Source organism: Erigeron canadensis, chromosome 5 (assembly GCF_010389155.1).
Source record: "Erigeron canadensis isolate Cc75 chromosome 5, C_canadensis_v1, whole genome shotgun sequence".
NCBI lineage: Eukaryota > Viridiplantae > Streptophyta > Magnoliopsida > Asterales > Asteraceae > Erigeron > Erigeron canadensis.
This window is the reverse complement of record NC_057765.1, coordinates 26,517,945-26,662,123: the sequence shown is the minus strand read 5'-3', so window position 1 is coordinate 26,662,123 and position 144,179 is coordinate 26,517,945. Positions and strand designations below refer to the sequence as shown.

Here is a 144,179-nt window from a genome sequence, read left to right as displayed (position 1 = left end):
CACCGTCGCACATCGGCACCACCAATGCCACCGTCACCTCCCCTCTCACCGTTGTCATTACCACCATTCACCGCTGCATCGCGCAGGTATCCGTCTAGTCTATATTCCTTCATAAAACAAACTCTCTTTCCCCCTCCTTAATTTTAAGAACCTGAAATGACACATTTACCCTCCATTTTATTACATCCTTATTTTTATTTTATAGACTTTGACTAAAATGCCCTTAAAAAAATTCAACATCTATCTCTCTCTCACGCAGAAACACATAACAGAAACCCTAACTCAAAATTCATCCCCGTCCTCCCCCTTTCATATCCCACGAAACAATTCATCATATCTCTGACCACAATGAAATTATTTTTACGTTAATCACCACACCATCACCGTCGTTGCATTGCACGCACACTAATTTAGTCTAGTATCTATAATCCCTTATAAAGAGAATAAGGTTTAAGACTTTAAACACTTTTTACAATATCCCTTAATTACCCCTAACCCTAAAATAAGTAACAAAAGTTCACTTCACACCACTTCTTTGTCTCTCTTTCTTCCAAACTATCACTTTCCAGTGTGACAGTGTCCCCATCACCGACACCCCAACCATCGCTTTCAGTATCCATCATCACCACACTTAACTATCGTTTTTTAAATAATACCGCTGCAATGCGCGGGCACCCATCTAGTATCTTATAAAGAATTTTGGCTTCTTATAAATGGTATGTCTTAAATTTAAGGCTTTTTTAATTTATGCTATGTCTTAAAATTAAGACTTTTGTATTTATGGTATATCTTAAAACTAAGACTTTGTCTTAAATTTAAGGTATTTTTATTTATGGTATGTCTTAAAATTAAGAGTTTTTTTTATTTACGGTATATCTTAAATTTAAGACTTTTTTTTTAAAAACTAGCCTGGTGCTCGCGCGTTGCGACGGCTAGAAGGCGACTGTCAATATTAGAAAAACCCTTGTTGATGGTGGGGAATCCGGCGGTGGTTGCGGCAATGAATACGGAGAGAGAAAGGGGTTGTGATTTAGTTGTTGATGGTGATGAATTGATGCCAAGGGTTGCGATAGGGAGATCGACTGGAAAAAGTGATGTGTTTTTTTTTTTTTTTTGATATGCTTTTTTTTGTGGGTTTAAATTTTGATAGGGGTAATTTTGGCATTTAGAGGAGGGGATGTAAAATATAATGTAATTAAGGAGGGTAGTATGAGAATAAAAAAAGTGCTTAAAACTTAATCCCAATACCCTTTATAAGGGTTTATAGATATTTATTTTTAACTCCTAAAATAATTACATTACCACCTTTATATCAATACCTTACACCTCTCGCCGTTGCCGCCACCCGTCTCCACCATCATACCGCCACCGTGACCACCCACCGCCGCATCGCGCGGGCATCGGTCTAGTGTAAAATTAAATAAACCCACGCAAGAATGTAGGTATTAAAGTTGCCACGAGTTGGAGAGAATTGCAAGTAAGTTATGTGGAAGAGATACACAGGTCGATCGAGTAGGTGACATTCCTATTTGACTTTGCTTTCGAAAGTTAAAGTTAAAAGTAAATAACTGTTCATTGTTTGGCACATATCCTTGTCAAATTCGTATCCTAACTAATTAAGCCTATAAGTTCAATTGAATTAGAGTAATTATCATTATACATTTATTTTGCATGCTTACAAAAGGACTATAACCGATGGAGGTCAATTCAGATGTCGATACAAAGCAATGAAGCATTCCTTTTAACACATTGGTTTGGTTAAATTACATTTGATCAGAAAATCAAAAGTTTGGTTGTGATCTCTAGTAACTTGCTAGACGGACACTTTTATTAATACGAGAGACATAGAGTGTGATAAGTCATAGAGTGTGATAGCCAAATGTTTTAGCCGTACGGGCACTGCCATCAAATTTAAAAATTCGTCAAAAGTATATCGAATGACATCTCTAATGAAAAAGCATGATATTTTAAGAACACTCATACAATTTTTATAATTTATCGATGTACAGTTTTTGAGATAAAATAGTTTATGGAGGAGAGAAAAAAAAATGAATGGTTGAGATTCAAAATTATTATAGGTATATTAGGTAAAAATGTTTAAATTAATGAATACTGAATAAAAGTATTTTGGGTAGTTCAAATCATATTTTCTTTAGAAAAAAAAAAGCAAAATACTTTATAAGATAGTATTAGATAGCTCTGCCGTTCTAATAAGAAAATGAAAAGTTTAGCTGAAAGTATGTATGACGATTTTGTTTTTAGTCCACCTTTTACTTAAAGGGAGGGGATTTTTTCCAAGTTTTCTAATCATGTTGAGGAGATTTCAAGCATATAGCTTGGATTATATTCAAGGATCAAAATTCAAAAATAAAATCTTGACCTTTAGATTTAATCTAAAGGTTGGGATATTCTTAGCTTACCCTTAACTTAAAAACAACTTGGGGGATCCTTCCCTTACTTAAATCGGTTCGTAACCACATATTTTCTCACTAATGAGGCTGTTAACGCAACTCAATAATGACTGTATTCTTAGTCATTATTCTTTCTTTAATGGGTAATTAAGTGTTTTAATAATGAAAATTCATTAAAAAAAATATCTTTTTCAAAAACTCTACTTCATGCTCAAGGATGGCAAAGAAACCCGTACCCGATGAAGAAATCCGAAACCCAACATTTTTGGTTCGGGTTCGGGTTCGGGTCCGGGTATGCGGGTCTAGAGCCGGGTATGGGGATCATTATAATATTTTTACTGTGTTCGGGTCTGGGGACGGTTTTTAATGAAAACCCGCATACCCAACCCGTATACCCGACTCGTATATATTAGTTACATAATAATAGTATGTTTACATCTTAAGCGTATTCTTATTGGTTTTCCAAATACACAACTTAATCAACAAAATATTAAGTTTGTTGATGACTTGATGAAGATGTTACTGTAATTCAAGAATTATAATGCACATATAATATTTGCTCTAAAGTCACTCGGTAGCTTTTTAAATTATTCCAAATGTTAAGAACAATCTTGATTTTGAAAACAATAATACTAATAACGGATACCCTATTACCCGTGGGTTTCCCTGTTACCTGCCGGTTAATAATTTAACAGGGACTCGGTGGGTCCGGGTCTCAGCCGGTTATTTTTAATCGGGTCCGGGTCTCGGATCATCTAAACTCGGCCCATACCCGACCCATTGTCATCCCTATTCATGCTCATATATTGATTTCGACTAAGACCAAATATATATATTAGTCTTCATATCGTATATATTGCAAGATTGGTCACTATGGTTTATACCTTTTAACATGGGAGTCCTTTTTTGAAAATCGTTGCCATGGGGGTCCCTACTAGGGGTGTTGATGAATCGGGTTATTTGGGTTTCGGGTTTGAGTCATAATGTGACCCATAAACCAAACCGAATAAAGATTTGGGTTTTGGGTTAAATGGTTCGGGTTAGTTCGGGTTGGGTTGTGGGTTAAACCCAAATTAAGCAATTGAAAATTTTTAAAACAACTACAGAAACTTCCAATATAAAAAATACGTTTGCCCATTTACATGTACATTACAGTATTTTAGCTACATAGCAATTCACACATATGAGTTCTGAAGTACATCATCAGAAATTCAAAATACAAAAAAACAGATTAATATTAGAATACATAAAAAAGAGAGTACATGCATTATACCAGTCTAGTCTAAAAGAATGTTTTCTGTTTTTTGAAGTCAAATTCTTATATATCTTTTTACTTTAGCGATTAGTCTATCTAATATTGAAGTACAAACATTTTTTGTTTTTAATTCTACAATAATAAATAACATAATATTAGAAAAATTTATATATATTCATAGATGTAATGGAGAATCAAAATTAGAATCGTTGATTCCCGCTAGCTAGTATTCTAGTAACTATGTCATAATTATCATTATAATAATTCTATCAAAGAATAAGAAGAATTTATTGGTTATTCGGGTTGACCCAGAATGATATTTTATCACCCACAACCCGAACGATTAAGTTTATATGGGTATGGCTAACCAAATAACTAACCCAAAACCCGAATAACCCAACCCGTATAACTCAAACCCATTTGGGTCAGGTCGGGTTATTTGGGTTTGGTTTATTTCAACACCCCTAATCCTTACTTTGAGAATTTTTTGCAAAATTAGTCCAATTTTGACGGATCCGTTAAAGCTAACCATCAAGTGTGCACGTGTGGGGGTATTTATGTACTTTCCACCCCATAAGGACCCCCATTGCTAAAATGAAAAAACCACAGGGGCCAATCTTGCAACTAACTCTTCCTTATATATAATAAAAACTATTGACGTAACCACTTCTTAACAATTTAAAAATCTTAGTTAACCTAAAAACTAAATTTACATGTATCGTAATTAAAATTATAAATCAAAAAATGTGGAACTAAAAAACTTTTAATTATTAATTATATTAATAGTTGTAGAAAAAGTTTAACTTACTTACAATTTTTAAAATTCCATCACTAATTAACATTTTTTAACTTTTTCATAAAATAATAAATCTTATTAAATAATTAACTTAACTATAATATTTAACACTTTTTAACTTTTCATGAGTATTTATAGTTAAATAACTGAAAGCATATTCTCACTAAAAATTATAAAACTTATAAATACTTCAATTGATGATTAAACTCCAATTCACATAATAACTTATATCTACATTCTAAGAATATATCAAAGATTATATTTTTTAAGGCAAATATCAAATTACTAGTTTGCTTTTTCTTATATTTGTAAATTAAATTTATAAGTTTCTTTATTTGCATTATTTAATAATTTATATTATTTAAAAAAATGTTAATAACTTTCTGTGTATTTGACACGATAATAGATAAATAAAATACTATATATGACATTTATATTATTCAAACAGATTTGCTTTTTTGTTTTTAATAAATATCAAATTCTTAACTTACAATTTTTTATTTATTTAAGCTTATATAATAACAAAAATTTTATATATACGGTATATCTCCATTATTAAAATTTTAAAGTGTACATAAATTTATTATTAGAGACATAACAAGCAGATAATTGTACGTTACAATTTTTTGAATTAAATAAAAAAAAATATTAAGGTGTTAGTTGCAAGATAGGTCCCTGTGGTTTTTCCATTTTAGCAATGGGGGTCTGTGTGGGGTAAACTACGTAAATACCTCCACATGTGCACACTTGACGGCTACCTTTAACGGATCCGTTAAAATTGGACCAATTTTGTAAAAAAATCTCAAAATAGAGACCCCCATTACAATGATTCTCGAAAAGAGACCTCCATTGTTAAAGTGTACAAACCACATGGACCAATGCAATTAACTCTTATTGTTTTACTTACATGCCTTATTTAATTTTATGCTTCACAAATCACAGTTATACATGTGTTAATTTTTTTGAAAAGTGTAGATCATTTGCTCGTATAGGGGATCTAGCTTACGTTGACTTAACTGGGTCCACGCTAGAGAGCTACCCCACCTTCAATACTTAGTAGTAGAAGAAACTCTCAACTAAACCGTCCGATGGCACGACATTTAATTGGAATAAAACCCTGCCTCCTCTGCATGACTCAAACCTGCTTCACTAGATGACTTTATTGTGAAATTCCTTCAAATATTCTTTCTATATCTCAAACTCGAGGCCTTTAGTATATAAAGCTAATACTCAAACACTATAATGAGAAGTACATACATGTTAATTAATGGGGTCTTTTGATAGTTATGTACGTATTATGTGACAAGTGTCATTCACCTTAATTTAGTCATTTTGAATTTGCTCAATCAGGTCACCATCAATACATTTATATGTTCGTACGTAGGGTGGTAATTTAAGTTTAGTTCATGCGAGTTTGGATTTTGGAAAATCGTTTTCAGTTAGGCAAGATATGTAATTTTGACAATTAGTAACGGATCTCATTGCACCTACCTTCTAAGTTGGAAATTCCACAATCTATTGTTCGATACATATAGATTGTCTTATTCAGAACTGCATCTTGTCAAAGTTAATCAACTAGCCATTCCAACTAATGTGGTTTTCTTTTCCATATTTCAAAGTTAAGCTATGTTAGTAAATAGGAGGTTACTTTTCCAAAATACTGCAATACTTTACCTATCATATTTATCTTTTAGCCGTGGGATCCAATTTTTATTTTCTTTTGCCATTGTTATGTTTAAAGTATTATATTATGGCCATGCAATACATTAAACCGGGTCGGGTCGAACAAAAATAACACTAATAAACTAAGTTTCCATTCAAATTACCAATACATAGTTTTCAACCAAAAAAAAACTACAAAGACTTATGAAAATACCAAGTGAAAAGGCGTGGATTGTGGATTGTAAGAGGAAGGCCTTGTTATGTTCATTGTGGATTGTGGGCTAAAACATAAAATTATAAATGGATTAAGTGAATTGTGGGTTATAAAACTAAAAAGGTAAATTTTATTTTTTGCTGAGCCTAAAACTCAAAAAATGGAGAAAGACCATGTTACGTGGATTGTGAATTGTGAGCTAAAACATAGAATTACGAATGGATTAAGTGAATTGTGGGTTATAAAAACTAAAATGATAAGTTTATCAGACTATTAAATTTATTAAATATATCAAAAGTTTTTAAAAAATAGATATAAAATTTTTTGGACGAAATACTAAGAGAACCGCCCTTGACATGTAATCTAAAGTCGGAAATAAACGCAAAATGTTGTTCACATATATATGAGGCGATTTCGGTGTAAGAGATCTCTGATTGGATCCTCCATGGGTTATCACATTGGTGTTTGAACTCTATCACTGCACATTGCTTTTCATCGGTGCGAAAATATGGAGGGTGGAACTTGGTGTGATAGGAGCAAAGTGAAAAATATTGTTAGACAGATTAGTTGGAGCTTTTAATAAAATGTGTAAAATGATTAAAATGAAAAGGTTATTTAAGAACCCTTAAAAAATACGAAAATATGGAGGGTGGAACTTGGTGTGATAGGAGCAAAGTGAAAAATATTGTTAGACAGATTAGTTGGAGCTTTTAATAAAATGTGTAAAATGATTAAAATGAAAAGGTTATTTAAGAACCCTTAAAAAATAAATAACGTGAGAATAATTTTGGGTCACTCATTTTGTACCAATTTCCCTCTATTCTAAAAAATAAGATAATTCATCAAAATCATTCAAAATGTTTTATCTTACAAACCGCAAATCATTAGATGAAAAAAAAATATGGGTAGTCTTAAAATTTCGTCCTCTTTCATTAGAAATGCAATTCAATATACTTTTTGAAGACTTTTTAATTTTCATTATTTTTCATTATACTTGTGTACCTACACATGTGTAGGATTTTTGTTTTCACATGTAAATTTATAAATGATCATCTGTACACAAGAATCAAGGTTAAGGGCGTAGCCCATCAATTCATGAAGGAGCCATGGTGGCCAAGGGCGGAGCCCGTCAGTTCATGACAGAACCATAGCGGCTAAGAGCGGAGCCCGCTAGGTAGATCACTGATGTGCAATTTCGAGTTTTAAATTTATATCACGAATTACCTAGTTACTGTCTACTACACACTTGCGGACAATGTACCTGATCGTATGCAATATAGTTGACTTGGCAAATCCGAGGTCGAACACAATCACTTATTTAGACAATTGTAAAATAAAGTAATTTAAATGAAGGAGGGTTGTGACCGAATTGTCACTTTACAGTTAGTTAGAGAAATGGTTAGTAATCTCGAAAGATTAATCGAAAAGAAATCCGAAGGGATCGTCCTCAAACGATAGTGAAAATGTTTTAATGACAATAATTATTTAAAGGACACCTACTTGGATCAGCTTACATGCGAATCATCGGGTCTAAACATTACTTACATTTGTTGAACGACTTAAAATATAGACAAGACGAACTTCCGTTATACTTGAAACTTTAATTGCTCAAAATATAGTTATCGCTTCCGCGTTTAATTTATATTCAAAACAATTAAGCATTAAGAACATAAGCTGATTTTTACGATCTAACCTTTACAAGCTTTTTTCCGAACTGCTTATTCACCTAATCAGATTCTTCTATCATATATGTTTAACACTCAAAATGAATTTAATTGTTTAAAATCTTTGTCGCTAGTTTCTTCCGAACTCCAATGACTTTAGGTTAATTATAGACCGATTAACTGTTTCATAAACCAATTGACAATGACATAGATTTTTTTCGAACTTCTAATTACAATTATCAATTAATAAATATAAAAGATAAAAAGAATATTTAAACTCAAATAAATGTGGATCTTTAATTAAACATAAAAATCTTGTTCAACATATACAAATAACATTAAATCAACCCTATGATATGTTCACTACCCAAGTAAGTGCAAAGAGATTTAGCCTCTCATATTTAAAAGACAAGAACATACAAATATAGAAGAAATCATATTACACTATAATGCACTTGATATAAATGTATTTGGCATCAATATATATAATTGAGTCATTTTTTTTGGTGCAAATTGAATTATGTATAAAAAAACACTACGTTCATCGTATAAAAGACTTCATATGCATGTAGGTGTCTTATAGGAGTATTATTGTTTATATCACATATCTTGACAATTTAATAAATATTAAAGTCTAGCAAATGATTGTGTTAATCATTGTCACCAATTAAAGCCTCGACTATCATGTTCAACCACATCTAACTTGACTTTGAAGGGGGTATTAATTTGACTCTGATTAGGGACCGGTTGTCATTCCAATATTGTCACCCTATTTCATTTGGAGGTTTAAGGAGTATAATAACAATAACTTGGTTTAACTATTTTAGGATTTTACAATTTCAAATAAAAGTTAAATGGTAAAAACAACAAGTCATCAATTAAACTTAAATATTTTATCACATAAAATAAGTACACATCATATGGTTAAAAACTTAAAATGATTGCCATTTCAAAGTTTAAGAGTATATCATATAAAAAATAAAAAATTCAGTGATTAGTACGATCATTGTGTTAATGTTGAGTGATTATAACGTTATTAGCCTTTCCACCAATGTTGCATCAATGCCTCAGTTTTGTTCCATTAATTGGCCGGTAATCTATGGATGGTACTTCATCAAAATATATATATATATATATATATATATATATATATCCAAACACAATATATTAATCATATATATACATTTTTTTTTTGGAAAGTTAGTTTCGATTCAGATGTGCTGGAGACAATTTTAACCAACAAATCGTTGGACCTCCAACCCCCTCCTCATGAAAAATAACTTGAGATGAGAAACCCGAGATCTTGGGGAAAACCCACCTCTGGGGCCCATATAATGGATTTACGCTACAAATCATATTGCATTTATTCACACTTTTAGGTGAGTGTGAACAAATTATTTTCACACTAAAAAAGTTCACACTAAAAAGTTAGCGTGAACAAATGAGGTGTGACAAAATATTTATGAAAGTTCACACTAAAAAGTGTGAACTTTTATTTCTACACACTTTTTTAGTGTGTAGAAATTTCCATACACTTTTAATTCAATATATTTCTACACACTAAAAAGCGTGACAAAAATTTTAATTTGTTCACACTCACCTAAAAGTGTAAACAAATGCAATATTGTTTGTAGTCTTAGTAGATTCCCCTGGCCAACCCACCTAAGTGGAGTTGGTTAATCATATAACAATCTAAACAACATTGTACGTACTATTATTAAATTTAAGTATACATTTTCATTTATAAATACATGCAACCATCTTATATATATATATATATTGTAATTCAACATTTTTATACTTATACCATGCGATATAAAATATAGCATGCATCTATGATCCGAACAATAATGTATAATTATAAGACAACATTATTAACCGGTGGTTCCAGGTTTCTCATTGTGTTCGACATACTTATGTCCTTCACCAGGACTTGGACCCGAGCGTTCAACCACCACTAGCCTTTTAACATGGTGTTTGGCTCTTGGAGGTGGGCTCAAAGGCTCCAAACCTTCAGCATTGAGAGAGTCTGTCTCTTTTGTTCTTATGTCAATGAGTCGACGGGCTATTATCGTTGAGAAGTTTGTTGTCATGAAGAGTATGAGAAGGATGATAACGAGAAGATAGTGTTGTGTTTTTGACATGTTATGATATATGGAAAGAAGTAAATTAAATGAAGAATTATTATTAATTGAAGTAATTAATTTATGAATGGTTTTGGGCATGAGTTGAGTGAGTATATATATAGTACGTTGAAAGGTGTTGAGTACAGTGAACTTAATTTGTGTTTACGATATGCGGTTTGACCCTCGATCTTTGCCGCCACCTCTTTGGTCAAGGTGTTTGGTAAAATCCAACGTTGTACGTACCTTGGCTCTTAGGTAGATATATTAGTTGTCTAAATTGAAAGAATTAACAATGTCTTAATTAAAGCAATTGTTTCTTCTAAAATTGTTTACTTGTACGTAACATCATATTTAATCACATCATTCCAAAACACTTAAAACGGGTGGTCAATGATCTCTTAATACATATAGTATACTAGTGCTCACGTCCGTCTAATGGGCGGGTAGTTTCAAAATATATTAATCAAAGCTAAAAAATTTAGAATTCAAGTATATTAAATTCTTATGATCAATATCACAATTTAATCAATACGAAAACTAAAAAAAGAAACATATGAAAATTAATTCCATATAAATATTGATTCCAGTTTACCTTTTTTTTCAACTTTAGTTAAATAAAAAATTTGCAGTTTCTTATATCTAAATTAACAAACACAAACTGTAATTTTAGACAAACCAATTTAGAGTTAGCTCAATAAACATAGAAACAAAAAGTGTACAGTATGATGATTTGAAAAATACATATCAATTCATCAACAAAGATCATATCAAACGTTTTGATTTTCTTCGCGTTGTTCTACTCCAAAACAGTTCATATATGCATAACACGAAGTCGTACATGATGGTTAACATGTGTTGGCTAAACATTTTCAAGAAGTGGTCTTATTTTTTTGTTGTTAAAACAATAATTATGGACAACAAACTAAACTAAAAGAGATATAATAATAATAATAATAATAATAATAATAATAATAATAATAATAATAATCAAGCAAGATCGAATACAAATTTGCGTACATAACGTATATATCAATATCTATCTTAAAAAGTATTATTTGATATTTTATCAAAATATATATGCCCTTTAAAGGTGGGCCTTTAGATTTAATAAAAAAAGTATTTAAAAAATAGAGGATTAATGAGAAGGGAGTTTTAGGCTAAATGAGGAGGATTAAGAATGCCAAATATATCTCCAACCTCCTCTTTTAATTATATTATACATAGTGGTCTAATGGTAAGGTGGAATGTTGCCTCTTTGAAGGTTATGGAATAACCGAATAAGAGCTAAAATCATGCATCAAAGTGTAATATACTTTTATAAAATAATCATTTTATATAACTTAGTTTCTTTTGGGTTCATTTAAGTCATTGTACACTTTAAGTTTAACACAGAGTATTACATATTTTCAAAAAAAATATTACTTCATAGGTCATTGTATTATTAAAGATTGTCACTAACGTATAATATACTTTCATCAAATGATTTTGATATTTAGATTAACTAAACAAAATACTCCAAAAAAATCATCAAAAATATAATATAATACCTTATTTCCTTTGAGTTTTCACAAATACACATCAAAATCGTAAACTATAGCTTGCGGTTCTGAATATTACACACAATAACTTACATTTTTTTGCAAAATCACAAGCCAATTAGTTCCAAGCTATTGTGTTATATATATATATATAGTTTAGAAAAGAAAATGAAACATACTATATCTTAAATATTAAATAACAATAAGCAATTAGTTCCAAGCTATTGAGTTATATATTTATATTTTATTGTATTATTTTTGGACTTAGTACAACTTTGTATTGATTATTACATTATAATACTATATACGCATACTGGTATTGTTGAGTCTCAATGCTATTTGTAAATTTGGTGATGACAAATCTGATGTATAAACACTTAGTAATCTTTTGGTTCTTGTAATCTGATCTGGGTCAGACTAAGCTGACACTACTTGCGATCTGTAACTGACCCAGATCATGTTTCATATATTGTAATTGTTTATCTTATGAAAGCAAGTGTTGTTCAAGATGCATCAATTGGTCATAACATTCAATCCAAGTCGAAGAGGAGGATTGAAGATAGAAGACCAAGCTGATAGTGGAAGTCAGCTTGGGATTAGCAGTCTGCTTGAAAACACTTGGACAGATTTGCTCCTGACAAACGAGCAATCTGTGTCTGACAATCAAGTGAAGAATGACAACCTAGATTTTGTTGATAAGAACAAATGACGTGACTAGGAAGGTTTTTAGAATCTAGGTTGGTGACAGATATACATATGCGTGTCCATACTCTTATTGGAAGATCAAAATATCGTGCTGTAGGTTTTTGGGACCACAAGTACGATGAAGGCACGATCAAAGTATCCTTTGATCGTCCAACAGAATAAGAATACGTGGCTTAATTGGATACCAAGAGAAGAATGATTTTTGCCTATAAAAGCCACATTCCTTGTATGCATATGTGTGACATTTTCTTAGAATCATTCTTTGTACAAGTTCTCTCTGCTCTTACACACAGCTTAGCCTATAAGAAGTCAGCTTGGGCTGCTTCTCGATCTTGAGCAAGAACTTCTTGATTGTTGTTTGTCATTTCAGGGGTTGTTTAGATATTGTAGGTTATCTTGTTTCCGCAACAACCTTGTAATTCTTTGTATAGATTATATCTTAATAAGGGATTACATTTGAAAACCACAATTTGCGTTCAAGAATGATTGTTTACTGTTTTATTGATTTTAGTTACTTAAATTTATATTTTGCAATCTAAATCTTTAAAGCTTTATTTCAAAAGATAGTTAAGAATTAAGGAAAAGTTTTCACTCCCCCCTACAACTATTTGTGTTCATTATACCTTGGTATATTGATACACTTCTGGGACATAATAGGTATTATGACATCATAACACATCATAATAATATTATGATGTCATGATACTATTATGCATAATATTATGATGTAATAATCAATAAAGAGTTACTATGCATAATATTATAACGTCGTAATATTATCATGTATAGTACCATGATTGTATTAATCTATTATGATGTCATAATACTATATAATTATGAATAATTATTAAAGATCTATTATGTATAATATTATGATGTCATAATACAATTATGATATAATGATATAATACTAACCATTGGGTTGATAGCCCAGTGGCTAGCCACCCCTGCAAATCCGGGCCCCACTATGTTTATCCCTTACCAATATGGAGGGTGCAGGTTCGAAGCTCGCACCCTGCAAGCATGAGGATTTTTCTGTTGTGGTGGTATTTGGTGGAGGGGCCGAACCGGGATACGAGTTGTGCGACCCTCGCGTAACGGAACCAATGCGGTTCCAGGGATCAGGGTGTTCCTTTCAATCTACACCTTTTACCAAAGAGTTGATACTAGGTCCAAATATAATACAACATGATATGGCAAAACACGTTTTCCCCAATGTCGTATACCAACTGAATGTTCAAAAAATAAATATGACAAAACGGGTAGTTAATATTAATTGATAATATACAAAATATAATATAATGTAAATATAATTCAGGGATCAATCACGAGAAGACCAACATACTTTCCCATTTGTATATGGTTGTCCATTGTACTTTTTTATTGATGAGGTTTACCCACAAACTTTTTTTATACACAGTTCACCCATATTACGGTAATCACCATTTTTAATGGCGTGGCAACCACGTGGACGTTTAATGAAGCTGACATGGATTCACAACGACATGTTTAATCACTGGATGACTAATATATTTTTCCTTTTGTGCATGATTGTCTATTGAACTTTTTTTTATTGATGTGTATTACCAACAAACTCTTTAAATTTGTGCATGGTTGACCCAAATATTCAAAGTTGGTTCTCTCTCACACTTTAATCTTCAAAATTTCTTATTTCCCTAAAAAGAAAACCCATAAATTTTAATTAGAGAAAACAAAAGATTTTTCTAAAAAAAATTCCAATCGCTAACCCATCAGTCACCAAAAAATTGTAATTCGTAATTCTGTTGGTTAGGGTTTGTCTAGATTTTAATTTCGAGTGTTTTGGTATAAATTTCGAGTTTCAATTCGAAGAAATGAGAGAGAAAATGTCGATTTTGAGTTTTCCGGTGAGATGTTAGAATTGTTGTAGGCTAACAAAGGTGAGTGTATAAGATATTTTTTATCTGACTTAGGAATGTGAGCTTGAAATTGATAATGTAAATGCCGAATTAGTCAACTATTCATTTGACAAATTTCTGATTATCTACCAGATTGTCAACCAAATGGGACAAATTTCTGAATCAAATGTTTTCTATTACAGCATGTATATAATTGTTGGAATTTTTTGTAGAAAAATCTTTTGTTTTTTTATTAAAATTTATGGGTTTTCATTTTAGAGAGAGAAGCAGTTTTGAAGATTTGAGTATGAGAAAGAACCAATTTTAAAGATTTGGGTCAACCATGTATAAATTTTAAGAGTTTGTTGGTAATACACATCAATTAAAAAAGTTCAATGGCCAACAATGTACAAAAGAAAAAGTACATTAGTCATCCAGAGATTAAATTACCTGTCGTTGTGAATTCATGTCACCTTCATTAACCGATTATAACCGGTAAACCGGTCAATTATAACCGTGTACAAAAAAAAAAGTTTGTGGATAAACCTTATCAATAAAAAGATATAATAGGCAACCGTGTAAAAATAGAAAAGTACGTTGGTATTCCCGTGATTAATCTCTATAATATAATGTTACAATATGATATAAAAGAAAATTTCATAGTTTCATTTTAAATTTTTAGATTTAATTATTTGAATTTTTTCATTCAACATTGATTGTAATTTTTTTTTTTGTGTGTTATATAACACTTACACAAAATTAATTAATTAAAAACACCTTTAAAACCTATTTAAGACTTTCAAATAAGAGCGAAAAAGTAAAATACAACACAATACCTTGTTAACGTTATAATTAATTAATAACAACCTTATATGAATAATATGATGGAATGAAATCAATAAATACTTTTACTTTTTTATAAAACAAATTATCTCTTTAAAAACCTAAAATATCATTAACTTTTAACACTTTTTCAACTATCACACACTACATCTATTCAAAATATACCCAAACTATTTTTCAACCCTATCTACTCAAACTACACAATCCTCTATTTATCAATTTAAATAGTTTCACCTATATATTTATATTAGCCTTAATGAATTATTTACAACACATGTTTCAACCCTTAAATAATAATTGCACTGTCTCATTTTACATCTATTACTTTTATATTAATAACCACAATGCTATTGCCACTGCCTCCATCCGTCAAGACACCACCTCCGCCACCCGTCACTACCACCACCATTGCCGCGACTGCCGCTGTATTGCACGGGTACCCCTCTCGTATAATACAATATATTTTACTTTTTTATAAAACAAAACAAATCAAACCCCCCCCCCCATCTAATCCAACTTTTTAGCTTAATTACCCCTTAAATTTTAGCTCTTTATCAATCTACATATAAGATCTATCCAATGTATCCCTAAAGTATTTTCATTTGACCAAAGTTACCCATCTTTTTTATTTACTAAGTTAAATACATCCACCTAATATACCTATAATACCTTTATTATTATTTATTATAATCTCAACTCTTACAATAAGTACACTACTTTTTTACATCAATAATTTTTACATAATAATCTTACCGCTATTGCCATTGAAATTGTCATTGCATTGTGCGGGTACGCATCTAATATTATCTATACTATATTATAAGAATGAGGATCCTCTAAAGTTAGTTATTTGATTTCAATCCAAAGGTCAAGACACTTTCAACTTTACTAGTAAAGTTAAAAGCAACTTTAGAGAATTCTCATCCTTATAAAGCAAATCTACTTTTCAACTTTCAACATTCAATTTTAACAATATACACATGATAATGCATGATGTACCATACATCAATGCATAAAACTTTTTCTCTTCTCCATAAATCATTTTATTCCTCTAATTTTTTCAAAATCTTTTATCTCAAAAACCGTATATTGATAAATTATAAAATTCATATGGATGTTCTTAAAATTTCATGCTCTTTCATTAGAGATGTCATTCGATATACTTTCGACGAATTTTTAAATCCGAGGACGGAGCCTGTACGGCTAAGGCATTTGACTATGAGACTATATGACATATCATCTCATATGACTATTACACTCTATGACTTATCACCCTCATCATTTTACCGCCGCAACGCGCGGGTACTTGCTCTCGTTATATAAGAAACATAATCACGTGAAAACATCAAATATATAAACTAATCTTTATCTTTCCCCCCTTATAAAAGAAATAGCGTCTTTTTATTTTAGGTAATTCTACCTTTGAATTACCAGAATTACCCTTGACTTTTTATGTTCTGCTCTTATTAATTAATTATAATTTACACTCTAAACCTTTATTTTAATAATTAACACTTTAAGCCTTTATCTTCTAAAAAATTTTCACTATCATAGTTACATCAACCTACACCACTTAACACCGTCACCACCACCACCACCACCACCACCACCACCACCACCAATAATACCATTACCGACACCACTAGATCGCCTTCCCCACCACCGCTGTCGCATTGTGCGGATACCGTGCTCGTATATATATATGTGTGTGTATATATATATTCTATAGTGAAATTCAAAATGTAAACATTTATATAGTGAAATTTCAAAAATAATAATTATTACTGTACTAAACGTAATACCCGCACAATGATTGATGGTGATTAAAATATTTAAGTTAATACAGTAATAAATCAATTTATGAACTTCGAGTATGTACTAGGTTTATGTCCTTATCAAATATGAAGGTTACTTATGACATTTTAAAGATATGATAATAAATTGTTAAGTATGTAAATTTAAATGTCAAAATTTATGGTCATCTTTTGTAATATTTGTTTATATTTTTTGGTCTGACATTTATTGTTTATAATCATCTTAAGATACTTGTCAACTGTTTATAATCATCTTAAGATACTTGTCAACTTAACTCAAGATATCCCAACATACAATTACCTGTACTTAAAAAATGGACATTGTAATTACAATCCAACTTTTGATACAATAATTAATAAAAATTTACATGGGCATTGTATCCTCTATTTTTATTCAAAACAACATACTTATCATTTTGTTAGAAAAAAACGACTTTTTATACTCAAAATTTAAAAGATATATACATTCATTGAAAAACAATGTTTGAGATTCATGATCGAACTAAATAGTAAAGTTTGAGATTTGAATAAATGAAAATCGATATTAACTAGTGAATTATCAATAAAACTAAAACACAAGAATTATTAATAAATTCATCTAAAAATTGTTCGGAGTTTTGTTTATCATATTAAATACGAGATAATAATTATTTAGTAACATCAAGAACTTTGATTGGTGAATAGGTCGTTAAAGTAGATGCTTTAGATATATACACGAGTAGACACAAAACATTATAAAAATTAATATTTTGTTATCAAATTTATATGAATTAGTTGATTCCTAGTACATGCTAATTGACTACTTTTAAAAGTATTATATATTTAATGGATTGTAAATAATCTTAATTTATTTACCTTATTAAAATTTATTATTGTATATACATAAAAAAGCTATATTAATTTATTTTGAAAGTTTTATACATATTAGTAAATATTTGTGATTTATATACTCATTTAAATGTAAGTTAACATATAGTTTGAATTATTTGTGAATAAAAGAATTATAAATAATATATAGAAAATCTTTTAATTAATTAAATGATGAAAAATTTTGAAATTTTTCTCAAGTTGATGGTTACAAAATGTAATATTTACAAGTTATGTATTTAGCGGGATTAAAAAGTGTAAATTATTGATGAAAAATAAAAAAGGGTAAATATTATGAAATTTTCTACAAATACTATTATCTATCTATCTATCTATATATATAATAAGCCTATCCGAAAGCGCTCGCGTGGCGATCTCTGAGCCCGCCACATTAACTTTTTATGATGTGGCGTTACCAGAGCGATTCGAACACCATGTCATCAGCCACATCAGCATTTATGGTCCACATAAGAATGCAAGGCATATATATACCTTATGTTCAACAGCTCAGCATGTTTACCACTTCAACCATGGAAGTTTTTATTTAGCATGCTCAAACTCACTACTAAAAAGCATTGATTCACACGGTTTTTTCTATTTTAAAATATGAGTTCGATAAACATCCACATCCCTAATTTCAGTTTTTCCAATTCTTTCATAGTCCCTGAAAATCCTTTCCTATTTTATCTCCAAATCAATTCCTAATTTTCATCGTTACAGATCACCTCAAATCCCTAAACTTTAGGGATTTATGGTTTTAAAATAATGGTTAAATCCCCAAATATCTCAAATTTATATATTATGACGAAACCTTTAGGGATTCAGCACATCACGAAACCAATTTCAAGGTAACAATTTTCGATCCTTGGTTCTGTATTTTTCTATAATTAGTTTTTATTTTAATGTATGTGAATAGAAATCTCTCTCTCTCTCTATATATATATATATATATACTAGGTAGTTTACCCGCACGATGTGCGGTTATTTAAATTGATGATGAATATTGTTTGTAGATACTTGTAAAACATGTTATAAGGAAATGGCATCAAAGTTAATTAATATGTAAATTAGTAGTAAACACATTCATGTTTAATGTCATGTACAAAGGAACTACGGAAATATGTCATACAATGTAAAAATAAAGGTAATTTGATGGGAATTCTCTGATTCAATGTACAACATTGTTATGCTGAGGTTTTTTTTTTTTTTTTCTTTTTATCAATAGTTAGTTTCCATTCTCAAACTTTTTGGCAAGAGTGAATTTGGGTCTTTCAAAACACAAATCTTCAATTACGTCGTGATGTGAGTTGGTTAACAATATTAAAATGAGAACAAATAAGAACACTTAAAAACTACATTTTGATGCATTAAAAGTCTATAAAACTGACATAGTGCATAACTAATTATCATTATTTAAGTGTTTAACAACACATTAATCCGTCAAAATAAAAAAATCACGTTTTTTGTTTGATGCATCATTTTGATGAATATGCATGCAAGATAGATGCACAAAAAAAACCGTGATTTTTTTTATTTTGACGGATCAATGTGTTGTTAAACACTTAAATAATGATAATTAGTTAATATAACATGTATCTTTGAAAAATCTTTAAACCATCCGTTGTTTTTTTGTTTGAATGAAATTATTAGTTTTTATTTTAATACATAAATTAAATAATATTTAAATATAAATATAAATTGTGAGAAAAAATATGGGTATTACCTTGATCAATAAAAAGCCCTTGAGTAAGACAAATCAGTAAAAAATAGTCAATAAAAAGTAAATAAATTCTGTATTAAAAGTAATTTTTTGTTTGAGTTGGGGTAGAAAGTGAATGCTCCTATACACTATTTTTTCTCTTTTAAGAATTAAATCATCAAAACATTAATTATCAGATTTTTACATGGCCAATAAATCCCAATTACAATAATACAATCACGACGAAGCCAGGGTCTTATTTTTCTGATGAGCCAAACTTTCTTTTTTAAAAAATATATATGAATCGATGACTAAAAAAATTAAGTCACAATAATATATTCATGTAAAAACTTATAAATTGCAATTGATTTCCATAATAGATCATTTTAAAAAATATAAATTCTGGGAAAAAAATATGGAGATGCCACATAGGATAAATCCTACGTGGCATATTTTAAAAATAGGTTTGATTTTTTAGAGGCTTTAGAATCGTTCAGTTTCCTACTATTTTAATAATTATATAGATATATATATATATCAATATCTATACATATATATATATATATATATATATATTGATGATGTTTTGTGTGATTTATATCTATATATTTTTGAACTGCATATCTCTATATATCTGTTTTTGTTAGAATTCTTATTTTTGTATAAACTGAATACATATATATATATATATATAGATATCGATATATATATAAATAAATGTATGGACTTAATGAATCCAGATAAAACTTGAAAAAAAAAACAAATAATATTATTGTACAAGCATGCATTTGTTTAGTCTAATATCATTTATATGTTTGTTTTGAAAGTTAAAAGGCAAATTGGTTTGAAGATTAGAAAAAAATCCAAACTTATACCCATAACAAACAAATCTGTGATTCATTTATGTGTTATCAAAATTGTATCATTGTACTACTATTTAGCTTTCTTTTAACAACTCCTGTTGCATTCAGCCATTCACATTTTAGCTTCTTTATGAGATGCCTTAGTTTCTTTCTTATTTTATACACTCATCTTTTCTTAATTTCTATTATCATTTGATTATTATCTAATTAAAAGCTTCTATAAATTTTATAGGGAAGGATTAGCAAAAAACTCAAGTTGTTGCAGACCATCGTTATATTTCACCATATATGTTTTTAGGTTAGTTATATTTTTTGTTATCCATGTTCGACTCTCATAGAGGAGCTACTGTCTTAAAAATTTGTTGCTGATATAAAATGAATTTGGTATGCATTGTGACCAAGGAAAAACATTGAGTGAGTGTATTGACAATGCTTTCTGACGACCTGACAATGAATCTGATATGCAATATTTATCTGGGAAATATGTTTACAAGCCATACTATAAATGAACGAGAGTTAATTTATGTAACTCTACGCAGGATTACTTCCATATTCTTTCTCACAACTAGGAATGGCATCAGTGATTGTATCTTAGATTTATAGTGCTTTCTTGACAGCTGGACTGCTTATCTTATAAATGTACTTCATGCTGAGTATATAAGTAGAAAAGGAAAGGAAAAAGTAAATTTCAAGAACCATGTTATACAGGTCGATCTGTTGCTTCTCTGGCTTGCTATTATGATTTTGTTTTATAAATAAATTAATCACATTACAAAAGAAAGTTATATTTTGGTATAGTTTGTAGCGTGTGAAGATCTTGTCGGATTGTTGTCCATATTCGAAAGCAATAGGACTGGCTTTCAATTGCATTTTTCTTAACTTATATCTTGTGCAAGGTATGTCTTTGTGGTATAACTAATATTTATCAGATATTTTTGCTTTTTTCTGGTTATATTCTTTTCTTTTTAGGAATAACAGGCAAACAGGGTATTTTGGTATCATTTTTAATATTATTTTGTCATCTTTTTTTTTCTTCCTAAATGGGATCAGATATGAACATATATATGATTTATTTGTTTCTTTCAAAGATTATTTTAGTTTTTATTGTGTGTTTCTCAAAATAAGAAAGTCTGGATTTGTATATATGTGATCTAAAAGTTAAATGGGATTAATCATGAACATGTTGTATATATGGGGTTTCAGGTAGTCTCGATAAGGATTTAATTATCTTGGTTACCTATTATTTGTATGTCATATATACATTTGAAAAAAGGGTTATGTTAGATTTTTATTAAAGGGTTATGTTGGCTAATGAGTCCATATGGGTAACTCTTTAGTTTGGGTTAAACTTTGATGGGTCTTCGCCCATAGTTGCATTAATAGCTGTATTTTCTCTGCATGAATACCAAGAGACGAGAGTTTTTTGTTTCAGGTTGTTACTCATGGAGCATGTATATGATCCCAGTGGCAGTAAAAATAAAGGATCCCAATTTCCCTTTTTGTGAAAAAGAATTGGCATCCCTAAATTATTAACAATGATATAATATATATTTTTGATTTTATTGTCACTCTTTGATTTCTTTCACATGATACAGAGTTTATTCTTATTTCCATATATCATTGGTAAAAACTATGAAATGCTTTACATTCAGTAGGCTTCTTTTGTACCTATGTATTCTATGTTAGAATAAATTTTAAAGTAATTAATATTGACTAATAGCCTTCATTATTTTTTGACCGAAGTGCTATACTAATTTTTTTGCAAGTTCTATCGGTCATGAGCTACTAAATTTCTTTGTATCCTGAATTATTTTTGAGCATGTCGGATTGAAGTGGGAATTCAAGGTGTGGTTGTTAATTAGTTTGGTCTACTTTAACATCTTTTTCTTATAGGAATCGCACAATCTATATTTTGCATAAACCTTTGGTTGTTTTGTGAAAATATAAGATAGGAAAACTTGATAGCAATTATGTGTAAGTAATCGACGAGATATAAGATAGTCCGCAGTAACACGCGGATTTCACCTAGTAAATACTAATATATTTAGATTATGATTATTAGGATTTATAATTTATAATTAAATTAATAATGAAATCATTATTGTTCAATTTAAGAATTAGGGAACTTTTATTGGTCAATACTTACCCGAGAATGTAAAAAAAAAATGGGCTATAGCTCAAGAATAGAAAATGGACCTTTAAAAAAATTTTGTTTCCACATTGAGCGTAACACTCATATTTAAAATTACCATTTTTTAAAATTAAAGTATGGCGAAACCACACATGTCGGACAATGTTTTATTAAACGAAAATGTATTCAGTTATAATGCAACTACTTCTTAGGAAATAATTAGCTTGTATATGTATCTTTCTTACATAACTATTATTATGATAAATATATATAATAATTTGAAAGAAAAATAGATTTTTCCACAAACAGTTACACTATTAATGTAATACACATTTACATACTCATACATAGAAAACTTTATCATTAGCCTTTCTTTATCCTTTTTATTTAAAATCAAAACAATTCAAGTTTTTTATTCTCCGAATAGAGAGATTTATCTTAAAATTAATGCTCTAATGACCAATGATTTCCAAAGAATAAGCCTATAATAATGAAGGTAACATTTGTATTTATTTTCTGCTTATTTTTTCTTACGTTTAGAAAGAAAAAAAATTACAAATATACCTTTTAAATTTAGAAAAATTACATTATACTAAAATTGGAATGGGGGCAGCGGATTCCATTGCCCCCTCAGTGGCTCCGTCCTTAGCAAATGAATATCATGCATATACATACCTGATATTGTACAGACTATAGAGAATTAATTACTGAGAATTGAATCCAATTTAAGTAAGTGGATATGTGTTTAGTTAAAGAGGGAGTACCGATGACTTTGTGGCCGGATTTTTCATGATATGAATTAGCCTTTAGCCAGAATGCCAGGTACTATCAATTATCAGATGTTCTCATATGTACCTGGAGAGTAAGAGAGATAATGAGTTACAATACTTTTTTGTGAGTAAAATCTTATTATTATGTTATTTTAATTTATGGTTCTTCCACGTACAAACACTAAACAGAGAATATTTGCAAATATCACTCTCAAATGAATACATGGCCAAAACACACAGGTAGTTGCTAATTGATGATAACATGACGAAACTTGAACTCATTATTTATTTAAGATATACTAGCATGTTACTTTTGCAATGCGGCGGTACTTGTGTCAACGACGATGTGATAGTGAGGGTGACTACTGGTGGTAAATGAGGCGTCGAGTGGTGTAGATGATTGATGTAAATGGTTAATGGATATATTTAAAAGATAAATGATTGATAGTGCAATTTGATCATTAATAGTTAAGGGGGTAGTTTAAGTGAAAATATTTTAAAGGGCGTTAAGTAAAAATATTACATGTTTTTTAACACTTTTATAAATATAGTATTATTCTTTTTATAATATAGTATATATATAGAATAATAGAAGTATAGATAAATTAATTAGTAAATGATATGGTATTTTGGGTAGTTCATTGGGCACTTTTAAGAAAAAGTAAGAGGTTGATTTTTGCATCGATTAAATTAAACAGCGAAATGAAGTATTTAAAAATCCAAATTCTAGAATAATTCTCAAATGATTTGATCATATAAAGTAGTAGATAGCTTTATATTTTATGATAAATAAATATTGAAATTAGCATTAGCATTTTATAAAAGTTGCTTACTTACTTTTAAATCCTTTATCAAAGATTATTCTCTATTCATTTAATTAATTAGTGATGTCATTATTTTCAATAACTTTTTAGAAACTAGCCCTACAATATAAATTAGTCCCAAACACCAAGTCCGAAACATGTTTGATGTTTCTCCTCAAAAGAATTAACTAATCAAAATATCAAATAATAACACATATCTATCAACTAATACCAATATGGGACATAGAGTTTCGATCAATTACTATCATTAAGAACCCTTTGTTTTTAATAACCTTATAATAAATAGAATTGATTTTGATCTTAATCTTAAAGTTAAATTGTATGGTTGATGTTAACATCAAACATGTTGTTTGGTTATTAATGAGATATGACCTTTTCTAAAAAAGTTATCAAAGTCAATTATAATTTAAGAGATTCGAAAGGGTCAAATATGTCACTATAAGTGAGAGATGACGGGTCAATAGGGAATTCCCCTTCCTTAAATATATTTGTTTTTGCATAAAATTTAGAATTTTTGATTTATAGCTTAGAATGCTAGGACCAAGGTGTTTTTCGCCTCAGGAACGTCACAAAACGTCACGGAGACGCCACCCACATCTCCACGGGTGGCGTTTTCGATGAAAAAGGGGCGCATCCCGGCTAAAATCTGATGGAATGGTTGATTGTGAGTTTCAATAAAATATATCATTTAGGTTGGTTTGTATGTGTGTGGGGTATATGTTTTGTAAGGCCGGTGCCAACCTAGGCATCGACCACTCATCCACCACCTCTTTGATGAAGAATAGGTTGGCACCCTCCTTTTCGATCAGCTCTTCAATCCTCACCATGGATGGATCAACGACCGAAGATGAAGAGAGAGAAAGCGAGGTGGGGTCGGTGTGTGTATATTATATATACGTGCAAGTGTTTTATTTTTATATAAAAGTTGTGGAAGAGATAAAGAAGAGGTGGGAAAGAAGTAGGATTGGTAGTGAGTGAGAAAGAGATGATTTAGGAGAGAGAAAATCTGATGTGACAATGTGAAAAAGGGAGGATGGTTTCTTGGGTTAGGAGAGGCCTAAATATTTTTATTTGTGTGTATGTAAATTGTGTTTCGAAGGCCTACATAAAAAAAAAATAATAATAAAAAAAAAGAGACGATGGAGGATGATGATAATGACAAAGGAAGGAGATGGGTGTGGTGGGGAAGGGTTATAGTATTTTCATTTTAAACCTTATAATTTCATGTATACTCAAAAATACCTTGTAATAAATATATATTTAATACATTTTACTCCATTATCTCCCGATGACACTAAACTAGCCACCTAAATTCCATCTAAAAAAGATATCAATCCTTGGATGAAAAGTTTAAATGAATGTTGACTTTTAGATTGGTTTCCCCTTTAACTTTCTTTATCAGACTTATTATCTGCATATTAAAATAAAATTCATATTTAAATTATATGTACATTAAATGGCTGTACAACTATAAACATTTTAGATATTATACTTTCTTGCTTGTCTTATACCACCGTTCTATAAATATTATTGTTTAATTGTATAATGTTCTTAACTATTTCTGATATGCAGCAATTTTCTTTGTGTAACTAAATCAAAAGAAATTGACTGACATATAAATTTCTTTACAACTAAATCTATTTTTTACCATTAGATCTATACAAATTATACAAGATATTCATATCTAATAGTCACATGCATACAATAGTTTATTATTGAAATATACATATGGCTAATTATGTCTCAATTCCTATATTTTTATGAAGGCTACGATACATTAGATTACAATTGGAGAAGGATTCCCTTAAGTTCCCCCAACTTGACTAGTCAAATAGTGCAATGGTTATTGAGGATGATGCTTTTATAAAAAAAAATCATAGTAATTTTTTAAAAATATTTTCTTCCTATTTTAGGTTTTTTATTTTTCTATTTTTTAATATGTTTTCTCCTTGATTGTGTAACTGTGGCTACTTTTTTACTTTCAAAATATATCTCTGTTACCTTGTGCCCTATAACCTTGTTATTTTTTTTGGCGTTATTTTAAAAATATTTTCAACCTGTTTTAGGTTTTTTATTTTTCTATTTTTTAATAAGTTAGCGAAATGATGTGTTGTTAGCAAGGAAGTGTGATATATCATCACAAAAAAGCCTGATCAACTTTTCGCGTGTGGTATATTTTCTATGGACTTGATAGCAACATGGATCGTGCCTAAGATGGTTAGAGTGTGGTAGCAATCCTGGGATGTTTAATGGGTGTTGGTTGGGTGGAAGGATAGCCGCTAGTACACCCTGTATACATACCTTCGCCAATACCTAGAGAGCATACCAGTACTGTGATCCGACCCTGCATTAGATGTACTAGGGGTGTGGAGGGTTAGCCGCTAGTACACCCTGTACACATACACCGCTAGTGCAACGGATGTAGGTGTTAGATTCAGACCGCACTTTAGCTGTCGAAAGTTAATTGGATTTAAAATGAGATTTAAGTTGAAAATGATTATGTTATCTATCTTGCAAACTATCTTTCATGAATTGAATATTTTTATTGTGACGTTACTTTGTACCGCATGATTGACATTGATGATAATGCTTACCTTCGGATATAATACTTGAATTCTTGAGTTACATGAGATAATGAAAGTATAAACGTATAGGATTCTAGAAAACTAACACGAGTGTGCTTGAGAGTGCGTAAATGACGTCATGAATGACTATTTCCTCATTCTAACGCCGATCACGTCTTTTCCTAATATAGGGTGCGAACAAGAGCGAACCCAAATGTCGAGGCTCAAGCTGATGGAGTTGGTCGTGGTAATCCTGGAGGTGGTCGTGGCAATCCAAGAGGTAGTCGTGGAGGCCAACAAGGAAGGGGTCGTGGTAGAGGCCGTGGTGGCCGTGGTGATGGCATGGGTCATGTTGAAAACCCTAATTTGGCCACTATCATTGCTGAACAGCTAGCGGCTTCAATGCCGACTATTATCGAACAAGTGGCTGCCGCAATGGGTACTGCCCTGAATCAGAACCGTAGAGCACCTGAAGTTGAAGCTGAACCAATAAGAGTTGAACCGCAACAAGTGAATCAAGAACCAGAGAATTTTGATCCCGAAGTGGAGTTTGTTGGAGATGGTATGTATGTGGGCCCTGGACCCAGGAGGTTTCCCAGAAATGATGAGTATGCAGTAGAAAGGAGAGGTTGCAGTTACACTGAATTCAAGAAGTGTGGTCCACCAGATTACAATGGAAAGGGAGGGGCAGGTGTATTCATGAAGTGGTTGGAGAAATTGGAAGCAGTCATGGACATAAGCGAATGTCCATCCCATCAGAGAGTAAGATTCACTGGAGGTTCATTCACCGATGATGCCCTGTCATGGTGGAACACTTTGTTAGGAGCCCGTGGAAGAATTGCTACTTTGGAAACACCATGGGATCAGTTTAAGGAGAGGATGAAGAATCGCTTTTGTCCACTGAATGAGATGCAGAAGATTGAGCAAGAGTTTTGGCACCACACCATGGTGGGATCGGGACATGCAGAGTATACCAGCAAGTTCCAAGAGCTAGCTAGATTGGTGCCTCATTTGGTGACATCTGAGTCTGAGTTGATTGAGAGATACATCTATGGTCTCATTCCTCAAATTCGCAACACTATGACTGGCATTCCTCCTTACTCCATTAAAGAAGCTATTCGAAGGACCAGTGCTATGACTGATGACTTGGTTAGGGCTGGAGCATTGGCTAAGTCTGGAGAGAAGAAGAGGGACGTTGGTGAAACCAGTAAGAGGAGGGATTATAGAGCTGATAAGAGAACCAGAGTTGGCAAGGTGTTCGCTGCAGTTGATCCAGGACAGAGGGCGTATGTTGGCCAATCTCCTCTGTGTGCTACTTGTACTTATCATCATCCAGCAGCAGTGCCATGTCGATTTTGGCAGAATTGTCGAAAGTTTGGGCACATAGCTAAAGATTGCAGAGCAGTCAGAATCCCATCAGCACCATTGAATGTCGTACCAAGAAACATCAGAAATCCTCCAGCTAATCCAGGATCATGTTATGAGTGTGGCAGTACTAAACACTATCGCAATGTTTATCCCAGAGTTGTTAGACGACCCGCACCAGCCGTATCAGAATCCTCTGCAGATCGCAGCTCCTAATACAGTAAGAGTTAACCAAGCCCAGCAGGCCAGGGGCCGAGTCTTTGCTTTGAATGCTGTGGAAGCTACTAACGATCCAAACGTCGTCACGGGTACATTTCTCTTAAACAATCATCTAGCTACTGTGTTATTCGATTCGGGTGCCGACTACAGCTTTATCTCCACTAACTTTGTGTGCACTATTAACGTGAAACCCATTCGTACACATGCATGTTATGAAATAGAAGTAGCTAGTGGTGAAATCTCCAAACTTGACCAAATTGTGCCTAAATGCATGTTAACACTCGATACTCATTCATACTATATAGACCTAGTCCCATTTGAAATGGGTAGCTTTGATGTAATAGTGGGGATGGATTGGTTATCCCTGGTAGATGCAACCATTGTATGTCGCGCAAAAATCCTTATGATCTCTTTAAGTGGGGGGGGGGGGGGTTTACTAGAAATCCAAGGTCAACAATCTGAGCCAAGCAAACGAAATATTATGAGTACGGCAACCGAAGTAATCAAACTAACAGATATTCCGATAGTCCGTGAATTTCCTGATGTATTTTCCTGATGATATTCAGGGATTGCCTCCGTCACGACAAGTTGAATTCCGAATCGATCTCCTACCTAATGCAACTCCAGTGGCAAAGGCACCATACCGTTTAGCTCCTTCTGAAATGCAAGAACTCGCGACACAGTTACAAGAGTTACAAGACAAGGGTTTCATTCGACCAAGTACTTCACCATGGGGTGCACCGGTATTATTCGTCAAGAAGAAAGACGGGTCCTTTCGCATGTGCATCGATTATCGTGACTTAAACAAGTTAACCGTTAAGAATCGATATCCTTTACCGCGCATTGATGATTTATTTGATCAGTTGCAAGGGGCAAAATACTTCTCTAAGATCGATCTTCAATCAGGCTACCACCAGTTAAGAGTCCGGGAAGAAGACGTACCAAAAACAACGTTTAGCACGAGATATGGACACTTCGAGTTTTTGGTGATGCCATTTGGGCTAACAAATGCGCCTGCCGTTTTCATAGACCTAATGAACCGCGTATGTAAGCCCTACTTAAATCAGTCCATCATTGTTTTCATTGACGATATTCTCATCTACTCGAAGACTAAGAAAGAACATGAACTCCATCTGAGAGAAGCTTTAGAACTTCTAAGGGCTGAAAAGTTGTATGGAAAATTCTCGAAATGTGAATTTTGGTTAGAAAAGGTGAAGCTTTTGGGTCATGTAGTTGACATGGACGGAATAAGGGTTGATCCCAGCAAGATAGAAGCAGTGGAGAATTGGAGAAGGCCAGAAACACCGACCGAGATCCGACAGTTTCTCAGATTAGCAGGCTACTACTGACGATTTATCGAGAACTTCTCAAGGATCGCACAACCATTTACATTGTTGACACACAAAGATAGAGGTTTCGATTGGGGAGAGAAACAAGAAGAAGCTTTTAGTATCTTGAAGGAGAAGATATGTAATGCACCGGTTTTAAGTCTTCCAGAAGGAACCGAAGATTTTATCGTATATTGCGACGTGTCGAGTCAAGGCTTAGGATGTGTGCTGATGCAGCGAGGCAAGGTCATTACATATGCCTCTTGCCAACTGAAGATTCATGAGAAGAATTAAACGACTCACGATTTGGAGTTAGGAGCTATCATTTTTGCACTCAAATGTTGGAGGCACTACCTATACGGAACAAAGAGTGTGATATACACAGATCATAAGAGCCTTCAGCATATCTTCACTCAGAAAGATCTTAATATGCGCCAGAGACGATGGATAGAGTTGTTTAGCGACTACGATTGTGAGATTCGATATCATCCCGAAAAGGCAAACGTAGTAGCGGACGCCTTGAGTGGGAAGGAGAGAGTTAGGCCAAGACGAATTAGAGCCATAAGCATTACCGTGCACAACAGTCTGAAAGATAGAGTGATTGGGCACAAGTAGAAGCAAACAAGAAAGAGAATATTGATAGAGAAGGATTGGGAGGTATGATAGAACAGTTCGCTCAAAGAGATGATGGAGGGTTGTATTTTTGCGATCGATTGTGGATACCAATTTATGGAGGACTAAGGAAGTTGATAATGGACAAAGCTAACAAAGCAAGATATTCTATCCATCCAGGGATAGATAAGATGTATCAAGATTTGCGAGATCTATTTTGGTGGCCAGGAATGAAGAACGATATGGCGGTCTATGTGAGCAAGTGCCTAACGTGCTTGAAGGTTAAGGCAAAACATAAGAAGCCAGGGGGGCTACTAACACAACCATGGCTTCCCAGTTGGAAGTGGGAAAAGATTACTATGGATTTTGTCACAAAGTTACCAAGAACAAGTAGTGGTAAGGATGCAATTTGGGTGGTGGTAGATCAACTGACCAAGTCAGCGCATTTCATACCCATACGTGAAGATTACTCAATGGAGCAGCATGCGCGTCTATATCTTAAGGAGATTGTAGCTAAACACGGTGTTCCAGTATCAATCATTAGTGATAGGGATAGTCAATTTACCTCAGGGTTTTGGAAGTCGATGCAACGAGCCTTAGGAACTGATGTGTGAAAATCTAGTTAAATTAAAATCCTATAAATACTCCGAATCGTTTACCACACACAATCGGGCAGTGGACCCGTTCGTATGTAATATAGATTGAAGTAAGTAAAGGTTCGTTCCACGGAGACTAAGAAGAGTTAGTGACTTTTAAGTAATTTAAAAGAAAGTTTGGTTTTTAAAGACACCACGTCATATTGATTTTAAAATTGAAAGTTAGTTGATTGGAAGAGTTAGAAATTCCGTAGAATTTATCGAAAAGAAATTTGTTGTAAATCAATTAGGATGAGAAGATCATCCACTTAGACTCCATGATACACATTATTTAGGTTGCATATATTTGAAGAAACAATTCAATTATGTTGATTTTATAACCGAGAACTAACAAAGACTCACCTCGTACCCGTCAAGTTCGTTACTTTATTAAATTCCCTTAATTAACTAGTTCCATTACTAAGACCGGTACCCCAAGACGCCTTTCATAACTTTCCTAGCCAATTAATTGTTTTGGTTATTTAGATAACAATTATGTTTATTGATTGTACCCAACCATTAACCCGTTAATCCTTATTAACTATCAATTACTTCCTACCGTACCCGTCATAGAAACAATTGCTCCTAACCAAGCAATCAAAATAAATTCTACACAACCTAGTTACCACTGAAGTTATGCAAAAACTATCCGCAATTGAGAGTTAAATAACAAAGAATTAATAAGCTAAGATTACGACACAACGTTAAATCAAATCAACTTGAATTCAAAAGATTTATGCAACCATTATTCAATGTATCACTTCATCTCAGTGGATGACGAATTATTTAGCTACTCATAATCAAAAACAAAGCATAAAGAGTAAAAATATAGAAGAACATATTGTACCAATGTGTAGAAAAGTGTGATAATTACATTGTTTATAAAAGTTGAATCAAATGGATGTTATGACTATGATTAAAAGTGTGATAATTACTTGTTTGAATCTCAGAATTATTGCGTATGAAGTTGGTTTGGGAATTTGAAAGTTATAAGTTTGATCAAGTGCTAAATGAAATTGTGGTGTTGCTGATCTGGTGCCCACTGCGGCGCAGTGGAGATGATTTTATCCACTGCGGCGTAGTGGAATTCTTCTGGTCCAGGAAGCATTTGCTCCCACTGCGGCGCAGTGGTTGATGCATTCACCCACTTCGGCGCAGTGGGTATACTCTAAAAAAAAAAAAAAACTTTCTCGTTTCTTTTATTTATCGAGTCCAGTCGTTTCAAATGTAGTGACCTACTCGAGTGACTATGTGATGTAAGATCATTTTTTTTCCAGGTTATGTGATGTATCGTGTTACCTATTGTAAAGGTGACCCGTCACCACACTCGTTGACCCGCTTTGACTTGTACATGTGGCCGGAAAACTTCGCCGGTAAACTAAAAATCACGATTTCTTACACATTACTTCGAATTAGAACTTGGAACCGATACCAATCGACTCAGAGATGATTTCCGCACAATCCCTAATAAAAAATTAACTGTCAAACATATTGTCGCTAGAAAAATGGTGTCGCCGGAAAAAATGGTGTTGCCGGAGATTGAATCACCGAGAAAATGGTATTATCGTGGTTGCGAGTGGTGGTTGCTGAGTTTCTTCCTTTCATGTTCATCTTCTATAATTTATATTGATATATATATATATAACTTTTAACGGTTTATGGCTGAATATTTTTTGATTGGAGAATGTTTTACTTCATCGGAAATGACGATGGCGGTGGTTGGGGTTTCATAGTTAGTGTCTGTGTGTAATATTCTTTTTTACAAATTCAGATCTGGTGGCTAAGACTTCCATTTGTTCAATATCAGATTTGGTGGTCACGCAACTCCTCACCCAATTTTGCATGTTCTAGACACTGTGAGGGAAAAAAAAAAGCCATTTAAGATCTTCAAAGTTCATATAAGAGTTTCTCAAATAATAACAGATTCAACTTTAATATAGTTAGTTAAACCACAATATCAGAAAATGAATTTCAGAATGGGAATAGTGTTAGTTTGTTGATATGTTTGGTTGAATTACAATTAGATTTTGATTTTGGTTGAATTGCAATTGGATTTTGTTGTCGGAAAATTCATCGGAGAAGATGACCCGAGTGTAAATTTACCGGATGCATATAAATGCATTAAAGTATTACCAAGTTACATGTTACAACTTGCAGTACCCGGTAACATACATCATATAGCCAAAAAACATAAGTACATACATCACGTAGTCATCCCAGTAGATCACTACATTACATAACAATTTTGTCATATATGGTTATTATCCCTATATTTAATACGGAGTATATAGTAAATTCAAGCATATGTAACAAATAAAGTAAAGTCTCGGATACTGTTAAACAAAAACATAGTTTAATTATGTTTATTTAATTTTTTTTATAAAATTGATAATAAATCTTAGAAAATATGAATTTGTCCTTGATAAATTAATTTACACCTTAAAATCATATCTCCCAAATCATTTATCTTTTAAAATAAATTAAGTTCCTTCTTTACATCAACTACATTTACATACGCATAAACCACTCGATAACACCACCGCGCGCCACTACCACAACCACAAACAGCCGCCGCTATTACCACCAGTCGTCGTCACCACCGCCGCCGCATTATGCGGGTGCCGTGTTCATATGATGTCAAATTATTTAGCGTACATACTTTTGATAGAAATTTTCTAAAAATTATTTAAAAATCAAAATACAGGTTAATAAAAAGCTCAATATGCTTTGTATATAGTTTTAAACTAAAATGTACCACGGTATAAGATTTTGCAATTTTCTTGATTCGGATTAAAAGTAAAAGCCTAAGCTACAGTCATAACATATTTTAATGGACCCTTATTCACTACTAAACCACTAAGAGAAGCCATTTTTCATCCGAATGAAAATGGATGGCAGGAACACAAGGTATACACTATAACTTATTTTATTCTAGTTCAAATTTATTTTTCATTGAATATTTGTCATACAATATTTATTGGTGAAATACAATACTTAGAGCTATTCATATTCTGTAGGAACCGAATACAAGAAAATATATGACATTTCCCGTAGCTAAACAGTGGAGTATTTAGTTTTGTATTCGGCCCATAGTTGATCAACAGTTTTTCCTAGCAAGTCCACAAAATAGCTATTGTTATAACCATTCCTCATCTTATTATTGAGTTCGGCCACAAACCCATTTCTGAGACCATTACAGTAGTCTAAGAACCGAGCTGTCACATCGTATCCTTGATCCCATCTATCACCAGCCCCTGGCTGAACCCAGTGACTAGGTGCATAGCCAGCCTTCAACCTCACATAATCCGCAATCCCTTCAATTAGTCCACCTGGAGCTTGACGATTACCATCCCACTGCCACACATGTGTCATTTCATGATAAAGTACTCCAGTTATCTCAGCCCTGAGATTACCAGAGTACCCTTGAATGTACCTTGCACTAACATGGATCTCATCATTGGACGTATAAGCAACGCCATCCATGTCATCAATGAACACACTTACTCGTGCCACACTCTTTCTATCACTATCCGTGTTTTGTTGGAATGTCCTCCATATAAAGCTTGTGGCAGAAGTTAGAGTTTGGGTTGTGTATGCAACCCCGATTTCATTGTTGAATCGGACACCGCCAGGGGTGGTTGCAGCCGTGTTGGTAACTGTGTAGTCCACGGCTGCGGCTATTTGTAGGATTGCTAGGATTGCAAGAAAGGGGACAAATGAGGAGATATTGTTAGCCATTTTGTAGTAATGTTGTTTATGTTGTATGTGGGGTTGGGCTTTTATAGAAGGTCGAAAGTGGTCCACATGAGGATCATAGCGGGGATTTGAAGGACCAAGTCATAAAGCACATTAAACATTTGAAAATTTCTTATGGACCGACTTGCACCTATGTTTGATTAGTCTTCAAAATTTCTTATTGTATATTTGTATGTTTGATTAGTCTTCAAAATGCGGCAAACATAATAAATATTCTAAGTCGTAGAAAATCATTCATATTGATTGACAAAAATGTAATGATACATGATATTATGGTTGTGAACATGTTTGAATTTTATAATTGATATTTAAATTGTTATATAATTTTGTTTTATTTTTCTTTAATAACGGGAAAAGAAAAAAAAAAGTATCCTGACAAATTTTAATCTTACGATAATCCTTGCAAGTTCTGAAGTAGTGAAGTTTCAAAAAAATCACCTAAAAAATCAGCTAACGAAAACATTTGGATTCATAAATAAAATTAAATGATTTTGTGGAAGGTTCATATGGATAGGACGACATAGACTCGTTCGGGCCTGCTTTTCAACCCCTGTACGTGACGTTCAACCAAAATCTACATTTACATAAAGTCTGAGTATTACATTACTCATGTATATAATAAAGAAAAAAATATATTATTTGATGTCAGCGAAAAATTTTATTCGTGATTTGCGATGATATAAAATATAATGATATATCCTATCGTTTTGACAGAACAATGTAAATAACTAAATTTGTATTGGATGAAGATTTAAAATGAAATGAACAATTTCTTATGAAGAAGTTATACATGTAATTTGTGTATGCTTATTTCGTATTCTGCATTTCGACGTCTTCATACAAGTTATTCTTTCTATAAATCCGATACTAATTAAGATAACTTATATAATTACGAGAGGGGTAGCGGCGTAATACGGCGGCGGCCGGCGAGTGGCGCCAACGGGTGATGGTGGTAGCGGCGGTGGTGGCGGTAATTATGTAGTTATTAATGGAAAAAGAGGTAATGTTGTTATTATAAGGTAAAAAAAAATATATTATAAGGTAAAAAAAAATATGTCATAAATAATTCATTAAGGGGGTGGTTGATTCGCATAATTCGTTGGAATTCGATAGAATTGAATCTGAATTCCATTTCATATCCTGTTTGGTTCACAGAATGAAATTCAGATTCCATTCCATGACTTGTTTGGTTTGTAAGCAATTGGAATCTTTTGAATTCCATCATTTGACGGAATTCAAGATTCCTTAGCAAATTGGATGAAAAGTTTTGAATTCCAATAGAATTCACAATTTTACTCTTCTAAAATTATTATTATGTTTTATTTCATATATATTGTATTTTTCTCTTAATATTTTTTATAATAATAATAATTATTATAATAATAATTACTAATACTATAAATTAAATAATTAATATAATAATAATTAGTTTATTATTATTATTATTATTATTAATAAAAATAATAAGTATTATAATAATAATAATTATTATTATTATAACTAATAGTAATTATTATTATAATTAAATAAAAATAATTACTATTACCAGTTATTATTACTATTATTATTATTATATTAATTTAAATAATAGTTATTATTAATATTTATAATAATTAAAATCATAACAATTAAAAATAATTATTATTAATACAAATAACAATTATTATTATAACTAATATAATAATTTAATAATCATAATAATTATTTTTTTTAGTTTTAATTAATATTATTATAATAATTAATATATATTAGTATTATTATAAAATTAATATTTATTATTCTTCAACGATAAGTCAGAATTTTATATAAATTTACTTCTATTTTATAAAAGTTTATTTTTAATTTATGTAAAATAATTATTTAATAAATAGTTATTTACTTTATAAAATAATAATGTTAGATGATAAAAAGTTTATTATTTTATAAAATTATTTATTATATTATAATACTTTTTATTCTTTTATAAAAATTAGTATTATTTTATACACATTTATAAGTTTTTTTTAATAGAAGATACTACTATTTAAATTTTATAAAAATATATTTATTAATTATTTTTATTGATATTATTTATATTATGGATTCCATTCCATTGAATTCTGGTCAACCAAACAAATACAAATTATAATTCATTCAAATTCCAATTTCATGAGATTCTAATCCATTCAGTTTTCAATTATTTCAAATTCCAATCCCTTTGACAGATTCTCATTTCTTCAAAAACATTCTGCGAACCAAACGCCTATTATAAATATAACATGTGGAAATATTTAAATTAGTGAATAAAGGAGAACTAGTTTGAATAGATAAGGTTGAAAAATATTTTAGCCATATTTTGGTTAGATGTAGTGTGTGGATTGAGAATGTGTTAAAAACTAAGGGTATTTTAGATATTTTAAAGATAGAAAAGTTAAAAAGGGAATGAGTAGATTGTTTTATTAAGGAGTATAGATATAAATAATTAAAATAATAATATCAAAAAATTAAAGATAAGAAAGAAATTCACACAAACCATCTATCAATAGACTAAAAACTGGATTAAGGTTTTTTTTATCGACACGTAATGTTTTATTTAAGCGATATGTGTCCTTTTAAATATATGTTTATTCTATCTTTATATATAACATAAATAATTATGGAGGCCAATGAAGTGAGAACACCTAAACACTTCATTTTGTTGTTAAACAAATAATTATAATTAGTTATTTATGTCAGTTATGAACTTTTAATGCATCAAAATGATGTTTTTAAGTGTTCTTATCATATTATTATTTTATAGGTATTCTCACTAAAGTGTTGATATATAACTACAGATACCTAATCATATTTTTTGTCGTAAATATAGAATTTCATTGCTATTATAAATATAGAATTTCATCACCAATTATATTTTTTGTCGTAATTTATCTTATAGAATATATAATCTCAAGTTAAAATATTTTATCTTATAGAATATATAATCTCAAGTTAAAATATATAATCTCAAGTTAAAATTCTTCTTTGTCATAATATGTAAATTACGACATAGGGAAAAAAATTAGTTATTTTTTATCGACATGTGACACTTTATTTAAGCGACATGTGTCATTTTAAATATATGTTTATCCTTGTTTTATATATATGCCATAAATAGTTATAACTTGATATATAAATATAAATACATGATATAGATAAAACTATTATACTAAAAATTTGATATAAATTTAATAATTTAACTAACACAATAATTATATAGTTAATAAATCAACTAAATAAAAAAAACATTTTAATTGTAATATTATATAAGAGATAATTTTTATTCTTTAAATAAATAATTAATAGTTTCATTAAACATGTGAAGGGTTATTTCCTATTTCATTTATATATGACATCATAGTTAGATAAAAAGTTTTTTAAGGTGAAATATGCATTTGCCACATCAAAAACTTTCTAAAAATACTTATAAATAAACAATATTGTTTTATTATATATAGATATTTTTTATTCATTATTGTCATAATTATAGATTTTCATCACCAATCATATTTTTTGTTGTAATTTGTAATTCATGACATATGTAACAAAAATTAACTCTAAATATTTTATAGAATACCATTGTTCAGACACGTCCAATGGATGAGTAATCTCAAAATATATTAATCAAAGCTAAAAAATTAGAATTCAAGTATAGGGAAGAATATGATGTGTTTAAAATCCGGGTTTTAGACTCAGGTCCGCGTGTTTCGTAACAATTTTTCTTAATCTTTATTTAATCAATAACATCTAATTTAATGTGGTTGGTATGAGAATGTAAATGGGGTTTGGAGAAACCTGACTTCTTTGAAAGTTTATTGTTTTAGTTTTTGATATTTTTTTTCAAATACTATGTATCATTGTTTGCATATGTACAATTGTTCTTGACAACAAATGCTCTTCAATATATATATAAAATTTGTAATAATATAATAAATCGGTGGTTTTGGTTTTTTTTTTTATTTTCTTGCTTTTCATTCGAACATACTGAAAGCCAAGGTTTAATGTTTATATTAAACATTATAATCGTCGTGAAGGTGACAAAATCCCTAGAACTAATATGACAAATTAATCAATACGAAAACTAAATAAGGAAACATATAAAAATTAACTTTATAAAAATATTGAACTTAGTTAACCCATTTTTTTTTCCAACTTTAGTTAAATAAAGAATTTGTAGTTTGTTATATCTAAACTAAAGACAAACACAAACAACAATTTTAGACTATAATTACGAAAACGAAAGAAGGAAACATATGAAAATTAACTCCATATAAATATTGAATCTAGTTAACCTCTTTTTTTCAACTTTAGTTAAATAAAAAATTTGTATTTTGTTATATTTAAACTTAAGACAAACAGAAACACCAATTTTAGTATATAATTACGAAAACTAAAGAAAAATAAATAATTTTTGAAAAGTACATACCAATTCATCAACAAAGACCATCTCGAACATTTTGATTTTCTTTGGGTTGTTCCACTCCGAAACAGTACATGCACAACACGAAGTCGTAGATGATGAGTAACATGTGTTGGCTTAAGATTGTCAAGATGAACTAACGTGATCTTATTGTTGGTTGTTATAGAAGAAGACATGATGAACCTATAATGGACAACAATCACATAAGAATTTAATGTTAAATAATAATAATGATTAAATATAAACAAAGTATATTAAAAAAAAACCTCTTGGTAGTCAATTTTTTGGTAGGCGACTATTTTTTTGTTTTGGTAGTAGGATTTTGTTTCTGGTTGAAAATATGTGAGGGTTTATTCCAATGTTGTATATGCATAGATATAATATAATTTTTTGGAGACTTTTAAGGATAAAAAGATTTTATATTAACAATAAGGGATAATGGTACCAGAGTGTAACCAACTATTACCAAAAGGTTATAATTTGTAACCAACTACTCGACTAGCTATGTAGTGTAACCACCTTTGCTTGTTGAGTTATGTAATGTATGCTAACATGTAACTTCCAAATTATAACCTGTAAGTGCCATGTCACCCGCCACATCAACCGCCAAGTCAACCCTTAATGCTTACATGGTGAAAGGACCAGACTCGATAAACTGAAAACATAAATTTTTTTTTTTTACACCCCACTGCGCCGCAGTGGGTCGAGGACTCCCCACTGCGCCGCAGTGGATATCCTCGGCCAGAACTGAAACATGCCCCACTGCGCCGCAGTGGGTTCGCTACATCTCCCACGGCGCCGCAGTGGGAAGAACCAAAATTGTTTCCGTGGGATTCCACTACGCCGTAGTGGTAAAAGTCACCCCCATTGCGCCGCAGTGGACCACCTGATAGCAACCCTAAAACTCATTTCGACCATGAACAACTTGTAACCATCAAATTTCGATCTAACAACTGCAAGACACTTTCTAGAGATTTATAACAACTTCATAGACACACTTTAAACACAATTAAAACATAGTTTGATTCATAAATCCAAAATCAACCCTAACGGGTCATTTACCCGTTTTGGCAACGATATCGCCCAAATGCGACAATACCAACTTCCAAAAAGACTTTACAACTTGAGCATTTACAGAAATGTTACCGAAACATGACTCCAAAACAAAATGTACCGTGAGCCAAAGGAGAGGGACAACTAGGTATCTACACCAAAAGATTGTCATCCATCCAAGGATGACCTAAATACCTTCAAGAACTTCCAACGGTTACTTCAAGCTCTAATTCAATTTTCTTCGAATCAACAACACTAGTTCCTTCTTCCGGAACTACCTATAAGAGTGTAAACAACTAAAATATAAGCAAAGGCTTAGTGAATATACTTGCATACATTTACGAATACGAAGGAGGGCATAGTACAAGGACTTTCACATGTAACCTATGGCATCGTCATGTCACATTTACATATTCACCTTGCACACAAACATTACATATATGGATCCATGTAAGCTAAACAATCATAAAAATCGTATCTATCGGGATTTTTAGGCCTCGGAGGTTTTTAGGCCTCATATCACATCAACTATCGGGATTCTTAGGCCCCGGAGGTTCTTAGGCCTCATAAACAATGCCCCACATGGGCTTCATGCCAAATCAATTACCATGCTTGAAATATTCACATCTCATGGTAATTGACCCAACGTAAACATAAGGGTATGCAAATATACTCACCTCCTCCGCAACAAATCAATAACGCTAAATAGACAAGCACAAGCAAGCTTCAACCTATAATCATATCATAAAGTGCATAAGCTTACATTCACAACTCGACTAGTTCAACCTAGCCCTTCTCAATCACTAGCCTTTCCTAAACCCAAAACCCAACCCATTTGTCATTGAGTTACTTTCATCTTTAACTATAGCATTAGGTAGTTCAACCTACCATTTTCATTCACAACTCAATAACTACAAAAAGATTCATCTTTTCTCATAACTTCAATTTATCACAAGAGCTTATCAATATCATAATCAAACACATTATATAACTCAATGACAACTAGGTTAACTAAGGAATTGGAAAAAATTAACCATAAATCGTTTCTAGTAAAAGCCCCCAATTTGGTTCATCCATGAACCCTAATTTCAAAAGAAAAGATAAAGCTAAATTTGGGGAAATTTCTTACCTCAACAAGGAAGACAATTACTTAGGGTTTTTAATTCACAATCCCTTCCTCTTTTCTCCAAATTTTCGGCCACCACCAAAACCCACAACCCTAACTTTTGATTCTTGAATGGAGATTATAAGATGGTGATGTTTAATACAATGATTTCTCTTTTGAATTGGAAGAATTAAGCTTTTGATTTTGAAGAGAAGAGATGGAATTGCATGAAGATGTAGAGATGAAGAGAAGTGGAATATGACTCATAAGTCATATGGATGGCTGGCACTTTGAGGAGATGCCACGACCCATCCCACCTTTTTGTGGGTATTTTACCCGCTATCCGCTAAAGTTCCAACTAAATTAACCCCAAATCCAAAAATAAAATACTTGGGAAATTAATTTAATGTCAAAACTATATAAAGGGGTTAATTTCTTTTACCTTAAAATCTTGGGATGTTACACATGGACTATGATTCATTAAACATTTATTTGTATATGAGTAATATTTAACCATAATATATATAGAGGAAGGGAATATGAGGTTGTTAGACACTTAAGTTGGGTGAAAACCCCTCACATACCTTTTTTTAAACCATAAAAGTCATGGGGCCAAACATTTAGTCAAAATATTAAAATATTGATTTTTCACCCAAGTTGAGTGAGTATGAGGCTGTTATGCACTCAAGTAGTTCATTACACAATATAAACATTCATACATAGTTCATTACATTCTCAGATACTTATCCCTTAAATATATATAAAAAAATACATATTAATAATCACATTACATGAGATGATCGAACACTAGAAAAACACCACGTAGCACTATGAATTCATTAATCAATGTATAAATAAGACATCGATGTAGCACCCATTTCATGATAATGATGTTGAATAAATTTAGAAGTTTATTGTCGGCAGTGATGTAGCACCCGTTACTGGTCATTGAAGAAGTCGCCGGATTCCAGTGACTCTTTCTAGATTCCGGCGAATTTTTCCAGTTTTCGGTGACTCTTTCCAGATCCGGTGACTCTTTTTAGATTCCGATGACTTTATTGACATTACGGTGACAAATATACAAAACCCATTTAAAATACAAAAATAGATGATTTCGATGCAGTGTGGTAGTGAGTAGGGAAGTGGTGTGATGATGACCTGTCGGAGAAGAGAAGAGGTTCAAGGGAGATAGATTTATACTTATACATATACAAGTGCACATATGATATATAGATATAGACATGAAGCGGGGGAGAAGAAACAAAAGGAAATAACAGTGGGGTGTTTTTTTTTATATATATATAATTATTGTTTTATGTATGTCTATATAAATAAACTAGATTATTATCCGTGTAATATGCGGGAAACATATATAGTTAATCACATGTTAAGTTTTTATAATATTATAAGTTGACAAGTATTTAACCGGGTAAGAATTAAACCATTAAAAAACTTGAAGTTACATTAGTGGTCGTTTAGATTCTGGTTAACAGTGACTAGGCGGTTGAAAAATGGATACATCATCTATCAGAAGTCTTGCTAAGTAAGGTTTTCGTTTCTTTGGATGTCTTTCACGCATCCGAATATGTCTGCATTGTCATTGTACTTGTGCTTTAACGTATTGCTCGAATAATTTAGTTATATACTAAAATTACTAAGCAATTTTAGTTATCAATCTATATATCGCATGTTGTGTTAATCTGACTTAAAATTATGCATAATAACATTGCAATTTTTATACAATTATTTTTCTGATATACAGTTATAGTTTACTATATACTCCATATTTGTTTTCTAGTTTTTAATCAAGAAGGCGGTTTAACAACCGGTCCAATTTTCAAAACATTGATTAAATAAAAACGTTATATGATAAAAATCCTATACAAAAATCCATATAACCAAATTTTATTCTTTATATGATAAAAATCCTATATAAAAATATAATTTAATAAAAACATATTATATTATAAAAAAATTCTTATTGTAAAAATGTTAATAATTAATTTTCATAATAAGAATGATGTAAAATAAAATATAAAAGTATTACTTTCCATAAAACTATTATTAAAAACATTAATTATTATGTCTACAAATTTAAATAAGGAAATAATAATAATTAAAGTTTATTAAAATAAATTAGATCTAAAAAAGTTAAATAAGGTATATGACATCATCATTTGATTTAATGGCTCTAATTAAAAGTTGAATTTTATCTAAGGGTTTATACTTTTCCAATTGTGAATTACGATTTATCTTTTATATATATTTAGAGATGAAATGATTAATGTAAGTACACATCATCTTTATCATTTGAGTCAGCATGCCATGTAAGTGAATTTTCAAATGAAAATGGAGTAGTTACCGGTTACCTGTTTAGCTAGTCACTCGTTACATTACATAACTCAAAAGGCAAAGGTGATTACACTACACAGCGAGTTGAGTAGTTAGTTACATTACATAATCTTTTGGTCATAGTTGGTTACATTCTTATACATTTTATCTAAGTGTACCCCAATCTTTTTTTTAGTTATATTATATTTAGATAGATGTGTATCGATGATGATGTATATATAAGTGTATGTCTTTAAATTAGTATGTATCACAATTTGGATAAAAAATTAATTAATCTTGGTTCATCGCTCGATATGTATGTTTACATAATTATATTAAAAATCTCTTATATTTATGTAGATTTTTATTAAAGTTCATATTTATATATGCACTTACAAACATATATAATAATTTAAAAAATAGATAATTAATAAGAAGAGAGGATTAGGTTAAGGAGGAGAATTAAGGGTGCCAAATGTACCCCCAACCCCTCTTTTAGTTATATTATAGATATATGCTGTTATGTTGAAAATCTTTTTTGTCATAATTTATAATTTACGACTTTCTATTTATCATTTTTTATAGAATATATTAAACTAGTAAGTAGATTATACTTATAAGATTTAATATTTCTAACTTATAATTTAATATTAGTTATGTTATTATTTAAATAACATACCCATCTACTAATATAAGAAATATGGTAAAAAAAAAATGTAAAACAATACAAAGCATGTTTTACCATCATAACTTTAGATTAGGTGATATCATTACCAATGTCAAACGAATACTTGATCTTGATATATATGTTTATTTATGATGTATCTCTCATTATTAGCTTATCATTTAAGACACTAAATGCATGTGATGGACATGTTCAAATTTCAGTTTCTATGTAAAAATATTGAAAATTACTAGCATTGTACCCGCGCGATGTGGCGGTGGTAGTGACAGCGACGGTGTGATGGTGGAGGCGAGTGTTGGTGGTGGATGCGACGTCGAGTGCCGTAGATAATTAATATAAAAGTAATTGATTTAAAAGGTTAATGGAGATATTTTAAAAAAATAAATGATTGATAGTGTAATTTAATTATTAATGTTAAGAGAATAGTATATGTGAAAATATTTTAAAGGGTTGTAGCCTTGTAGATGTAAATATTACATATGAAGACATTTTAGACATTTCCCCCCTGTAATTTTCAACATAGGGGGTATTTTCTTTAATATAAAGTATAGATATATAAGTACGGGTATTAAGACTAATTACAAAATTATATACATAAAGAAAAGAACAAAAAATACATAACATGTATACGAACAAGAACAATTAATACGTCACATTTTATCAAAATAAATATTGCTTAATTAATATAATCAACCCTACGAGCTAGGGCGGTAAAATACGTCACTTCAAATCAAAAATTTTTATCTCAAACATTCAATTGGAATACAACATCAGAGAAAGTTGATCGTATAATAATGAAACTTTATATGTATCCTAGACAACGAGATGTTGACAACGAGCAATTACAAGTATTCTGAGGGAAACCCCAAGACTTGTAATCCCTAAGGATCGAACTCAAGACCTTGGGTAAAACCTAAGAATGATCAGTTAGACTAGACATCATTGGTAAATGAGCTTTGCTATATGAGTTACACTTATCAATACTCTCTTATAAAACAAATCACTCTTTTTCTCATCTTCTAACTTTCATCCTTTGAAATACTTAAATTATCTATTACTTTTATTAACTAATTTAAATATCTCCACCTAATATATCTATAATACCCTTAATGAAATTTATTACTTTTACATTACCCTCATTAAATCCATTACCTTTAAATTAATAAACACATCGCTAGGTCACCAATACCGGTGGCCCGACGCCACCGGTTGTTGTCACCGCATTGTACGGGTAACCTTCTCGTCATTTTTAATACTGATTTCTAATCACAATACATTAAAATCATATCATCAATTACTCGTCACTTTCCTATTTTTATTTGTCAAACACAATAATGTATTTATATTATTAAATAGATATTATTATTATTATCATTATATATTTAACTCACTAAAAAACATAATATTAATATTAATAAGAAAAATTACATTAAAAAAGAAAAACAGTAATACTCATAAATAAAACCACTCTTCCTCGTCATCGAGCTGAGTATGCCAAAGATTTGAACCACTCTTCCTAGTTGAACCGTTGTTTTTGATACCAATCAACGAGCTGTAGGTATTTATGATGTTATTTAAAAAAAAATGTCTTCCGATTAATTTTCCAATTATTGGATTTTCGGACGCCTAGACCAAATAGACCTAATATTGTGCCAAAATCACTTTATTTTCGTTTGTCCAACTAGTTTGCTTCTTTTTACAGTTTTACTATTTTATTCGCGTGCGCATTGCACGACATTTGCCTAGTGCCCACCAAGTCATCGACGGGGTTAAAACTAGTTTGTTGATAACTTTGTACCCTATAAATCAATTTATTTTTTTTTTAAGTTAACAAGGGGTGTACCGAAATTAAATTTTCCAGGAATCACTTCGTGTCGATCTGTTGCCAATGAACTTTCCGGAAGACGGCCTTTTATCGAAATCAAAATTTTTTAAGCAATCACATTTTTAACACCGAATAAAGTGAGGGGATGAGATGTTATTGCTAAGGATGTGTGTGTGCCGATGTGTTATTTTGATTATATTTTTAAAAATATTGACATGACGTTGATGTAATAAAACTGAAAGAGTGGTGTAAGTGACATACACCGATGTGTTAATTTTATTATATTAACTGGAGCATGTCACTTATGTGTCAGTAACTATTAACGTAACGTTAATTAGTAAATGATAGAAGTAATGAGAACCCATTAAAAGGGTCATAATGAATGTAACACAATTTGATGATAAGAAAATTTTATATATTTTTTTTTTTAACGATGAATTTAACACTTCAACCATAAGATGCACTTTGTTTGTAGTAACCCAATGGCTAAAGGTTATTGTTAGTTGGCCAAACCTAGCCAGATGGAGTGAATGCCTGTTAGTCTCACAATCCAGAAAAACCCATCAACCGGCCTACCTGTGGACACGATGACGAACTAATGATAACACCTGATGCTTGCTAAGATATGAACTTAGATCCCCAAGCTAAAACTCTTAATGCAGGACTCTTATATCAAATTTTTTTAAGGAGTTAGGAAATTCTATCTCCCATCTAAAAATTTCATTATGCTAGAAGGGATGTTGGTGATGGAAGTGTTGATGTTGGTGGTCGTTCGCCCGAAAGAAAGAAAGGAAACAAATCGGGTGATTGGGTTAGGGAAAAACGATTGCTGGTGGTATTGATGGCGGCGATGATGATGTTTTCAGGAACTTAACGTTGGAGTGACAGACAGTGGTGGTGTTGCCGGCCAACGATGATGATGGACAGTGGTGGTGTTGAATGTGTGTGTATGCATGATACAGAGAGACGTGATTGTGTGTTTTATGTGTTAGAGAGCGATTGGGGGTATTTTAAGAATATTAAAAAAGTGTTTTTTTAAGGTGTGGATCATTTTGCTCGCAATGAGGGATCTAGCTTACATTGTCTTAACTGGGTCCGCGCTAAAGAGCCCTCACCCTCAATACCTAGTAGGAGGAGAAACTCCCGACTAAACCGCCCGAAGGCACGAAATTTAATTGGGATTAAACACTGTCTCCTCTGCAGGACTCAAACTTGTTTCACTGGAGGATTTTATTGTAAATTCCTTCAAATGTCATTCTTATGTTTCAAACTCGAGACCTTCAGCATGAAAAACTGATGCTCAACCACTGAGCTATAACGGTAAGTACAAAAATTGTTTAATTTGCTTAAAATGATAGATATAGATATAGATATTCTGAAATATTATTTACATTTTGAGATTACATATGAATGAAATATTAATTAGTTGCATGATATAGATCCGATATATATAGACATATAGTATACACTAATACACATATATGAGTAATACATGCTCTCACACCCAAAATCAGTAAACCATCCGGCCATGGCTCCTCATTCCTTATTCATGTATACCCTTTTGACCATCTCATTATCTATACATGGAGTCTTTTCTGTAGAGTACCAAGTAACCAACTTCGCCGAAAACACTCCTGGTGGAATCCGTTTCACCAAAGAAATCGGAATTCCTTACACAAAACAAATAATGGGACCATCAATGACTTCGTATGGTCCAATATCTTACAAGAAAACGATCCCTCTGATCGAAAACCTGTAGAAACTGTGACCGTTAATATTGTAGAGTATGATGGAGCCGAAGCAATCACATATGGCGAAATGATTAATGTTAGTTCAATATATTTAAATGGGTACGATGGGGACGTGAAATGGGAATTCACGTCCCTTTTGTACCATGAAATGACCCACGTCTTCCAATGGAATGGCGAGGGTCAGGCACCTACAGGATTAGTAGAAGGGGTTGCGGATTATACGATACTAAGAGCTGATTATTATCCACCTGCCTTTGCGAAGCCTGGGGATGGTGATAGATGGGACCAAGGGTATGATTTCACGGCCCGTTTTCTTGAGTATTGCGATGGGATCGTTTCGGGGTTTGTGGGAGAGCTTAACAAGAAGATGAGATATTCTTTTGATGTCAAGTATTTTGAAGACTTGACTGGAAAGTCTGTCGATCAACTTTGGAATGAGTATAAAGCCCAATATGGAAATTGATCGATAATATCAAATTGTGTAGAATGTAGTGATGAATTTGTTATAATTGGAAACTAAATTTGAAAAGATATGAAAAAAGTGCGATACATTCCTAGAAACTTATGTCCATGATCAATACATAGTCACTATCTAAAACTATTTCATTATGTTTCAGTTACGTGTTTACAAATCATATGTTTTAAATACATTAAAAAAATATTATAAATAAAAATTAGTATATTTAATAAACTTTAATGAAATACAAAATTACTATTTTAAAATTAAAATTATTTTATACTTTAAAAAGACCGACTTCATTTTATATACTTAAGAAGGACCCATGGTAAAAAAATAACCATTCAACATCTATATGTTCACCATTTTGCAATACAAAACACCCTTGGCGACCAAAAGCCCGTAGATATCACGGATTATACAGTTTAAAAAACTCCATGCAGGTTTAGACAAAGGTATCACGGATTATATAGTTTAAAAATCAAACTATTTTTTTTCGAACATTGAGTTGGTATTCGACATGAGGGAAACCTCACCCTATAATGGTGTAGCCTTACACGTACCCTAGACAACGAGATGTTGACCACGAGTCGTACAAGTATTCGAAGGAAAAAACCCCAAGACTTGTCATCCAGAAGGATCGAACTCACAGCCTTAGTTAAAACCTAAAATGACTCTGACCAGTTAGATTAGTCATCATTGGCAAAAATCAAACTATTACCCACGCCTTTGCAAAGTCCGACTCTGTTTAGGCTTTCTCCACATTAAAACTCCAACACACTATCACCACTGGCGAATCTAAGTAGGAGTGAAGTATATGCCCAATTTTCAATCCACCCCCTTCAAATGCTTAAAAATAATTACTTTATTTATTTATCTAGGTCCAAAATTTTAAATAACATGTGTCCAACTATATATCTTTATATACTACCTATGTTAAAAAATTATACATACAAATCTGCCCTTTAAGTATGACATCTTCTTTATTATAATACTAAAAGATATAGTTGTTCTATGACTTATCGATCAATCAAAATTTTCATTTACATTAAATTTACTTTTGCTTTTATTTTTGACTTTTGCTATTATAACAATAATTTGAAATATATAAACCCACAAAAAATTTATTTATTATTAATTATAATAATAGTTATTGAAAGAGTCGAATTAAATTACATTTTTTTTCAATCACTAATTTCTATTTTTTATCTTTTTATAAAGTAATATATTTTACAAAATACCTAAGTTAAATATAAGTAAAACTTTTTAGTTAGTCATTATAATTAATAAATAATTTATTAAAACATATATCCACAAACAGTCTAAAACTTATTTATGATCTAATTGATGATGGTAATCCATTCCACTTAATAATTTATATTCACATCCTATAAAATACAAACAATACTATCGTTATTATTAAATATATATCAATCTTTTTTTTAGTAAATATTAAACTACCAGTATGCTATTTTTAATATTTTATATTTTTGATTCATAGTATTGTTTTTATTTTCGTTTATCTAATAATTTGTTCCATTTAAAAAATGTTGCTAATTAATTTCCTGTATAATTGACACGGAATTGGTAAGTGACAGAATAGATAAATAACGTATGTATGGATTAAGTCAATAGAGTTGTTTTTTGTTTATTAAGTCAAAAATCAAACACGTTTGATGACTTAATGGATTAAGTATCTTTGATTAAATCATGACTCATGACTGAGTATATTAAGTCCTAAACAAACGCCACCTTAGTACTAAATACTTATATTAACACATAATATCATATTGAAAAACACAATAAAAAAAAATAGAAAAATCATTTGAATAATTAACGTATATAGTCTTAAAAACATTAGGAAAAACGAAAAAGGAAGTCAATGCTTTTAAATTCCATGAACTGGCCCATGTTTTACAATGGGCCATGAGGCTAAAACACCTGAATGGTTGCAAGAAGCTTGAGCCTTGAGGTAAGAGACTGGGGACAAAAGTCACAAGACATTTTAAATTGGAGTTATGTACTCGGTAATTTCTCAAGTCTCCAAGCCCGGTAAAAAGTAAGACCATCTGCTCTCTCATATCTTGCTAAAGATATACGATTGGGTACTCTCGTCAATGTTATTTAAAAAAAAAGTATATTCTCATGCTAACAATAACAATAACCAATCGACAAGTTTATTAAGTTACAACAAATTTATTTATATAAATAGAATACAATTCATTTTTATATATGTGCCCAAAATTTTGCGCGTATCTATTTTATGATATTTTTACCTCAGCCATTTGAGTCCGTAGATGATTCATGGCTCCCCAATCCTTTTTCCTGTGTATCCTTTTAATATCATACAAGAAAGCATCACGGAAGAGAATGATCACCAAGTCCACAATATATTCAAGGATCCCAAGCCAACAAGGTTTCTACATACTATTCAAATCTTTATGCAAAATAGTTTAGTGAAATGTGGCAATATGTAAATATTTGAGGGATTAGTTGTGTAAATATGTTAGGCCGGTTAGATAGTTAGTTAGTGGAATGGTTACTTTTGTCTTTTCCTATATATATCATGTAAATGTATTTTCATAAATTAATTAATCAAAAAAATCATAATTTGTAAAATTTCTCTCTCAAATATGTAAAGATGTTGATTTGTAATAGGGATAACTGCAGAAAATATAAAGCACCTTTAGACCAATTCATGATATTAGCAGTGACCTTTAAAAGTTTTAGTTATTAGCAATGACCTTTCATTTATTGGCGTAAATAGCAACATTTGACACGTGTCTTTGATGACGTGGAAAATTTTGATGACATGGCAAACTTTTACTGATGTGTATTTTCTTATTTATCTATTATTCTTATTTTCATTGCCAGGTTAGTTTCCCCCAAAATAAAAAACTCCCACATGATAACAGTGACACACATTTAGGGTTTACGAGTTCATAAAACCCAAAATTGATTACGGGCGATAGGGAAGCAATTGAGGGTTCTGATGGTTATATTTTTTTTCTATTTAAATATAGGAATATAATAATGATTAAGAGATTTTGCACATTAAAATACAATATTTGACCCATTTCATTCGTCTCATAGAGATATAGTATGATTCCCAGTGTCGTTCATCTGTAAATGTGTTGAATATGTCATGACTAATTCTTTTGATTAATGTGATTTGTTTTATACAGGTTTGGGATTTAAAGACTACTGATTGTCTACAAACATTCAAGCCACCACCTCCATTGAGGGTATTGCTAGTTTACTAGTTACTACCATATAAATCACAATGGGTCCTTAATTTGTTTTCTTCCCCATGTAATTTTGCGTTTCTTTTGATTATAATTTGCAGGGAGATGATGCTTCTGTAAATTCCGTTCACCTTTCCCCCAAAAATTATGACCATGTAATAGATTGTAACAAGACACCATCCATCTACCTTATGATTTAAGTAATCGATTTTTGGTTTTATGAATTCTATAAACCTATGTCAATGTTACAATTTAGGGGTTTTTATTTTGGGGGAACCGATTGGGCAACGAAAATAAGAATAATAGATAAATAATAAAATCCACGTTAGTAAAAAGTTGCCACGTCATTAAAATTTTCCACGTCATCAGAGACACGTGTCAAATGTTGCTATTTACGCCAATAAATGAAAGGTCATTGCTAAAATCAAAAACTTTTAAAGGTCACTGCTGATATCGTGAATTGGTATCAGAGCTTAATTGAAGCCCTAAATTGCTTCAATTCGGTGTCAATTAGATCCTTTCATAGTCCGATCATCGTCTCCGGTGAGTTTTCCGGCGATTTCTGCACTTTTTTTCAAAACCCTAGAATCTCTTTTTCACAAGTGACGTCAGCAATGGCTCCAGAAGTCCAATCTACTGAAGAAAACACTCCTCCATCTACTCAAACTACTCCTCTATCAACTTATTCAACTAATCATCCACTCTTTTTGCATCAAAATGACCATCCAGGTATCATTCTCATCACCAAGAAACTTACTGGATCTGAAAACTATAATTCCTGGAAACACTCTATGATAATTGCTCTCAGTGCCAAGAATAAGTTGAAATTAGTGAATGGTGAGTTCACTGAACCAACACTAAACTCTGAACTTAGGCCTCTTTGGGAACGTGCAAATGATATGGTGATCTCTTGGATTCTTAACACTGTTTCTAATGAAATTAGTAACAGTTTGAACTTTGTTAGCAATGCCTTTGCCCTTTGGAGAGAACTTAGTGAACACTACCCCCAAATAGATGGCCATAGGATTTTCCAAGTGAACCATGACCTAATTGAACTCACTCAGCACAACACCTCCATTAAGGTCTACTGTCACAAACTAAAAGGTCTTTGGGATGAGCTTGATGCTCTTGAGGCACCCTACCTTTGTACCTGTGCTTGTTCTTGTGAGAATGGTAAGGAACATGGCAAAAGAGAGCAGGGAAAGAGGCTAGTTCAATTTCTGATGGGTTTAGATGAGAGCTATACTAATATCAGAGGCCAAATACTCTTAATGCAACCCCTGCCAAATGCTGCCAAGGCCTATAGTATGTTAAGACAAGAGGAAAAGCAACGAGAAGGTCCAAAACCATCATCTATAACTCCTATGGCTCTCAACACTGTCACATACTCACCAAAACCATATGTACCAAGAGCAAATTTACCAATTGACAGAAAGACTGCATTCAAGAAAGGTGTCAACTGCACTTATTGCCACAGAGAAGGTCACTCAAAGGATGAGTGTTACAAACTGGTTGGTTATCCCACTGGACATCCATTGCACAACAAATACCAACCTCCACCACCAAGAACTTATCCAAGCTTCAAGGGAAAGTTTGTCAACATGGTGGTTCACATAGAGGATCATGCCAGCACTTCCAAAGAAACTCCCTATCCAGTTCTAGTGATGTCACCAGAAGTTTCTGCAATGCATGCCAAGTTTGATCAACTGCGGAACCAACTTAATCAAGTCATGATCATGATGCAGCAGTCCACCTCCACCAGTGACCTCCCATCAGCAAGTATTACTCCTTTACCACTGAATCTGTACCTAAGTTTAGGTTAATTGCATCCTGTCTATCTAAGTCTAAAGATACCTGGATAACTGACAGTGGGGCCATTGATCACATTAGCACATCCCTTACAAATATGCATAATGTTCGAAAATGCAAAATACCAATTAGAGTTTCACTGCCAAATGGCTCTCACACTCTTGTTGACACCATTGGTTCTGTCACCATCAATGACCACATCACTCTTCACAATGTTCTCTATATACCTTCTTTCACTTATAATCTCTTATCCATCAGTAGATTACTGACACCTCACACTTCTATTACCTTCACTCATGACTCCTGCATTTTCCAGGACCATGAAAAGAAAATTGCTCATGGCATTCTCTTCAATGGTCTCTACATTCTCTCCACTGCAGACAAGGCTTCAACAATTTATTCTAAAGCTACAATTCTGAATGCTACCAGCAATGCTCATCTTTGGCATGCTAGGCTAGGGCATTGTTCTTTTCCTGTTCTTAATCAAATAAAAGAACTTTGTATTTCTGATAAGTGTAATTCTAAAGTTATATGTGAACTATGTCCATTTTCTAAACAACATCAACTTCCCTTCCCCCTAAAGTACTTCTCATGCTTGTTTTGTTTTTGATCTCATCCATATTGATGTTTGGGCACCCTACCATCATCCCACAATAAATAAGTGTAAATACTTCCTCACCATTGTAGATGACCATTCCAAGGCCACCTGGACATATTTTTTGCCATCCAAACACCATACCATATCCACCATTACATCTTTCTATAACTATGTTGAAACTCATTTCAAAACAAAAATTAAATCAATAAGGACTGACAATGGCACTGAATTTGTCAATGAACCACTCCAAACCTTCCTAAACTCTAAAGGTGTCATCCATCAAACAACATGTCCCTACACCCCACAACAAAATGGCAGAGTTGAATGAAAACACAAGCACCTCCTTGAGGTTGCCAAATCCATCCACTTTCAATCACAATTTCCAAAGCATCTCTGGGGATGTTGCATCCTTGCTGCACTTGATAAACAGACTCCCCATATCCACTTTAAACAATAAAAGTCGTTATGAAATTCTTTACAAACAACCACCAACCCTTGATCACATGAAAATTATTGGCTGCCAAGCATTCTTATATCATAAAATAGTTGATAAATTTGCCCCCAGGGCAATATGTACTGTTCTAATTGGTTACCCACATAACCAAAAAGGATACCTTCTTCTTGATCCTTCCTCACAAAAAGTATACACAAGCAGGCATGTCACATTCAATGAGGACATTTTCCCTTTCAAACATCAACCAACTCCTCAACCCACATCCTTCCCCCAATTTCAAGACACCTCTCCAACTTTTCCCTTCCCTAATCCACCCACCAATAATATTCCAATCAATTCTGCAAATCCAACAATTACACCAGATTCCCCAACCATTACTCAGACATCTCCCAATAATTCTACCCAAAATTCTCCCAATAATCTTACAATAATCTCCCCACACTCTACACCAGACACAACTACCTCCGCATCTCCTTCTCCATCACCACCACCACCTACACCACTTCCTCTCCTTACAAGACAGTCTACCAGAACAAAACAATTATCTTCCAAACTCACTGGTTTCCACCACTCTCTTCCTCAATCTCTTATTCATAATATCTCCTCCAAATTCCATCATTCTCATTATCTCAACTACTCAAATCTCAACTCCACCAATCTGACTCTAATCAACAACCTAAATGTCACCTCTGAACCCCATAGTTATATCCAGGCTTCTAAAGATTCTAGGTGGGTAGATGCAATGAACAAAGAACTTAAGGCACTAGAACAAAATCATACTTGGGACATCACCCAACTACCTGCAAATAAGACCCCCATAGGCTGTAGATGGATATATAGGGTAAAATATAATGCAGATGGCACCATTGACAAGTTTAAAGTAAGACTGGTTGCCAAAGGTTTCACTCAAAAACCAGAGATTGATTACAAAGAGACATTTGCTCCAGTGGCCAAAATGACCACAGTGAGGACTCTACTTGCTGTAGCAGTCCAAAAAGGTTGGGCAATTGAGCAGCTAGATGTTAATAATGCTTTCCTCCATGGAGACCTTCCTGAAGAAGTCTAGATGTCCATTCCTCTTGGATACCCCTCTCAACCTCCAGGCTCTGTATGTAGACTCACCAAGTCCCTTTATGGACTCAAACATGCCAATAGACAGTGGTTTGAAAAGCTCACAACCTCCCTCAAATCCATTGGCTTCAAACAGAGCTATATAAACACCTCCTTGTTCACCTACATCAATGGCCAACAGTTTACTGTCCTTTTAGTATATGTAGATGACATAATCCTAGCAGGAAATAATCTTTTTCATATGTCCAATGTCAAATCCCACCTTGATCAAGCTTTTAACATAAAAGACCTTGGAGCACTTCATTATTACTTAGGCATTGAACTTTTCAGAAACCACAATGGATTGTCTCTCTGTCAAAGAAAATACACTTTGGAGCTTCTCTCTCTAGCTGGTGTTTTAGATTCCAAACCTGTATCTACACCTCTAGAACCAAGTGTGAAATTGGAACCAAACGAGGGTGATCTTTTACCAGACCCTACCTTGTATAGAACACTTGTTGGGAAGCTCATATATATTACCATCACAAGGCCTGACATCACTTATGCAGCACAGGCTCTCAGCCAATTTTCTCATTCACCCAGGACAACACATATGAAGGCTTTGCTCAGAACTCTAAGATACCTCAAATTATGTCCTGGTCAAGGAATGTTCTTCTCTACAGCACCTTCAAACTCCCTCATTACCTATTGTGACAGTGATTGGGCCAGTTGTAATTACTCCAGAAGATCAGTCACTGGCTTCACAATCTTCTTAGGCCAAAGCCTTATCTCTTGGCAATCTAAGAAGCAGATAGTAGTCTATAGATCTTCAACTGAGGCAAAATACAGGGCCATGGCAGACACTTCCTATGAAATTTCATGGTTAAAATGCCTACTACATGAGTTACAGGTTCCAGTCTCAACACCCACAATTATTATGTGTGATAACTCTTCAACCATTTCTTTAACCTCAAATCATGTTCAGCATGCAAGAACCAAACACATCGAGATAGACTGCTACTTTGTAAGAGACAAAATCAAGCAAGGTCTTTTACTACCAAAATTTGTACCATCTCATGCCCAAGTTGTTGATCTTCTTACTAAAGCTCTACCTCGACATTTACACTACAACTGCTTATCGAAGTTGGCTGTGTGCAATCCCTACTCATTGCCAACTTGCGGGGGGCATAATATCATACAAGAAAGCATCACAGAGGAGAATGATCACTAAGTCCAAAATATATTCAAGGATCCCAAGCCAACAAGGTTTCTACATACTACTCAAATCCTTATACAAAATAGTTTAGTGAAATGTGGCAATATGTAAATATCTGAGGGATTAGTTGTGTAAATATGTTAGGTCGGTTAGATAGTTAGTTAGTGGAGCAGTTACTTTTGTGTTTTCCTATATATATCATGTAAATGTATTTTCATAAATTAATTAATCAGAAAATCATAATTTGTAAAATTTCTCTCTCAAATTCTCTCAAATATGTAAAGATGTTGATTTGTAATACCTTTTAACCGTATCATTATCGTTTTATGGAATCTCCGCCGTGAACTATACGGTGACCAATTGCGTTCCACAATCTCCTGGTGGCATACGTTTTGAAAAAGATCTCGGAATCCCCTTCTTTAAGCAGATAATGGAAGAGGGCACCAATTTCATATGGTCCACCATCTTCCAACATAATGACCCTTCTGAACGCAAGCCTATAGAATCTATCAATGTTTATATCATCGACGTATGCAAAGAGAAGGCAGATGGTGTAGCTTTCATGTGGGGAGAAAACAACCTTAACTTTAGCAATGTTATGATAGAAAAGTATGATTACCAAGGGCCAGAAAAATGGGATTTGAAAAAGGAATACACCGCGGTTATGTACCATGAAATCACTCATATTTTACAATGGGGTGGTGGGGGTAAGGCCCCCTTGGACTACAAGAAGGAGTCGCGGATTACACAAAGATTAAAACAACTCATGCAACCGGACTTTGTTAAGCCAGGGGAAGGGGCTTAGTGGGATGAAGGGTATGACTTTACGGCCCGTTTTCTTGAGTATTGTGATGGGCTATGCCCATGGTTTGTGGCAAATTTGAACAAGAAGATGAGGGATGCTTATGATGAATCGTATTTCAACGAGTTAACTGGAAAGCCCTTGGATCAATTATGGAAGGACTACAAGGCTAAATGTAGTGGTAAGGGAATTTAGTTTGTTAATAATTACGATCTAAAAGTTTTTGACAAAAATAACATGTTTAACATCTGAAACTTGACTGTTCACTATTTTTTGTCTTCAGATTTACATCTTTTTTATGAAGTCTTGAAAACTTTGTAACCTAATTTCAATGTGATCACTTACAGGAGGAAACGGCCAGGCACCAGCTCGCAAATTATCTAGCATTGCTGGCTTTTCTGCTTAAGGTTTATCCTTTAGAGATACGAGTTTTATCCGAGAGGCGAGTTATCGTTAAGGAAAAAGGAGAAAACAGATACAGAGACATTTTATTTTTACTTATTTTGTCGATTATTGACAGGAAGTATAATTGCATATGTAGTTTATAGTTTAATTTGGACATTTGCAGATTTATTGTAGTTGGAGAAGGAGCAAATGATACCATTTTGCATCTTCTTTGCTCAAGTAGTGATCAAGTTATACATGATTGTATCTACAAATACATTTACAACATATAAAACACTATTGACATACATAAATTTACACAAGTAGTATAATTCATTTTACAAACTTAAATTTATATGAAACCGAATAGAATCTGCTAAGTAAATCCAAGAGCAGGATTTCGCACAATCGTTCATATTTGAAGTCCTTACAGTTTCTGAACAAAAAACCTCCTTTAAGCGTTGCTTTCATATGTTTTAAAAGTACCTAATGGAAGCCCTCTTCTATTTCGACAAAGGTTTTTTGGTTCCAAAGATTCTACCTTAAAAGTATCTTTTATATGGTCATATTGTCAGTGTCATTGCCAGAAATAGAAGTCTAGGGTGGCCGAGCAAGAATTAATGTATTAATGGGGAGTTCAACTAACTAACAATGGCGTAGCCAGGGACTGAGGTCTAGGATGACCGTGGCCATTCTTCGCCACTGCATATTGTGATATTGTAAAGTAGTAAGTATAACTTGCTGTCTTTTCCAGAAATCAAAAGGCGTAAGCGTCTGGTTACAGGTACGCTTTAGCTTATACTAAAGATAAAACGCACCATTTTAAACAGTATAATTCACAACGAACGCAAAAATGCATACACTACATCAAAACGCCCATTTTCAGCTGTTCGTCATTATATTATTATTTGAAATCGTAATACCTAAAATGAATTATGCAAAATGCAAATCTGTGGAAAGGAATCCATACATATTACAACATTAAACACAAACATCACAAAAACCATCCGCTCTGCAGCATTTCATCAAACACTTGGCGTACAACAAACACGCATGATCAAACCCCGCCACATATCTCCTTCAGCTTACTCGCTGCACTTTGATCGACCGAATACTGCAACAATTGCCACATATAATGACTTAATTAGCACCAAAAATGTTACTAAAAAGAAAAACAACAGAGATTATAAGGAAAAATGAGAGGAAAAAAAAGACCTTATTAAGAACCCAAAGAGAGTGAATGTAAGCACGAAGAAAGAGCTCGTCGAGAGCTGCGGGATCATTGTCGTCGAGCTGCCGATAATTGACAAAGTTTTCACGGGCGAATTTGGCGTAGTAAGGCCTGGAATCGGCCGGAAGACGCCTTACTAGCCGGAGGACTTCCCCGTATATTTTTAACGCTCTCTGCATATTTTTGATTCAAACAAGTCTCGGGATTTTTTATTTTTATTTGAAGGTGTATATCGGTATTTTCACTTTCACAATCTAAAAGGTGGGCTTCACTTTTAATTGGGTTGGGCTTGTTGGGTTAATGTAAGAAGTTGGCTTCACTTTTTTTTTTTTGGGTTGGGCTTGTTACCAGAAGATACGAAAACAATCATGAATCACCACAATATTTAATCTCAGTACAAGTGTACAACTTAAATAATATAGACAGTCAATAAAAAAGTTTGTTAGCATCCAAAGTATTTCTATATATTACTCATGTTTAATTTGTACGTATAATTTATAGTAGAGTGGTGCTCGCACGTTACAACGGCGACGGTCTATAACAATTTAGACACCGTAACGGTTTATAGCGTTCAGTTTACTTTCATAAGATGTGTCAATGCATGATCTAACCATATATATCATTCTAAAAATAAGTCGTGTATTAGGTGCAAAAAATAATGAAATGCAAATACTAACCATGAAAAATAACCACTTACATTAATTGTAGGAGAGGAGACCAAGACAATTAAAAAAATAAATAGTCAAAGATTAAAATTTATACAACGGACATAATTAGTTCGTAATTTCGTGACTTATAAAAAGACAATTATTGTTTGAACATTTTGTAATATAATTTATGATAATTAAGATGTTTTTTTCTTAAACGCGGCAATAATAATTTTAGAGTTAATGGGGATTTTATAACAATAGGGATTTTAGATAATTGTGGGGATTTTTTATTAAGAGTAATTTCGGAATTTCAGGGATAAGGTGTGTGGAGGTAGTTTAAATGTAGAGAGTATATTTGGTAATTCAAAGGTAGAGAGTTAATTGGGGGAGGGGATAGTTTGTTTATATAGATAGTATAGAAATGAGAATATGGGATGACTGAAGTTGGTTTGACCTATGATTTCGTTAATGGTGATTGATGTCATCCTAGGCTGTAAGAATAAATTTTAATCACTGCTCTAACATGTCCATGCTTAAGATGGACTTAAGGGTATTGATCTATTAATCGATAGAGATTTAGAGCTCTTTCTAAATTACTTTATAGCACCTAACTTATATTATAGACGTTTCCGTTAAGGGCAGTGGCGATGTGATAGTGGCATCTAGTCGTGCCCAAAAATCCTGCTATTTCAAACTGGGTCGAAAAAACAAAAAACGAACCTGGTCAAAACCAGTTCGGGTTTTAGAAAAACTGAGGCTTTGAAACCGGTTTGGTTTCCGGGTCCTAAAATCAGGTTGAAACCAGTGTGCTATAGGGTTAGGTCAATTTTTGAGCCAAAAAACCGGTCGACCCCTTTGCAAAAAACTGGTTTCAAACCGGTGCGGGTTTGGACAAACCAGTTCTTTCATTCCATTGACTAAAACCGGTTCGGGTCAGGTTAGTTTTGGGCTTGGACACTATGGTGTCGATGCCGGTGAATAGTGTAAGTTATTGATGTAAAGATAATTAATGTAAAAATGGGTAATATATTTTGTTAGGAGTTGATGAATAAATGTTATAAATTATTGAGAGAAAATGTCACAAATGGTCCTTGTGGTTTGTCATAATTTCATTTTGCCCCCTGTGCTTTTCTTTCGTTGCAAACAGTCCCTGAACTTTTCAATTTCGTTGTCAGCAGTCCCTCACACTAACTTCTGTTAGTCTAAGGCCGTTAGTGAGAGTATAACCGTCCATTTACATAAAAAAATACTCTTCTTTCTTCCTCTTCTTCCTTCTTCAGTCTACCACCACCACCACCATCAAAATCCGGCCAAACATGTGTTTTTTCGGGATCTCCATATTCAATTCATTCCTGATTTCACAAATCTTAACCTTAAAAATTCCCTAAAATTTCTTTCATTTCTCTCCTTTAAATTCAATTACACAGTCATATCTATCGATCTATCATATATCTACACATACATATATATAGTACAATCCAAATATATCTCAAACTAAAATACAAACAAAATGATAATCTAAACAGTTTAGTAATTAGATCAAAGGCAAAAAATAAATAAAAATTGACCAAGTCTTCAATTAAAAAAAATAAAAATAGAATGATAAAATGAATAAAATTACCATTTCATATGTACTCACTCCTCCTTAATTACTTAACCTTTCGTCTCACACTGTTGAAAATGTCACAAAACTTTTAATTTCTCTATTCTTTGATTCATGTTACAATTGAAAATATCCATTCCTTTTTTAACTTATATGGGGCTATGGATTTCGGTGTAGTATTAATGAATCGGCCGACTCTATGGATGATGATACACGAATGGTCTTGGCCGACTTTAACATTTTCTCTTTTTGAAAACACCTCACACAAAGACCATGAAAGCCACCACCGAGTTCATCCTTCTTAAAAAACACTCCATCGCCGCCATTGTACCCACCAACATCATCCTTTTTCTAACCCTCTTCCCTTAGCCACACTATGAGGAAAAAGACCCTCAATTTTTATTCACTACCTACTATACTAATATCACATATTTGATATTTTATAGTTTTAATTTACATTTGATTTTGTTGTTATTATTGTTTTGGAAAAAATATATATTATTGATTTGAATTTTTTTTTTTTTGTTAAAGATTTTGGAGATAAGTTTGATGGGGTTTTCTTTATTTCAATAATTTTGTTGCAAGTGTGTTTGGAAGTGTATAGTAGATAAACTTCTATAATGTATATAAATAAATATAGATATAGATTTAGATTTACATGTATGTAGGTTAGATTGACTTGATGTTATTATTGTTTTATCACATTTAGTCCTTGTGGTTGGTTAAATGATGATTATACCATCACGTGATATGCACGTGAAGGGTTTTAACGGCGAAATTTAACAGAAGTTAGTGTCAGGGGCTTCTGGCAACGAAAATGAAAAATTTAGGGACCGCTTGCAACGAAAAAAAAAACACAGGGGCAAAATGCGAATGTGACAAACCACATGGACTATTTGTGACATTTTCTCTAAATTATTTTATTAAGGGTAATGATCAATCCTCCTAATTAGGAGGATGATAAATCCTCCTAATTAATAGGATCGTGACATGTGAAAAATCAGGGGGTGAGATTAGGAAAGAGAATTAGTTGATTACATGTGTTAACAAGTAGATATATTAGGAGGATTTTTAGGAGGATTTGTTAGGAGGATTTATCATTTTTCTTTTATTAAAAGTATTTGTGATGTACAGGAGTGCGAAAGACATAATAAATGGTTAGGCTAAGATTGAGAGTTAAGAGTTTAGATCATTATCTGAGATTTTTGTGAGTTGTTATCTATACTATATTATAAAGCAAATCTCCCTTGTCTAAATTTTAATTTTCAACATTTATTTTCCCAAAATTTTCCTTATTTATTCTATATCTAATATTATCTTATACAGCATTTTGCCATTTTTTCAAATCTCAAAAGATGATTTGAACTACCCAAAATACCCTTATTTTTTATTCACTAATTTAAACATCTCTGCCTAATATACTTATAATACCCTTAAATCCCAACCACTCATACTTTTTTCTCTCCTCAAATCTCAACAACTTATTTTTTTCTCTCCCCTCCATAAATCATTTTGTTTCTTTAATTTATTCTAAATCTTTTATCTTAAAAACCGTATATCAATAAATTATAAAAATTGTATGGGTGTTCTTAAAATTTCATGCTCTTTCATTAGAAATGTCATTTGATATACTTTCGATGAATTTTTAAATCTAAGTATGGAGCCCGTACGGCTAAGACATTTGGCTATCACACTTTATGACTTATCACCTCCTATGACCTATCACCCCCACTATCTCACCGCCGCATTGCGCATGTACTATTGCTCGTTTACCTAAAATAACTATAATACCCTTTTTCTCGATCTCCTTAAATCTCAATCAATCATTTTTATTCGCTCTCCTTCATAAATCATATATTCCTCCAATTTATTCAAAATCTTTTATCTCAAAAATCGTACATCGATAAATTATAAAAAAAATTATATGGGTGTTCTTACGGATACTTACTCTCGTTTTAATAAAGAATATAGATAAGCGTGAGATTTTTTCATTTGACTATTTGGAGTGTATGTTTTATTTAGTCAATATATCAAATCATTACGATATTTCAAAACTCTTACATAACTTTAATATCTTATAGCTAGATTCACCTTTTACCATTCAAATATCTTTATATATATAGCTTACATTAGCACGACTTCGAACATGGTATGGTATAAAAGTATAAATGTATTCTTGTTTAAAGACAAATATCCACAAACGCTACAACTTTGAAACTACCATGATGCTTAAGATAATTTTGAGCATATATTGACCATATTAAGGATGCAATGATGACAAACCGTATTTAGACGTACGATCGAGCTATATATATAGATTTTATATACTTATGAGAATTTCCTGAAAAATTTGTATCATTACTAATTTACTATCGTATTTCTAAGAAGTACGTGACACGTTAAGGAAAACATCATAACAACAAATGGTTCAATTCATGGGAAAATTTTTTTAAAATCATGCGTTGGCATTTTCTGAGTGTTACATAAGAGCCAGTCATTACACATCTATATGCACACTACGTGTCACCTTTTATCCCTCTCATGTCCATGCATGCCTCAAGATTCCACGTCCCTACATGCATATACTTCACTGTCCATCTATTTAATACTTCATCGTCTAACCATACACATAAAATAAATAGCAGAAGAATGAAGATTAAATATCAAAGTAGTATTTGATGCCATAAACAACCCCTGAAATTGACATGGTATATGATCGTATATGGAACTAATTAACAGTGTGAGCTAGCTAGGGTTAGGTAACGCACTCTATTAATTAATTGATTATTGATGAGTTCATTGTGATTTCTATTTTCTTGTCAACTTATATAATAATTAACTATGTCGTTCAAAAGATAGCTAGATCGATCGAGTTACTTATGCATAAAAATATACTCGTAATTAACAATTAATGTAATCTTCTCAATTGAGAAACACACATGTTAAGTTGGTGAAGTTCAATTAGTCACCACTACCACAACGTTTGTCGCCGTCATCATTACACCCTCTATGTTACCATTATTGTCTCACAGACATATATTCATCTAGTTATCTATTGTATAATAAAAAGATCTGGCCACCATCAAATATATGAAACCATTATCTTTTCTCTCTCATAAATTTACTACCGCCAATTGGATATCACTGTAGTGTCAAGTGTTAGCTGCTAACTAGTAACTATTAATTCGTTATTAAAAAAAATCAATAAATAAATAAATGGAAAGAATTTGAAAGGCTGAAAACCAGCTTAATTAACAGGAAATTAATCTTTTGATTTGAAGTAGCAATTAATTAACTCTCAAATAATACCGTCTTTCAGAGATTATGAATTTAATATTATCTTGAGAAAATGTCACAAATGGTCTCTATGGTTTGTCATTTAAGCGTTTTGCCCCCTGTGCTTTTTTTTCGTTGTTATTGGTCCCTGTGTTTTTCGTTTTCGTTGCCAGAAGCCCCTGACACTAACTTCCGTCAAAAATCTCCGTTAAAACCCTTCATGTGCTAGCCACGTGAGGGTATAATCGTCCGTCTCACCACATAAATAATTTTCCCCCAAAAATATCGATCTATAATTACTTTCCCCCAAAGTATACTCGCCCAAAATAAAGAAACCCTAAAAATCCATCCCTCCCAAATTTCTTCTTATCAGAATCAATCCCTAAGGTTTGTTCAATCAAATCAATCATATCATTGATACTGATGAACACCCCCCCCCCCCCCCCCCCCCCCGATGAAAATGGGTTACCCTATTTCAGAACTAAATCATGGAACAAGGATGATGATAGAGAGCTAAATCAAAACTATGGTAAGTTTTTTTTATTATTATTGTTAATTAAAGAATTAGGGTACACTTATTATGATTACTTATCTTTTTTATTTTTTCTGTTAACCATAGAAATGTATACCAGTATGATTTCACTAAGGATTCACCATGGTGGGTTATTCACGAGTCCTCCTAGTAGAGAGTTTGAGATGGGCAAAGAGGTCATTTGTGACTATGTTGACTCTGATCACCTCTCTATCCATGAATTTAATTTCTTAATTAAGAAATTAGGTTATGATAAGAAGCTTGCCATGTATTATCATTTTCTTAATCCTGAGAAAATAAGGGTCTGCTACCATTTGCTACTGATGATGATGTAATAAAAATGATTGGTTTTATTAAAAAATGATGTAGAATGTTTGATATATACATTGAGCATAGTGTATCAACTGTGGAAACATTTTGGAATCCAAATGTGAATTCTAATGTAGTTATTGAAGAGATAGAGGATGATGAGGATGATGTGAATGTTAATGTATACAGACCTAGGAATTTTACAAGACTATTATTGGAAGGACCTAGCTAGTAAAGTCAATGTTGAAAGTGATGAATTTGACATAGGAGGAGCTAGTAATGTGAATGTTCAAGAAAACTGTGAGAATGATATGAATGATGAATTTGATCCATTTGACATGGGAGGAGCTAGTAATGTCAATGTTGAGGGTGAACCCAATGCAGAAACAACAGACCCTAGTAATGTCAACGCAGAAAAAACAGGGCCTAGTACTGTCAATGGTGATGAGTTTTTCCAAAAGAATTGTGATACAAGTGACAGGGTTAATGAAGTTGAGGTGGATATGAGTCATTTCAATGAGCATTGTCAAAGAAATGACCATTGGCTTAGGAAAGATGTTGAAACAGGAATAGGGGATTTAGAAATTAATGAGGAGGTTGTGGGTATAGACTTTGATCAATATGATAGTGGAGATGATGGTAATGCTAGAAACAGAGAACTGAGAAAATTGAACAAATCTCAACAAGTTAAGTGTCCGTTTCATCTAGGGAAGGCTTTTATGGATCCTAAAGAGATTAGATTGTTGATTAAGCAGCATGCAGTGGAAAGTAGGAGGGAATTAAGGTATGTAAAGAATGATGGAAGCAGGATTAAAGTGAGATGCTTTGGCCATAATTCAATTTCAAATTTGGAACAACCTGAAAAAGAAACCACAGAAAATGAATCTTCCACAGAAAAAGAAGAGAATAAAGTTGACAAGGGTAAGGAGGTAATTAAAGAAACCCCTACATGCCCATGGACCCTATTTCTGTCCAAAACAAAACAAGAAAAGCATTGGTATGTGAAAAATTTAAAAGAAGAGCACACTTGTTTACAAACTAGAGAGCTCAAGTGGGCATCTAGTACCTATCTCTCTCAACACTTGAGAGATGTAGTTGTGAACAACCCAAAAATCAGTGGGAGGGCATTACAAGACCAATTACAGAAACAATTTCAGCTGGGATTAGATAAACAGGTTGTGTATAGGGCCAAAAATAAGGCAATGAAGCAGTTAAGGGGTAACTATGCAGATCAGTATACAAATCTTAGGAGTTATGCTCTTGAAATGCAAGCAAGAAATCCAGGAAAAACAGTTAGATTGGATGTGGAACATGAGCCCAATGCTGAATCAACTTATACAAGGGTATTCAAAAGAATTTACATATGCATAGGGCAGTTAAAAGGAGTTTTAAGGCAGCTGGGAAGGAGTTGTTGGGGTTAGATGGGGCATTTAGTAAGGGCCCTTATCTAGGACAAGTGTTGACAGCTGTTGGTGTAGATGGTAATAATGGGATTTATCCAGTAGCGTATGCCATAGTTGAAGCAGAAACAAAGCATTCATGGACATGGGTTCTAAACTGCCTAGGAGATGATCTGGATTTGACAAGTAGAAGCAACTTCACTTTTATTAGTGATAGACAAAAGGTATTGTTTACATATATTCTTATATTCTTTAATTTCATTTATATTTTTATAAATTAATAAATGCTTATAAATTGACAAATTCTTATAAATGTCAGGGCATCATTCCTGCACTTGCAAGTGTCTTTCCATCAGCGAAACACAGATATTGTTTAAGACACATTCATGAAAACCTGAAATCTCATTTCAAATGTGGAGAAATATACAAGGACATTGTCTGGAAATGTGCTACCTCAACTACAATTCCAGAATTTGAGACTGCAATGAGGGAATTGAACACATTAAGCCAAAGAGTCCATGACTGGTTGAGGGCAATCCCACCACAACACTGGGTCAGAGCTCACTTTACAGGTAATTTAGTATTATTTAGTGTAATTTCATACATTTAAAATAGTTTAATTTAGTATAATTTCATATATGTGTAACTGTACAGGAAGACCACACTGTGACATCTTGTTGAATAATATATGTGACTATGTGAGTCTTTTAATAGTAAGCTAGTTGATGGGAGGAAAAGGCCAATTATTACTTGCTGAGAATATATAAGGGAATATATGATGAAGAGGTTAGTAACTGTCCAGGAAGTCATAGATAAATGTAAAGGACCTTTAACTCCCACTGCAACACAGATTTTTGAGGCAACAAAAACAGAAGCATCCAAGTATACTGTGATATTCAATGGGAAGGACTTATATCAGGTTACTGGTCCATGGCAAGACCAAACTGTTGTAGACATGACTAAGGGAGTATGTAGTTGTAGGAAATGGGAGTTAACAGGCTTGCCATGCAAGCATGTTGTGGCAGCAATTTGGAACATGTCTAAGCATGGTAGAAGGCCTGGGATTCCTGAGGATTGGGTTCACATGGCATACAGATTGGAAACCTGGAAGGAGGCATATGCTGAAAAGATAAGCCCATGCACTGGTGTGTCTACATGGCCTATCAGTGACTGTCATTACAAATTGTTACCCCTATATTATAAAACTCCAGTATGTAGACCTACACTGAAAAGAAAGAGGAGTGCTGGGGAAACATTATCCAAGCCAATTGTGCAAAATGGTAGACTATCTAGGCAAGGGAAAACTGTGACATGTGGAAAATGTAACCAACTAGGGCATAATTTTGTGACATGCAAAGGTCAAAGGCAGCCAATTGCTCCCAAGAAAACCAGAACCAGGAAAAGAAAGAAGACTAATGGAGAACAAAGGTATATTTGATTTATTTGTTGTTCTTAAAATTCATTTTTGTTAATGTATATTTAACTCAAATTTTTATAATTGTAGTGGTCAAACCAATGATGGTCATGGTGGTAGTCAAACAACACAGGCAAGTCAAAGAATGAATGAAGGTCATGGTGTTACTCAAACAACTCAGCCAAGTCAAAGAATGAATGAAGGTCATGGTGGTACTCAAATAAGTCAGCCAAGTCAAAGAATGAATGAAGGTGGAAGTCAAAGATCACAAGGAAGTCAAACAATGAATGTGGGTGTTGCTGGTGGAAGTCAAGCAACGCAAACAAGCCATGTGGGTGCTAGCAATTTTCAAAGAACTCAAACAAGTCCAAGGAAAGTCAGAAAGTTTTCTGGAACCAAATGGAGTCCCAACAAGAATTAACTTGCAGAATTATTGCTTTTGAAACAGTGTCATTAGTGTGTAATGCAATTATGCTATGACTTCTCTAGTATTTAGGTGTGTTGGTGCCACTTAATGCTTCTTAAGAAGCAAATTTTGGTTTAAGTGGCATCTCAGTTTTAGTTTATGTATGCACTTTATGACTTATGTATGCAGTTTATGTATGTAATTTATGTATGCAGTTTATGTATGCATTTTATGTATGCAATTTAGACTTATGTATGCATTTTAAGTATATGCAGTTTATGTATCATAAAATCCTACAGAACCAAATTGAGAATATCATAAAATTACAGTACATTAACAAATTGAGAATATCATAAAATCCTGATTACTAAAAACAAACCGTTACATTACATCACAATGTCATTACATTGCATCACAATGTCATTACATTACATTACATAAACAATTACACATTACTTGCAGATGCAACTCCTTCAGATGCAAAAAATAAACACAAAAATAAAGAACATCCAGCTACAAATTAAGTACATCTTCAACCTTTTTACTTGTTGTTCTCTTGTACGCAGAGCAGCTTCAAGGTTGTTTTTTGCTCTTAATAACCCGGGTATTATCTCGACAGCTCTATAACACATAGGTGGATCAACCCATCGGAAAAATCCACAATTCATTACCTTGTTGGAACAAACATTAAACCTTCGACCTGGGTTAAGAGGAGTCCATGATGTTCTTTGTATAGATGGATTTCCACACGAACAATAATGCATCATGATTAATTGTATGTGTGTTTGTAGACCAGGAAAGAAGAAGAAAGAAAGGAAAAAAAGAAATTTGGGTTCTTTATTTTGGGAAAGTGGGTTTGGGATTTATTGAAAGAGAAAAACAAAAAAAAAAGGTAAATAAGGTGGTTGTGAAACTTGTATGGACAATAATACCCTCTCTAAACGGCAGTTTTGGACGGAAGTTAGTGCCAAAGGCTTCTGGCAACGAAAACGAAAAACACAGGGACCAGTAGCAACGGAAAAAAAAAGCACAGGAGGCAAAATGCTAAAATAACAAACCACAGGGACCATTTGTGACATTTTCTCTATTATCTTTGATGGTGTATGAACTTAAGGAGGTTGTTATTTCAGCTTAAGATAAAAAGACTCCTTTCACATTTTACATTTATAATAGATGATCGAATAGACATCTTGACTTGCAAAAAATACGGATTGAACACACTATATATTAATCAAACTCTGTCGATCTCCAAGAACAAAGGCATTAATTATTTGCTCTAATCCTTGCTTGTTTAATCCCTTCATTTGAGATCGAAAATAAAAAAGGAAATTAACTACTCTTGTTATTATTAGTATACTATCCTCTTTTTACAAAATTACGAGTAATATACTACCTAGCTACTATTCAACTTATGTATGACTCGAGAACTTTTGAATCACGGACAAAAAAATCCATATCACAACCATTAATGAAGATGGAACCAAAACCTCAACTAGCAAAATTCTAAACCACCAATTTCGTGAGACCTTATTCTTGTGCGGCCTTAATCAATTCCAAGTGATCCAAATTTCAATCACTCATTTACTCTATATAACCTTAATTACTACCTTGCATACTATATATACATCTCCACCCGAAATTTATAATCTCAAAACACATATAACACATATATTTGCATAAAAATGGACGTATGGTCATGGATATGTGAGCTACCATACTCGGAAGATTGGCCAATAATCACCGATTCCACATCCGAACTCACCTTCAATCTAGCGAGTTCAACCGAGTCACTTCAACTCAAAGCAAGAAGAAAGTTCACCTCCAACTCGGACCTATTAGCCATCACCTTATATGTTTCCTATGAAGACAAAGCCTTATGGGTTTCCGATACTTGTCAAGTTAACTCAAAACAACCATTCTTGCCTCTTGTCCTCCAAATCATCCAAGAAATCGTTTCTCGTTCACCGAATGCGCATGACACCATCAATGCCTCATGCCCACGTTCCCAACTCCAAAAACTCAAACCCGACTCGGTTTCATGGATTCTCGACTCTCACTCAACAGAATCCTTTTCAACTTTTTTTAACCTTGTTTTTTTAGCTAGGTTGTTTTGGCTATGTGCATGTGACGCGCCATCTGAAGTCGGGTCTATTTATTTCAACTCGATTTTAGGCCCAAACCTTGATGTTTTTTCGACTTCTCAAGCCCCCGTGTTACGGGCTTTCTTCGTTTCCGCTGGTATCGACGTCGAACTTTGTCTCATGAGAACATTTGGATACATGATAACAAAGTGTTTGATGTTAAGAGAAGTTGGTGTAGGTTTACAGCTTCTAACACCTTCTTATGACAACCTTGGGTTCTCGTATGCAACCGAGACCCATGGGTTGTGGGTTTTAAAAGGCTACGCGCCACTTATGGCAATGACGCGCTGTGGCCCGAATCGAGTTAGCGATGTGAAATCTTTGTTTGAAGCTAAGGAGTCAGTGCTAAAATATGCATTGGCCCATCAACAAATTGAGGTTGTGATACAATTAGAATATTCAATTGAGTTCAAAGATACATTTATTTTGGTTAATGCACGTGTTGATAATATACGGGTCCACGTGGCAAAACTAGGGTTTAATAAGAATGAGGAGAATGTGTACATGCATGAGAGGCATTTTCCTAGCCGGGTTCGGTTTTGGGTCGGGCCTGAAGCCGGGGCTAGTTATGTAACCGGCCTGACTTTGGGCCGGTCCACAGATAATATTGAAAAAGAGACTGAAACACAAAAGATATTGAAGGGTAGTTTTGGGGATACAAAAGTTCCAAAAATGAAGGCCATGACAAAAACAACAACTAGGACAAAGGCTAGGGCATGGAGATGGGACCAAGATTCGGATGGACATGTAGCGATTTTCGACACGACATTATGTGACAACATGACAGGTGTAGAGATATCGACGTGGCAACCACATATTGGCGACTTAGGTGGGGTCAATGACCACGAGAGAGGGGATCAAGTTGAACGAAGTTTTCAGAAACGATACACGGGGGCAAATCGGTCATTTACCAAATCCGGGAATTGGGTATTCGCGGAAGGGTTAGAAGGGATAAAATGGAGATTAAACAAGGAAATGGAAGGGAGTGTGTTGAAATGGAGGATTGGGGGCCAAGTGTGGGTGAGTTATCTCCCAAATGAGATGAAGAGCTCATATTTTGAAACAAGGTGTGTGGAGTGGTGTGATGAAGTTGATTTACCTTTGATCCCGGGGTCATACTAATTAAGTTATATATGTCTATATATATGTTGAAGTGTAAGTCGATCGTGTCGTTATATAGTTTTATATGGTTACATGTAAATGGTACATAGTACTTGACTAAATGCACTTAAATGTTGTAAAGTGAAACCATGGTTGAATAAATAATGTTACGTATATGAAATATATGATCAACATTGTTATGTAGGAATCCGATGGTTCTGTTTTACTATTTTTGTCATGCCAAATGGAATATCAACTCTAAAATGGTAGGGATTATTACTTTCAAAATCAATAGAATGAGTAATCTTCACTTCATAATTCAATATTTGTCTATTTTATAATACGATTCATTACTTACTCTGTAATAATATACTTTGATAAAAATGGACTATTCTTTCTTTGTGAGTTAGATTGTTAGAACCTCGAAAATGACAGGAGCTCGACTGAATAGATGTCGAAAAACCCAATTAGTCATCATTTACAGGCTTAGCAGTCAATATGACCTCAACATTACCATAGATATTTAGGCCCAGTAGAGTGAGTTTGTCATCAGACAAGTAGCCCAATAGATTAGTAGCCATCAACCTATCAGACTAAAGGTAAAGCATAGGTGTATATTATAATATAAGTTTGTGAACTGATTCAATTTTTTATATTTTATTTGAATCCGTGTATATTATAATATAAGTTTTTAGTTTTATATGGATAATGATGTTACATAAACAAACTAGATTCAATATGTTTTAGGTTGGAAACAAATGATTTTACTCTAATGTATTAGAACATTTTGATGACATGTTATTAAGGTGGCAATTTTGTTAGCTGCTAGAGATGAGGCGCTTATTTCAACATAGGTGTTATTATACACGTTGATAAAGTATCCCCTAACATTTTAATTTTTTAGGTTTTATTAGTAACATCCCTTAGGGTTGTCAGTAAGACTAATTGGGTGCATCAAAATTTGTACTTTCTGTTAGAAAAATCAGGGGGCGATTTTTAATATATAATGTATAAGTTTTTAAGCATGTAATAAGTTGTTAATGACAGCCCTAAGGGCTGTCATTATCATTTTCTTAATTTTTTAATATATTTTGTCTAAAATAACAAAAGTTATATATAGATTAAAAACTGTTAAAAATTAATATGTAAAAGAATTTCATCTAACTTAAACATATTTTATTTTGAATGTTATCCAATTTAGACATACGAGAAAGTTACCAGCGCAATGCAACTGCAACAACAGGTGACGCCGATGTTGATAACTAAGCGATGTGTTTAATTTAAAAGTAATTGATTTAATGTGAGTAATGTAAAAGGAATTAATTTCATTAAGGGTCTATATGTATTTTAGGTAGAGATATTTAATTTAGTAAATAAAAAAGAGAGGTAATTTAGGTATTTCAAATATTGAATGTTAAAAGATGAGAAAAAAAATAAGGGATTATAGATATATATAAGAGTAGAAATGACAATGGGACGGGTATTGTCGGGGATTTCAATCCCCATGCCAATTTTCACTTATAATCCTCATCTCCATCCCCATCCATGTCGAGGATACCTGTTTTGAATGAACCAAAATTTATCGTAATAGAATATTAGTATCAAAATGTGTATTTCGACATTTTCTTTACTAATATATATGTTAAGTAAATGATTAATTAAGTAGAACACATAAAAAGTATTAACAAAAGATGTAAAGTTAAAAAGTGATTTTAATATATAGGATAAATGTGTATATATATATATACATATATATATAGTGTTTTCGGGTTCGGGTATGTGGATCGAAGATTTACGGTTTTACATCCATGTCCTCATCTCCATCAGGGAATAGAATTACATCCCAATACGCGTCCTCATCCCCGGTCCATTCAGAAATTGTCCGCTCAAATCGGATGCAAATATCAGGGTATTTTAGTCATCCCTCCGTAAAAGGATCATTTTCACTTTTTTGAACATAAATATTCTTTTTACTAAGGTCGGTGCTTATGGCTGCGTCTCCCGGCGTCTGACGCGCGCCATTGGGAGGACGCCATTAGCATCGCTGCGTCTACCATCGCGTCTCGGTCGTTTCTTCCGTTCTTAGACGTGCTTCTAGTGGTGGTGTGGGGTCTGTTTTGTGTCTACTAGACGTTTAAATAAAAAAAAAACAATTTTAGTTATATTTTAGTTGTATTTTTTCAACCTCCTATTTATATCCTATTACACTACCATTTCAAAACACAACAATCTAAACATACACATTCTTATAACTTTCAAAGCATTTCAATCACACATTACTACTAAAAATGACTGGTTCATCATCAATATCATCCTCTAGTGACGATTACGAATCAAACGATTACGAATTAATCAATAATGTTGTTACGCAAATGAATGTTGTTTTTAATCCCCAAGCCATAGGTGCGTGTCTTAACGTTATTTTTGACGAAGAAGAAAACCAAAGCCAAGAAGCCTCAAGTTCTTCAAGACCCAAGTTGACTAGAAGGGTGATCCGACGAGATAACGTGGTTGTCGCAAAGCTTTTACACGATCATTACTTTGCGCCAGAACCAACCTACCCACCTGACATGTTTCGTAGAAGGTTCCGAATGTGAAAGGATATGTTTCTGCGCATAGTGCGAGACATAAACTCCTTTGAATGCATTGAACCGCTACTGAAACACTTTCAGTTCTTCCACAAAGGCCCGACAGATGCTAGTGGTCGTCCCGATTTCAACATTTTCCAGAAATGTACTTCTGCCATTCGCCAGTTAGCGTATAGCTTTAAGGCTGATGCTTTAGATGAGTACTTGCAAATGGCTCAAGATATGGGCTACCAGTGTTTAAACGCTTTCTGCAAGTGTGTTATACAACTCTATCGTGACGAGTATTTGAGAAAGCCAACAGAAGCAGATATCGAACGGTTGACTGCTAAACATGCTGAGGTTCATGGGTTTCCGGGTATGCTTGGTAGCATAGATTGAATGCATTAAGGTTGAAGGAACTGTCCGGTGGCATGGCAAGGGCAGTACACCCGAGGCGACAAGGGACATCCAATAATCATGCTTGAAGCGGTTGCTTCATATGATTTGTGGATCTGGCATGCCTACTTTGGCCCTGCTGGTTCGAACAACGACATCAACGTCCTCAACGAGTCAGATTTGTCGACGATTTGCTTGAAGACAGGGCTCCTAAAGTAGAGTTTTCGGTTAATGGGGAGCAGTTTCAAAAGGGATACTACCTAGCGGATGGTATTTATCCAGAATGGGCTACTCTTGTTAAGTCATTCAAGTGCCCACTAGACCCAAAAACCACCAAGTTCAAAAGATACCAAGAAGCTGCAAGAAAGGATGTCGAGCGAGCATTTGGGGTTCTTCAAGGTCGTTGGCAGATCATTGAACAATATGCGCAGCCATACAGTACGAATAAGATAAAACGGATCATGTTATGTTGTGTGATTCTCCACAACATGATCGTTGAAGATAACGAGCACGCAATTACAGAGTTTAAAGAAGAGTTGATAGCTAATACTAGACTCCCAACTCGTACGTGGACTGAAAGGTGTTCGACGCAGCTTCGTATGTACATGGAGTTGTGTGATAGAAGGGCTCACCATCAACTCCGCAATGCCCTGATTGAACATGTTTGGAACCTTCCGGAACACGGTTGTCAACGTTGATGTCTAGTTTTTAATTTCCTAATAATGTCGTTTTTCATAATTTATTTACTTTTTGTTTTTTAGTGTAATGTTTATTTTTATAATAAATGTAATGTGTTTGTTTTATTAATAAAATGTGTTTTATTAATTTTGTGAAAAAGAAAAATGAAATAATAAAATAATAAATTAATAGTGGAAGAAGTGGGGAAGAAGTAAGTATTAGGCTAATAGGAGTGAGGGGTTCTAAGAACCCCCTTTTATCCTTAAAACACGCCATGTGGAGTTCCTTGCAAAATGGGGGTTCCCCTTGGAGTGTGGGGTTCCCCTACCTCCCTTTTTCCTTTTTTAAAAAAAAAAATTTTTTTGTTTAATTATTTTATTTTCATTTTAACCCTTCTAGCTTCTTAACTTTTTTTTATACCTTTAACATTTATATAAAACTAACACATACAAACTTAATAAAAATTACCACATAGTTTCATTACAATAAACAATAAAAATAGTTCATAAATTACATAAAAACTACTTAAACAACTAAAATTGTTGAGGTTGCGTTTCAAGAATGACTTTAACATCGGGTTGAGATTGTGTTTGTTAAGGTTGAGATGTTAATATTAATTATTAAATACAATAAGAAACGATAAAGTTTTTATACATAAATTTCGATTTAGAAAAAGGATTAAAAAAGGAATGCAAGATGCAAGTACAATAAACTAAAGTTTAGTAATCCAACCAAATAAGCAAAATTTTTTCCTATTGTGTATCCTTTTGGCGGCATTGCCGAGCGGTAAGGCGGGGGACTGCAAATCCTTTTTCCCCAGTTCAAATCCGGGTGCCGCCTCATCAACAAATGAATCTAAAAAAAATTATAAGTATAAAATTATGTGTGTGTATATATATATATACGGCCGAAATGATATAGGTATAAAAAACATTACCAAATGCATTTTCCATGTTGTATGACCACCGTTGAAATCCCGATAAAGAAAAAGTTGGAAAGTAACCCGGCATAGGAGAGGCGGTAATGTAACCCGACAAAGGAGATGGTGGAATGGTATCGGCGATCATTCGGATAAAATGAGGATTTTGGTGAAGGTTTGGGTCGTTTATGTCGGGTTGGTTTGGGTTATTGGGGTTTTGATTGAATTGGCTTGGGTTCATTTTAAAAAGAAAATGGTCAAAATGGGGAGTGATTTTCGGATATAGGAGGAAGAAGATGATGAAATGGGTGTTTTTGATTTTGTTTTGGAAGATTAAAATGAAAGGGGGGTTGTTTTTGGGGGTGGGGGGGGGGGGGGGGGGGAGTGGACGTGGTCAAAGGGAGAAAACTCGTTCCAATTTGAACGGGCCAACATTTTTTTTCAAGTGGAACGCTCTCGGGGCGGTGTGCTGGGCGTTCCAGACACTTTTTAGGTGTGCCAATGAAAGAGAACGCATTACTCCTGAAAGCCTTATAAGGAGAGGGTGTTTTTAGAGAGAGAAAACTGATAAATAGTGAAAGAAAAGGAACCTAAATCGAGTACATATTAAAAAATAAAAAATTCTTACACGGAGTATTAGCTTAATCCTTTCGATAAGACAATGGAAAGCATATATCAAGAAAAAACAGGACCCACTTTCCAACACCGACACACACAAAAGCTCATTTTTCATCGGTTTTTTTTTTGTCTTGTACTTCCTTGAGCATTTACTCATATATGGGTCATCATCTTTATTATCTTTCATGGGCTGTTGGGTCAAACACAAACATAGTAGCTAGGTGTGGTGAGTGGTCAAATATTCAATAGAAAAGAACCAAGTTTTCCATCAGTATTGGGTGAAAAATGGAAGAAAATTATAATAAAGAAGAATGGATCATGGTTAAACCAGTTTTAGATAAAGATATATGGAAACCAACAAAAAAGAGTTTATTATATGAAAATGAAAAGAGAGAATTGAAAGTGGTGTTTAATGAAGAAGCTAAGTATTGGACTGATGCTGCTCCAATTGGTAATGGAAGACTTGGTGCTATGATTTGGGGTGGTGTTACTTCTGAAACTATTAATCTTAATGGTATATATTAACCCTTTTAATTTTTTGTTTTATAAAGTTGGTCCTTTTTAAGGTATATTTATTTGTACATTTGAGGCGATTTGTAAGCAGATTAGCCAAAATGTGTCTAAACTTTAGTATGTATGGTTATATGGAGTATTAGTTTGTAGAATTGTTAATAGGTAAGACCTTTTCGTTGTTTCGGTTTAGGCCTAGAAAGTGTTCTTATATATAAGTTGTATATTTATTGGGAATCTTGAAATGTTATTATTTTGTATGTATAATCATTTTATTTGCAATTATACATATGTTTACATGATGATATAGTGTGATTCTACTTAGTTTTGTATTAGGGTGTAAGTGTTTGGAAATGTATGTAGTTGGAAGTCTATTGTATAATATTAAAAAGTATATCTATATTTGTTTTGGTTACCCAACTTTGGATTATTGTTATTGTGTATATTTGATGATACATCTCCTGATTTGGCACCTTTTAATGGTCAAGTTTTAATTTTGATGATTACCCATTTGAGGTAATTGAAGGGTTTTGGGGTATTATGAGTTATATTGTTTTTCTGTTGAATGGTTTCTTTCAAGTTATAAAATGTTATTACTGTATATGTGTGATATGATTATTATGATCTTAATTCATATGTTTACTTGATGGTTTAGTGTATTTCTAGTTAGTAGTACATTTAAGAAAGAATGGAAGATAGAGGGAAATACGTTAATTATTGTCTGGTGCGAGTACCTGTCTTTAAAATGTTGTTTTTGAGGTGCCCCAAGGTTGTGTTTTTGAGTCCCGTCTACTGTGTGAATATATTTTTTTTTTTTGTAAATGGTAGCGTTTACCGGTTGATTGCACTAGCCACGTGCCCATGTGTTTGAGCATTGGGCCTCTCAATTCCGAATGTTTACACTTTATATATGTTAATAACCAACCTGAACCTTGATGATTCCCAGTTATCGATTTTAAAAACTTTAATTGCTAAAAGTTATTATGTGAATTGTGTTGTTTACAGAGGATACACTATGGACCGGAACCCCTGGGAACTACACTGATCCAAATGCTCCAACTGCACTATCTGAGGTCAGAAAGCTCGTGGATGATGGAAAATATGCTGAAGCTACTAAAGCAGCCATCAAATTGTCTGGAGATCCTTCCGCTGTATGTTTCTTAATTATGCTTCCTATGTGATTCGAAATCACCATGAGTTAAGTGGGTGTTTGGCTGTGCATTTTGGAAGTGTGATCGTATTAATGAAAATCTGAAAATTAGATATAATAATTTATGCTGCGTGTACTTTGCGTGTTTAGCAAAATGACATGTTTGAAAGAAATAGAGATGCTTCTCCAAAGTTGTTTTACTTTTCCATGTTCAGTTTACTTGCAACCAACATGAAAGTTGTCATCCACAATTGATTATCTAGATTATTGATAGTTACAAGCAAAATTTGTTTATCCAAACTATATACACTTATAGCTGTGTCGTCTTTTAAATATGCTTTCTCTTGCATTAATGAAGGTATACCAACTTTTGGGAGATATCAACCTAGAATTTGACAACAATCATATTGCATACGATGCAAAAACTTATCAAAGAGAGTTGGACGTAGATACTGCCACCTTGAAAGTCAAATACTCTGTAGGTGAAGTAGAATTTACAAGAGAACATTTTGCTTCATACCCTGATCAAGTTATCGGGATCAAGATTTCCACAAGCAAAGCTGGTTCATTATCCTTCACTGCATCTCTTGACAGCAAGCTACATCATCACACTTATGCAAAGGGTCAAAATCAGATTATCATGGAAGGCCTTTGTCCTGGTCGAAGGAAACCACCGACACTTTTTGGTGAAAATGAAGATAAACCTGAAGGAATAAAGTTTTCTGCAATACTTGATTTGCAAACTAGTGATGGCGCAGGCTCAGTTACTGTTTTGGATGAGAAGAAACTAAAGGTTGAGGGGTGTGACTGGGCTGTTTTGCTTTTGGCGGGATCATCTTCATTTGAAAACCCATTTACCAACCCTTCAGATTCAAAGCGGGAACCTACTTCTGAGTGTTTGAATACATTAAAGTTGTTGAAGGGTTTTTCATATTCAGAGATTTACAATCGTCATGTGGATGATTATCAAAAGTTATTTAATCGTGTTTCACTTGAGCTTTCAAATAGCTCTAAGAGTACTGATGGACCATCTGTGGACATATCAACTGCACAGAGGGTTAAGTCTTTCAAAACAGATGAAGATCCTTCTTTGATCGAGCTTTTATTTCAATATGGACGATATTTGTTAATATCGTGCTCACGGCCTGGAACTCAACCAGCTAACTTGCAGGGCATTTGGAATGAAAAAGTTGAACCAGCATGGGAGTAAGTTCTTATTGGTCTATTATGTTATTCTCATATAGTAGCACCTACATGTTTGCTTGCTTTTAGAGTTGATAATGTCGCTTACTATGGATTTGGGTTGTATTTCCTTTTAAACATATCAAATAAAAATCTAGATAAGCAGATTGGTTCAAACAGGTTGGAAGTCGCATGATGTCTAATTTATGAGCACACAACCTCCTAACTTATCCATTAAAAAGGTTTAGATTATTATGATAGTATTATATTTTATATGCATTATTGGGTGGATGTGGGCCACCCTTCCACATCCAAGCCTTTTCGAACAGTACCGAGGAAATTGGCCTGTTTACCCAACCCATATTGACTAGTTAATTCGTTTAAAGTTCATTCAGTTAGGACGATACCTCAGTATTTATATTACTACCAAATTTGTGTTACATAAGAAATTTGTACATTCCAGTGAAGGACATGCCCAAACACCTACCAATCATGAAAGGTAATACAAGTATACAACTATACCATACATCAACTTTAACTAATACAAAAAAAGTGTTAAATGCAAAAACGGTCCCTGTCAAGAACCTATTGACCACATACACATTAATAACAACATCTTCATCTGCCTGCAATCTTCACTCCATCTGCCTGCTATCTTCAAAACATAATTCTGCATAAAAAACGCCTGCAATATACACGTCAAGATCCTGCATTTTAGAACCAGCATACCTCCTAACAGTACCAGCAATTCCAAACTACAAGCCCATATTGTCTGACCAGTTCAACCAGACCCTGCAACATGCCATCTTGCCACCTCTAAGTATTTTGCAATGTAATCGAAGTAGTGGTTCTGTTTCGCAACAAAATGAAAAGCACATTTGGCAAGACTCTTTCTTCTTTTATTAAAAATGAAAAGTTATATGAAGGGAGAGATAATGCTGTAACAGTTCTGAATATTCAACCTGCATTAAATTCAAATGCTGACTGTATATCATAATCAAGTTTACAAGTTGTACCTGCCAACGTACAAACTTTGTAATATGGTTTTTGAAAACATAAACTTTTGTCTTGCTAAACAAGGCTTAGTTCTCATGGATGGCTTTTTTCTAATTTCATGCAGTGGTGCTCCTCACTTGAACATCAATCTTCAAATGAACTATTGGCCTTCACTTTCGTGCAACTTGCAAGAGTGCCAAGAGCCATTATTTGATTACCTTTCATCTCTAGCGATCAATGGAAGTAAAACTGCAAAAGTAAGTTGACTTTCTTCATATTGTGATGTTTCTCTCCTAAAGTATTTGTTTTAATTGGCAACTTTTTGACTTGGCAGGTGAATTATGATGTCAGTGGTTGGGTCACACATCAAATCTCTGATCTTTGGGCCAAAACATCCCCGGATCATGGTGAAGCCGTGTGGGCTCTATGGCCGATGGGTGGAGCTTGGCTTTGTACTCATGTGTGGGAACATTATACATATACAATGAACAAAGTAAGATTTGCAGTTTTTTTTATTACTCCACCATCAAATATTTGCAGCTTATGTCACATGCATATGTTCAAATGTTCTTTTAAAGTTCAAAAAGTAAAAAAATTATGACCCTTTCTCTCTGATTTAGAACTAGAAAGTAAGGATATGGTTTTCACTGTATTCCATAATTGTTCCAAAAGTTGCAGGGAATCTCAGCGGGGCAATGTAATCTTTTCTTTTCAAAAGCTTCGAGAAGAAGAATACTAATTTCAGCTATACAAATTAGCATGAATATTTGAAGTAAAACTTTGTCCTAAATTGTGGTTCATATAAAAGTTTGTCCCAAACACACCCTTCATTTACACATCATAAAAATGTATTTTTATGCTATAAATACTCAAACATGAAATTAATCATTCGAATTATAATGTATGTTCGATAAATAGGACTTTTTATCAAATAAAGCATATCCATTGCTAGAAGGATGTGCTTCATTCCTTTTGGACTGGTTAATTGAAGGCCAAGGAGGTTACCTTGAAACAAATCCTTCAACGTCTCCCGAACATATGTTTATTGCTCCCAATGGTGAGCCGGCAAGTGTGAGCTACTCGACAACAATGGACATGGCGATCATTAAAGAAGTATTTAATGCCATTGTTTCTGCTGCAGAGGTAATAATTGGATGTTATGAATGCTGTGTATTTTTTGCTTTTCATGACTATGAAAACAGTGGTCAAAATTAACAGGTTTTGGGAAAAAGTTCGAGCGATCTGATTCAAAGAGTTCTTAAGGCTCAACCGCGGATTCCCCCAACAAAGATTGCTCGGGATGGTTCCATTCTTGAATGGGTATGTCTTTTTGTGTTCCCTTCTGAAAGTAATACTACTGTTAGAGGGGGCCTGTCAAGTTGAATAACCAGTTGTATTGTAATGGTACCAGTTACTTGGGTTGACCTGTACACATTTTGTTTTATTCAAATTTTCCTAAATAATTAAATAGTTAGTTATGACTTAATGACTACAATAATAATAATCTAAACTTTGAAAAATTGGCCCACTCTTTTGCCCTATTTGATCCATTCCCCTTGTAGAGTGGTTGTTAATATTTTCGATATCCTATTTGAGATCCAAATTTACCGTCTGTAAATACATGAGTTGAAGTTGGCAACTCAAGCTATGTTGATTGAAACTTTTCTTTTTCATTTTTGACAATTAGGCACAAGATTTTAAAGATCCAGAGGTGCATCACCGTCATGTTTCACACCTGTTTGGGCTTTACCCAGGGCACACGATAACCGTCGAGAAAAATCCAGATCTTTGTAAAGCAGCAGATTTCACTTTGGTTAAAAGAGGTGTGTATATACTTTCTTTCTTGATAAATCGAGTAAAAAGAACAGATAAATTTGTGAATAACTGCCAACATGATTCTATTTGTAACTTATGTTCTTATTCAACTTATGTTTCATTCTTTTAAATATATTCCTACTATAAAAGAGGCCATATATCCTCAGAGGTTAAAACTAGTGACTTTGACCATAAACGTTGAAGTATACATAATAATAAATGCTCATATATAGCTCTCAGAGTCGGATATCATGTCTTATGTTACAGGAGAGGAGGGTCCCGGATGGTCAACTACATGGAAAGCTGCTTTGTGGGCCCGACTTCACGATAGTGAACATGCATACCGAATGGTTAAACATTTGTTTGACTTGGTTGACCCTGATCAGGAAAGCAATTTTGAAGGAGGATTATACAGTAATCTGTTTACCGCACACCCTCCTTTCCAAATTGATGCGAACTTCGGGTAATCACAATCTCCCATCTAAAACATATATGGAATGATAAAATTGGGTCTTTTCAACGCATTTATTTATAAATGGTTAGATTATGTTTTCTCTCAATTGGGTTAAGTGGTTAAACTAAAGCTAAAAGGGATTCCGGTCAAACTGGTTGTATATCGATCGAAGGGATCTTTTTTCAAAGCAAAACTTTTTGAATCATTTTATTTAAAATATAATACTCCTATTGTTTCTGTGAGAAGTCTTTTTAAAGAAATTAGAGTAAAGTGACCCGCTCAAGTATGGTGACCCATTGCCGATACTCTTAATCATGCATGTGGTTGTGTCAGATTTTGTGCAGCAATAGCTGAGATGCTAGTCCAAAGCACTATCAAGGACCTATACTTGCTCCCTGCACTTCCTCGGGACAAATGGTCAAATGGCTCTATCAAAGGACTGAAGGCTCGTGGGAATGTAACAATTAGTATATCATGGAACGAAGGCGATCTTCATGAATTTGGTCTCTGGGTTTCTAAGAACACCAAATTAGAGAGCTCCAAGAATCAAATCTCTACAAAAAGAGTGCATTACAAGGGAACCACCATCACAGCTAAAATGTCATATGGGCAAGTTTACACGTTCAACAAGCAGCTAAAATGCATAAAGACAACATCTATGCATTCATCACATCTTTAGCTTCCCAGTTAACACAAGTTTTGTCATGAAATGCGAGGTTGTCTTCTTTTGTTTTGGCCCTGGTGGCCCGGTGATATATACTATAAGTGTTGTTTATGTTGATGAGGATACTGTTACCTGCGAAAATGATGAAATCCATGAAGAGTTGTATGAAATAATCTCAAAGCTCCATAATGATTGTATCTGGTTAATGCGACAAAGGAGTTCAAAATTTTATTGAGTTTTTGTTTTGTGCAAACTAGTGTAGGTAATCTAATTTACCAAATTTGATTAGTTTCAAAAATATTTACAATTATGGGGTTAAAACTTATCTTAACATTGTATTTATTTAATTAAAAATAAAAAAAATAGATGTAAGGTGCCCGCAATATGTTATTCAACTTTCTGATCGCGCCTTTAAACCTTATGAGCCCGTTTTTGCCGTTATTCAGGTTGAGTTTTGCAAGATTTATATAAATGTTGTTTATTTTTGTTAAATTTATATTGAGTTACAAATTGATCATCATGCTTTGCAAAAAGTGGGCCTTATAAATAAAGACAGAAGCAGTAAAACTCAATTGTGTCCTACTTGTTTTGTCAAAACACCACCACACCAGAATACCAGATTGACTCTTAGGCAGTGGTTTGGTCAAGGGAACCCACCAGAGCCATAGTCTTCATCAGGCAATCGTCCGTGCCGCACCACACCACACCATAACTGCAGTTGCACGTCAATCTCCTGACATCTTTTGTGAAAGAAACCACATTAGTAATTCCCATTTTCCCATTCATTTCACCCTAAATTCCTGGAACACGAGTACATACCAATTTTGACTTGGCTTGTAACTTGAGAAAACTATTTGAACAAAAGGAAAAGAGCTTATGAAACAAATTATTATATCTATCCTGAAAACTTCTAAATTTCACCAATGTTTTCAGAGATTTATGATTGAAAAACATTAAACTAAAGTTGACCCAAAAACATTACCAATGAACTTACCAAATTATTCAATTATTTAGACCATAACAATCAAAATCAACTTAGATTACCTCAGCAAATTAAACAAGTTACCCTTAGAATTCCCTTCCTTTACCTATGCTCATGTCGGGATAGGATCGTTGACTACATAACGACAACAACATCCAATAGAAAGAGGAGAACATCAGAAGCTTTAAAAAGACACATATAACCCTTCAAAGATAGAAAAACCAGGACTTCTAATCTACTTACTTACTTGGCCAAACCTCCAAACTGGAAATTTATCATTAAGTTCCATGTGAACACAAAGAATATTATTGGTTAGAACAATGAAACAACTTCACCAGGAAACTTACTTGCTTCAACTCCGAATGTGAAAATTTAACTTGCCAAAGACACCGTACCTAATTAACTATTAAGAATAAATATTTAAGGATAGTATAGAACATATAACGATAACAAGATCCCCATTCTCGATTTCTGGCGCCATCATAAGTTTGTTACAGGCTATTTCTTTACTAGGATATCCGATTAATGCTCAATAACTTCTTTTAATTTAAGATTACAGTTACTTTTAAGTTGAGGGGAATAATAATCAATTAACGGAAGAAAAGAAATGACCAAAGATACACAGCACACACCATCAAACATTCAAACCATAAGAAAAAAACAAATAAGATATATGAAATAACAAATCAGTTTCTTGGGTGTAACAGAATTCAAGGTAATTTCTCAGGTGTGTGTTTGTCTAGGACAAGAAATTCAAAGCTAGGTTCTTTGTAACACAGTGGAAAGGGTATGGAAAAGGTATGGAAAAAGGATGGTCATATGAATCCAGACCCGCCACAGAATCTTTATAAATCGCAAACTCTACACTCAAAAATCACAAACACCAACAAAACATGGAGGTGAAGGCAGAAAACATGACAATCTGATCTAAACAAAAACACAGAAAAAATACTTCATAATACTCGACAAACTTTTAATTAAATTTGTGTATGATCAAAATGGAGGTGAAGGCATTAGCGGTGGGGGTGGTTCAAAAGCTAAAAGATACGCTAAATGAACAACCGATAACCAAAAATAAAGTAATGATGCATCAACTGAAGCCAGTCAAGAAGTCTCTTGAGAAGCTACAAGGTTTTTCAGAAGAAATAGACATGTTCCAGATGTCATCGAACTATCTTTGTGTCCTTTGTGAAGTTGCGGATGAGATTGAGAAATTTGCTTTTCGAGTTGCTAGACAGAGGAAGAGGTTTGGTTTTGTAGCAAATCAAATGTTCTTGCTTCATGATCTCAATTCTTGTCGTATGCTTATACGAAAAATCAAGAAAATAATGAGCAAGATTTCTTGTTCTCCTAAAGATGAGGCTGCAACTAAGGACCAAGAAGAATATCATCATGATAATGATGAGGTCTATTCTAATAAACGTGAGTTGGCACGAAAGAGTTCCTCTGTTGTTTGGCCGATTTCAACTATCCCCAGTGTCCCAAGTTCTAACAAAAAGTGTCTGGTTCGATCACTGACTACAATCCCACATTCTCAAGAGAATTTGCTAAAAAAGAAGAAACTAATGCTCACCTATTCTTACAACAAAAGAGAGGCAAACAAAGTAGGTTTTGAAGACGAAAATGGTCATGATCAATGTCCTGGCGAAGTTTTGGCCAAGTATTATGCTGACTTATGTGAACACTCAAAACTTTGCCTGTTATACCTGTCTCTTTTCCCGAAAAATGAAGACATTTCAGTACGGAGGTTGATTAGGCTATGGCTTGCCGAGGGATTTGTCGAGAGAAGATGCCAACAGCCATTCCCCGAGGATTTGGTACAGAAACTATTTGAAGATTTGGTTGATCTGGGAATGATTCAGATAACCAAATTAAAGTCTGACAACAGCCCAAAAAAATGTCGTTTAGCATCTATTCTGCAAGATTACCTATCACCAAAAGCCCAGAATATCGGTCTGTTTTACATTCACCAAAAATCAGAATGTTTTGAGGATGCTACAGCCCCCTTTGGTGTACGTAGGATGGTTCACGACATGAGCACCACAAGGGCCGTTGCCACAAACAAATGGGCACGTAAATTTGATCCCTCTAACTTGAGGTCTTATCTATCTTTCAACCGCCCACACAAGGACACAGCAGCAAAAGAAGTTGGTATACTGTTGAACAGAATCATTAAAAACGATGTTTGCTTACTGAGGGTGCTTGATCTTGAGGGTGTGAACAACCCTACTCTGCCTGATAAGCTTGGCCATTTGTGTAATCTAAAGTATCTGGGACTGAGACGAACGTACTTAGACAGTCTTCCTGAGTCGGTGGGTGACCTATCAAATCTGGAAACGCTAGATGTGAAGCACACATATGTAAATAGTCTACCAGACTCTATTTGGAAGCTAGACAACCTTCGTCATCTGAATCTGAACAACATCAGTCTTGCCATGCCACCTAGCAGCTCTTCAACTCTAGTCACGTTATGGGGATTGGTTCTAGACGAGAAGATACCAGTAAATGAAGGTTTGGGGATGCTGCTGAATCTTACAGAGCTTGGTATTAAGTTCCAACTAAGTACAAGAAGCCAAGGTATGTTGCTTGACTGGATTGCAAAGTTGGTGAATCTTCAATCATTGAGGTTGATATCAGTAGATGACAAGGGTATTGTTTCGGAACTAGTTTTAAAATCACTAGTAACGTTGACAAAACTTTCTCATCTAAATCTGATTGGTAAGTTACAAAGGTTACCAGCTCTATATGAATTCCCTTTAAACGTTAAGGTTCTGACATTGTCAATCTCTCATCTAAACAATGATCCGATGGAGACACTGGGAAAACTACCTTGCTTGATCGTGTTAAGGCTTTTGGGCGACTCGTTCATGGGTAAAAGAATAATTTGTCATCAAGGAGGATTCAAAAAGCTCGAAGTTTTGAAGTTTTGGAATCTGCCCGGGTTGGAGGAATGGGATGTGGAGGAAGAGGCAATGGAGAGTCTTTTACAACTAAATATCAGACGTTGCCATAAGTTAAAGAAGATCCCTTCCCGACTACTGCTAAAAACTAGGCCCTTGAAGGATATAATACTAGAAAAAATGTCTGATGACTTTGTATCCCGAATCAGAACTGCAAAATCCATGGTCACATCTCTTACAATCAGACCCCTTGACGGTAAGTTCTTTCTCCTAACGGTTACATCTTACTATAATTAGTTTTTGTCATCATATATATCTTATCTTTGAAAGTCTTTACATTCATATTGTTCAATGTTATGACAGGAAATCAAGACAATACTTTAGGAGACAGCGGTACCTGAATGCAGCCCGTAGTAGCTGAGTCTAGCATGAACAAATAGAATCCAACCGGCAAACATGATGCGTCCGTCCATTATTAGTTCTCTAATACTCTGTATAACTTCGTTCATAAAGCATCTATTTTTTTAATTCTTTAATTCATATCATTGTTTCATTTCCTTTTAAATTACTGATGTATAATACATTCAACTCTCTGTACATAATTCATTAGTACAATCAAATTATTGTTATCCATGGTGATCATAACTCATTTAAATACAGATATAAATAAGAAAACATTGTTAATTGCTCATAAATATATATATATATATATATATATATATGTATTCTCTCCTGATTCTGATATGCTATCAGTAGTAAGAAGATATCACAAACTAGCCAACAATATAAGGTGACCTTACAAAAATGTAGAAAAAGATGACCTTACAAAAATGTCCTTTCCAAAATTTATTGGTATATCAAGAAGTATTTTGAGAGTCACCTAAAGAAGTGTTCACTGCAGTCTGCAGAACATGCTAGCCAATACAAGGTAATACCAGACAGATAATCATATTTTGCCTCAGAAAATGCCCAAGATGATTATGAGATTCAGGTTCTGGGGTTCGGTGATGCAGAACTCGGCGTATGGGCCCAAGGCCGAAGACCTGGACCATTGACGAATTTGTATTAAATTATTATTTTTGCGGCCTAAATGCTATTGTAGGCCGACAAAGAAAGTGGACCAGAAAGCAGAGCAAGACCCATCAAAATTTGGAAAAGTTGAGAATCTCAATCAATTAAAATTAAAGGTATTTTTGAATCTTAACCTTTGATTTAAAATTAAGGGTTGAAATCTCTTCAACCTGATTTCTCAAGTTAGAGTAACTTGAGAGAATCTCTACATCTACAGAAATAATGTTTCAAGTTAAATTTAGCCATACAGGTGCTTGATTACTAAGGATGCCAACAAAAAAAAGTTGGAAATTTGGAGTCATTTACATTAATAAGTTACTTAATTTGATATACTTAACAAATCAAACATGTACATTTTAAATTTAAATATCAACTTCTACATGAAGCAAACCAATAATTGAGAGTCGCCTAAAAGGTATTTTAATGGGTACAGCCATAATATACACTTATTGCAGTTTAATAAGGTACTAATTGATCAATAAGGAGTTGGTTGTTGGTGTAGTGGTTTAGAGTTTCTCCGTTGACTTATACGTCCTAGGTTCGAATCTTTATTCAAACACCTTTGAGATATATAGGTAGTCCATCTATGGGGCCTAGACTTGAGTATATCCAGGTACAAATCTGAGGCGACAGAGTTTACCCCTATTAATCGTCATACTTTTAGATGGATTAGTAGGGGGTTTCCCCCATTGGGTATTTGAAATAGGCATTTGTACTTCGAGTTAGCACTCTATCGCGGACCCGGTTAAGACAACATATGTTAAACCTCTTGATGTCCAATCATGACACGAAGTTTTAAGCAAAATTCACCTTTCAAAAAGATTGTTGGTCATACACATAGCATTTTTTGGTATATCTTTAGTCACGTTTCTATTTGTTAAGCCTAGTTTCTATTTGTTTAATTCATAATATTGGTTTTAAAAAATACTTATTTGATTAGTTATTCTAATTGTTGGTCATACCAACTTATTCCCTAATATATTTAAAGATAACAAAATGAAGAATCACATGAATAACTTATCCATTTTAAGATTAATCATCCATATTAAAAATAAGATTAATCATTCATATTAAAAATAAAGAGACTGCTATTTAGCATCTACCAAAACTTAAAAAAGGATTTCTAGTTTTGCTAAACACGAGAATCGAACCCTTGAGTTCCAACCACATGATCTAACCAAGTTAATTTTGGTTTTGTTTTGTTAAACAAGAATTAAGTAAAAAAACAGATAAAAAAAAATGTTTCTGTTAACTAAAAATCATTATGTAACATAAGTATGCATTTGTATTTTATGAATATTGGTATATCATTTTTAGAGGGTGTTTCTGATTATTGCGTTTATAAAATGCTTATAATAAAGTGTTTTATGAAAAAGTGATCAATTACTATGAAAATGCAGTTTTTGTTTTTAAAACATAAAGTTTGTTGTAATCATAATACAAAACCTTGTTTTGTAATCACAAATTAGTGAAAATCTTATCCAGTTTTATTTAACTTTATCTTAACGAGCATGGTACCAGCGTTATGTAGCGGCAAGTCGGTGATGATGGTTTTGTGATGGCGGCGACGGATGGTGATGATTGTGACAGCGTTAAAAGGTATAGGTAATTGATGTAAAAATGTTTTATAATATAAAAGGATAGTAGAGATATTTTTATATTATAACTTACTAATGTTATAATTTAATACTAAGGGTTGGTGGTAATTAATTCATTAAGTGTAGCTTGGTCAATTCACATGTCCCATACTTTCTAAACTTTTAACATGGTTTATAATCTATAATATAACTAAAAGAAGAGGTTGGGGGTACACTTGGCACCCTAATCTCCCTCTTTGATCCTAATCTTTCATCTTTATTAATCCTCTATTTTTTTTAAATATTTTATATAGATAAATAAATGGCCAACCTTATTATTAATTAAAAACTCTTTTTATCCTTAAAAGTCTCCCAAAAATTATTTATAGTCCCACTCGTTGAGCCTAATTCTCCCTCCTTGTTAATTCTTTATTTTGTTAATATTTTATTTAATTTAATAAATGGCAAGCCTTATTGTTAATTAAAAACTCTTTTTATTCTTAACAGTCTCCAAAAAATTATTTATAGCCTAATACTCCCTCCTTATTAATTTTCTATTTTTTTAAATATTTTATTTAATTTAATAAATGGCAAACCTTATTATTAATTAAAAACTCTTTTTATCTTTAAAAGTCTCCTAAAAAATATTTATCTATATATACAGCCTAGAAAAAACCCTCACATATTCTCAACAAAAAAAAAACCTACGATCAATTACCAAAAGAGTTTTTTTTATTTATATACTTTGTTCATATTTAATCATTATTATTTTTATTATTATTTAACATTTAATTCTTATGTTATTGTTGTTATTATCTCTTTTAATTTAGTTTTATTTTCATTATAGGTTCGTTATAGCTTCTTCTTCAACAACAAAATATAAGACCGTATTAGTTTATCATGAAATCTTAAGCCAACACATGTTAACCATCCTCTACGACTCCGTGTCGTGTATGTATGGATTGTTTCAGAGTGGAACAACCCGAAAAAAATCAAAACGTTCGAGATGGATTTTATTGATGAATTGAAATGTATTTTCCAAATTATATAATTTGTTGCAAATTTTTTATTTAACTAAACTTTTTTTTAAAAAAAAAGGTAAACTGAAATCAATATTTATATGAAGTTAATTTTCATATGTTTCTTCTTTAGATTTCGTATTGATTAAGTTGTTATTGGTCATATTAATGGTTACTCGAATCATATTAGTTTTGATTAATATATATTTAGAGATTATCCGTCCATTGAACAGGCCTGAGCACTTGTTTATATATATATATATATTAACAACATTTCATTCTACTTATACTCCTAAATTACATGTATGTCTGAAATTAGGACTTTCGAAAAACCCTATTAATCCATCCTCACAAATGTGAGAAGTGGGACTCGAACCCAGGTGGATCCTCTCAAGGTCAAAGACCTTACCAATGGAGCACCAACCCTATTATAGAGGTAAAGGTTCATATGAGAATCATTTAAATTGGAAGAACTATAAAAATCACTATGTGAATATATTCGTTTACATATCAACAGATCAAATTATACTTAATACTAGAGTGCAGGACAGGTAAAAATATTTGTGATACACGTGTTTAAGATTGCATCTTATATCGAGAAGAAATATTATAGCTCTGCCGTTTTGCATAAATATTTACGTTTTTTCATTCTTGAACTGCCTTATAAGCTCTGCCGTTCTGCATAAATGTTCAAAACAATATAATAATAAACCTAATATGCTATTAGTAGTAAGAAGATATCACAAAATAGCCAACAATATAAGCACAGTTTTCAGATTGTCAGTAGCTGAAGAAATTTTGACCCATTTACTATAAACACCTGTAAGGTATATTTGATTCAAAGACTCGAGTGAGCGGTCTTACCCATTACCCAACTAGCCCATGTCACAATATCTGCTTTAAAATGTAGAAAAGAATAACCTTTCCAAATTTATTGGTATATCAAGAAGTATTTTGAGAGTCACCTACAGAAGTGTTCACCGCAGTCTGCAGAACATGCTAGCCAATACAAGGTAATACCAGATAGATAATCATATTTTGCCTCAGAAAATGCCCAAGATGATTATGAGATTCAGGTTATGGGGTTCGATGATGCAGAATTCGGCGTATGGGCCCAAGGCCAAGGACTCGAACCGTTGACGAATTTGTATTAAATTATTATTTTTGCGGCCTAAATGCTATTGTAGGCTTACAAAGAAAGTGGACCAGAAAGCAGAGCAAGACCTATCAAAATTCGGGTAAAGTTGAGAATCTCAATTAATTAAAATTAAGGGTTAAGATTTTATAATTATTTTTGATTCTTAACCTTTGATAAAATTAAAGGTTGAGATCTTTTCAACTTGACCTCTCAAGTTGGAGTAACCTGAGAGAATCTCTACACCTACAGGGCTACAGAAATAATGTTGCAAGTTAAATTCAGCCATACAGGTGCTTGATTCTTAAGGATGCCAACAAAAAAATAAAGGTGGCAATATGGAGTCATTTACTTTAATAAGTTACTTAATTTGATATACTTAACAAATCAAACTTGTACATTTTAAATTTAAATATCAGCTTATATTTGAAGCAAACCAATAATTGAGAGTCGCCTAAATAGTATTTTAATGGGTACAACCATTATATACACTTATTGCAGTTTAATAAGGTACTAATTGATTAATAAGGAGTTGGGTTGTTGGTATAGTGATTCGGGGTTCCTCTGGTGACTTATAGTTTCTAGGTTCGAATCTTCATTCAAATAACTTTAAAATATAGATAGACCTTCTATGAGGCTTAGACTTGGGTATATCCAAGTGCAAATCTAAGGCGACAGAGTTTACCCCTATTAATCGTCGTACGTTTGGATGGATTAGTAGGGGGTTTCCGCAATTGGGTATTTGAAATAGGCATTTCTACTTCAAGGTAGCTCTCTATCGCGGACCTAGTTAAGACAGCATATGCTATACCTCTCGATGTCCAATCACGACACGAAATTTCAAGCGAAATTCACCTTTCAAAAAGATTGTTGGTCATACACTCATAGCATTTTTTGGTATGTCTTTAGCCTCGTTTCTATTTGTTAAGCCTGGTTTCTATTTGTTTAATTCATCATATTGTCTGGAAAGTACTTCAACTTTGACATTTTTGTTTTTGTGGGACTTGAACAAAAAAGATTTCTATTCAAGGGGAAAAAAAACGGTTAAAATCTTTTTTTTGTGGGTCCATCACCTGTTTCCGCTGGCGTGGATATTATTTAGCCGTCATAAGTATTTTTTGCATCTCATCACCCATATATATTTTGCCATGTGGATTTTTATTTTACACATAATAACAAAAAAAAATACACAGCTAAAGTTCTCCCCAAATTAAAATCATATCCACCCAAATTCACACCTTTTTTTCTTGAACAATTTTCATAAAGATCGATACACCAGTCAAAATAATCATCTACCTACTTATCTTGTAATTATACATACACGATATAACTTAAACTATTTCAAACCCTTGGTATTTCTTCATCTTTCCAAGCTCCCGAATTGTTGATTCAAGATGGAGTGGGTGCTAGCCGGATATAACGAAAAATGGTTGTAATTGAAGGTTGCCGCAGCGGGAATGGTGGTTGTGGTTGAAAGCTTAGCGGCGAGAACAGTGGTGGTTGTTGAAAGCTTAGTGAGTGGCGGTTGTTCTCAGTTTAGCGACGAGATCGGTGACACAATGGGTCTTACTTTTAGCCTGCAACATACAACGATGGTAGTTCGTAGTGGTCCGTCGGAGATTGCTACGGTGGTGGTCGGCAGTTTCTCCGGCCATTGCATTTTATCGACAAGTGTGTTACTTATTGTTCAGGCTACCACCACCACTTCAGGCGCCACCACCGGCTTCACTATCCCTTGATTCCAGATCTAATTTTGACTTTTATTGTTCCTTTTCCATTCTTGACCGTTGTATTGTGCAGGCTAAAAGTAAGACCCAATAACAAATTACATTACGTGTTAGTTATTCAAGCTTTCGAAACATCTAGCAAGTTTTGTTATACGTATTGTGGATCATTGTGTTGATTTTGAATTTGAGAATAATTGAATGAACTTGAAGTTAATGAGTGAATCCTTCATACTAGGTTGGAGACTTGTATATTGATAATAGAGCTAGTGAAATATCCATGTGGAATTATGTATTTGTTAATAAATAAAATGAAATATTCATGTAATAAATAAATGGGTTTAAAATAAAAGAAAATAACTTACAAAAACATTTTGAACCAGCTACTTGTACGGAGCCCTATAAAAGAGATTTTAACCGGTTTCATTCCCTTGAATAGAAAATTTTTTTGTTAGAACCCCACAAAAACAAAAATGTCAAAATTAAAGTATTTTTCAAACAATTAACCCTTTTAAAAAATTACTTATTTGATTAGTTTTTCTAATAGTTGGTCATACCAACTTATCCCCTTATATATTTAAAGATAACAAAATGAAGAATAACATGAATAACTTATTCATTTTAAGATTAATCATCCATATTAAAAATAAAGAGACTGCTTTTTAGTATCTACCAAAACTTAAAAAAGGATTTCTAGTTTTGCTAAGTACGAGAATCGAACCCTTGAGTTCCAACCACATGATCCAACAAAGTTAATTTTGGTTTTGTTTTGTTAAACAAGAATTAAGTAAAAAAACCGATAAAAAAAAATTGTTTCTGTTAACTAAAAATCATTATGTAACATAAGTATGCGTTTGTATTTTATGAATATTGCTATATCATTTTTAGAGGGTGTTTCTGATTATTGCGTTTATAAAATGCTAATAATAAAGTGTTTTATGAAAAAGTGATCAATTATTATGAAAACGCAGTTTTTGTTCTTAAAACATAAAGTTTGTTTTGTAATCATAATACAAAACTTGTTTTGTAATTACAAATTAGTGAAAATCTTATCCAGTTTTATTTAACTTTATTTTGACGAGCATGGTACCAGCGTTATGTAGCGGCAAGTCGGTGATAATGGTGGTGTGATGACGGCGACGGATAGTGATGATGGTGACAGCGTTAAATGGTGTAGAGAATCGATGTAAAAATGTTTTATAATATAAAAGGATAATAGAGATATTTTTATAATGTAAGTTACTACTAATGTTATAATTTAATATTTAATACTAAGGTTGGTGGTAATTAATTCATTAAGTATAGCTTGGTCAATTCACATATCCCATACTTTCTAAACTTTTAACATGGGTTTATAATCTATAATATAACTAAAAGAAGAAGTTGGGGGTACACTTGACACCCTAATCTCCCTCTTTGATCCTAATCTTCCATCCTTATTAATCCTCTATTTTTTTAAATATTTTATATAAATAAATAAATGGCCAACCTTATTATTAATTAAAAACTTTTTTTATCCTTAAAAGTCCCCCAAAAGTTATTTATAATCTCACTCTTTGAGCCTAATCTTCCCTCCTTATTAATTTTCTATTTTGTTAATATTTTATTTAATTTAATAAATGGCAGACCTTATTATTAATCAAAAACTATTTTTATCCTTAAAAGTTTTTCAAAAATTATTTATCTATGTATATAGCATAGAAAAAATCCTCACATATTCTCAACAAAAAAAAAACTATGGCAAAAAAAAAACCTAGGATCATCTACCAAAAGTGTTTTTTATTTTATTTATATACTTTGTTCATATTTAATTATTATTATTTTTTATTATTATTTAACATTTAGTTATTATGTTATTGTTGTTATTATCTCTTTTAATTTAGTTTATTTTCATTATAGGTTCGTTATGGCTTTTTATTCAACAACAAAAAATAAGACCATATTAGTTTATCATAAAATCTTAAGCCAACACATGTAAACCATCCTTTACGACTCTGTGTTGTGCATGTATGAACTGTTTCTGTAACATCCTAAAACTTGTTGACATTGATCGTTAATGACCGTTAGTTACTATGTGTTTTATATGTGCTTACGTGAATTAGATGATTCACGTGAGATATTTGTTAAAAGTATTTAAAGTAATGAAATTAAAATTGATAATGATTAATGAAGTCAATTAATGTTCTCGATAAGATATAAAGGTCGATAATTGTTCCCGTAGGCGTTAAAAGAATCGTTAAGGGCCGAAACGAGTTGTAACGAAGTGTGAGGGCCTAGATTAAAATTTGAAAGTTATTTTAGTATATAAAGGGTATGGAGGTCGACCATAGGGCAGAAAAATCAGATCAAAAACCCTAGAAAAGTATTTCACACAAAACCTAGGTTAAACTTCAAAATCTAGTTGATTTCGAGTGATTTTAGAAGGGTTTTTGCTAGCTTTTCGATCCATTAATCATCCCTACAGGTAATATGTCAGTAATATAATGTTATTAAGTTTTAAAGTAGGTTTTATCTCTTTAAATTCGACCGTGAGGGTTGGGATGGATTAAAGTTGATGTTTTCGGTTAAAAACGACGTTTTCGTGAGTTAAATCGTTAATAGAGATGATATACTGTATCAAGATGCAAAATTTAATGATGAATAATGTTTTTAAGATGTATTAGAGTGTAAAGGAACTGTAGAGTTCATGGTAGATGTGTGATTGTCGAAATTGCTTACAAAACTAAGGGTTTATTAGATCTGAAAATTTAGTAATATTGAAAAAATCATATCTCTTTCAATTAAACGAGTTAGGAGATGAATCTTATATTTTTGAAAAGTTGTATGTGTTCTCTTGAATCTATATGAACAAAGTTTCTGGTGATTTTGCCTATAAATAGCCAAAAATTGTCAATTTCCAAAAGTGGTCGAATTTCGGACGATATCTGCAGACCCATCTTGTAAACGTCATAAATTATTCATTAGAGATCTTCAAGAGTCAAACTTTATATTTCTGGAAAGGTCTTTGCATTCCCTACATTTCTTAAGAACTAAGTTTTGACTCATTTGGTTGTCTTGAGGTCGAAAAGTCTCCTGCAAATGAGGGGTGTGAGTCTAGAAATTGATATCGACGAGACCACCCATAGGTTTGGCGATACCAGCCGGGAGAAGGGTTCTAAGTGCGTTTAAGTATCTAGTTGACTTATATTTCCATCATTCTTGTATCATAGGTTGTCAGGAACACTTGTCAAGCACGGTAAACACATTTGTGATTGTTGAGTACTCCATTGAGGTAAGATAACATCTTTTACCACACGAGGGACAACAAAACATAGTTTTCTTAAGTTAACTTCCTCAAATGAATGTTTATATGCTTGTATGTATTCGGGAACGAATGGGATGTTACTATGGGGTATATTATGATTACCATTGATGATGAAAGGTAAGCTTAAGCATGCTATGATGAAATGAAATATGTATATATGTTATGTTATGATGATATGATGGAATAAAGTATGTGATAAGATGAAATGTCTATGATGCAAATATAAGATGACATGATGTTAATACGATAAGATGTTATGTTAATATAAAGATATGATGCTATAATGCAATTGACGATATGATGACGCAATGCTATGATGTTATGATAATGAAATGATATGACGATATGTTGCTATCAAGTTAAGAAGATAAGATGCTAATATGACATGAAGATATTATGTTATATGATATCATGATATGATGATTTTATGAAATAACGATATGATGTTATGAATGATACGTTGATATGAATATAAAATGATATGACGATGCGATGCTAATATGTGATGACGATATGATGATGTATGTATGTCATATTATTAGTTGCATGGCTTGAACACCTAGTCACTAGACTTCTATAGGTTTGCCATGACACGTGCACAATTAAGGGCCCTAAAGTAAAGAAAGATGTATGTGATTAGTTTAGGTGATAGTGTAGCCTAAGCTAATATAAAGTAAAGAAAGATATATGTGATTGGTTTAGGTGAAAGTGTAGCTTAAGCTAATATAATAAAGAAGTCTCGAGCATAAGTAAAGTTGTGTTAAGCTTAACCCATGCTAGTTCTTCGGAGCTAGTGTGTACGTGGTCACGTGGTGTGAGAATCTAGATACCTCCCCATGATATAGTTATGTTTGAGTGTATCTGGGTGGAGTAACTAACCACTACACGCGCAAAGTTCAAATGGTATACTCAGTTGGATCGACATTGTCTTTCCTTAACGACGACGATGGACCACCGTAAGGTCTACCCATCAATTCGGGTGTGAGGTCCCCATGTAAGGTCTTATAGCCGCCTACACACAACCCCACATCCCTAATTATATGTGGCTTATGTCACATAGCCTACGTCTAGGCAAAAGAAAAGTAAAGAAATAAAGAAAGTAAAGAAAGATGAAAAGTAAAGCTTTATGATGATAGACACATTTAGGACTACGATGAATTTCTAATGTGTTAACTTATTTATGTTGCTTTAATGTTGATGATATGATCTTGCTAATGTATGATGTGATGGACACCATAATAATGTGGTGATCTTAACGTGCTATGACGAATATGTAATATTAACAATATAAAATGTTTTTGTTAATATATAATGAATTGGCAATGTTTTCATAAACTCATGTTATCTTACTTAGCTTTAAAAGTTAACACTTGCTCTTTTGAAAACAGATGTTGGAGCTTATGCCTCTGGAAACAGAGGTCATGGGTTCGATCCTCATGCCCAGCAAGGCTGGAGGTCCTTTTCTACCTATGGTGGAACCTGGAAGCAGCCTCTCTACCTTTGGTAGGGGTAAGGCTGTCTACATATCAACCTCCCGCATACACCGTTGAAGACGGTATTGGGACCCAAAACCCGTGGAAGACGGCGTTAGGAGTTACTTACTTACTTGCTCTTTTGAAAAACGTTGTTCTCTCAGGTTAAGCAGGTTGAGCTAGTGAAACACTTAGCTTGGTGAGGCGAGTAGTTGCTATAAAGAAGACATTTAGTTTTCCCGTTTAGTCATTTATGTTAGCCTTATGATGATTGGCTACTTTTAATATGACTTATGTATTGATTATGTTGGTATTTATGTTGGTGTCAAATCTAGATTATCTTATACTATTTTAATGATATGAATGTTGTAACACCACTTTTATGAATGAACTATCCATTAAAGGTTAGTTATGTTTTAAGGATTCTATTTTCCGTATTTCTAAACGCCGTTAGGCAAAAGATTTTGAAAATCTAGATTTTAAAATGACGGGTGTTACAGTTTCGGAGTGGAACAACCCGAAAAAAATCAAAGCGTTCGAGATGGATTTTGTTGATGAATTGATATGTATTTTTCAAATTATATAATTTGTTGCAAATTTTTTATTTAACTAAATTTAAAAAAAAAAAGTAAACTAAAATCAATATTTATATAAAGTTTTTCATATGTTTCATATTTAGCTTTCGTATTGATTAAGTTGTGATATTGGTCATATTGATGGTTGCTCGAATAATATTGGATTTTATTAATATATTTTGAGATTACCCGTCCATTAAACGGGCCTGAGCACTTGTTTTTATATATATAGATTTTTTTTAACGACATTATATTCTATTTTTACTCCTAAATTACATGTATGTCTGTAAATGAAGACTTCTGAAAAACCCTTATTAATTCACCCTCACAAATGTGAAAAATGTTACTCGAACCCATGTGGATTCTCCTAAGATCAAAGACTTTAACCTTACCAATATAACACCAACTTTATTATAGAGGTAAAGGTTCATGTGAAAATCATTTAAATTGAAAGAACTATGAAAACCACTATATTATAAATTGATATTTAAACACATGTGAACAAATTCATTTACATATCAAATTATAATTAGTATTATCTATGCTCATTTATTTGTCCATCGAACCTTAAACCAAAGAAACAAAGATAGGCCGAAACCCTAGAAAGCAAAACTAAAACCAACTAAAACCCTACTACTGCTACTACTACTATTGTGGCCTTTACTACTGCATCATTTCATCAAATCAAACAAACTAAAATAAAAAAATCATATGGCATGGCGTGGTTCAATCTCAAGGACATTTATGTCCACCGCCCGATCTTCATCTTTCCGATCATCTCCTTCCCTCCCCCGCCTCCGTCCTCCGCCGCTTTCCTCCCCCCGCCTCCACTCTCGCCGCTTCACCAACCCCAGGTATAATACTATTCACATTTTTAACAATTGTGGCTACCTTTACCATTTGAATTTTGAAACACCACCATCATCTAAATGGGGTTGTATGTATATATATATATATTATATTATATTATAGGGTGAGAACACTTAAAAAAACATCATTTTGATGCATTAAAAGTCCATAAAACTATTATAGTGCAGAACTAATTATCATTATTTAAGTGTTTAACAACACATTGATTCGTCAAAATCGAAAAAATATGTTTTTTGGTGGATGCATCATTTTGAAGAATATGCATCTAGTATGGATGCGCAAAATAAAAAACATGATTTTCTTGATTTTGACGGACCAATGTGTTGCTATACATTTAAATAATGATAATTAGTTATGCACTATGTTAGTTTTATGGACTTTTAATGCATCAAAATGATGTTTTTTAAGTTCTCACCGTTCTTATTTTAAAACTGTTCTTATTTGATTGTACCTTTTATATTATATATATATATATTCTATAAAAAAATGTTTGCACTTTTTGACATATGGGTCTGTATCTATATATATTGTGTATAAAGAAATTATGGGGTTGTATATATATATATATTCTATAAAGAAAAATGTTTGAACTTTTTAACAAATGGGTCTGTATCTATTTATATTGGGTACAAAAAAATTGGGGTCTTGAAAATTGTGTAGCTTTATCTATAGAGACATCCATTTTATATGTTATTGATGTTTACATTATTGACACTTGGGTGTATATGTATATAATATGTTGTTTTTTGGTAGGATGTTGGGAGAATTAGGAATGGCGCAATCTTTGTTACCGCTTGCTGGAGCTAGGATGACGTCACACCTAAGCTTCAATGTCCGCGCTTTTTGCGAGCTGTCTCATGGTACCTTCTGCCGCTCTTGTCAGGATCGCTAACTAGTATATTAGTGAGTTTTATGAATGTCTAATATCATATCTTTTTAAATAATTGATTGATATGTGTTTGTTTGTATTGTTATTGTTTGATGTTTATATGCTTAGTTTTTTGAGATGTTTATATCTATGTATGTGTGTTTTTAATCATGTTTGACTTGTTACGAAAGCATGGGATTAGGATTTGTTTATGAGTTTTAAGTAGAGTAGCAACTTACTCTTAAATTTGTTTGCATATAGGTGATATCAGTAAAATAACTCAATAAAAGCCAACTTTATGCTGTAATATACTTTCAAATTGTGGTGACCGAGTATGGTGACTGCGGTTACTGGCTATGACTGTAAAGTTGAATTAGTTGATTTTTTTTTTGTATCTTTACTCTTACATTTTGTTCAAGAATAGTCATTATCATTTTGAGTCTTTTTATGAAATAGTAAGCGCAACTTATGTCACGTCACTACTATAGGTGCATAACTAAAACGTTTTACTTGATAATAACACAAAAACAAGAAGTTCAAGGACTATACTAGTGTCGTTTGCCGCCTATATGGGAACAAATATGAAAAGTAAGTTGCTATTTAATAGCTTAAACCCTTTGTTGATTTATTTATTGGTAGGGTTGAATGGAAAAGATGGGTGATATCAAGGAATTTCAAGCATCAAAAGCAAGTACAGACACATTCCTCATTGTAGGTTCCTCTATTTTTTTTTCACTTTCAATTATTAAAGTAAACTCGATGTCCTTAGGTAAAAAATAAAAAAGTTAACTGAACATAGGAAGACCATCATATAGATACTTAGAAGGTCTGTCTTGCATTTGTCATTTTGATTATTTGGGTTGGATGTTTGAGTTATGTTTTGAATTGTTCTACTTTATTTTTATGATGATTTGTGTTTGGTATCTTATTGTCTGATTGACCATAAAGAGTTAAATTCTTGTAATGTTTTTGTTCTCACTATAGAATAGTTAAGGCTTTATATACTAGTAAAACAATCTAGTATCACAATCCACAAATTGAACCCTCTTTGGGTAACGATCGGCAATAGGCATGACAGTTGTAGAATGATAATCTGGTAGTTAATTAACTCTGCTTTATAAACTGATATCCATGTAATTTTAATAGTGTTCAAACATGAAATTCTCATCATTTTGGAATTGGGATAGGTTATGGCATCCAAAGACCTAGCTATAACAATTATATTCTTCCTGCAATGCTTATACCTTATGCTTTTGCTGTTCAATGATGATGATATAAAGGACTATCTGGCTTTGAAAGAAGCTTTATAGAGTAAGAGATTCAAACGTAGGTAATGTTAGGAAGTCTGAAGATCTCAACTAGCATAGGTAAAAGTCAATAATCTAAATTTATTACCTCACTTAACAGGATCTGTTCATTAGGCTTGTTCCTTTGTATTCTTGTTTCCCAAGAAACGTTAATTGATGTGCTTTTCCATTTGGAATTAGAAGAGAAAAAAGGGGGGGGGGGTAGAGCTTTGTCGTTGACAATGAGGTAATCGCTATTTTTGGCTCCCATTCCCATATTGCACATTTACCAAAAAAAGCCGTTATACTGGATAAATATATCTTGAATGTATATAGAAATGAGTCAACAGTGTGTCACGGATACATAAACCTATCTGAAATGATTCAAAATGACTCATAGCATAGCAATTTTGCAATCATGAATAGATATAGTAGCAACACTACACATGGCAGACTTAGCCAGATCAAATTACCATAATTACTTTATCCCACACACACATTCATGACTACACAAGCATGCCATCACATCTTTATCTTAAACATCATGAATGCTGACAATCTGACATATCTTACCAGGCTCTCTACTCATTGACTATTACAAATTGAAAATTAGTGTGTTTAAATTCGTGGACCATAAGTGGCATGCTATCTCTCTGAATCTAATATATGAAATTTTGTTTAATACAGGTACTTGACCGGCAGTTGGGTGTTAGATAAAGATTGAAAAGAGGTTTGGGACAGTCATAGTATGTGGGTTCATCCAATGTGGCACTTTGTGTTAAGAATTGGAACATTTAATAAGAATAGATAACTATGTTTGCATCTTTTTTTCCCAGTTTGAGCACCCTGAAGACTGGTTTCAGACATTTTTCATGGTTAGATTATATATTGCAATTAAATGAAACATTTGACTTACATCACTCTGATTTTTGTTGTGTTTAGTAACTTGTAAGAGTAGCATTTGATCGTACACCAAGAATACGATTTTAGGTCTTTTCAGGATAATGTGTTTAGTAATTATTTGCATCATTGCATGCATGTTGATACAGAAGAATTTCGTTCTTTTGACATGTCCATATTTTTGTTAGTTGATTCTAAATCTGCATATAAGCAAAGTACATTTCAATCAATCTTTTGAATAGATAAAAGTTCCAAAAATATATATTTGAAACAAGAAACTAATTGATTACCAAAAATCATTTATGTAAAACATAACCCTTGAAAAACTCTTCTTGGCAATGAGAGATTCTTGCATCTTGAGGCTAACTTGTATCATCTACATACAAAGGTAATTTATAGCAAGTTCACAACTCTACATTAAGGTTCGCTTGTTTAAATGCTATTTTTGTTCCCACATCGGTTTTATACTTGGTAAATTATACAGTATCACATTCCAACTATCTTGACATGTATTTTCATCAGTAAACTAACAGCATATAGAAGAACAAATAAATCAATCAGCATGAACACATACCACTGTTAAAGCAAAATACATCTATAAATTCAGACAACTCATACATGTTCTTACAACATTGCTAACGTATATATAAAAAAAATCTAATCAGTTAAAGATATATATCTCTGCAAATGGTCTACTTTTCTTTGTGATCACAAAAACAAAAAAGTCTTCAGGAAAACTAAGCTAGAAGTACTTAAATGTAGCTAAATTGGCTACAACCATCAAAACAGACAGTTAGGTCTGATAATCCACCCTCGTTAGATCACTTGTACTCCATTCTAATGTCAAAGTGCTTAATACCGTGCTTGTTATGGAGATTTATTTTTTTTAAGCATCGGATACTGTATCCAACTCACCTGAAAATGGAAGAATTACCCCCATTCAAGACCAATCAATGATGTCCTTTTGTGCAGTCTTGTCAAACTTTTCACAAAAAGCTCAAAACTTGATAAATGCTTTATAGTTAGGGAACAGACGTCAGTTTTTTTGCCTGAACTCTGCCGCTTCTACGAGTAGTTTGATTTGATGAATCCATTGGGGAAGCTTCCTTCAAACTAGGAGTGGTCTCATTGTCATGCTGATCCACATTTGATTTTCTCTTTCTAGATTTTGTGTTAGAGCTTGACACATTTACTACCTTTGGTATTACATTTTCTGTGGCCTCTGCAGGTAATTTACCTGCGTTACTGTATTTTCCATGGTGATTAAAGCTCCAACGAGCATTTTCAAACCATTTCCTAACCTGTGAAATTTTATGAATAACTACGATATTAAAATGTAACTGAAAGTAGAATATAGATTGTTTTAGACTTGGGGTAGTATTGACCTGATTCTGAGTGAGATTCAATTCTTTGCCCAAATTTTCTCTAACATCGACATCAGGATACTGATTTTCCTGGAAAGATTCATAGAGTCTCTACACAGAAAAGGAAAGAAAAAGACCAAATTATAATTAAGGTAAGGCCAGAAGTTTATCACTGTATGTCATACTAAAAATTGTTACGTTCCCACAAGTATAGAGAAAGTAGAAGCAATTATCTCAAACTAGTAACAAACTACAACTAATAGATGTTTGAACTTGACAATCGTCTAACAAATCCAAGAACATTGAAAGATGCATTAATTTTTGCATCAAAAGCAAGTCCTTCGGGTATATTTCAAGAGTCTCGAAGTCTAGAACTAACATAAAATTGAATTGCTTTATAGAAGTATAACAGAATATCATTACATTAAAATAACAAAGGCAGAGGGGTGGTACCGCAGTACTATTACTTTGCACATCAACAGAGAGCAATTACAACAAACTACAGTTCGACAAGTCAACAAAGATATAACAAATGATGCGTTGAGCAAAACAACTTTGGTACTACACAAGTGTGTATACCGCATAGTACTCCGCAGTAATTAGGGGCGGCCATTTGGTCGCCTATGTACCAAAATGTCAAAAATGGGTTTGTAGTTGCAGAAGTATGGTCTCAGATTCGCAGAAGACAAGTAAAAAGTCTCTATCAATTCTACCACTTTTTGGTTGCCATGTAATCATGGCCCAACCAATCATATCATGGTGCAAACATGTAATCAGACAATAAAATGTATTTCATTTATCTCATGCATAAATCAAAGTTATAATCACAAGACCAGATATTTGTCACGCTCTTGGTTTTAAAAAGCGATAAGCTCACAAAGCGATAGGGTCCATTTCGGAAGCGCAAAGCGCTAAGCGCAAAAGCGGGGAGCTTTTCGTACACAAGGCGCACACTTATGAAGAAATTTTATAAATTATTTATATAGTATTTATAACACATAAAATACCAAAACAACATCAGTAAGATACTCGTTTAAGTCCGGCTTTGATCAAATTTGGTATTTGAAAAGAAATTCTCAAAAGATTGTTGTTCTCGTTGGGGAAAAAGAAAGAAGAGATCAATCTTGTTGAGAAAGAAGAGTTAAGGAAAAAAATTACTTATTTCTATAAAAAAAAATCCTCTTCTGTACAAAAAGCTCACGCTTTTTAGCGCATTTTGGCGCCTAGGCTCACAAAAAAGGCCCAAAAGCACGCGCTTTCTGTACACCCTGCGCCTTGAGTACCAAAAAGCTCCAAGGCTTGCGCCTAGGTGCGCCTAGCGCTTCAGGCGCGCTTTTTAAAACCAAGGTTACGCTCAACTAAATTTTTGGCTGTTGTAGCATTTTCATCATCTCAAAAACTTAAAATCTTGATACTACGAACTATATAATTTAAGACACACAGATAAAACATCACCAAAACAAATGTAAATCACATTGTTGAAGGCAACACACAAATGGCTGTAACAAAAAGACCTTGATAAACAATCCTATCATGTCATAAAAATCACTCCAGATCTTGTTGCTAATACTTCAAACCAATCCTCTATGAAGGCCTCAAGGATACAGGTAAGTTTGACCATACTGAAAGATTAACTCAAGATAGGGGAAAGGGGCTGCCAATATGCTATTTTAATTTAGTGAACTTGTTATTTAGTCATGTGAAAGTTGTCCAAAATGTTTCAGTGAACTATTTTGTTTGAAGACAGGGATTGCACACTTGTAATGTAGAATATTGTCCAAAAGTAATGTACACCAGATTCTAGCTTGTAGAAACTTCATCAATTTTTCATCCTAGGACGATTGGTACGAAGTCAAATTTAAAGCTTTGAAAAATAAAGTAATAACTATTTTTTATGGAAAAAAAACTCTGAAGACGCTTGGCCAAACACCAAGCAGCCTGCTAAACCAACATAGCATACGAACAGCCAACTCACACAGCTAACATGAAACACACACAATGCGGTGGCGGAGAATAGTTTCAGGTGGTTCCTCAATTTTTTGACGCTTTTCCGGTGGTTGTCGGCAGCTTCGGTTTTTGGCAGTTTTGGAGATCTATGGCCAACAGCAGTGATAAGAGAGGGGGATAGGTGGTGGTGTGAGAGAAGTGGAGAGTGGGTAATAATGTAATATGTCACATTATTTTGAGCGCTCAAAATTGTGATTTATGTGCCACCATGCAATTGGAGATCCATCCTCTTAAGCTAAGGCCGGGGATATATGTGTTTTATATTGATATGAATCCATCCCACAATAGGGTCGCATCAAGCCATAAGCTAGGTATAGATATCATTCCCAAAAGCTAGCTCAAAGGAGGAGGGGACACCTAGGCTTATAAACCACCAACTAATCCCATACTTGGCCAATGTGGAATCGTAACCATATCCCATTCTTTGAAGATCCAACGTCCTCATCGGCCACGATTGGCACCCATCTTCTTTTGGGTCCAAGCCACCACTCCATAGGCCACCACTCTGAGTGTTGGAACCTTGAAAGGTAGGCTTGGCTCTAATACCAATTAATACAAACCCATCCCATAATAGGCTCACATCAAGCCATAAGCTAGGTGTAGAACTCACCCCCAAAAGCTAGCTCAAAGGTGAGGGGACAGCTAGGCTTATGAACCACCAACTAATCCCATATTTGGCCGATGTGGAATCGTAACAGATATGTATGAATACTATCAAAAGATACATAAATCATACTATATTGAAGGTAAATCACATACGGCTGTAAGAAAAAGATCTTCATATACCTATCCCATTATGGCATTTATATTCATATCATTACTTTTAAATTAAAAAAAATTATAATAATACCTGAGTAACAGCTTGCCCGAGTCTTTTATATGATGGTCTGCTACCACTTTTATCACTAGAACCCTTAATTGCTGGAGAACTACTTGTGCCCTCAGCATCAAGCTTCTTACGGGTTATCAATACAGGAGTAGATTCATTTTGTTCCATTTTTTCATTAACTTTCATACCCTTTGCTCCATTAGCATTTTTCCATCTCCTCGGGGCTTCAGAATCACTAAAGTCCTCATCACTCGTATCTGAGGAAACATTTCCATATGTTTCCTATATGATGATGGCAGCAAAGCCAAAAATAAGCCAAAAAAGGAATTTAAAAAAAAAAAAAAACAGAAGTAGAAACTTTTATAAAAACTTTGACATATTTTAAACCCACACACTTATTCTTGATGCTTGATCAACTATAATATTCGTACAGTCAAACAACTTTGGCAAGTATCTGTACTCACATCATGCAGCTTTTTGTAGTCTAATCTTTCAACACATCTTTTTGCAGTTATGGGACCACAATCATCATCTTCCATATTTGTCTTTGGTATTTCTTCTTCAGTTGCAGGCACTACAGACTCTTGAACTTCATCTGATGTTACTTCATTCTTATTTATGTCCCCAAGATCATCGAAATCGGATGTAAAATCTGAGCTAGAACTTATTGCCTTGGCCCCTTTATCTGAATCTACTTTATCAGGATTAAAATCATCATCCTCTGAATCATCGGAAGGAAGTCCTAAAAGCGGGTCATTATTTGCTACAGCACCCAAATCCTCAGACACGAAAGAAGAATCAGACTCATCAGAGCTTGAATCCTCCTCTGCATCGGCCTCCTCTTCTATCTCTGGGCCATCAGGATCATAATCATCATCTCCGGAATCATCAGAAGGAAGTCCTGAATTATCATCCAGTCGATTCCCAAAGGTTGCAGTTTCTGGGAAAACTTTCTGCAATCAAGAAAGACGTGACAAAAGTCATCAAACAAGTTTTCTAGTGAACCTATCTATTAGATAATTTAATTCGCTGACTGACCTCCCAGCTATCAGTGACAGAAAGATTAGTCCCCTGAGAGTCATTAAGCATGTCAAAACAGTCAACTTTACAATCACAAGCAGGGCATAGCCATCCTTCATCACCAGGAGGAACTGCAGATCAAACAGATAAGATTCATGTAAAAACATTTAGCACTTACACTTCCTAAACCCTTGAGGTGTCAAGAGGAGCTAGTCCAGCTGGTTGGCTAATAGGTCAGATCAGGGTTGGTTTAAACATTTTATATTGAGCTAGGGTCAATTGGTCAAAAAAACACCAGGACAGGATGGGGTGCGTGCTGAGACTTATAGTCAATGTCTATACATTTTTCAAACAATATGAATGTGTTATTATACCTAATATAACTATATCATTACAATAACAATGCAAAATTTGAAGAAAATGAGTTATAAAGATCATGTGTGCATTAATAAACAACTTTTGATAACATTCATCTTGTTCAGCACATTCCTCATTTAACTAAATAATGTTATTGGGGCCATTTAAGATGAAGCACAGCCCAGGTCAGCCATTCATTCATAATAATATGAGTCAATACTGTTACTGCCACCTCTACGGAACAACAATGATATCCTAACACCACGAGTATTGCTGGAATGAGTGAATGACCCATGCATACTTAACCCAAAATGGCAGTGAACATGTAAAGTTGGTAGTATCAAACAAGTAGATAAAGAGTAAAAAACGAGGTGCTACCTTGTTCTTTCAACAAAGGTGGATCCAAACAGAATTGATGGAATCCACGTTCACAGGCACCATCGCACAGAATAATATCATTGTCTAACCGGACTTCAGTCTGGCCGCATTTTGCACAGAATATCTGTCCCAAGAGTGAAGTGTAAGAAATCTATGAGTACTGTATATATCATATTAAAATCAAATTACGCAAAAACAATATTATCCTACATCCTCGCTGTCAATTAGCCCTTCAGAATCATATAGAGATTCTGGAATCCTTCCTTCCTCACATGATTTGTCAATCCGTTGAAATAAATCTCTTATTTTCAATTTGTAACGATTAATATCTGACTTTGCACGTTCAAGCTCCTTCTCTGGTCTTAATTTCTCTAGGCTGCTTGTCACAAAGTTATAACCGAATAAGCAAAATATGGATGGCTTAATATAAAAGATCAAACCATGATCTTGAAAACAAAATTGTACTGTATGACACTAAAAGTATTTGTAACAAGCTCCTACTTCAAAGAAAATATCAAAGATGCTACGTTGATAACATAACAATGATAAAAATTAAATTGTGAGTTGAAGATCAAACCTCTGCCCTTTCCAACCCTCGCCAGCATAAGCTTCAATGAAGTTTTGTTCATAGACCATTCGATGTATCAAGTATCTTAGATGTCTTATTATCTTTGAAAATTCATCATTATGATCCTTTTTTATCTTCTTCACTTTCTTCCTTCTCTTCTTTTCTTTGCTCTCCGTTTCCTGTAAAGGAGCTTCAACAGGTTCAGGGGATTTAGGTTTCTCTTGCGTTCTCGAGCGTAACACCCTGGGACTCCCAACAATCTTTCTTTCTGTTTTTCTGGGTCGCCCTCTCGACCGTTTAACTGGGGTACTTACTTCATTGGTTCCATTTCCCTGAGTTGCTTCCAATCCATCAGGAATGGGACTTCCACCTTTAATACTATTATAATTTTCCATACTCGTGTGATTCCCAAGAACCTTTTCATCACATGCGCCGTTGGAATTTACGTCATGATTTAATTCTGACACAGTTTGGATAGAGGCTAAGTTGCTACCATTTTGAATTAACTCTTGATGTGACGAGTCACCCATGTTCACTTATGGCCAGAAACAGATACTTCAAATTGTGAAGGTTGTATTTCCTAGTTCACAGGAAGAAACACGAAAATCAACTCCCTAATGGATTGAAGGTTCATACATTTACCCAAGCCTAACGACAATTAAATTGCACAAAACTCTGAACCTACAGTACCGAAAAGAAACGGGTGTCTCAGAATTTCTATACTTTTTGTAGCGGGGGAACACTGAAAGCCACATTTTAATAGGAATGACAAGAATGAAAAAAAAAGAACAAAACTGCATAATATCAACATGCAGAACAAAATCGATAAGAAAGAATGCATATGATAATACTTATACAGAGTATAAACTAACTTGGGTGTCTAAATTATGTTATTCAAAGTCCAGAACTACAAAAAAACATTATTGTGGACCGATCGTTTAGGTGCATTGTGAACTTCCTATTTAGACAAAACTCGAGCACCAAAACTCAAGCCGGATCCGATAATCTATTTTAACCCAATGCATCTTAATTTCGGCTCCTTATGGAAGCTCTCTATCTTTGGGTAGAGATAAGACTGTCTACAGCTCACCTCCCCTGTACCCCGCTCAGGGATTGGGTCTTGTTGTTGTTGTTGTTGTTGCATCTTATTATTTTAATTTTGGCTAAAAAAAAAAAACATAATCACACGCCAACGACAAAAAACCTAAACTTGTACGTCCACGCCCTAGATATCCCCCCAACTGGTTTGAGCTTGCTCAAGATATCCCACAAGGCCACAACATCCTAATTTCGCATACAAACTACACGAAACGCTTTTCGATATTTTCACCACTCACATATAAATTTCACAATAAACATATACATTCATATGAACCAACATACACTTAACCAAAGATAACACAAACATAATTATAAGCTCATTTTCCCTTAAATTTTACCCAAAAATACAAATAATAATAATAAAAAAAAAATCCATTCCTAGCTGAGAAGCTACAACATTTATTACAAGCAACATGAAACCTATACATACAAACATATATATATATACACACAAATATATAGATATATAACAGATGTGAGTGAAAATGAGTTGAGTTAAGGCTTACGATAACAAAAAAAACAGATCTTGGATATGAATAACTGAATTTGGCCTAAAGGAAAGAATCTAGGGTTTTGAAAACAAAGAAATAGATGTAATTCCGATAGATACTCACCGCCGTTAAAAGGGTAAACTTTCGATATATATATAAGTTTGTATATAGAGATGTATAAATATAGATATAGGAGTATAGATATAGTTATAAAAATAGAAATAGAAATATATATATATATATATAATTTTTTTTTTCGTTGAAATAAAAAGGGGGCCTGTGTTTTCGCATTCACCTGAGCGCGATATATTTTCACCTTTCCCTCCACAAATCTTCCAACATCCCACCTTTCCTATTTTTCTTCTTTTCAAAGTCTTGGTTTTCCACTCACTACATATCAATTTTGCTTCTTTTTTTTTTTAAAAGAAAGGTTATACCTTTGTAAAATTTTATTAATATTAATGAAATATAGACAACTTTATAAAAGATTTTGTTAATATCATTTCTTTGTAACATTAATCATTCGATACACTACAATCATATTTAATTGAGTAATATTTAAAGCTCGAATTATAGATGCTTAAAATATAGAAAATAAGATTCAAACATCTATAGAATACCCTAACGTATAAGACCTCACTATATATTACTCCATCTGTCCTATATTAAATGTCTAATTTTGACATTTAAGTCTTCTGCTTACAACTTTGACCATAAATTTTTGTGTGTGTGTTATATAATAGTTTACGAAAGTTATATCAATGAAAAGTACATTGAAAACTCAATCCGTCCATATATTTTATATGAAATGTTGTATAATATAGACAAATATTTTCACGGTCAATTAAAGTATAAGACTTGACAAGTCAAAATTAGACATTTAATATGGGACGGATGAAGTATATTAATTAAGTATCGTGTCTTCGGATGATTTAGTTGAGGTCTCTCCTCCTACTAGGTGTTGAGGGTAGAGGGACTCTCTAGTGCGGCTCCGGTTAAAACAACGTAAACTAGATATCCTAGTGCGAACAAATAATCCACATCTTTAAAAAAAAAATCATACATTCATAACTTTCAATAACTAAATAAAAAGTAATGTTGTACATAGATTGGTAGTATGTAGTTAATTTTGATGGTGTGCATATCTTTTTAAAACAACAAATATACAGTAAAATAAAAAACACCAATTCTACAATAATATGAGTTTTTGGTTATTGTACACATTTATGATTAGATCGATTGACCGACTCATAATGTTCTAACTTATTAAGTCAATATCACAAGGACCCAATTAGTTATAATCATAGATCCGTCATCACAAACCAGCCTAAAATTTTTAATTAATGATTTTATTTGAACTATATTTCCACCAACACATGGTTTGAGAGGTTCATTTAAAATCACTTTATACAATTTGATTACCAAAAATGATTTCAGATGTTATAATTATTATACTAGTGGCTAGATTACACATACATTTCACATTTTCATTATATTAGTTAGGAACTATGCTTTAAAGGCGGAGCCAGAAATATCAATTAGGAGGGGCTAAGTTCAAGTCACCATGGCTTCAATTCCGACCTTTTATTTACTATCTTTCAAAATCTCATCAAATAATCGTTGTTTTTCGAGCTATCTCTTCTTAAAAGTAATGACAGTATAGACTTGGAGCGTTACATAAATTTGGAAAGTGATACTAGGACAATTACATAAGTTTGTAAAGTTATCTATTTTAAAAACTAAAATAACCGCGATACACGTAAAATCCGTTTCATCAATATATTCTTCAATTTTCTTTATATTTTCATTCATTTTCATATACAAGTTTGTGTTTTTTTAAGGTAGTATAACTAAATAATTTGTTTAAAATATTTCAGTTTAAAAATAAGATAAAATATTAAGTGTAAAACATCATGTATTTTTTCATTATTTAATGATGAACTTATGAGGTTGAAATGTTTATTTCATAAAGGTAATATTACTAAGATAATTGTTTCATAAAGTATAAGGGTAAGACTTGTAACTCCAACAAATTATAGGGGTTTAATATAATAATAATGATAAAGGAATATCTCTTTCATGTTCTCGTTTATAGCCATCCGCCATTAACATCCAGATGCAAGCTTTAAGTTTTATATTAACTTCAATAAATCACCCGACACAAACTCTTTCATCATTGGTTGGTTGGCGGGAGCTAAGCATCCCATAGCCCCCCTACTAGCTTTGCCACTATCCTTGGTAGCATTGATAAATTCGTCATTCATATTTCAAAGATAAAATATATATTTTGGAATAATATTTCCTAAAAACCAATTGATGGTTTTAATATATCATTCCTTTCTACCGTTTTTGTTCTACATAACAAATTTCTCATTTATTATCAAGGAGTTGGAATTCAAGCAATGCACAAGATATCAAAGATCTACCGTTCATGAAATTAATAATAGACACATTGTGCATATTGATACATACGTGACTATTTTACCCGACTTAAGAAACACATGAGAATATGAAAGTGACGTGTTATTTAAACATGCATAAACAAAAATAGATATAATGCAAACATAAAAACAACAGTCTTACTAACAACACAATAAAACAATAGATTTAACTGACTGTAATATGGCCATTAGTAAAATTAACAGTCGACACATCCATCTCCCGAAATCCCACAATCGACTCTCTGGCAATGCAAATCTAAACCAAAACCGATATAAAACATGCTTTTTGAACACATTTACTCTGATTTTTTGTATTAATTAGCAATAGGTGCATTTAAATCTGACAAAAAAACGTCATTATTTTTTTTTTCCTTTTTCATTCTATTTTCCACACTATATACATAGTGGTGTAAGTATTGAAAGAAATGATCAATAGCGGGTTAGTGATCACAAATTTCATTACAAGGACTGAATGGAAACATGTCAACCTTTATTTGAAATGAGAACAGTACCTACGCGTTACGGCGACCGTCGAGTTAGTGGCGGCGAGATGTTGGCATTCCAGGGCGTTTTCGCGAGTGAAGAAGGCAAATTAACGCCTTGCTCCGGATAGTCTAAGGAAGCTCGCTAGAGACTTCTTAAGTGTATATGTAACTCTTTACTTGTCGTAAAATTAATGTTACTCATCATTCATTTAAAAAGGTAAACTAATCGTTACTTTCTTGGCAATCTGGCTTGTATATAATCATGCCGTACATTATATATATATATTTCTTGGTTCTTTAATTTACACACTTAATTGCTTTAGTTGTTTAGTTTGTTAAGAACATATATCGATACTTTAACTAGTAATTAAAGTAAACAAAGATTAATTAAGCAGTCATGCATTACTCTTTTATAGATGCGAAATAAATTTACAATGTTGAAGTTAACTTGAATACATGCTTAAATTTATCACTAGAATTTAGACAAACTAAGATTCAAAAGTATCCATACTCATATAAAAAGCATATTGTCTATCTCTCATTAGAACTTTTAATACTTCCAACTTTTAAGTTAATACACAATTTCGGCCATTATCTTTAGCATGAGATCAAGACCGTCCATTCTCACATTTTACTAAGGATAATATGGTCATTTGACACATTTTAAAAATATAACAAAAATACCGTATGGACAAGACAAATAGTCCCTTCACTTTTGTACGTGGTCCTTTAAGGACAATAATTTCTACCAAGAAAAAAAAAGAACACAAAGTAAGTATGGTCCGTTCATTTTCTCTCTCTTCATCTTTCTCTATCTCGTCATATTTCAAGAATTTGTTGGAACTATAACACTCATCGGAGGTGATCACACATCTCAAACTTCGGAGTCGACAACATGGACAAAAGTAGGAACTAGCGTCTCCGCCATTATGCACGAGCAATTTTCTAGTTTTACAAATATACAACTTATGTAAACTGTAAAAAAAACATAGATTACAACTAAGTGATATATATAAGAGACCAACGGAAAAAATATCTTCACCAAGTGTTGGTTAGATTTTGTTAAACGAAAAACTAAAGACTTTTGTTAAGATGCATTAAATAATTATATATTTATTATAATTTAAAAATAAACTCTAATTTGATATAAAAATATACAATTGTTTTATGCATGAAGCATAACTTCATATAACATTTTCCTAACAATTATTGCTTCTGGATTTTCTTTTCTATGTTCTTTTGAAAAGTTGAGTCAAAGACAAAATTGTGTAATTAGACATCTTAAGCTTTATCCATAAATGGATTTGTCCACATGTCTTTGTCAATCATGCATGTTAGGAAATTTCATACATATGTATATATAATCATAATGCACATACATATAATTAATCAATGCTAGTATACATAAAATTAAACTAGTGTTACTAACAAGTTCAATTCGATCAGCCCTTCAGCAAGTATGTGCCAGATCATGAACTCATCAAATTACCACAATTGCATAAAGATCTATATATTTATTTTAGCACACAAACTCTATATATAACACTTTAAACAATACGATCACATAACATCAACACATCAGAGTACTAAAAACATAATCAGTCTTCCCTAATTGCCACCAACAAACTGCAACTAGTAGGTACTTCAACCAAAAGACCAGATCGATCGATTATAACATAATCTAATACGACCTAGCTTAGATAACAACTAACAGTTAGACGATATTGTTATAATAACAGACACACACGATTCGGCTTTTTTTTAGCTTCCTTCAAACTTTACTCCACAACATACACGACAAACAATATCAGTGGCACAACACACAACTTCTTCTTCATGCATGAGTCGATCCTCTCGGCTTGCTGTTCCTAGCCAATGCTAGAACCCTCTTTCCATGAGGATGACTGTGCAAATACGGATAGTCTTTCTGAATCCTGTTGATCATTATCTCCTTGATCGGTCCCTGCATTATATATCAAAAAAAAAAGGTTACAAAATAAGCATATATGCTAGCTTAAAGTAGTCCCAAAGATAGTTACATACTCCATCCGTTCCACTAACAGTGTCATACTTTGAATTTTCAAAGTCATTTTGTTAAACTTTGACTTTAAATATTTTTGTTTTATATAATAATTGATGAAAATTATATAAATTGATTTTAGATGTGTGTTCATTGCTATAGATTTAATCAATTATTATATAGCACAAAAAAAATATACGAGTATTTATAGTTAATTAAAGTTATAAAACTTTTATGATTTTATATGATGATGAACGAATTACCTTTGCAGCCTGTAGCGCAGATTGTACAACATAGTTGCCATAAGGATTCTGAATAACATCTAGAAATTGCGAACTGTTTAAAATCTCGCGGATGATAGGTGTAGACTGATCATCAGGAACATCCTTCAAAATCTTTTCGATCACATTACTTCCATACTTGTTTGAAGCAAGAGGGACGATGTTCCCATCAAGCTTTCGCAGTATATTACCAGTCACTTCCGGTATCTGCATTCCTAGTAAGTGTTGCACAACATAGTTCCTGAAAATCAAAGTAATAAAAATAACTATGAAATTCTAACTACGAGGTTCTGGGTTCAAGTCTCGCTTACAGAGAGTAAATGTCTAGATATTTTGGCAACTTTATAATCACTAAATTAAGGAAGGACTAATTAATTATTACATACCCATAAGGATGTTCAGCCAGATGAAGGGAATTCTCTATGATTTCAGTCATGAGTCGCTCTTTAGAAGCCCCGGTAGCATGTAACACACACTGTTGTAGTACGCAACATCCACTTTTGTCGGTAGCAATGTCTAGACAGTTATCTGATACTACATTCAGAATTGGCTGCAATAGTACATTCATTAGTTTTGAACCATGCTTGAGAGCAAATCAAATTTTAAAATTACCAAGAAACCATAATCCCGTGCGCATAGTATCTTTAACCAACAATAGAATAACCACACGCAAAGCTATAATTTTTAAGTATTGATCATAAGCGCATGAAAATTTTCTACGGATAGTAAGAATTTTAACGGTGTTGGTGTAAATTAAAAGACATATGTATGCCAAAAAGTGTTGTAAAAGTGGCCGTTATATATAGCCAACACCGGCCTTTGCCAGGTATCTCCAATGCTGGTCTTCGCTTAGGTGGCTTCACATCATGTAGTAATGACACATAAGCAAAGACCGGGGTTGAAGATGCCAGGACTTAGCAAAGGCCGGTATAGACAAAACCACTACACAGCTGTACGACTTTTACAACACTATTTGACAAACATACGTATTACACCAAAACCCTTAAAATTGTTACTATCCGAACAAAGAACCTCAACAAATTAACGGCACTTGCACCATAACTAGTGTTAATTTGTTTCAATAAGAATAACCAAGTAACAAAAATTAATTAATATATACCTGGACTTCATCAACTTGGAAGGATTTTAAGCATTGCTGAATGACATGATGACCATTGGTGTTTTTGGTCAAGGTAACAGTAATCCTCCTAAGTGCTGATACAATCAAAGACCGCTGTTCTGCCATTCTAACAAGTTCAATCAGCTTCTGCATTGCCCGAGTCCTGAAACATCAACAACCATTAGTACAAACTCTGTACAATGATCATACTACAAATCTATTAAAATTTTTTTTTGATATATATCTAGATATATATAATAGTTATACGTACCCATGCGAATTGAGGCAAATATTTGTAAGATTGCCATCATCAGAAATCAAAGAAACAACAATTTGTGTCATCTGTTCTTCACTACACACTTTGAACATTTTCTGAGCAAGATAATTCATCGACGCATCAACCATAAGTTCGCGCATATGATCTTTAATCTCATTAAAAATCATCTCAATGTCCTCAGAGTTTCCTTCTTCACACTTCATCTGCAAGAATTGACATCCTTCTTGATTCTTCGCAACCGAATACACCTTCCCTCTCACATCTTTCAACGAACCCGGAAACTTATATCTCTTATTATTAGCCTGCACCCGGTTTTGTGAAAAAGAACTACTACTACTACTACTCCCACCATTAAAGTTTTGATGATCAACCACATTACCAAAACCTTTTTCATTATTAAATTCATATCTTTCTCTCCTATTATTATTATGAGAATTACAACACACATCATGACATCCATTATTATTAGTCCTATTAACCGGAGCTGGCATGACTCTCCGGTTAGTAGGATAAACGTTGTTCATATACGAATCAAGAAGCGGGTTGTTTCTCGAGATACTTAGCCTACTAAAATCGATATCAAGATTTCGGTCAACAAAAGGGGTTTCTTGAAAACTATTAAGGTAGTGTTGAGAATCAAAACCTACAAAACCCGGATGATGAATATGATCATTAAAACAATACATCTTATTATTATTATTATTCGGGTTACAACAATAGCCATAAGGATCATATTCATCGCGATATCGATGACTAGCAAACTCATGAATCGAACGAATCGGATTGATTTGATCATTAAAACCATATTGATAATTACTATTACTCATCATCTCCATAGCATGTTGCTTATTCATATAAGGAAAAACACCATTATTATTATTATTATCAACAAAACCAAGATTATTATTATTATTAACAGATCTCATTGAAGTGAAAGTGTTCATAGCAGGAGGTGGTGGTGGCTGTTGAGCAACGGTGGATGATGACGGCGCCGGTGTAAAAAAATCAGTAGGGTTTTGACCGGTGAACATCGGCCAGTCAAACCCTAGTTCTCTCATGGTTGTTGATGAGTTGTTATTTTCCATTGGAATAGCAGCTTGAAACGTAACTGAAAAAAGAAAAAAGAATCGATTAAGGTTTTTGTATAAGGAAGAGATTTATGGAGATATTAAAGGAAGAGAGAGATTTAATTTTTATATTTTGTTACGTATATAGATGAAATCTCTATGGTAATGTATATATATAAAGTCATGCATGCAAAAGATATTGTGTAAATATTGAAACAAATTGGTAATTGGTGAGACTTTCCTTAACATATATCTCATTCAATGTGTATCTTTAAAGTTTTTGAATTTAAATACAAAACCAAATATTTTTTCTCGATTAAATCCTAATTAATATAAATAAATTAAAGTAATAATGGACAATAAATAATAGTTTTCGTATCATATTATAAGATAACTACGTACGTAAACAAACGCGGGATTGTTAATTCTATCTGTTTAGGAAATTATTATTTTTATATATATTTGATACGTTTTTTAATTTATTTTGTACTTAGATATTAGATTAAATTAATTTAAAGTTAAGTTGCTTTTTATTTTAAAAAAAAAAAATAACATTGACTTTGACTGTGTTGTCGTGTCTTACGACTTGAGTTGAAGTCTATGATGACTATTTTGTCATTCTCATGCTCGTTTTTGTTAGCGCATCACATATGACTTATGACTTATGTATATCCCTCCTGTGGTGAGAAGAACGGTGAAAACACCTTAAAAACATTATTTTAATGCATTAAAAGTTCATAAAACTAATATAGTGTAGAACTAATTATCTTTATTTAAGTGTTTAACAACACATTCATCCGTCAAAATCGAAATAATCATGTTTTTTGTTTTGTGTATCCATCTTGGATGCATAATCATCAAAATGATGCATCCAACAAAAAATGTGATTTTTTCGATTTTGATGAATCAATGTGTTGTTAAACACTTAAATAATGATAATTAGTTATGCACTATGTCAGTTTTATAGACTTTTAATGAATCAAAATGATATTTTTAAAGTGTTCTCACCGTTCTTATTTTAAAACTGTTCTTATTTGATTGTCTTCTATACAGGGATATGCATATATATTTTTGTCGTATATAACCTCTATAATAATAACGATCGATTATCAGATAATGTACGTACCTGCTTAAATTGATGGGCCGGCGAGGGATATGATCGACTTAAATCGATTAGCTAGGATTTGTAATTTTGTGTATGTGTTTAAATCAATTGCGAACTTATAGCGGTAGAAAACCACGCTGTGTACGTAGATATCTTAATATATATTATAAGACAGTTGAACTAATGACTTATTAACCAATCACATCACTTAATTTTATCAATTTGACTTTTGATGATGTCATCATCTAATTTACTTATAAATTAAAATTTCTAATAGTCATTATCCAAATATAATTATTATTATATTAATGTATGTAGAAAAAATCTCATTAATTTACATTTTTTTCTATAATAATTTATACTTTTTAGCCCTGAATACTTAATCTTTATTTATTTTTAATCCGCGTAATCACACCTCTCGATTTTCTTAAATTTTCAATTTTGACTTTTCTTGGCTTTTTATTATATATATAAATATAGATTTACCCATATAAATATCAATGTCGACTACACGACTAAAGATAAATCTTATATATTATAAGACAGTTGAACTAATGACTTATTAACCAATTAAATCGCTTAATTTCATTAAATTGACTTTCGTTTATGTCATCATTTAGATTAACTATAAATTAAAAATCTTAATAATCATTATCCAAATATATTATTATATTAATATATATATTAATTTGTAGAAACAGTCTCATTAATTTACACTTTTTTGTTTTTCATCCATAATTTACACTTTTTAGCCCTGAATACTTAATTTATATTTATTTTAGTCATCAAATTGAGAGAATTTTTTTAAATTTACAATCATTTAATTAACTAAAAAAATTCCAACGTATGAAATATTGTCTACAAAGAATAATTTCAAAACATAATGACTTATTAATAAATATCCCCTCCGTCTCACTAAAGTTGTCCACTTTATTATTTTCAAAGTCAAACTTTATGAACTTTGACTATAAATATTTTTGTTTGTGTTATATTTTTGTTTAGAAGCACAAGTCTGTTTATATTTAAGTTTTTAATTATCTTTCATAATAATATCACATTATAAGAACAACTGATTCCAAAAACTCTTATAATAGAGATAATATTATAGCATCTGCCTTGTGAATAGCATGTGTCTTGTGAAATGATTACGACAAACAATTCCATCAATATCTATCAGCTAACAATGACGTGACGAACCTATGATTATTGTAGTACAACTTGCAAAATATAACACTTAGAACCTTATATCTTTAAAATTACAAGCTTTTATGACTTAAATAGTTAAATATATAAATATCTAATAGTGATGATATCGTTAAACCCGTGTCCAGTATTGGACACGGGTCTAAAATCTAGTATACGAGTATATATAATTTTTGATTTGGTGTTTCCAATCCTACCTCTATGCAAAGTTTCCTTATCATCAAAAACTAATTTGGTTTCCTAGCTACCCACTAGCTAGCTAGGCACATATCTCAATTAATTAATTGCATTATAATTTCCTTTTGTAACTTAAATTAATAATGACTTCAATATTGTTCAATTTTGTGTATGAATTAGTATAAGATATAAACTGTCTTATTTCTGCCACAAAAATAGAGACTACTAAAAAGACCAATTAAAATATAATTTTATCCTTACTGTATCCTTATCAGTTTTATACTCGATATATGTTTCTTAAAAAAAATCTTAAAAATATATTTTTATAATGTATGTCTAAAAGGATATTTCTACTAAAAAGGATAAATCGAAGGAACCTTTTAATCCCAAATACCATATTGGTATTAACATGCACATGTCTCACAAGTCACAATACATGTTATTCAGTTAAATATTTCCACCTAATATACCTTATATTTGAATAAATACGTAAATATTTATATCAATCATATTTGCAAGAAAGATAGAACTTGGATCACTTAAAAGGACATCATATCACATGGTAGACTTGAGCTTTGTAGGTGATGGATGACGACTTGAGCTAACTCAAATGATTTCCTCTCTCATCTTCTTGGTATTATTTTGTTACAAATTATAGTCATGGCTGATCAAATGATAATTGCTTTAAGATATATATTACTAGCACGGTGCTAGCTCAATGCAGCGGTAGTCATGCGGCGACGTTGTGGTTGTGGTGACTACTATCGATGGTGGAGACGACGTCGAGTATGGTAGATAATTAATGTAAAAGTAATTGATGTAAATAATTAATAAAGATATATTAAAAAATAAAGGATTGATTGTCTACTTAAGCATTAAGGATATTTTAGACAATTTTTTCCATATAATTTTCAACATGAGAGCTATTTTTTTTATAGTATGATATAGAATTATAAATATAGATATAGAAGTATAGATAACTTTTGATTACAAAATTATATCCTATTCTTTATTTTCTTACACTAGTGATCCAATTATTTTATATTAATGATAACTTTAAGCAATAGTACTTATTTATACCAATGTTTAACAATTTTTTTACAAATGTAAAAGAAGTTTTTCTTTTACATTCAAAAGAAATAAGAGATTGACATTGAATAACATCCGGGTTGATATTTGAATATGCTATTTTTTTTTTAATGTTATTCAAATAAACAAAACATAATTTGTTGATGTTTGTACAATAATAAATATAAGTTATTCAACTTAAGAAAAGTATTAATAAAAGATAAAGTAAAACCAAAGAAATTATCTATATCTATATCTATATATAGGTTTTAGGTAAACAAATAAAACATCGTGCATCAATTGCTTCGTGAATCTTAGTGCATCAATTTAACCATGATCTAAAGATCAAGATCTTGTACTATTTGTTTTACTTTAATACTTGTTTTACAATACCCAACCCCTCTATATTTATATCCATATCTATATCTATACTTCTATATCTATATCTATACTACTCTATAAAGCAAACTACCTCTTCCCCTTTTAAGTAATTAAGATTTTAAAATGACCATATTAATCGTCTTCTTTATTCACTAATTTAAACATTTTCGCCTATTTACATATAATACCCTTAATGAAATAAATTACAACATAGATCCTTCAACTCTTAAAAAACCATATCAACTCTCTTACATCAATTAATTTACATTCACCACCACGACACCACCACCATCACCGTCGCTACACTGCTGTCGTCGCCACACCTTCATCGCTACCACTATCACCACCGCATCGCACGGGCATCCCATTGTTATTATAACCATTATACTAAATGTAACATTCGCGACATTTGACTATATTGACTTATAATGAAACGAAATTTAAAGGTATGATTAAATGATTAATTGCTGAACGTTTTGTCGCATTTTAACGTAACGTTGAGTTACTTGTGGTTACAGTTTTATTTTAGCGTTTTAATGGATAACGTTTAGCTATTTGTCGAATTTAGTGAAACGGGAGCCTTGTTTTTAGACCCTTAGGCCGGACCCCCACTCAACACCCTCCACTCATTCATTCACTTTCCTTTACCTCATCTTCTATCACTCTTTCTCCCTCTCCATTTACTTTCTCCTCACTTCCTCTCTAAAATTCTTGAATAATAGGATGCGTTTTGAAGCTAGATTTGTCATAATTTCAACATCAACTTCATCATTATTACATCATATCAAAAGATAGAGTTTCAAAGTGCAAGAAATCTCCATTTTGGGTCAAATTCAGATTTAAGAGCTTTTGGAAGATTTGGTAAGTAAAAACTATCTCATAATAACCATTTTATGTTATTGAACATGTCTCTAGTCAAATCTAAACGTTCCTAGGTCTTGAATCGAGTTAAAACCGGATTTGAGTCGAATTAGGGTTTCATTTAGGGTTTTGATTTTTTTTAGATGAATTCGGATTTGTGGGAAGTTATGGATGGATTTTTGTTATGGGTTATGTTTATATATGTTTAATGTGCTTAAAGATGAGTATCTACACTCTCAAAATCGTTCATAGTTTGAAAATGGGGTTTTGGGTTGGATTTGGATCGTGTTTTAGCTTCAAGATCTTGTGTAGGAACTTTTGGTGCAAACCTGGTGTAAGGTACGCCCCCAGGGCCGTAACGTACGCCTCTTCCATCTACCATTTTCATTTTGCCTTCTCTTTACGCTAATCAGATGCCAAAACATGAGTTTCCAAGCCACCGTAAGTTATGCCAACTTTGGGCGTAACTTACGCCCATACAATTTTGAACCAGCGTAGGTTACGCCCCCTCCCTTGAGTCACTTTTCAGATTTTCGTCTGTTTTGCACGTCAGTTTTCAAACGTCAATAACTTTTGTACCGTAAGTCTGTTCTAGGCATATGACCTATCGTTGGAATCGTATGAGAGTCTATTCTCTCATGATATCATCCTTTCGAAGTGAATCCATCTCCATTTCTAAAAATTTCATGTCAAATGTCCTTGTTTATGTTCGATTAAGCTATTAAGACGTTTGAGGATTTTGACATAACCAAATCGAGTCACGATTGTCATCCAAAGTTAGAGTACCTTTCTAAATCTTCAATTAAGGATTTGACACGTGATTGTAATATGTATGTTTGATAGGTGATGCACGCGAAGCGATCGTTGGACATTTATAGTTTGACTTTAACTTGTTGTAGCCACTCAAGGTGAGTTTCGTAAACCCTCCCTACTCAATTGAGATCCGGGCTGAAAAGTGTACGTGCTTGTTTAATTGTTGATTGACCAATTGATTGATTGTTTGATTAACGTATTAACTTGTTGCTAGGTTAATTATGCTTTCGTTTATGAATACGCGTTGTGGTTTGGATAGTTGTACATACATGGAAGACGGTTATACTTTCAATGAGTAGTAGATGTGGTGGGAAGGCTGCGGGTGACCCTATATATAAGCATCGATGACTCCTTGAAAGTAGAATCGTATGAAGTGTATGTGCATTGTGTTATTGGTTGATGGAAAACGTTTGGATATGGAATGGGACATAGGATCTTGCATACTAAAATTTTCCCCCGTAACATATTATAAATTTGTGATTTGTGGTAACGATTAAGTCCATGTTGATGACATAACGAGTAAGTCCACGTTAGTGGCATAACGTAAAGTCCATGTTGATGGAATAACGAGTAAGTCCACGTTAGTGGCATAATGTAAAGTCCATGTTTATGGCATAACGAGTAAGTCCACGTTAGTGGCATAACGTAAAGTCCATGTTTATAGCATAACAAGTAAGTCCACGTTAGTGGCATAACGTAAAGTCAATGTTTATGGCATAACGAGTAAGTCCACTTTAGTGGCATAACGTAAAGTCCATGTTTATGGCATAATGAGTAAGTACACATTTGTGGCATAACGTTGTTGTTAAGGGTATTGTTTAACGTGTATATTGTATATAAACGTTTAGTTGTAACTGTTGGTATGTGATCACGTTATAATAAACGCATGTCCGGAAATAATTTAAGCCTACGGGGTCACACGAAATGGCACAGTAACTCTATATTATTAATTAGTATATTAAATTAATATATTAATTAATTTGATCACGAAATGATTAATAAACTAAATTATAAGATAAATATGTTCATTAATTAAAAGGAAAAGGGCTTATGTGTGATGTGCATTTGTTTTACGGGTCTTTAAATTTATATGTTGTACAAGTAACTAAACTAAACAAAACCACACTTACAGGCAGCGAACCCGGTTGATGTAGTATAGGCTAGTGGTAAGCTACAGGATCGTTTGCAGGGACGCGTTGCACTGTTTAATGTATACCTAAGTGTAATCCTAAAGGTTGGGGGTTTGTCACGATTTCCTATTTTAACTAATTAATTGCAGAAAATTAACTCTAAGCCACACACTAGTAGTGAGAGGCTTAACCTGAAAATAGAATTGAAAAAGCGAATAACAGTAATTAAATTAAAATACTTGTTTGGACATCTCAGATCTCATGGTACGACCAAATACTAGTTCTACTGGTTGTTAGACTGTTGGAAACTTCGTCAGGGCTTGGATTCTCGTTAGATTCACCTTACCTAAGTTACTAGTGCTGTCGCTAGACTCACACTACTCTATAGACAAATTCTCGTTAGATTCATTGTCTAAGCTTTAAACAACCTAAAGTTTGTGTTACTAGTCCATCTTTTAGTTACCCAACTCTTAAGCCATGACTAGATATAATTCCCTCCGGTCACCACAGTGCTCGTTTCCAAGTCAAAGGATCGCGTCTGACATTGTTAAGCATCATGTTCAATTCAATCTAGTTATTATGGTTCTGGATCCCTCGGTTACAAGTGAATCACTTTTTACTTCTAGTTAAAGACCGACTAGTCGTTCATGTTAGTCCTAGTGTATGATCATAGACAACCATCAGAATTAAACTAACATATTCAGATATAAAACCAATAATAACATGACCTACTAATAAACATAGATCTACGATGAACAGTAAAAATCACACTTCAACAGTAAACTAACAAACACAATAAAACAGTAAACGTCTACATGATCACATCGATTCCAAACAAGTATCCAGCCCTTAGCCTAGCATTATTAATGGAATAACAAAGTTTGAAAATATGAAAGACATAGTTCAAACAAATAAAAGATACTCGTAAATAGAAAGCTAGATCTAGATCGAGGATGAAGATCGGAAGGCGTTAGAAGCTCCAAACCTTCTTAGAATCTGCAAAATCGACCTAGGGGTGTTACTGGGCGGCTAGGGCTGCTGTTTCGGCTCTCTTTTTAGGGTTTCGAGGGTTAGTTCGACTTAAATAGGCAACAGAGTCGGTCTCCTGAACTGGGCTCACCAGCGGCGCTGGTGAGTGGGCCTGATAGACCAGCGGCGCTTGAGAGAGCGGCGCTGGATTTCTCCAGCAGCGCTAGTAGATGACTGGCCAGCGGCGCTGGTGGCTCCTGCTGCACCTCCCGCATCTTCGTTCAGCTCCGAATCGCTTCCTTGTGTCTTGTAATCATTATAGGCTTCCCTCCTGAGTTACTTGATGCCATTTACCCTCTCTCGCATCTTTCGTGAACCTATATAAACATGCAATTCATTAAGTACCAAAAGTTCCGGAATATTAACTCATTTAGACATAGAAATGAAGCCTTTCAATAGGGTTTTTATCACAATTTGGACGCTCATCAATGTGATAATTAGGAATTAGAGTTGGGCTCTAATTAATTGTGGAGGGGGCTGAAATTTTTAAAGGGTTTTAGGCCTTAAACCAAACTTGTCCATCAAGTTAAGTAACTCTAAACCTAAGCTTATAAATAGAGGATTAAAGCTAGGGGTTTTTCATAAGTTCTATGAGGTAAAACCCTAACTAATTTTCTCTTTTCTCTCCTTTTTTTGTTCGACCAGTTTTGCAAGGAAATAGGGTTTTTGGGTTTTTGCTTAGGTTTCGAATTAAGGAATAAACAAAGGGGTTTGTTGATCATGATCGGGGTACTAGCCTACGGTATAAGGGTGTCTAGTGTGCGATCGTAGATGGGTTTTACTTTAAACCCTACAACAATAATAATCTATTTATTAATAATATTATTGGAAGCTTTGCGCAAAGTTACACGTTTCGATTCCTTCTTTGTTAATTAATATGATTGCATATACGTTTTTTCCCGCTGCGTACTCGTGAATTGTTATATGCTTATGTGCTCATATTCTAACAGTGGTATCACGAGCCACATATGTGATCTATTAGTTACAAAGATTAAAACTTGAAGGGGGGTTAAGGGTTGGTTTGTATTTAATTATTTATTAAATAATTAAAAGGGGTTTTTTCTTATTTTTAATTAATTAAAAACGATCTTAATTAAATAAAAACTAGGGTTTTGTTTAATGAATTAAACCTAATTCAATGGTGGATTGGAACCTCGAGCAAGTTTTGAGTTATGTGAATTGACAAGATTTATGTGATATAAATTGCATGTTGTGTATCTTATTTATTTAAAGTTGTTAAATAAAAGGTAAAATCACAAGGAATTCATGCAAGATTACTTGTGATTATTACTATTATATAGAAGTATAAATAGCAAAGCATGATAGTCTAATAATTAGGGTTTATTGTGTGACTATGTGAATTTTTCGTGTGATTTTCCTGGTTTGCGACAGTTCACTAAAAAATACATATCTTTTAATAGGTGATGAGTTAGAATCTGTGCTTTGGACAGTAGATGCTCAACACATAGTGCTAAAACTTTGTAGTTCTGGTCGAAGGCTGAATCGGACCAAAAACAGGTCTAAACTGGTCGTGAAGCTACTGGAAAATTCTAGTCAGTATGTTTATGTGTTTACTTGGTAATTAGGTTGTTTAAAGGCTTACACAATCAAGGTGACTTGATGTATGTGGTCCTCTTCTTCAGAAGGGGGAGTCGGGATTTAAACATATGTATGAACCATAGTGACCACATTTAGGTGGCCCACCTTAACTTGTTACATGATTAAGTAGTTCAGTAATTAGTAAGTTTATTAATTTTTGCTTGTTTATATGGAAGTATAAAGGTGATGCAAAAATTAATTTCTTGGAAAATATAAACTTGACTAAGAACTATCAAAATAGAGATTTCATTAATAAAATTAGAGTCTTACAACCTTGAAATACACCGGCTCACCCATTTGAACAAACTCTAAGAGAAGTATAAGTCGGAGTGCGCTAGCCTTCTAAAAGGGCGGGTTTTTAATTGTGTCCATCACAAACCTTTGCCCTTGCACTTCTTTGTGCGTTCAAATGGAGCTACAAAGCTCTCTTGTGTTGTGTCACACCCCGACTAAGGCGGAAAACTCGGGGTGCAAGATAAAGCACACGCGCACATGGATGTTACATAGGAATAACTAAATGAGTGCATAGATTACCCATAAATAGTCAAATACATAGTTCAAGTACGCCCAACTTAAGTCACAAACATAGCTTCCATAGTATTCAAATTAAACATAAGATAAGTTCCCACGCAGGGGAAACGATTAGGCATAATGCCAAACTATCACATAGAAAAGCATGCAAAACTCCAAATCCTAAGCCTGAAGTCTGCTACGAGTCCCATGCTACCATTCCTATCCACGATTTTCTTGATTACCTGAAAGGAATACTTAAAAGAGTCAACACAAAGGTTGGTGAGTTCGTAGGTTTAAAAACATGATTGTTTACTTGGAATCTCTTTTGAAATCGCAATTCGTTAACTTGAATAATCACTTGAAAACGTCTATCATTTGAGTGAGTGAGTGTTATGCCGTTAAATGTGAATACATGAATAATGTAGTATGGTGTGGCTTTAGACCTACTCATGATACATAAGTATGAGTACATGTATAAGCGTGCACTTACGGTACCGAGCTAGAATGAATATCAATCGTGCACTTACAGTCATAAACATGACATGGCTAGTATGTATCAATCGTGCACTTACAGTCATAAACATGACAGGGCTAGTATGTATCAATCGTGCACTTACAGTCATAAACATGACATGGCGAGTATGTATATCAATATCATAAAGTAGTCTAATAGCCATAGAATAGACAATGAAAGTAGTTACGGCATATATCAAAACACATTTTGTATTCCTTTCACCCGAAAACATAAGTAAAAAGGGGCTATGAAAACTCACCTGACAGCTAGCAACAACTTTAAGCTACACGAGCTATCAGAAAGCAACTAATCGAAAAGTAATCAATCTGTTACAAGTTATCACAACTAAGTATGTATTTATTATACGAAAGTGTGCTCATAACGTGCCACCAAGTATCGACTAAGTTGTCCAAAAGTGTACTTGTTTGACTTTGACCACATTACACAAGTTTGACCAAAGTTGACCAAATTACGAGTTTGACTAAGTTGACCCAATCGACTAAAGTTGACCAAAGTTGACTAAACCGAGGTAGTAATCGAAATCCGAGGTCTCAATTGAAAGTTGGGGTCTTAAATTGAATTCGGGGTCTTATTTCATTAAAAGACAAAATCAAATTGAGAGGCTAAAATAAGAGGCTAAATTAGAAATTAGAGGCTAAATTGGAAATAAGAAGCTAAATTGGAAATGCGAGGTCGTAAATTGAAAATTAGTGGCTAAATTGGAAATAAGAGGCTAAATTGGAAATGCGAGGTCGTAAATTGACGGGGTCGCAAACTGGGTTGTTCTTCCCCAAAAATCATTCTAGAAAACCCTAATCAGTTATTTCGATCCGGAAAGTGTTTTTAACATCATATTGTACTTTTAGACTCCCTAATATGATGAGAAAACAATCCTAAAGTCGGAAACTCAAAAAACGGACTTAAACCCGTAAACCCATCTGAACAAAGTTTTTAAAAAGTGTACAAAAGTTCTTATATCTTAAGATTTTGTTAACGACATTACACGAAACTTTGACAAAAGATGATGTATTTGATTCCACACGTTTTGGACGTAAAAAGTTAAATACTTGGTGGGTGTAGTGTGTGTATTAAAAGAAAAACTGAAAAATACCAAAAGAAGAGCATAAAAAGGGGTTTTGATTTATACCTTAAATATGTAAAATAGATGTTTGTGATGATGTTTAGGACGTAAAAACACTGTTATTGAAGCTAAATTTAAACAAAATAAGGTTTGTTTTCCATAAAACTTGTTGATTTTGGGGTAGTAAAGTGAGGTAGTAAAGATGGGGTAGTAAGGGAAGATGGGGTAGTAAAGGTGTGTGTGTTTTTGCAAGGAGGCTAAGGTGGTGGAAAAATGAGAGTGTGAGGAGGATAAGACTATTTATATGTAGGGTAAAATGGGGGGGGGGGGTTTCTTGTCATGCCACCTTACAAGTCTGAAATACAAGGCCACCCAAATACGAGGCCACATTAAAATTACGAGGTCATCTCCAGAATTACGATGTCGATTTAAAATACGATGCGAATAAACGAATACGAGGTCATATTTTCAAATTAAAATTTTTCTTTTGACTTAAAAGTTTTCGTTGTCAACTCACGGGTGTTACAGTCTCCCCCACTTAAAGGAATTTTGTCCCGAAATTCAGATTTCGCATCATGTTTTAAATTACGATTGCACATCAGGTTTACAAGAATCAAGTTGCACGTTAAGTTCCAAGTATGAAATTACACATTAAGTACCAAATAGCATGTTCTACATTGAGTTTCAAGTATCAAATCACATAGTAAGCGTCAAACATCATGTTATGCACTAAGCTCTCAAGTTTACTTACTAGTTTGAGGTATCGAGTTAAGTGAATAAGTGTGGATACTTATGCTTCATTTGATCTTCTCGCTCCCAAGTGAACTCTGGGCCTCTACGGGAGTTCCAATGAACTTTAACAATGGTATACTTATGTCTCTTGAGCTTTTTGACTTCTCGATCCAAAATTTCGACGGGTTCCTCTTTGAAGCTTAAGTTAGCATTTACTCGTATCTCGTTCAAAGGAACATATGTTGTTTCGTTAGCTAGACACTTCTTAAGGTTCGATACATAGAATACATCGTGAACATTACTAAGCTCTTGAGGAAGTCTCAGTCGGTAAGCAACAACACCAACTCTCTCTGTAATCACAAACGGTCCAATATATCTTGGAGCTAGTTTCCCTCGCTTTATGAATCTGACTACGCCCTTCCATGGCGATACTTTAAGCATTACCCAATCACCAATCTAAAACTCTAACGGTTTCCTTCGGTTGTCAGCGTACTTCTTTTGTCTGTCTCTTGCTTTCATGAGGTTCTCCTTGATTTGTGTAATCCTTTCAGTAGCTTCCAAAATGATTTCAGGTCCTATCAACTGCATGTCTCCCACTTCATACCATGCAAGTGGAGATCGGCATTTTCTTCCATACAAAGCCTCAAAAGGCGGGCATCCAATACTCGAATGATAACTATTGTTATAAGAGAATTCTACTAGTGGGAGGTGAGTGTCCCAACTACCTCCAAAGTCGATGACACACGCTCTTAGCATATCTTCTAGGGTCTGAATGGTTCTTTCACTCTGGCCGTCTGTTTGAGGATGATAAGCTGTGCTCATATCTATTCGCGTTCCTATGTCTTGTTGCATTGATTTCCAAAATATTGACATAAATCGACTATCCCTGTCGCAAATGATCGACACTGGAACGCCGTGCTTTACTACAATCTCTTTAAGATACAGACGCGCATATTGTTCCATCTTATAATCTTCAAGTATGGGTATAAAATGAGCTGACTTGGTCAGTTGATCTACTACCACCCATATTGCATCCTTACCACTACTTGTTCTTGGTAACTTCGTGACAAAGTCCATGGTAATGTTTTCCCACTTCCATTTGGGAAGCTCTGGCTGTGTTAGTAACCCTCCTGGTTTCTTATGTTCTGCTTTGACCTTCAGACATGTTAGGCACTTGCTTACATATACTGCTGCATCATTCTTCATTCATGGCCACCAGAATAAGTCTCGAAGGTCTTGATACATCTTGTCTATTCCTGAACGAATATAATATCTTGATTTGTGTGCTTCGTCCAAAATCAGGTTTCTTAATCCACCAAACACTGGAATCCATAGTCTGTCAGCAAAACAAATTCCTCCATCATCTCTTTGCTCAAATTGCACTTCCATACCTCGTAACCTTTCTTTGTCAATGTTTTCTTTATTGATAGCTTCTACTTGTGCTCCAATAACCCTACTCCTTAAACTATTGTGGACCGTAATGCTCATGGCCCTAATTCATTGCGACCTGACTCTTTCCTTTCGACTCAAGGCATCAGCTACTACGTTCGCCTTGCGTGGATGATAACGAATCTCGCAGTCATAATCGCTAAACACCTCTAGCCATCGTCTCTGGTGCACATTAAGATCTTTCTGGGTGAAGATATGTTGAAGGCTCTTATGATCTGTGTATATCGCACTCTTCGTCCCGTACAAGTAGTGTCTCCAACATTTTAGCGCGAAAACGATAGCCCCTAACTCCAAATCGTGAGTCGTGTAATTCTTTTCGTGAATCTTCTTTTGGCGGGAAACATATGCAATAACCTTTACCTCGCTACATCAGTACACACCCTAAGCCTTGACCTGACGTGTCACAGTAGACGATAAAGTCAGAATGAATATCAATCGTGCACTTATAGACATAAACATGACATGGCTAGTATGTATCAATCGTGCACTTACAGTCATAAACATGACAGGGCTAGTATGTATCAATCGTGCACTTACAGTCATAAACATGACATGGCGAGTATGTATATCAATATCATAAAGTAGTCTAATAGCCATAGAATAGACAATGAAAGTAGTTACAGCATATATCAAAACACATTTTGTATTCCTTTCACCCAAAAACATAAGTAAAAAGGGGCTACGAAAACTCATTGACAGCTAGCAACAACTTTAAGCTACACGAGCTATCAGAAAGCAAGTAATCAACAAGCAATCAATCTGTTACAAGTTATCACAACTAAGTATGTATTTATTATACGAAAGTGTGCTCATAACGAGCCACCAAGTATCGACTAAGTTGTCCAAAAGTGTAGTCGTTTGACTTTGGCCACATTTCACAAGTTTGACCAAAGTTGACCAAATTACGAGTTTGACTAAGTTGACCCAATCGACTAAAGTTGACCAAAGTTGACTAAACCAAGGTAGTAATCGAAATCCGAGGTCTCAATTGAAAGTTGGAGTCCTAAATCGAATTTGAGGTCTTATTTCATTAAAAGACAAAATCAAATTGAGAGGCTAAAATAAGAGGCTAAATTAGAAATAAGAGGCTAAATTGAAAATACGAGGCTAAATTAAAAATAAGAAGCTAAATTGGAAATGCGAGGTCGTAAATTGAAAATTAGAGGCCAAATTGGAAATAAGAGGCTAAATTGGAAATGTGAGGTCGTAAATTGACGGGGTCACAAACTGGGTTGTTCTTCCCCAAAAATCATTCTAGAAAACCCTAATCGTTTATTTCGATCCGGAAAGTGTTTTTAACATCAGATTGTACTTTTAGACTCCCTAATATGATGGGAAAACAATCCTAAAGTCAGAAACTCGAAAAACGAACTTAAACCCGTAAACCCATTTGAACAAAGTTTATAAAAAGTGTACAAAAATTCTTATATCTTAAGATTTTGTTAACGAAATTACACGAAACTTTGACAAAAGATGATGTATATGATTCCAAACATTTTGGACGTAAAAAGTTAAATACTTGGTGGGTGTAGTTTATGTATTAAAAGAAAAACCGAAAAATACCAAAAGAAGAGCATAAAAAGGGGTTTTGATTTATACCTTAAATATGTAAAATAGATGTTTGTGATGATGTTTAGGACTTAAAAACACTGTTATTGAAGCTAAATCTAAACAAAATAAGGTTTGTTTTCCATAAAACTTGTTGATATTGGGGTAGTAAAGTGAGGTAGTAAAGATGGAGTAGTAAAGGTGTGTGTGTCTTTGCTAGGAGGCTAAGGTGGTGGAAAAATGAGAGTGTGAGGAGGATAAGACTATTTATACGTAGGGTAAAATGGGGGGGGGGGGGGGGTTCATGTCATGCCACCTTACAAGTCTGAAATACAAGGCCACCCAAATACGAGGCTACATTAAAATTACGAGGTCGTTTCCAGAATTATGATGTCGATTTAAAATACGATGCCAATAAATGAATACGAGGTCGTATTTTCAAATTAAATTTTTCCTTTGACTTAAAAGTTTTCGTTGTCAACTCACGGGTGTTACAGTTAAGACTATAAAAAAAAGGTTTTATTAAATATTATGTTATGAAGATTATGCATGAGTCTTCATACATAAACTTTTGATTCACATCAAATGCATTACCCGTTTAAAGTTAAGTCAATGCCACCCACTTTGCTTAGAACACTTGCCAGTGCTTTTCGCTCCTACATGAGACCGTAGGCGAATTGTATCTCCTCAAGGTAGATTACCATTCCGTTCTAAGACCAGCGGTAGACTATCTACATGTTCTTAATTGGGCGACTTAGACTTAAGAGGTGAGATCCTTGACCCGTGGCATAAGATGGGACAAAACAATGAAACATGTTTACAAAACACTTAATACCCCTTTACAGTGTTGTTGTAAGTCCCATAATTCTAGGAGTTGCATGAATGCAATTATCGATCCTCGATTACTTTTTGAGTACCGTTATTTCTAGCAGATCAACTGATGAAATGATTGTATGTCAGTTGGATCCTAGCCTTAGTGAAAGTAATTTGTTAGATGAATTTAACAAGGGTAAATTACATTTCTTAAGGATTAATTATCGAAAATACCGATAATTCAACTTTTGTCTGTTTTGTAAATGGAAACAAATCCTACACAAAACATACACCAATCGGTTTTTAGGTCGAGGCTAGAAAGGGAAAGACTTTCTGGAACCAACTTCAATGACTAGTTTCTGAAAAGAAACATGACGTCATTGATAAGCAGGCACCGTTGTTCCGGGAGCGAATGCTTCAACTGGAGAGTTGGCTGCATACAATGCTCGGTATGATAGACACAATGAGGTTGCTTGTTTAATGTTGGGAAGCATGAATGCTGACCTTCAAAAGCAATTTGAAAATTATTTTCCTCGTGATATGATTAACGAGCTCAAGTCTTCGTACGAAAAGCAAGCCGAAGTGGAGTTGTTCGACCTAGTTGATCAACTTCATGACTTGCAATACAAGCAAGGAACATCGGTTAGTCCTCATGTACTCTAGTTGAAGAGGTGCTCATGAGAAATTGGAAATGTTGTACTATGCTTATTCGGTTATTACAATTGGCAAAATCCTAAAATCTTTTTCAAAGGATTTTGAGGAGTTTGTGCGCAATTATAATTAGCACAACATGAGTAAAACCATAGTTGAACTTCATGCCATATTAATTGAGTATGAGAAGAAGCTTCCAAAGAAATCTGCTACACCCCGAGTTCTTATGATCAAGGGGTAAAGGTTCAGAAAGCAAAACAACTGTAAGCTAAGGGCAAGAATTTTGGTAAGAGAAACAAGTTGTGTTAGCCTTAAAACCTTAAAAGAGCTTTTCAGAAAAAGGAGCATACGACTAAAGTATCTAGCTGAGTTGAATGCGAAGAAGAAGCAAGCTGGTTCTGCCAGTGCTTCAAGTATCTTCACAATTGAATTATGTGTGTTGTTATACAAATAATAATTCAAAAGCAACAGAGTCAAGTTTAACTTGGACTCTAATTATCTTTGACATTGTCATCTTGTTTAATTTTGTCAAGAAAGGCATTTGGAGACTTCAAAGGGACGGTGTCTTACAATCAAATGATGAATCATTTGATAAATGCATGTTTTTGACATTAACGTTAGCAAGAAATGCATTGGAAATCTTCAATATGAAGAGATCTTGAATCAAATGATGAATCATTTGATAAAATGCGTGTTTTTGGAATTGTCGTTAGCAAGAAACGCGTTGAAAGTTTTCAAAGTAAAGAAATCTTACAATCAAATGATGAATTATTTGATAAATGCATTGTCGATTAACAAGGAAAGCATTTAAAGACTTCAAAGTAAAGGGATCTAACAAATGATAAATCATTTGTCAAATGCATGTCTTGTGTCTTTGGCAAGATGATAAGAATACCTTTTCCGCATGAAACCAGAGAGGCCTAAGGAACTACTTGGACTAATACATTCGGGTGTATGTAGCCCACTTAGGCATGTGTCAAGGAAAGGTACTAGCTACTTTGTCAGTTTTACGGATGATTTCAGTCGATATGGTTATGTTTATTTACTTAAGCATAAACATAAAGTGTTTGAAATATTCAAGGAATTTAAAAGTGAAGTAGAAAATCAACTCAGTAGAACCATCAAGATCCTTTGTTTGGATCGAGGTGGGAAATACTTAAGCCAAAAGTTTAAGGATTATCTAAAAGCTTGTGGATTTATCCAAAAGCTTACTCCTATACAAGGGTATATCTGAAAAGAGAAATCAAATCTTGTTGAACATGGTGAGATAAACGATGAACCTTAAGACTTTCCCATTTTATTTTGGGATTATGCTATAGAGATTGCTGCATGCATCCTCAATATGGTTCCAACCAAGAAGGTTGACAAGATACTGGTTGAATGTAGTGTCAAGTGCATCTTAGTAGGACACCCAAAGGAAACAATGGGTTACTACTTCTACTTTCATACCGAAAATACTATCAAAGTATTTTTGATTTGCTAAGTTCCTTGAAAGGAAACTCATATCTCAAGAGGACAGTGGAAGGATTGTTGAACTTGATGAAACTCAAGAAGATGTGTCAACTTCTAAAAACACTAGCAATCTTCAACTTGGGGGGGGGGATGTTCAAAGAGATGAATCTCTAAGTGAACTACAAGTTGAAGATGAAGCGATTCTAATTCGTAGGTCCTCAAGGACAATACGTGCTTGTGAAAGATTAAATCTTATGGTTGAATTTGAAGAACACATATTAGGAGATTTGAATGAACCTCCTAATTTCAAAGCTGCATTATCGGATCCGGAGTCCGACAAATGGCTTGAAGCTGCGAATGTGGAAATGAAATCCATGAAAGATAATCAAGTGTGGAGCTTAGTTGATCTTCCACCAAATGGTAGAACCATTGGATGTAAATGGATCTTCAAGAAGAAGACCAACATGGATGGAAATTTACACACCTATAAAGTTCGTCTTGTGGCGAAAGGTTATACATAACTTTATGGAGTTGATTATGAGGAAACCTTTTCTCCCGTTGCGGACATTAGAGCTATTAGGATCATCTTAGCCATAGCGACGTACTATGACTATGAGATATGACAAATGGATGTCAAAACCGCTTTCTTGAATGGTTTTCTAGACGAGGAAGTTTATATGGTACAACCAGAAGGTTTTTCGATCCAAAACATCCCGACAAAGTGTGCAAACTTCAAAGATCCATTTATGGATTGAAGCAGGCATCAAGGAGTTGGAATAAAAGGTTTGATGAGGAAATCAAGATGTTTGGTTTTGCTTAAAATCCTTATGAGCTATGTGTATAGCGCAAAGCTAGTGAGAGTAATGTTACTTGGGTTGAAGTGGCATTCATTCTTGGAATCAAGATCTATAGAGATAGAAGTAAACGGTTGATCAGATTAAGTCAAAGTGCATATATAGATAAGATTTTGAGGAGGTTTAAGATGGAGAATTCTAAAAGAGGTTTTATACTAATGCAAGAAGGACTTAATTTATCTAGCAAAATGGTGCTTCTACACCTGAAGAGGTGAAGCGTATGCAAATAAGTTCCTTATGCTTCGGCTGTGGAACTATCATCTATGCAGTAAGATGTACTAGACCTGATGTTGTGTTCGCTCAAAAATATTTTTAGCCGATATCAGCAAATCCTGGAGAGGATCATTGGAGTGCTGTGAAAAATATTCTTAAGTACATGCGGGCTACTAAAGAATTATTCTTGGTGTATGGTTGAATTGAAATCCCTATCAAAATTCAAATGTGAATAGATATTGTGATGTTGGATTTCAGGACTGACGAAGATGATTCAAAATATCAGTCGGGATACGTCTTCATTTTAAATGAAGACACGGTGGAATGATATGAGCTAAAAGCAAACCACAGTTGCTATGTATGTGACAGAGTTCGAGTATATTGCCGTCTCAGAGAAGACGACATAAAGGTTGTTTGGATTAAGGCCGACAATTTTGACACGGAACCTGTTAACACGACACGACATGTTCTTAACAGGTTTCGTGTTTGACCTTAACAGGTTTCGTGTCTTAACAGATTCGGACCTGTTAAGACCTGTTAAGATTCGTGTCTTAATAGATCCGGACCTGTTAGGACCTGTTAAGACCTGTTAAGATTATACATATATATAAAATACTACGAATTGATATTATGATTTGATATATGATTTTTTTAAGGTAAATGTCCATGAACTTTTGTAATGTAAGGATTATTATTGCTATATAATAGTTGAGAATTGTAAGAATTTTTGTATCGTTAAGGTTTTTTTTTAATATTAGTCAAGAATTCTATAAAATATATGTTAACAGGTTTCTTAACAGATCTTAACAGGTGCACCTGTTAATTTTCGTGTCGTGTCCGTGTTTGAAAAAAAGGACACGGTTAGTTAACAGGTCGTGTTCGTGTTTCACCTTAACAAGTTCGTGTCTTAACAGGTTTCGTGTGACTTGTTATGCCAGCCTTAGTCTGGATTATAAAGTTTATTTTTGGATTTTAACGTGATAATCCTCAAATAACACACCTATGGATTTGTATAGTGATAATTCGGGAGCAATTGTCATTGCCAATGAATCTGGGGTTCAAAAAGGTGTCAGACATTACCAAAGAAGATATCACTACGTTCGTGAGCAAATCGAATCGCGTGAACTGTAACTTAGCGAATACTTTTACAAAGGCATTGTCAAAAGGAAAGCTCAATAAGTATGCCGTGGGCATAGGTTATTGCTAGTTATATCATGTAAATCTGTGATTGGTATTTGGATAATGGGATGTTAAACAATTGTTATTTTAATAAATGAATCTTTATACGCAGTATAAGTGGTTTCATTTTATAATAATTGTGTCCTATATTTGCATGTTTAGATCCATGAATATTATGTAAATATTCTAAACGTCCATTGTCGATTAATTATATGGGAATATAGTTAAAGTGAGACAATTGTGAGAGATTGGTGAAAATATTTAAGGAAATATTTTGAAGATGGTGAATATCGTACCAAACTCACATGATATTCAAAGAGGTGAATATTGGACTTACCCCACTTATCGAATTTTTATTTTATGGATTGGCGTCATTAAGTGACATTCGGGAAATGGTTACTTTATTTATCCTTAGACTTGAGATACAAGTGAGTTATGCATGTGTGGATTGCATTTCTTGATATAGTTCTAATTGTCCTGAACAATGTAGTAATAAATGGCTATTTTCAGAAATGTTAAGAAACGACATGGCCAGACACTTGTAGTCAATACAGGATTTGTTCCTTTGATTTGCAATTGAAGTATAATACCATTTGGCGCCCTCATTGATTAATTAAGATGTTTGTATGCGCATACCCAAATGAACTCAAGAGGTGGTCTTGACTAACTTGGTAATCTTGATTAATTGTAGAAATGAGAAACATAATCGTTAAATTATGAAATGACATTGATCCATATTCATAATTAACAAAGGTATCTGAAACAAAGAGATATTAAAGACTAAATCATTTCAAATGATGGCTTTAAGAAACTATTCTTAAATATTTCCGGGAGCATTGACGTGTTGCTAAACGCTAACCAATGTTATTGCCTTTATAATAACATGCTCAGGTGGGAGCTGTTGGTATGTGATCATGGTATAATAAACGCATGTCCAAAAATAATTTAAGCCTACGGGGTCACACGAAATGACATGGTAACTCTATATTATTAATTAGTTTTTAAAGTAATACATTAATTAATTTGATCACGAAATGATTAATAAACTAAATTATAAGATAAATATGTTTATTAATGAAAAAGAGAAGGGCTTATGTGATAATTGGGAATTAGAATTGGGCTTTAATTAAAGTTGGAGGGGGCCGAAAGTTTTAAAGGGTTTTAGGCCTTAAACCAAACTTGTCTATCAAGTTAAGTAACCCTAAACCTAAGCTTATAAATAGAGGATTAAAGCTAGGGGTTTTTCATAAGTTCTATGAGGTAAAACCCTAATTAATTCTCTCTTTTCTCTCCTTTTTTTGTTCGATCGGTTTTGCAAGGAAAAAGGGTTTTCAGGTTTTTGCTTAGGGTTCGAACTAAGAAATAAACAAAGGGGTTTGTTGATCGTGATCAGGGTACTAGCATACGGTATAGGGGTGTCTAGTGTGCGATCATAGAGGGGTTTTACTTTAAACCCTACAACAATAATAATCTATTTATTAATAATATTATTGGAAGCTTTGCGCAAAGGTACACGTTTCGATTCCTTCTTTGTTAATTAATATGATTGCATATACGTTTCTTTCCGTTGCGTACTCGTGAATTGTTATATGTTTGTGAGCTCATATTCTAACAGTAACGTAATGTGGATATGATTGTGATCGTATGGATGATGAGGTAGGTATCTCCGTCCTTGTTTGTCGTTAACGGTTGTTATCCCGACACACTTGTTTCTTGTTACTTGTCCCTACGAACTCATCAACTTTATGTTGACTCGTTTTAGTACACTTCTCAGGTGAACAGGTTAGCTCAAGTATTGGATGATTGTTTGCTTGATTATGCTAGAATTGGACTTGGACTTCTTGGATCCGTGATTCATTGTTCCCGATTAGGGGATTTTGCTTATGAGTGATCTGGTTACCTGTACTATTGAATGGTTCGTATGGATTACTTGATCATTTATATACATTTAGATTTACTCTACCTAATTTCCATGCCGTGCTGTGATTTTCTTGTTATACCCCATGATTCCGCCTTGTTGGGTGTTACACTAAAATTAATAATTAGAATTTGCATTAATTAAGCAACATTTTGATGGCGAGACAAGTTTACATCAAATCGGGAAAACGAAATAGTGCGTGTGATAGGCCAATATTGGTATTTCATATACCAATTTCATCGCATGATTCTCAATAGTTAGAATATCCCACGGGTTTAAGACTCCATTTCTATGAGTCTGGTGATTCGACCAGATCCACATGCGTTTCTTGTGTATACAAAGGGAGATATACATCTCAGTCATTGGCAGGAATTTTGCCTGCAACCAAAGCCAATAGGGAAAGTCAGGTCAAGAGAGAGTAGTTTCTTTCCGACCGTACGGTGCTACTAATGTGAGATGCTCCTGTTGACATATGGTGATTCTTTGATTAATTTTACGTCCAAGAACATCCATGTAGTATTATGAAACAGTCATATTTATATCCTTTGTATTGTCTACCTCTTTGTCTCGACAAATTGCTACAGCCCATATATATCTTCTCTTCAGTTGTTCTGTTTAACTGTCTGAGGCTAAAATAATTTATTTTTTGTTAGTATTAGTCGATGTGAATCGTATGTTATTGGTCTATCTTGTTTATGTTAAGTGATAATAATGTGCTCAAAAGTATGCTTAATGCATTCAAGTTTTGACACATGGATTCCACATCTTCTCTTTCATGATCTTTACCATTGGATTTGCCATGTGTCAGTCCCTGCTCATTAGTCATACTTATATAGGCCTATATTTTAGTCAAATGTGGTTACATATTCACCAATTCTAATGACTTTAATTCTAATGGCTATCAATTTTGTTGTTGGGGTAACCAGGGAATAAAGCGGGTCAAATGAATGACTCATCCATGGTCTCTGTGATGCTATTTGATGAATTAAAACTAATGTTTATAGTCTTACAAATTGAAAAAATTTCAAATAGAAAACTTGTAACATTATAGCATTGTTGTAACATAAATTACTCAAACAATAAAAAAGTATTAGTTGATGAGTTGATTAGTTTTCTGAATTGAGAGAGGGCACAATGTTTGTTATATGGCTGCTTAAATTTTGAAAAGTTATATATTGATGGCATTTCACAGTCCATGAGTATTTGGTTGTACATACAAGTAAATTATAGTATACTAATAGAGTACCTGCGCAATATGACGACGGCGACAGGTGGTGATGCAGTGGCGGCCGCGAATAGTGTAGACTTTTGATGTTAGAAAAATAGTATAGTTACTTTAAGAGTTAAAAGGTCAATATTATAAATTAATTTCATTAATGGTATTATAGGTTTTTCAAAGTAAAAATGTTTAAAATAGTGAAAGGGAGGGGCATTATGGGGTTGTCACTAGCTGAATCTTGTAAAAATCAAACTAAGAAGTGCAACCAGCACCTCAAATTAAGGCTCAAACCTTTCAACTTATCTTCAATGCACTAGAGCAATTAAACCTGTGCGCTACTAGTTTAGATCCGAAATGAATTATGCAGATTGCAGATAATACCAATTCGTAATAATAAGAATAAGACACAATAAAATGATAAAAAAAAAAAAAAAATTTCAAAAGTAAATGAAAAAGTCCAAACAAAACAAAATAACATCACTATTTACAGTTCGTGAGTGTAAAACTGATGTAAAGGCACCTGGTAATTACCAAAAAAGATCCTCCAAACAGTAACGCATGTATCAGTTTCAAAATTAGATGAAGTTATCAGCTGGCCAAGAATTGATTATATGAAATTATATATACTCGTATAAACCAATAACAATCTGTTAGACAAGGAATTATGTTACTTAAAGTGATCTGGCCAACACTTGATTATATGAAACTAAGTAAACCAATTACAGTACTTTTTATGAACTTGTTAGGCAAATGACTTTCACAGTAGATTTGGGTCCCAGCAGTAATACATAATCAGTTTCAAAGTAAGTTGACTAGAAGAAAGCAGAGAGTGTAACTGTTACAACACGCAGATGGTCACGTCCTTTGCCTCTTGTATTGTGGACGTTCAATTGTACAACTGAAGCCATTTGACGCAACAATATGCAGACCTTCTAACTCGAAAATGCCATCAGGAAGATCACTTATGCCTGTATCTTTTATATTCAACTCTTTTAAACATTCTAAACGTCTAAGTTCCCTTGGTAACTTCTTAACTTGCAAACAGGAGGAGAGATTCAAACATTTTAGATGTTTCATATCACAGATGCTCTTAGGAATTTCTTGTAAACGTATACACGATGTTAGCTTAAGATCCTCCAAACATTTTAACCGGCCAAGACGGTCAGGCAACCTCTCAATAAATGAGCAAGAATTAAGTTCGAGAAGTTTCAGAGTGTACAAGAAACAAATGCTATCAGGAAGATGTTTCATCCCTATAGATAACAAACTTAGGTCCTCTAAAAATTGTAATCTGCCAAGGTCCTCTGGCACTTCACTAAAGCTGCCTTCAAGTGTAAGCTTTTTTAAACCTTGTAAATCCCATATACTGCTTGAGAAGCTCTCAAGGTTGGTGAAAGGGGAGAGACCTATTGAAATAAACTTTCCAAGATTTCCAATT

The 144,179-nt window shown here is 33.3% G+C and overlaps 13 protein-coding genes, 1 long non-coding RNA gene and 1 other non-coding gene across 20 annotated transcripts in view; 9 read left to right on the top strand and 6 right to left on the bottom strand.

The window, feature by feature from the left end:
* Positions 1 to 33,692: 33,692 nt before the first annotated feature.
* Positions 33,693 to 34,520, bottom strand: LOC122600234. The gene has a single exon (XM_043772918.1). It carries the CDS (start codon positions 34,518 to 34,520, stop codon positions 33,837 to 33,839), a length of 684 nt encoding a protein of 227 aa, XP_043628853.1. The 3' UTR covers positions 33,693 to 33,836.
* Positions 34,521 to 47,790: 13,270 nt separating this feature from the next.
* Positions 47,791 to 48,186, top strand: LOC122601447. The gene has a single exon (XM_043774204.1). It carries the CDS (start codon positions 47,791 to 47,793, stop codon positions 48,184 to 48,186), a length of 396 nt encoding a protein of 131 aa, XP_043630139.1.
* A 7,166-nt stretch (positions 48,187 to 55,352) lies between these two features.
* LOC122601446 (uncharacterized mitochondrial protein AtMg00810-like) lies at positions 55,353 to 56,567 on the top strand. The gene has a single exon (XM_043774203.1). It carries the CDS (start codon positions 55,353 to 55,355, stop codon positions 56,565 to 56,567), a length of 1,215 nt encoding a protein of 404 aa, XP_043630138.1.
* Positions 56,568 to 56,982: 415 nt separating this feature from the next.
* Positions 56,983 to 57,357, top strand: LOC122601444. The gene has a single exon (XM_043774202.1). The coding sequence runs from the start codon at positions 56,983 to 56,985 to the stop codon at positions 57,355 to 57,357; it is 375 nt and encodes a 124-aa protein (XP_043630137.1).
* Positions 57,358 to 58,598: 1,241 nt separating this feature from the next.
* On the bottom strand, positions 58,599 to 59,181 carry LOC122602063 (LYR motif-containing protein At3g19508). The gene is made up of 2 exons (XM_043774794.1): positions 58,954 to 59,181; positions 58,599 to 58,852 (listed from the first exon to the last, which is right to left on the bottom strand). Exons 1-2 carry the CDS (start codon positions 59,146 to 59,148, stop codon positions 58,796 to 58,798), a joined length of 252 nt encoding a protein of 83 aa, XP_043630729.1. The 5' UTR covers positions 59,149 to 59,181; the 3' UTR covers positions 58,599 to 58,795.
* An 11,018-nt stretch (positions 59,182 to 70,199) lies between these two features.
* Positions 70,200 to 72,009, top strand: LOC122599693. The gene has a single exon (XM_043772244.1). The coding sequence runs from the start codon at positions 70,242 to 70,244 to the stop codon at positions 71,820 to 71,822; it is 1,581 nt and encodes a 526-aa protein (XP_043628179.1). The 5' UTR covers positions 70,200 to 70,241; the 3' UTR covers positions 71,823 to 72,009.
* A 2,080-nt stretch (positions 72,010 to 74,089) lies between these two features.
* On the top strand, positions 74,090 to 75,462 carry LOC122601443. Its single transcript, XM_043774201.1, has 3 exons — positions 74,090 to 74,290; positions 74,474 to 74,744; positions 74,966 to 75,462. Exons 1-3 carry the CDS (start codon positions 74,090 to 74,092, stop codon positions 75,460 to 75,462), a joined length of 969 nt encoding a protein of 322 aa, XP_043630136.1.
* Positions 75,463 to 76,211: 749 nt separating this feature from the next.
* TRNAC-GCA lies at positions 76,212 to 76,282 on the top strand. The gene has a single exon. It is a non-coding gene; the product is annotated as a tRNA-Cys (tRNA).
* An 855-nt stretch (positions 76,283 to 77,137) lies between these two features.
* LOC122598909 (alpha-L-fucosidase 2-like) lies at positions 77,138 to 84,003 on the top strand. The gene is made up of 10 exons (XM_043771391.1): positions 77,138 to 77,493; positions 78,495 to 78,640; positions 78,998 to 79,845; positions 80,942 to 81,074; positions 81,152 to 81,310; positions 81,736 to 81,960; positions 82,036 to 82,137; positions 82,505 to 82,640; positions 82,900 to 83,095; positions 83,420 to 84,003. The coding sequence occupies exons 1-10, from the start codon at positions 77,265 to 77,267 to the stop codon at positions 83,763 to 83,765; spliced, it is 2,520 nt and encodes an 839-aa protein (XP_043627326.1). The 5' UTR covers positions 77,138 to 77,264; the 3' UTR covers positions 83,766 to 84,003.
* LOC122598912 lies at positions 83,817 to 88,100 on the bottom strand. Its single transcript, XR_006323776.1, has 3 exons — positions 88,030 to 88,100; positions 84,408 to 84,600; positions 83,817 to 83,882 (listed from the first exon to the last, which is right to left on the bottom strand). It is a non-coding gene; the product is annotated as an uncharacterized LOC122598912 (long non-coding RNA).
* LOC122598911 (disease resistance protein RPM1-like) lies at positions 85,634 to 88,267 on the top strand. The gene is made up of 2 exons (XM_043771392.1): positions 85,634 to 87,888; positions 87,996 to 88,267. The coding sequence occupies exons 1-2, from the start codon at positions 85,722 to 85,724 to the stop codon at positions 88,031 to 88,033; spliced, it is 2,205 nt and encodes a 734-aa protein (XP_043627327.1). The 5' UTR covers positions 85,634 to 85,721; the 3' UTR covers positions 88,034 to 88,267.
* An 11,813-nt stretch (positions 88,268 to 100,080) lies between these two features.
* On the top strand, positions 100,081 to 103,453 carry LOC122600395. Of its 4 annotated transcripts, XR_006324044.1 has the most exons (4): positions 100,081 to 100,363; positions 101,133 to 101,282; positions 101,887 to 101,958; positions 103,221 to 103,453. XR_006324044.1 is itself a non-coding variant. In XM_043773105.1 (3 exons), the coding sequence occupies exons 1-3, from the start codon at positions 100,221 to 100,223 to the stop codon at positions 103,226 to 103,228; spliced, it is 258 nt and encodes an 85-aa protein (XP_043629040.1). In that variant the 5' UTR covers positions 100,081 to 100,220; the 3' UTR covers positions 103,229 to 103,453. The 4 variants fall into 4 exon arrangements, 3 of the variants coding, with proteins under 3 accessions (XP_043629040.1, XP_043629039.1, XP_043629038.1); XM_043773105.1 differs by lacking the exon at positions 101,887 to 101,958 and having other exon boundaries at positions 101,133 to 101,239; XM_043773104.1 differs by lacking the exon at positions 101,887 to 101,958 and having other exon boundaries at positions 101,133 to 101,257.
* A 559-nt stretch (positions 103,454 to 104,012) lies between these two features.
* Positions 104,013 to 111,742, bottom strand: LOC122601932 (pathogenesis-related homeodomain protein). 3 transcript variants are annotated; one of them, XM_043774661.1, is made up of 9 exons: positions 111,672 to 111,742; positions 109,966 to 110,536; positions 109,599 to 109,764; positions 109,389 to 109,512; positions 108,672 to 108,784; positions 108,098 to 108,586; positions 107,655 to 107,915; positions 104,819 to 104,908; positions 104,013 to 104,734 (listed from the first exon to the last, which is right to left on the bottom strand). In XM_043774661.1, the coding sequence occupies exons 2-9, from the start codon at positions 110,484 to 110,486 to the stop codon at positions 104,456 to 104,458; spliced, it is 2,043 nt and encodes a 680-aa protein (XP_043630596.1). In that variant the 5' UTR covers positions 110,487 to 110,536; positions 111,672 to 111,742; the 3' UTR covers positions 104,013 to 104,455. The 3 variants fall into 3 exon arrangements, with proteins under 3 accessions (XP_043630596.1, XP_043630598.1, XP_043630597.1); XM_043774663.1 differs by lacking the exon at positions 111,672 to 111,742 and adding an exon at positions 111,564 to 111,622; XM_043774662.1 differs by lacking the exon at positions 111,672 to 111,742 and having other exon boundaries at positions 109,966 to 110,629.
* A 4,566-nt stretch (positions 111,743 to 116,308) lies between these two features.
* Positions 116,309 to 119,257, bottom strand: LOC122601442 (pumilio homolog 12-like). Its single transcript, XM_043774200.1, has 7 exons — positions 119,068 to 119,257; positions 118,619 to 118,815; positions 118,167 to 118,474; positions 117,896 to 118,058; positions 117,162 to 117,325; positions 116,758 to 117,016; positions 116,309 to 116,437 (listed from the first exon to the last, which is right to left on the bottom strand). The coding sequence occupies exons 1-7, from the start codon at positions 119,255 to 119,257 to the stop codon at positions 116,309 to 116,311; spliced, it is 1,410 nt and encodes a 469-aa protein (XP_043630135.1).
* Positions 119,258 to 143,596: 24,339 nt separating this feature from the next.
* Positions 143,597 to 144,179, bottom strand: part of LOC122601441 (disease resistance protein RUN1-like) — a 5,152-nt gene continuing 4,569 nt past the window's right edge. Inside the window, exon 4 of the mRNA XM_043774199.1 lies at positions 143,597 to 144,179. This exon is cut by the window's right edge and continues 1,475 nt beyond it. Coding sequence (XP_043630134.1) covers positions 143,597 to 144,179 — 583 coding nt within the window.

Bases quoted from the DNA above. Each gene is read 5' to 3' on its own strand.
- LOC122600234 (XM_043772918.1), bottom strand. From the start codon at position 34,520: ATGGCTAACAATATCTCCTCATTTGTCCCCTTTCTTGCAATCCTAGCA.
- LOC122602063 (XM_043774794.1), bottom strand. From the start codon at position 59,148: ATGCAGAGAGCGTTAAAAATATACGGGGAAGTCCTCCGGCTAGTAAGG. The intron at 58,853-58,953 runs GTCTTTTTTTTC...CAATTGTTGCAG, and splicing joins CTCTTTGGGTTCTTAATAAG to TATTCGGTCGATCAAAGTGC.
- LOC122601442 (XM_043774200.1), bottom strand. From the start codon at position 119,257: ATGGAAAATAACAACTCATCAACAACCATGAGAGAACTAGGGTTTGAC. The intron at 118,475-118,618 runs GTGTGTTGTAAT...AACCGGGTGCAG, and splicing joins ATAATAATGGATGTCATGAT to GCTAATAATAAGAGATATAA. The intron at 117,017-117,161 runs GTATGTAATAAT...TTTGATTTTCAG, and splicing joins CTGGCTGAACATCCTTATGG to GAACTATGTTGTGCAACACT.
- LOC122600395 (XM_043773103.1), top strand. From the start codon at position 100,221: ATGGCATGGCGTGGTTCAATCTCAAGGACATTTATGTCCACCGCCCGA. The intron at 100,364-101,132 runs GTATAATACTAT...GTTTTTTGGTAG, and splicing joins CGCCGCTTCACCAACCCCAG to GATGTTGGGAGAATTAGGAA.
- LOC122601932 (XM_043774661.1), bottom strand. From the start codon at position 110,486: ATGGGTGACTCGTCACATCAAGAGTTAATTCAAAATGGTAGCAACTTA. The intron at 109,513-109,598 runs GTAGGATAATAT...CTCTTGGGACAG, and splicing joins GGCTAATTGACAGCGAGGAT to ATATTCTGTGCAAAATGCGG. The intron at 104,909-107,654 runs GTATTATTATAA...TTTTCTGTGTAG, and splicing joins TCGGGCAAGCTGTTACTCAG to AGACTCTATGAATCTTTCCA.
- LOC122601446 (XM_043774203.1), top strand. From the start codon at position 55,353: ATGTCCATTCCTCTTGGATACCCCTCTCAACCTCCAGGCTCTGTATGT.
- LOC122601444 (XM_043774202.1), top strand. From the start codon at position 56,983: ATGGAAGAGGGCACCAATTTCATATGGTCCACCATCTTCCAACATAAT.
- LOC122598911 (XM_043771392.1), top strand. From the start codon at position 85,722: ATGATCAAAATGGAGGTGAAGGCATTAGCGGTGGGGGTGGTTCAAAAG. The intron at 87,889-87,995 runs GTAAGTTCTTTC...ATGTTATGACAG, and splicing joins TACAATCAGACCCCTTGACG to GAAATCAAGACAATACTTTA.
- LOC122599693 (XM_043772244.1), top strand. From the start codon at position 70,242: ATGGACGTATGGTCATGGATATGTGAGCTACCATACTCGGAAGATTGG.
- LOC122601447 (XM_043774204.1), top strand. From the start codon at position 47,791: ATGATTAATGTTAGTTCAATATATTTAAATGGGTACGATGGGGACGTG.
- LOC122598909 (XM_043771391.1), top strand. From the start codon at position 77,265: ATGGAAGAAAATTATAATAAAGAAGAATGGATCATGGTTAAACCAGTT. The intron at 77,494-78,494 runs GTATATATTAAC...TGTTGTTTACAG, and splicing joins TGAAACTATTAATCTTAATG to AGGATACACTATGGACCGGA. The intron at 82,138-82,504 runs GTATGTCTTTTT...TTTGACAATTAG, and splicing joins ATGGTTCCATTCTTGAATGG to GCACAAGATTTTAAAGATCC.
- LOC122601443 (XM_043774201.1), top strand. From the start codon at position 74,090: ATGACTGGTTCATCATCAATATCATCCTCTAGTGACGATTACGAATCA. The intron at 74,291-74,473 runs GTGATCCGACGA...AAACACTTTCAG, and splicing joins GACCCAAGTTGACTAGAAGG to TTCTTCCACAAAGGCCCGAC. The intron at 74,745-74,965 runs GTATGCTTGGTA...ATTTGCTTGAAG, and splicing joins TGAGGTTCATGGGTTTCCGG to ACAGGGCTCCTAAAGTAGAG.